The following is a 144,179-nucleotide window of genomic DNA, read 5'->3' as shown; positions in this document are numbered from 1 at the left end:
GGTTAAAGTGACACCACCAACATTCAAACTTGATCTGTATTTTGTAGTAATAAGCATTGTGTATAAGTTTCATAACATTTGGTTGAGGCAAACTAAAGTTAGAGAACGGAAACGAAAAATTCAGTAATTTTTGTTTATAAAGGGACATAACTCAAGAATGGTTTAATTTAGTCAAAATCGCGTACTAAATAAATGGGGAATGTGTTCATGGGACACAGATGATGCCCCCGCTTGCATGTCATATAAAAGTTATGAAGGGACATAACTCAAGAACGGTAAAAGTGACGCTACCCAAATCTGTACTTGATCCGAGTTTTGTGGTAATTAGTATTGTGTACAAGTCTCATAACATTTGGTTGAGGCTAACCTAAGTTGGAGAACCGAAACGAAAAATTCAGCAAGTTTTCCAATTGTAAGCAGGCATAAATCTAGAACGGTTAAAGTGACACCACCAACATTCAAACTTGATCTGTATTTTGTAGTAATAAGCATTGTGTATAAGTTTCATAACATTTGGTTGAGGCAAACTAAAGTTAGAGAACGGAAACGAAAAATTCAGTAATTTTTGTTTATAAAGGGACATAACTCAAGAATGGTTTAATTTAGTCAAAATCGCGTACTAAATAAATGGGGAATGTGTTCATGGGACACAGATGATGCCCCCGCTTGCATGTCATATAAAAGTTATGAAGGGACATAACTCAAGAACGGTAAAAGTGACGCTACCCAAATCTGTACTTGATCCGAGTTTTGTGGTAATTAGTATTGTGTATAAGTCTCATAACATTTGGTTGAGGCTAACCTAAGTTGGAGAACCGAAACGAAAAATTCAGCAAGTTTTCCAATTGTAAGCAGGCATAACTCTAGAACGGTTAAAGTGACACCACCAACATTCAAACTTGATCTGTATTTTGTAGTAATAAGCATTGTGTATAAGTTTCATAACATTTGGTTGAGGCAAACTGAAGTTGGAGAACGGAAACGAAAAATTCAGTAATTTTTGTTTATAAAGGGACATAACTCAAGAATGGTTTAATTTAGTCAAAATCGCGTACAAAATAAATGGGGAATGTGTCCATGGGACACATATGATGTCCCCGCTTGCATGTCATATAAAAGTTATAAAGGGACATAACTCAAGAACGGTAAAAGTGACGCTACCCAAATTTGTACTTGATCTGAGTTTTGTGGTAATTAGTATTGTGTATAAGTCTCATAACATTTGGTTGAGGCTAACCTAAGTTGGAGAACCGAAACGAAAAATTCAGCAAGTTTTCCAATTGTAAACAGGCATAACTCTAGAACGGTTAAAGTGACACCACCAAAATTCAAACTTGATCTGTATTTTGTAGTAATAAGCATTGTGTATAAGTTTCATAACATTTGGTTGAGGCAAACTAAAGTGAGAGAACGGAAACGAAAAATTCAGCAATTTTTATTTTTACAAAGGGGAATTACTCAAGAATGGTAAAAATGTTGCCACCCAATTTCGAACTTGATCTGTATTGTCTGGTAATCAGCTTTGTGTATAAGTTTCAAAACATTTGGTTGAGGCAAACTAAAGTTAGAGAACAGAAACGAAAAATTCAGCAATTTTTCCATTTGTAAAGGAGCATAACTCTAGAACGGTTATAGTGACGCCACTAAAATTCAAATTTAATCTGTGTTTTGTGGTAATAAGCATTGTGTATAAGTTTCATAACATTTGGTTGAGGCAAACTAAAGTTAGAGAACGGAAACTAACTTTGGGACGGACAGACGGACAAGGGTAAAACTTAATACCCCCTCCGCTACAGCAGGGGCATAAAAAAAAAACAAAAATAACACACAACATTCAAGTATATGGATGCCTCTATATAAAATTGTAGTATAAGTAGAAAATGCATTTTCATTATCTGTAGATTTGTTTTAACAAAATTTTAAGTCCCTTTGTTTCCTCTTTCAGATTTTGCAGACCTGTACTGTATTATTTGTTGTCTCTTGTTTGCCTATCACTATTTTGACCGAGTCTGCACCAAATGTAAGGCATAACATACATAGGCGTAACCCTGCCTTTGCCGCTGAACTTGTTGTTGAACAACTGGCAGTAACTACTTCAAATTTAAAATCAGCTTATGACAACAACGAACTTGAAAATGCTGGCGATGTTGCTCTCGTTCTAGTTGAAAGTATACCAATTTTAGGAGACATCATTCACCTCTTCTCTGGTAAGCATGATACCCCGTTTGATGTTGAGAGTGGACTTAAAACAATAAATAGCAACTTACGTACTTTGAATGAAAATATCAAAAACCTCGGAACAAGAGTAAACAAATTGTCCAAAGAGATAGATTTGTCGGTCATGAAGAATCAAGTTGCTGAAGATAAACGAGAAATATCGAATTGTTATGATGATTTTCTACTTTTTCTAGAACACCCAACAAATCATGCCGAACAAGACCGAGTGAAAAACTGTTATTCTAAATTTGGATACGTTAGACAAATTGGAAGCATTCTTAGCAATAATAAATTAACATTTATGCAAAAGCCTCTCTTTGATCAGATCATTGAAGTCACCGGCTATTGTGACGGGAAAAGAATCAAAGAAGTTTTCCTTTTTCTCATGGGCATATACGTCGAAGGATGTTCATCACTGATAACATCTGAAACCTTAACCTACGGGAACGATTCCACAACATACGAGGACGAATGCACATCTACATTACATACTGCACAAGAAGCTTTAACCAAACTTTTTGAAAAATGCAAACTAGAACCATGCGATCGTTATCTTGAAGTTATGACAAAAACTTTGGAATTGGAGAAGGCAGCAGACGTCCCATTCCAGTTAAAAGATTCGTTTCCATGGTTCTCATTTGAAATTGTTACGTTAAGAAGAGGTTTAAGCACAGGGTTGGCGCTTCACAACATTGACAATTTTGACTATTTAACATTAAGCAAAGGAGGGTTCGTGTACCGTTTGCTAATGTGGTCACAATATAACGAAACACTAAATTCTGGTCCTGGTCAGTTTGACATACAGTTCAATGCAGACGATCTAGAGAGTATTTATAACGGAATGGCGCTGCTAACCAACACCACAAATGGCCAAACGACAGTGAGTGGTCATCTAAATGCTTTAAACAAGTCAAAACCGGCATGTAAACATAATATTAACACTGATGTGAAGACTGACGGTGACTTAAAGGATAAAATCAAGAATTTCTTATCAAAAGACCAGAATGTAAACGTTTCCTTACCGGGATGGGCAATAGCTATTATAGCAATCGGTGTTGTCTTTGTTTTTGTTATGATCGGGGTTTGTTGTTTTAAGCTAAGGCGTGGGTAGATGTTTTAACCAATTTCTTTGATTACTTATAAAAGATATTGCCCTTAGGATAATATGGATGTAAAGACAGAAATAAAAGATTTCTTGTATACTTTGCTAAATATATGGTTTATATTCTTTGTCTAATTTCCTTGTGGTCTGGCACGATTGGGAAACACATATCATGGATCGTCATGAGTTGATGAATATATACTGGTGTGTTTTATTTTGGAATAAAATTATATCGAAAAAAAATATAACTAGAATGATTTCATAAAAAAAAGACGCTGTCAGAGTGACAGCAAACCGGATTTTCCTGCAGAGGTCGAACCCTGAACAGTTGAGCAAGTATAGATACTAGTACAACATTTAAGCTGAAAACAGCTCTGAATTTGGATTATGATTGAATATTTGACACAGCGTAGGTTTGTAACACAAAATGAATGTGGTCAAAGAACTGAAAAATTTGCAATCAGACATTTACCTTTTATGGTCCAATATCCAAAATCTAATAACATTGTTAGGATCAGCATATCAAAGAACCCAAAAAATACAATTTTTCATGAAATCAAACAAAAGTTTAAATAAGAACCCTTTGGACCTCAATGTGATATTATCTTAATAATGAAAATAAATACAGGTTCAGATTTAGCATTTTAAAGAACCCTATATATATTCAATTTATGTGGAAATCAAACACAGTATAATATTGGACCCCGATTTGGACCAACTTGAACAAGAGGCTGTCAGAGAGACAGCAAAGCGAATTTTCCTGCAGAGGTCTAACCCTGAACAGTTGAGCAAGTATGGACACAACATTTAAGCTTAAAACAGCTCTGAATCTATATTGTGATACCATGGATACAGCATAGGTTTGTGACACAAAATAAATGTGGTCAAAGAACTGAAAAATTTGAAATTGGACATTTACCTATTATGGTCCAATATCCAAAATCTAAGAACATTGCTAGAATCAGCATATCAAATAACCCCAAGAATTCAATTTTTTATGAAATACTTAATTAAACCATTTCTGTTCAAAGGGAAATAACTCAAACTTTATTTCTACGCACCAATAATGTAAATCCAAAAGTAGATATGATTTAACAACTAAAAATAGTTCTCTAAAATTATATATGATGTAATTAGTTTATGATGTTATATTTATTTTCAAATCATAATCAAATATAATTAATAGTTCCCAATATTTTTTTCTTTCATTTGTAACAAATTAATATAGATCTGCAACTTATCTATCAATGTCAACAACTTTATCTACACAATGTAATGCAATGAAATATATCCTTTAATAAAAATAGATTATTATCTAATGAAAATGATATTTGCAAATCTGGAACCCCAAACAGGATCAAGTAAAAATTTAACATTAACACACACAACAAAAATAAAATACCACATAACAACTGTGACATCTACCTTCAAAACACACATAATTTAAAAACAAGAGGCTGTCAGAGAGACAGCAAACCGGATTTTCCTGCAGAGGTCGAACCCTGAACAGTTGAGCAAGTATGGACACTACATTTAAACTTAAAACAGCTCTGAATTTGGATTGTGGTTGAATATTTGACAAATCATAGTTTTATGACCGAGATTGTAGCCAAAGAACTGATATATTTGAAATTGGACATTTAAATACCTATTATGGCCCAATATCCAAAATATAAGTACATATTAGAATCACCATATCAAAGAACCCCAAGAATTCAATTTTTGATGAAATCAGACAAAATTTTAATCTAGGACCCTTTGGACCTCAATGTGGACCAATTTGATAAAGGAGCCCACAATCCAAAATCTCTCAATACAAGGTTAGATTCAGCATTTCAAAGAACCCCATAAATTCAATTTTTGTTGAATCAAACAAAGTTTAATTTTGGACCCTGATTTGGACCAACTTGAAAACTGGGCCTAAAAATCTAATATTTAAATAGAGTTTAGCTCAGCATTTGAAAGAACCCTATATATATATTTAATTTATGTTGAAATGAAACACAGGTTTATTTTATCCATAATATTTTCTGTGCAAATGGAAATAACTCAAACTGGATAAATAGTTCTCTAAAATAAGATATGATGCAATTTTTCAAATAATAATCAATAATATAATAACAACAAATAGTGATGACTAAGTTCTCTAAAATTAGATATGATTTAACACTCAAACATTGTTAGAATCAGCATATCAAAGAACCAAAGAGTTCAATATTTGATGAAATTAAACAAAAGTTTAATCTAGGACCCTTTGGACCTCAATGTGGTATTATCTTAATAATAATGAAAAGCTCAACCGTTTACAAGTTCTTAAACAGGAGGGGGGTGGGGTGACCCAAGGGGACTCACCTTTTATTTCATTTGATTTGTTTTATTGTCCCATACAAGAATATATATAGTTTCGGGGTGGGGATCTTGACCATTTACAAGTTTTCAAAAAGAAAGGGGGTGGGGGTTACCCTAGGGGACTTTCCCTCAATTTCATTTGATTTGTTTTATTGTCCCATTCAAGAATATATATGGTTTAGGGGTGCAGATCTCGACCGTTTACAAGTTATCAAAAAGAAGGGGGATGGGGGTTACCCCCATGGACTTTCCCTATATTTCATTTGATTTGTTTTATTGTCCCATACAAGAATATATATGGATAAGGGGTGGGGATCTCGACCGTTTACAAGTTCTCAAAAAATATGGGGGTGGGGTGACCCCCCTGGACTTCCCCTATATTTCATTTGATTTGTTTTATTGTCCCATACAAGAATATATATGATTTAGGGTTAAGGATCTCGACCGTTTACAAGTTCTCAAACAGGAGGGGGGTGGGGGTGACCCAAGGGGACTCGCCTTATATTTCATTTGATTTGTTGTATTGTCCCATACAAGAAAATATATGTTTTCGAGGTGGGGATCTTGACCGTTAACAAGTTTTCAAAAAAAAGGGGGTGGGGGTTTCCCAAAGGGACTTCCCCTCAATTTCATTTGATTTATTTTATTGTCCCATTCAAGAATATATATGGTTTAGGGGTGGGGATCTCGACCGTTTACAAGTTATCAGAAAGAAGGGGGTAGGGGTAACTCCCATGGACTTCTTCTACATTTCATTTGATTTGATTTATTGTCCCATACAAGAATATATATGGTTTCAGGGTGGGGATCTTGACTGTTTACAAGTTCTCAAAAAGAAGGGGGTGGGGATGACCCCCATGGACTTACCCTATATTTTCATTTGATTTGTGTTATTGTCCCATACAAAAATATATATGGTTTATGGGTGGGGATCTCGACCGTTTACAAGTACTCAAACAGGAGGGGGTTGGGGTGACCCCAGGGAACTCGCTTTTTACTTCATTTGATTAGTTTTATTGTCCCATACAAGAATATATATGGTTTCAGGGTGGGGATCTTGACCATTTACAAGTTTTCAAAAAGAAGGGGGTGGGGGTTACCCCAGGGGACTTCCCCTCAATTTCATTTGATTTGTTTTAATGTCCCATTCAAGAATATAAATGGTTCAGGGGTGGGGATCTCGACCGTTTACAAGTTATCAAAAAGAAGGGGGTGGGGGTGACCCCCTGGACTTCCCCTATATTTCATTTGATTAGTGTTATTGTCCCATACAAGAGTATATATGGTTCAGGGATGGGGATCTCGACTGTTTACAAGTTATCAAAAATAAGGGGGTGGGGGTGACCCCCATGGACTTCTATATTTCATTTGATTTGATTTATTGGCCCATACAAGAATATATATGGTTCAGGGGTGGGGATCTCGACCGTTTACAAGTTATCAAAAAGAAGGGGGGTGGGGGTTACCCCAGGGGACTTTCCCTCAATTTCATTTGATTTGTTTTATTGTCCCATTCAAGAATATATATGGCTTAGGGATGCAGATCTCGACCGTTTACAAGTAATCAAAAAGAAGGGGATGGAGGTTACCCCCATGGACTTTCCCTATATTTCATTTTATTTGTTTTATTGTCCCATACAAGAATATATATGGATAAGAGGTGGGGATCTCGACCGTTTACAAGTTCTCAAACAGGAGGAGGTGGGGTGACCCCAGGGGACTCGCCTTTTATTTCATTTGATTTGTTTTATTGTCCCAAACAAGAATAGATATGGTTTCGGGGTGGGGATCTTGACCGTTTACAAGTTTTCAAAAAATATGGGGGTGGGGTGACCCCCCTGGACTTCCCCTATATTTCATTTGATTTGTTTTATTGTCCCATACAAGAATATATATGATTTAGGGTTAAGGATCTCGACCGTTTACAAGTTCTCAAACAGGAGGGGGGTGGGGGTGACCCAAGGGGACTCGCCTTATATTTCATTTGATTTGTTTTATTGTCCCATACAAGAAAATATATGGTTTCGGGGTTGGGATCTTGATCGTTAACAAGTTTTCAAAAAAAAAGGGGGTGGGGGTTTCCCAAAGGGACTTCCCCTCAATTTCATTTGATTTATTTTATTGTCCCATTCAAGAATATATATGGTTTAGGGGTGGGGATCTCGACCGTTTACAAGTTATCAGAAAGAAGGGGGTTGGGGGTTACTCCCATGGACTTCTTCTATATTTCATTTGATTTGATTTATTGTCCCATACAAGAATATATATGGTTTCAGGGTGGGGATATTGACTGTTTACAAGTTCTCAAAAAGAAGGGGGTGGGGATGACCCCCATGGACTTACCCTATATTTTCATTTGATTTGTGTTATTGTCCCATACAAAAATATATATGGTTTATGGGTGGGGATCTCGACCGTTTACAAGTACTCAAACAGGAGGGGGTTGGGGTGACCCCAGGGAACTCGCCTTTTACTTCATTTGATTAGTTGTATTGTCCCATACAAGAATATATATGGTTTCAGGGTGGGGATCTTGACCATTTACAAGTTTTCAAAAAGAAGGGGGTGGGGGTTACCCCAGGGAACTTCCCCTCAATTTCATTTGATTTGTTTTAATGTCCCATTCAAGAATATAAATGGTTCAGGGGTGGGGATCTCGACCGTTTACAAGTTATCAAAAAGAAGGGGGTGGGGGTGACCCCCCTGGACTTCCCCTATATTTCATTTGATTAGTGTTATTGTCCCATACAAGAGTATATATGGTTCAGGGGTGGGGATCTCGACTGTTTACAAGTTATCAAAAAGAAGGGGGTGGGCTGACCCCCATGGACTTCTATATTTCATTTGATTTGATTTATTGGCCCATACAAGAATATATATGGTTCAGGGGTGGGGATCTCGACCGTTTACAAGTTATCAAAAAGAAGGGGGGTGGGGGTTACCCCAGGGGACTTTCCCTCAATTTCATTTGATTTGTTTTATTGTCCCATTCAAGAATATATATGGTTTAGGGATGCAGATCTCGACCGTTTATAAGTTATCAAAAAGAAGGGGGATGGAGGTTACCCCCATGGACTTTCCCTATATTTCATTTTATTTGTTTTATTTGTTTTATCCATACAAGAATATATATGGATAAGAGGTGGGGATCTCGACCGTTTACAAGTTCTCAAACAGGAGGAGGTGGGGTGACCCCAGGGGACTCGCCTTTTATTTCATTTGATTTGTTTTATTGTCCCAAACAAGAATATATATGGATTCGGGGTGGGGATCTTGACCGTTTACAAGTTTTCAAAAAATATGGGGGTGGGGTGACCCCCCTGGACTTCCCCTATATTTCATTTGATTTGTTTTATTGTCCCATACAAGAATATATATGATTTAGGGTTAAGGATCTCGACGGTTTACAAGTTCTCAAACAGGAGGGGGGTGGGGGTGACCCAAGGGGACTCGCCTTATATTTCATTTGATTTGTTGTATTGTCCCATACAAGAAAATATATGGTTTCGGGGTGGGGATCTTGACCGTTAACAAGTTTTCAAAAAAAAGGGAGTGGGGGTTTCCCAAAGGGACTTCCCCTCAATTTCATTTGATTTATTTTATTGTCCCATTCAAGAATATATATGGTTTAGGGGTGGGGATCTCGACCGTTTACAAGTTATCGGAAAGAAGGGGGTGGGGGTTACTCCCATGGACTTCTTCTATATTTCATTTGATTTGATTTATTGTCCCATACAAGAATATATATGGTTTCAGGGTGGGGATCTTGACTGTTTACAAGTTCTCAAAAAGAAGGGGTGGGGATGACCCCCATGGACTTACCCTATATTTTCATTTGATTTGTGTTATTGTCCCATACAAAAAATATATATGGTTTATGGGTTGGGATCTCGACCGTTTACAAGTACTCAAACAGGAGGGGGTTGGGGTGACCCCAGGGAACTCGCCTTTTACTTCATTTGATTAGTTTTATTGTCCCATACAAGAATATATATGGTTTCAGGGTGGGGATCTTGACCATTTACAAGTTTTCAAAAAGAAGGGGGTGGGGGTTACCCCAGGGGACTTCCCCTCAATTTCATTTGATTTGTTTTAATGTCCCATTCAAGAATATATATGGTTCAGGGGTGGGGATCTCGACCGTTTACAAGTTATCAAAAAGAAGGGGGTGGGGGTGACCCCCTGGACTTCCCCTATATTTCATTTGATAAGTGTTATTTAATGAATGGCTATTATTTATTTTGAATTTATTGACCCATAAAATTAATTTTTGACTCTTCACATTGAATAATCCGCGAAGCGGATTATGTAAAATGTGAAGAGTCAAAAATTAATTTTATGGTTCAATAAATTCAAAATAAATTATTGTCATTCATTATAAATAAATTTCTATCAAAAATAAGGCTCAAAGAGCTTTTTATATTATTTATATTAACAATAACAACGTACTCACATGTTGGCGTATGAATACACAACGTCAGAGTTGGCGTGTCGCCATAAAAATTGACAACATTGAAAATAAAGGTAATACTTTTAACCAATCAGAAGACAGTAAATACACCAAATTTATTTATTTTCCCATACAAGAATATATATGGTTTAGGAGTGGGGATCTCGACCGTTTACAAGTTCTCAAACAGAAAGAAGGTGGAGATGACCCCAGGGGACTTGACTTTTATTTCATTTGATTTGTTTTATTGTAACATACAAGAATATATATGGTTTCAGGGTGGGGATCTTGACTGTTTACAAGTTTTCAAACAGAAGGGGGTGGGGGTTACCACAATGGACTTCCCCTATATTTCATTTGATTTGTTTTATTGTCCCATACAAGAATATATATGGATAAGGAGTGGGGATCTCGACCGTTTACAAGTACTCAAACAGGAGGGGGTTGGGGTTTACCACAATGGACTTCCCCTATATTTCATTTGATTTCTTTTATTGTCCCATACAAAAATATATATGACTTAGGGGTGGGGATCTCGACCGTTTACAAGTTCTCAAACAGACACGCTGGGGGTGACCCCAGGGGACTCACCTTTTATTTCATTTGATTTGTAACATACAAGAATACATATGGTTTCAGGGTGGGGAGCTTGCACATTTACAAGTTTTCAAAAAAAAGGAGGGTAGCTGTGAACCCGAGGACTATCCTAATATTTCATTTGATTTGTTTTATTGTCCCATACAAGAATATATATGGTTTAGGAGTAGGGATCTCAACCGTTTACAAGATAGAAGCAGATTATCAAATTGAAGGGGGGTAGGGGTAAGAATAGATATGATTAACGGACACTTAATTATCTACAAAATGTCTAATAATGAACAGTAAATTCCAAACTTCATTTATACAGTAATACTAGTAAGTTTCAAACTGTATATATACAGTCCTACAGATCTTATCAGAAAACAGAAAATTTTCAAATAAATCTGTCACTCCAATGATTATCATATGCTAAAATATTTCCAAGATCTAATTGATAATGAAAATAAATCATTATCATATGCTGAAATATTTATAATATCTAATTGAACAGAACTATGGTTGTTTAACATAGTACTCTAACATAATTAATAAATAAATGTAATAATCTTCAAAATGTCTAATGATATAGCTTATAATCATTACCACTTAGGAAATAGATAATTTTCAAATAAATCTGTCACTCCAATTTTTATTCTGAGATAAGACAAATCATAACATACTAACAACAGTAAAATATTTAAAAATTCTACTTTTGGATATTAAAAATGGCGATAACTCACAAAGGAGATATACTAAAATCTTGAAAATTAATAGAGACCTTCATTAAGTCCCAGGAAACAACATATTTAAATTTGAAAAAAAAATTATTAAAGCGTTTTCATGTTATTGTGCGGACACTGTTTGGCAGCCGCCAAACCGCCCAGCCGCCCGCCGTATATCACCATTTTAATAACCGATATTTCCTTCGAAAATCCGGTTAAAAACGAAAACGACGAACAAACACAAGAAAGAAAACTAATGACTGAGCAACCCGAACCCCACGATCGCCGGTGCTTCGGAAGTAGATCCTGCTCCACATGTGGCATCCGTCAGGTTGCTAAGATTAGACGATAAGTCACATACAGTGATGTCACAAATGAAAAAATGTTGGCACATGTTATATATATATATATATAGCACGTCTTTTACAGATTAACGTATTAAAAGCACGTATATGTGTAGCTTTAGCCAATTTAATCTTATTTATGTTTATGGGTAAGGTGTGGTTATACATGTATATGCTTGTTTAAAGAGGGGCTATATGAAAGGATGAAAAAATCTTTATTTAGATTCGGATATTTAAGACATCTGAAATAATTTGAGAAAGAATATCAATATTGCCGCTTCGTTTATAGACAAAGTTTTTTTTTTTGTAACTCCCCATAGACATTCCTTTCACGCATGTGCTTTAATTAAGAGAAGGTCTAAAAGTTTGAACTATGGTAGTTTAGGGTACATGGTTCCACATGAACTGCCTTTTCAAGAACTCATGATTCCATCCCTAGTTTTTAGTGGTGCTGGGGTTGTCCAGTCTTTAGGGCTGTTATTGTTGTTTGTCCTTCCGTTTTAGTTTGTTTTTTTTTAAATTTTTGGCCATGGTTTCATCTGTTTCTATTGGACTTCCGATTTTTTAATGCCCCTGTGGTATATTGTTCTATTTTTTCCGGACAGGAATTGTCTAATTTGGTCTATGGACGACATCTACGAGTTAACAGATCCTGTTTTATGAGTATCATTTACGTATCTGCTGAATCTGCTCTGAATATCCTGGGTGTCCCACTTTGCGAATTGACTTTTTGGATTTTTTTTTCTGATGTTGTGGTCGTCCTGATTATTCGCTATTAAGAAAGCATCAAGCAATCAAACAAACAAAAAACAAGGTATATGAGTTGCTTTATCAAACCTTGGTACGTAGTTGGTATGTAGTTATCGCCATATAGATTGTAATAAAATGCTTCGCTGAGCGCAGCCTGATACAACCGCAGAGGTTGAACCCTGAACAGTTGGGGCAATTATGGACACAATATTCAGGCATGATACTGTCTGAATTTGGATTGTGATCAAATTTTTCAAATAATATAGGTTTCTGACATTAAATAAATGTGGTCGAAGATCTTAATAAAATGCTCCGCAGGGCGCAGCTTGATACGACCGCAGAGGTCGAACCCTGAACAGTTGGGGCAAGTATGGACACAACATTCAAGCTTGATACAGCTCTGAATTTGGATTGTGATTAAATATTTGACACAGCATAGGTTTCTGACACAGAATGAATGTGGTCTAAGAACTTAAAAATTTTAAATTGGACATTCACCTATTATGGTCCAATATCCAAAATCTAAATACATGGTTAGATTCAGCATATCAAAGAACCCCAAGAATTCAATTTTTGATGAAATCAAACAAAGTTTTATTTTAGACCCTTTTGACCTCAATGTGGACAAAGTTGATAACGGGGCCCAAAAATCAAAAATCTAAATACATGGTTAGATTCAGCATATCAAAGAACCCCATATATTCAATTTTTGTTGAAATCAAACAAAGTTTAATTTTGGACCCCGATTTGGACCAACTTGAAAACTGGGCCCATAATCAAAAATTTAAATACATGTTTAGATTCAGCATATCAAAGAACCCTAAAAATTCAATTTTTGTTAAAATCAAACTAAGTTTAATTTTGGACCCTTTGGACCTTAATGTAGACCAATTTGAAAACGGAACCAAAAATTAAGAATCTAAATACACGATTAGATTCGGCATATCAAAGAACCCCAATAGTTCAATTTTTGATGAAATCAAACAAAGTTAAATTTTGGACCCTTTGGACCTCAATGTGGACCAATTTAAAAACGGGGCCCAAAATCCAAAAACTTAATACACGGTAAGATTCAGCATATTAAAGAACCCCAAGAATTCAAGAATAAAACCCCATTGAAATTGATCAAGAAATAAGCAATTTATACGAAGTATCTTCTTTTGCACAATACTGTGCAATTGAATATTTCTTGATATTGCGCAATACTGTACAATTGACAATTTCTTGCTATTGCGCAATATTGTGCTATTGGATATTTCTTGCTATTGGGCAATACTGTGCAATTGAAGATTTCTTGCTATTGCGCAATACTGTGCAATTGAAGATTTCTTGCTATTGTGCAATACTGTGGAATTGAAAATTTCTTGCTATTGCACAATACTTATTATATATAATAATTTACACATCCTGTTTGGTGTGTATCTCCTACCATATCATTATTATTTGCTTTTAAATATAAATCAGAAATAACCAACTTAAAATGGAAAATTTTAAAAGAAAAAAAAGAAAAAAACCCCCCCCCCCCCCCCCCCCCCCTCCAAATTTTTTGAACCCCCTGATGATTCATCACCCCCAAACTCAATCCCAGCCTTCCCTTTGTGGTATGGTACCTTGCAGTACAATTTCAGAGAGATCCATACACTTGAACACAAGTTATTGTCTGGAAACTAGAAAAATGCTTATTTTTGGCCCCTTTTTGGCCCCCAATTCCTAAACGTTTAGGGCAATTACCCCCAAACTCAATTCCAGCTTTCCCTTTGTGATATGGAACCTTGTAGTACAATTTCAGAAATATCCAAACACTTACACACAAGTTATTGTCATGAAACTAGAAAAATGCTTGTTTTTTGCCCCTTTTTTGGCCCCTAATTCCTAAAATTTTGAGGCAATTACCCCCATAATCAATTACAGCCTCCCCTTTGTGATATGGAACCTTGTGGTACAATGTCAGAGAGATCCATACACTTACACACAAGTTATTGTCTGGAAGTTACAAAAATGCTTATTTTTGGCCCCTTTTTGGCCCCTAATTCCTTAACTGTTGGTACCATAACCCCCAAAATCAATCCCAACCTTCCTTTCGTGGTATTGAACCTTATGGTAAAATTTCATGGAGATCCATTCACTTAAACTAAAGTTAGAGTGCGAAAACCAATGTGTCTTCGGACGACGCCAGACGACGCCGGACGACGACGACGACGACGACGACGACAACGACGACGACGACGACGACGACGACGACGACGACGCCAACGTCATACCAATATACGACCAAAAAATTTTCAATTTTTGCGGTCGTATAAAAATTTGAAATGGGACATTTAATTTACCTAGTATGGTCTGATATCCAAAATCTAACAACATGGTTGGATTCAGCAGATAAAAAACACCAAAAATTTAATTTTAGTGGAATTCAAGCAAAGTTTGATTTTGGACCCTTCAATCCTAAATATGGACAAATTTGAAAACAGGGCCTAAAATAAAAAATCATTTTCTGATTAAATCAAACAAAGTTTAATTTTGGACCCATTGGACCTCAATGTAGACCAATTTATGGGGCCCAATATCCAAAATAGTAATACAAGGTTAGAACCTCCAAAAATTAAAGACTTTAGATTAATCCCATTGAAATTGGTTAAAAGATTTGTATTTATTTTCAATTGAATATTTCTTGTTATTGTGCAATACTGTGATATTGCGCAATACTGTGATATTGCGCAATACTGTACTATTGCGCAATAATGTGCTATTGCGCAATACTGTGATGTTGCACAATACTTAACTAATCTGTTATATGTAATAATTTACACACCCTGTTTGATGTGTATCTACTGCCATATCAGTATGTGTTGCTTTTAGATATAAATCAGAAATAATCAACGGAAAAATGGAAAATTTTTGGGAATAAAAAAAAAAAATTATGAAGAAAAAAAAATCCTCCCAAAAAAAGTGTTCCTATCCAAATAAAAAGTGGCGTTAAATTTTGAAAAAAAATAAAAATTTTGAAAAATCTTGTTAGTTGTGGCAGATAAATTTTATCCATCTCCCATGTAAGTTTGTCTTAAAATCGTGAATTATAACTATTTTGATCTGAGCGTCACTGATGAGTCTTATGTAGACGAAACGCGCGTCTGGCGTACTAAATAATAATCCTGGTACCTTTGATAACTATACCATCGTATCTATCAAATGCATTGTACTTAAATAAAATAAATTAACAACTTGCTACTCAGAACTACATTTTTATATTTCTTGCGACATAATGAGTGAAAATTCTTCTTGTGACGTATAAACTGACGACAGAGTCATTGTAGAAACATCCGCGTCAAATATAGGTCTTTGGCAAACTGATGATTTGGCGAATCTCACATAAACGTGAGTACTATTAAGACAATCTGTCTGACACCATCGAAGAAGAAGCTTTGCAAGCTTTGAAGAATGAAAACTCATGATAAAATTCTCCAAATAAATTTTGACTCTTTTTTCTTCGATTTCAAGTTCTGGATCTTCGTCACAAGTTGAAAACAAGTAAACAATTTTGTCAAATAACGATAATGCAGATGGGGTCAATGCTGAATAAAACATGAACACATCTTTTTCTTCCACGTTCTGAAATAAATTACCATGAATTGTTTGTAAACCACATCTTATCTGGGATAAACACCAATATGGTCTTTGAATCAACGAAAACTTCGCTAATTTCATCAGACATTCGTTTAAGGTACTTGGGTCAGGTTTTGTTGTGTTTCCATAGGAACGCAGAGTCCGGCAAAGATTTACCTGTGTAGCTAGGTCGAATATTGCAACTCCAGATCGTATTTCTGCTTTCGCTGCTGCAACAACGTTTTTCTGGTCATCTGAAAGCACCTTTTGAAATGACTCTGCAAGCTGTTTATCTGAAACAGTGTCTGTTATAATGATAGAACAGCAAGCTTGCGAAAACCTGACAGGCCAATAATTTTGAAGAATTAACCCATGATACATCACGCGCCCGAGAATGAGAAAAATGTCCTCAGGCATATCAGAAGAACATATTGGAATCTTTTCCTTATCACCTTCGAAACATAAATCGAAGATTTCGTCCCAAAATCTAACTAAGTATGGCTGGATCGGATTTTGCTGATGTCTTTCGTTTTCGTTCACCTGGTGATTTATGCAACAGACGACAACTTTGTGTTCCAAGATATTCAAATACTGTCTGTACACTTGCAAAATACTATGCACCAAATCATTGTCGTCGATGTGTATATAGAATACATTGTCTTTTAACTGGTTCCTCAAATGTTCAGTTCTTTCAAAAATACCAAAAAGATCTGAAAAAGAAAAGAGGGTCTTGATGGGGGTCCTTCATTTTTGTATTCTTAAATATTTTAGGCCATTTTTCTCTATTCTTTATACTTTTTGCCCAATATTCTTTATTCTTTATTTTTTTGGTCCATTTTTCTCTATTCTCTATTCTGTAAACCCCAATCAACACCCTCAGAAAACGATAGACTGGACAAATGGCACACAATAAGGGGAGAAGTATTACAATTGTTTAATTTTATTTATTTCGCAATTACAATAAATTCCTTCATTCACGTAAAGAAGATCATGACAGAAGATCGATCAAAATAAAGGACAATAAAAATAGGAATATGAATCATCCATGAACAATTCAGGCCCTGATAATCGCGTTCTTAAAATAAAACACTTTAACAGAATTATATTTATACAAACATCAAAAAAATATATGTTTTTGTTAATTTACTATAGTAAATCGGAGCACCTGAGATCATCCCCAGTTTTTGGTGGGGTTCGTGTTGCTAATGCAGTCTTTAGTTTCTATGGTGTGTATTATGTATTGTTGTTTGTCTGTTTGTCTGTTGGTCTTTTTATTTTTTAGCCGAGGCGTTATCAGTTTATTTTCAACTTTGAGTTTGAATGTCCCTTTGGTTTCTTTCGCCTCTCTTTCTTAAACATGTGTATGTCCGACAATTTGTCGTCGAAGCATACAAGCAAAATAGGACACGTGATGTTTGTTTACTAATTTGTTAGAAGTTATAAGTTCTTGTCTATAATTGTAATGACATACTGTCATACTGTCGAAAATCAATAAAGCGCATTCATAAAGAAATAGCGTATAAAATAAAATGCTCCGCTGGGCGCAGCTTGATACGACCGCAGAGGTCGAACCCTGAACAGTTGGGGCAAGTATGGACACAACATTCAAGCTTGATACAGCTCTGAATTTGGATTGTGATTAAATATTTGACACAGCATAGGTTTCTGACACAGAATGAATGTGGTCTAAGAACTTAATTTTTTTTAATTTACTCATTATGGTCCAATATCCAAAATCTAAATACATACATGGTTAGATTCAGCATATCAAAGAACCCCAAGAATTCAATTTTTGTTAAAATCAAACTAAGTGTAATTTTGGACCCTTTTGACCTTAATGTAGACCAATTTGAAAACGGGACCAAAAATTAAGAATATAAATACACGGTTAGATTCAGCATATCAAAGAACCCCAATATTTCAATTTTTGATGAAATCAAACCATATCATTATTATTTGCTTTTATATATAAATCAAAAATAACAAACTTAAAATGGAAAATTTTAAAGAAAAAAAAAGGAAAAAAAGGAAAAAAAAAAAAAAAAAGGAAAAAAAAAATCCCCCCCCCCAATTTTTTGAACCCCCTTATGATTCATTACCTCCAAACTCAATCCCAGCCTTCCCTTTGTGGTATGGTACCTTACAGTACAATTTCAGAACACAAGTTATTGTCTGGAAACTGTAAAAATGCTTTTTTTTTTGCCCCTTTTTGGCCCCAAATTCCTTAACGTTTAGGGCAATTACCCCCAAGCTCAAACCCAGCTTTCCCTTTGTGATATGGAACCTTGTAGTACAATTTTATAAAGATCCATACACTTACACACAAGTTATTGTCCTGAAACTAGAAAAATGCTTGTTTTTTGCCCCTTTTTGGCCCCAAAATCCTAAAATTTTGAGGCAATTACCCCCAAACTCAATCCCAGCCTTCCCTTTGTGGTATGGTACCATGCAGTACAATTTCAGAGAGATCCATACACTTGAACACAAGTCATTGTCTGGAAACTAGAAAAATGCTTATTTTTGGTCCCTTTTTGGCCCCTTATTCCTAAACGTTTCGGACAATAACCCTCAAACTCAATTCCAGCTTTCCCTTTGTGATATGGAACCTTGTAGTACAATTTCAGAAAGATCAATACACTTACACACAAGTTATTGTCATGAAACTAGAAAAAATGCTTGTTTTTTGTCCCCTTTTTTTGGCCCCTAATTCCTAAAATTTTGAGGCAATTACCACCAAAATCAATCCCAGCATTCCCTTTGTGATATGGAGCCCTGTGGTACAATGTCAGAAAGATCCATACACTAACACACAAGTTATTGTCTGGAAGTTACAAAAATGCTTATTTTTGGCCCCTTTTTAGCCCCTAATTCCTTAACTGTTGGTGCCATAACCCCCAAAAATCAATCCCAACCTTCCTTTTGTGGTAATGAACCTTATGGTAAAATTTAATAGAGATCCATTCATTTAAACTAAAGTTATTGTCCGGAAACTAACTGCGTCTTCGGACGACGCAGACGACGACATGATAGCATTATACGATTTTGCGGTCGTATAATAAAACGAAGAGATTCCTCTAGGTTGTTATTTATGAGATTTCACAGAATTATTTTTTTCGCGCAGTGGTTAAATAAATTCTCACATCAAATGAAAGATGTACTCTTAAAATGAATAATTATTGATTTATACAATTTATTTGGAACATTTTATGTGTTAACGAAATATGCGGGAAAAACAGTCAACAAATGCCTACGTCTAATATGTTAGATTGTCTCCATTATCAACGAAATATTAGTTTGTACCTTTGAGACCTGCTGGCTGTGATGTATCAGCTTCTTTGTGAGTTGTGTCACGTGGTAATTCCTCTTGTATCACTTTACTAGAACTCACTGTTGTTTCCATTTCAGCATCACTACTATCCGTTTCTATCTTAATGACGAACTGTTCAGTTTCAGTGGCTTCGGGATTCTTTTGAAAAAATAAAACACATATATGAATAAGATATACGGGGTATATGTAAATAAGATAGCAACCCAAAAATTATTTATCATTATAAGTTCATGCACAGATCGATACTAAATGTTGATGAAAAAACAAGTTGAACTGTGAATTATTGCTCACAGTTAATACATCTGCTACAAGTAAATGTATTCAATAAACAGAAGTTGATGATCAATGAATGTAAAATGTATCACTCAGTATTGAATGCTCACATAAACCTTGCCACCAAGTTTCGGCAAGATTTGATTATTCATAGCCTATATGTATTCGTTATGCAGAAATTTGATAAGCGGTAGATGTCATAACACAACATACGGCATAGTATGCCTACAGGACGCTCTGGTTAGTAATTCCTGGGAAAAATACATTATCCTATAGTATAATGAGAACTCTCTAGTCGTCTGTTCTATAATTGTTGGTGTGTGTGCTCTTTGTTCCACTTCTTCTACTTCTTAAAGTGAAAGTCGTTTAATATGATGGTTTGTTCGATTTACTGCATGTGTAGGAACGAAGTATTCAATCTTTACACAAAAGCATAACCGTAGCGATAATTTATATACGAAATTTATAATTGCAGTACTATAATTACCATTTGAACTGTCATAATATGATAACAATATGAAGCATAATAACAATTAAATGATTATAAAAAAATCCATATGTTTCGATTAAGGTATGCTAACAGTACAAAATAGGTACCAGCGGCAGTAATTTTATAACTAATTATCCGATAAAAACACTCTCCCTATGGTCAATTACAGCGTATATATATATTAAAAGGGAGTATCTATCTGAAAACTTAGAGAAGAGAAAAATTCGCAAATTATCGTTGATCTAAAACAAAAAAATATTGTCCCAGCATCAACACAAAATAAACATATTATTCTATTCAGAAAAGATGTGTTGGTTTATTGTAAAAAAATCAACCCTTAGAAAATGTTGGCTTAATGTCGTATAAAATAAAGCTGAGTTTTATAAAATAAACATCAATGAAATTATTTCATGGGGATAAGTACCTTATTTTGAGATTCATGAGAGAGAATTGTATTTACGCTGGAAGTAATAGCATCTGTAAGTTGCTGCTGTTGATCAGAAAAGGTCAAAGAAGCCTCGTCTGATTGTTGTGTTTGGCTTGAATTAAGAGCATCGTCTTTGTTTCTTGGACTAACCATTACTGAATATTCAAACATGTACTCTTCTGGTCCACTAGCATATCTGTACAAGGTTCCTGGTGGTCTGTCGCTAGGATCATCCTGCAAAATATTTAACAAACTAAACAAATACAAATTGTATTTTGCAATTATCTCCTCTTTTCTTATATGTTGGGCCCATAATTATCTTTTCTTTATTTTTTTCAGCCTAATATTATCTATTCTTAATTTTTCGGTCCATTTTTGTTTGTTCTGTATTCACCCATTCAGACCATCTTGAACGTCTTGTCATCGATTCCGCTGCATACTTTGTTGGCTTTTTTCACAGCAATAACAAATAGACTTAAATATGGCGTGTACACAAACAGGAAGCAAACTTTTTAAAATAATGAGATTTTTTTTAAATGCAGAACTCATTTCAATGCTTTTTCTGTAAAATACATTTGGGAGTTTTTTCTCTTTAACAATCGAATGCCTAGTAAATCTGAATGTGTTATACAAATATGTAAGCAGTCTTCACAAGCCATACAACACGGGCCAGTAAAGTATTCTTAAAGAAAGCTTAACAGTCCTTATAAATTTAAAGATTTTTTATGAAACTGTTTTCGGGCTTGACAGTTAACAGGTTTTCGTGAATACTGTGTGCAACTTTTGTACCTTTGTTGTCCTTTTTTGAGCAATCATGTTGGTGAAAAAAAAATTCATAAGAGATCAAAATAATGTTAACTTACATAAGGAATTATAATCAAGCTGCCCTGGTATTTCGTGTCTTTGATAGCTCTTGGTGTATACGTGGCTATCCGTAACAAACGTCTTTGTTTATCTATCTTGTAAATGTCGTAGTTTTTCTTGGCAAGCTTAGGGTAGGTGTTCCTCAAAAAGGAGTCAAATCCTCTTTGTGTTAAATACAGATCTAATTTTGTCCTTGATGGCAAGCCTGAGTTGTAGTCGTTTTGGGGATATCCTTTTATAAAAGAACATAATATATCCATATAATCAATATTCAAGAAGGTTCTCTTATGTTTTCATATTTAATAGATGTTGACATAAATATGTTAGCTGATAAATGTTGTCATGTTTTCTCAACAAAAAAAAGAAGATTTATAAGTATATAGCACGTGCATGAGGAAATGGAAATAAAACAAACAAAAAAGCCGGAGGTGGAACAAAGTCCAATGAATTACTGAGAAGTAATCGGTTTAAATTATCGAATTTCGTCTTCTTGACATTTGCCATGTTTGCTGAAAGAGGTAAAAGCTCAAATCTTATACCAACAAGACATATCATTGGCTGAACAGGGAGCAACCATTTAACTTCAATGGGGTGTTATGGTTTTATGGTTTTTTGTCCGAGTCAGAACATTTTTTTTTAATTTTTCGACGCTATTAATCAAATTATATTTTTTTCAAAATTTAACACTATATATACACTGATTCTCAGCAAATCGGAACCATTTGTCAAAATTATACTTGGAAAAAAAATGTGTGTAAACCAACTTTTAAAATAATGTTCAAATGATTCGTATATGATGTGAAAGATTCCAAAGTGGATCTTAGCTCTTACTGTGAATATAATATCGTGGTCAAGACTATGGGTCACTGTTTTCCACATAACAGATACGTTACCGTCATGTTTTATTTCTTTAGCAAACGAATTTTCATACAAAGTGTCATTGCTTTAATATTTTCCTCCAAAACTATTTTAGAGGTACCTAAGATGCTATTATTAATCATAAATCTTGGTGATGATTAAATGTAACTGTGAAGACAAAAAACATAACAATTAGTTGTTCTTAACTAAATATGTATCAAGATATTAATCAAATAAATGGGGAATGTGTCCATGGGACACAGATGATGCCCCGCTTGCATATAACGTTATAAAGGGACAAAACTCAAGAACTGTAAAGTGACGCAACCCAAAGTTGTACTTGATCTGAGTTTTGTGGTAATTAAGCATTGTGTATACGTTTCATAACATTTATTTGAGGCAAACTTAAGTTAGAGAACGGAAACGAAAAAATCAGCATTTTTTCCATTTTTTTAAAGGGGCATAACTCTAGAACGGCAAAAGTGACGACACCAAAATTCGTACTTGATTTGTGTTTTGTGGTAATTAGCATTGTGCAAAAGTTTCATAACATTTAGCTGAGTCAAACTAAAGTTAGAGAACAGAAACAAATATTTCAGCAATTTTTCCCCTTGTAAAGGGGCATAACTCTGGAAAAGTAAAAGTGACACCACCAAAATTCAATCTTGATCTGTGTTTTGTGGTATTAAGCATTGTGTATAAGTTTCATAACATTTGGTTAAGGCAAACTAAAGTTAGAGAACGGAAACGAAAAATTCAGCATTTTTTCCATTTGCAAAGGGGCATAACTCTGGAAAAGTAAAAGTGACACCACCAAAATTCAATCTTGATCTGTGTTTTGTGGTAATAAGCATAGTGTATAAGTTTCATAACATTTGGTCGAGGCAAACTAAAGTTAGAGAACGGAAACCAATTTTGGGACGAACGGACGGATGTACAGACGGACAAGGGTAAAACTTAATGCCCCATGCATCCGCTACGGCGGGGGCATACATATGTTTACATATCAATTAACAAGAATTGCTCTTGTTAATTTCATATATTTTTTCAAATGTTTATATATCTTATCTTTTTTTTCACCTTGGAAATGAACAGATAACGTATCTGTTGAGAAGACGATATTGAAAACTCTGTTATATCGGTCCTGGAACTATTAATTATAAATAAACTTTAAATATATAATATTTGAAATCAAAGAAGTGAGCGTAACGCTTAAAATTTGAATGAAAAAATAGAGTATAAGATGTAACGTATCTGTTCAAGGCATGCAACAAATACGTTACCATAGGAAACAAATACGTTACTTAATGTTTGCACCCTGAATTACAATACTTTTACGCTATTTTTATCCTGTAGGTACACAATTCAAATGTCTAATTCTTATCTATGTGTTAAAATATCTAAATTAATATATTACATGTATTAGCGAAAAATATATTAAAATATCCAGCTAAAATCAGTACAATTACCAAATTTGACGTTGTCCTTCATATGACTTCGCAAATTGCAGCTCATAACTTGTTGTACTGATGATATTATTCATTGATCATTAAAAAAAAAAAAAAAAAATGTATTAAGGCAGATAGCTCATATGTCTGAATTCCGAAATGATATCGATATTTCATCGTTGATCGAAACATAGTAACGTATCTGTTGGTACAGTATCTGTTTAACAAATTATTCTTGGTCCGTTATTTCAAAAATGTTTCTAATAACAGGACATTTTCACTGTTGAAAAGGAAGATCAAATATGTAAAAACATATTTATGCAGTTAAATAGATCCCGTTGAAGTGGTTAATTTTTATGCAAGTGGTTAATTTTTATGCAAGTGGTTAATTTTTATGCAAATGATTCCACAGTAACGTATCTGTTCAAAATTAACGTACAAAAGCCATTTCCCAGTTTAGTAGCTTATCAATTTTCTAAATTTTATAAATACACATCAAATAATTTTGTTTTGGTTACATCTATGGACTAACACTTCAAAAGCAACATAGTTATTCTTTCAATTCAATTGACCTTTAGATAAATGAAGAGTCTAATTGAAGGTATGGGGAAAATCAGAATATTTTTTTTGTCATCTGCTTGACCACAATATTTGTTTTTCATCAAATTGGGGATCAGAATATTTCAAACCATACAATCCCATCCCCCTTTTTTGAAGATAAATGGTCGTTCCCTAACAAGAAGCTTAAGTTATACTTAATCTATCCGAGTAGGTGAATGATTGGTCGATTGCCTAATGGCTACTTTACAACAAGCAGAAAGTATTGCATATTCAAGACAATAACATGTCCTGAATAAACTTGCACCATGCTTTGCACTTCACCGCTACACTGCGTGGCTTTTGACCCTTTATCTAATCTAAATATCGCTTGCATGCCTCAGAAGCAATTAATACCATTTTAAGAAGCCTTTCGACCCAACCGGCCATCAAACAGAATGCCTTTCTCGTGGCAGTCAAATATATTACCAAGAAATGTCGATCCGGGCGGTAATTTTTGCCATTTAAATGAGGTTATCTTCATCCCGCGATAGATTGAACATTTAAAAAAAATGAAATGTTGTCAATTGTTTGAAAATAAACGATGCTTTTAACAGACCAATGTGCGATTTCCAGCCTTAAAAACGGTCCACGTGATGGTTATTCCTCACATCCTATCACAGCTGTCATACAACGAGCTTGCCAGCATCAAATAACAATACACTATTATATTACCAAAGCCTTGGTCTTGATGCTGCTTCACAATAGCTCTCTCCGTTTCGTCTGAAGATGAAAATCTTGGTAACTTAGAAGATTTATCTGGTAGACAGTATATATATCTCTGGAAAGTAGCCTTTTCCTTTGGTCCCCTCTTGGATTTGGTCCCTTGCATAACCTTCAATGCTTGTAAAATTTTAGGATTTGTGGTATTTAGTCCCATTTTCGTCATAACATTCAGTGCATTTGTAGGAGGCATATGTTTCCTGTTGGTTGTGGTTGATTGTCTGGGGATTGGTTTAGTAGGAAAGCTAGGTGCTGATGTTACTTCAGTGATCATGACGTCATTGTCGTCTTCGTCGACAGGTGTCGCTTCTTGTGATTGGTTTCTTTTATCTGACATAGCTGGAGGTATGTGGTACCATTAAATTCTGTTTGAAAATAATAAAATTAATTATTAATTGTGATTCTTACACTCAGGGCATTAATGCTAGCATAAAAGTAACAAACGTGTAAATATCAACAGAGAAGCCCTTAGAAATATCATTGAAAATTGATTGTTTAATTTCTTATCACGGCAGATGATTGTACTTTTTAAAACTGCTGTCAGCGGTATTGTCCATCTTTAACCACGGATGCTGCTAATGTAGCAGGATCTGCTTTCCCTTCCGGAGCGCCTGAGATCATCCCCAGATCTTGACGTGGCTCGTGTTGCTCAGTCTTTAGTTTTCTATAGCTGTGAAGTGTTTTGTGAACTTTTCGTCGTCTTTCTGGGTTTTGTTTGCCATGGCGTTGTCAGTTTATCTCGACTTATGAATTTTGAATGTCCCCATGGTATCTTCTTGTTTTTTTTCCCCATCGTGTTAATAAAGCCTTGTGTACGCTCGCTTTCTGGTAGGGTTTCTGGTGGTCAGAGAAATAAGTTTTTATGTGGCACGTTTAAACTTAACAATGTTTAGTCGTAAACAAGTTTTGCTTTTAAATCCTTTTTGGTTAAAAATAAAATTCTAATGTAGAAAAAAAAGTCTCCATCATGTTCGTATCCACCGGCAATTGTCTCTGAAATAATAAATCCTATTTACCTTAATTTAACACAGGTATATAGGATTTTTTTTTTCAGAGACAAGTGCCCGTGTTCGTATCTGTTTCTGGTGATACTCTACACAGTACTATATGTGCACTTAATAATCGATACTGCTCTTTCAATATACTCCGCCTTTAGCATTATTAGTGGAAGGCCATTTGATCTTTCTTTGGAGATGGAGGTGGGGGGTCAGGAGAATTTTTTTGTGGATGGAATATGACTGTTTTTAGTACGGCTTATTTGTTTTGTGCAAACATTTGTGTACACAACTATTTCCTTAAATGTCCTGCATGTTGTAGCACAGAATATTGATTTTCAATCTGTCTTAGACAAAGTTATTTTTTCAGTTTTATGAAGGCCTGAATATTCCAGGCGGTCTAATCATTCCATGAATCAAATATAGTTGACCTATTGCATATAGTATCTAAGAAACAAACTTAACTAGGAAAACTTAACTTTGAACAATGAACCATGAAAATGAGGTTAAGGTCAGATGATACCTGCCAGACAGACATATACACCTTACAATCATTACATACACCAAATATAGTTAACCTATTGAGTATAGTTTAAGAAAAAAAGACCAAAACACAAAAACTTAACATTGAGTTATGAACACTGAACATGAGGTCAAGGTCAAACTTTAGTAAAACCTGCCAGGATGACATGTACATCGTAAAATATTTCTATACACCAAATATAGTTGACCTAATGCATACAGTATTAGAAAAACAGACCAAAACACAAAAACTTTAACCACTGAACCATGAATATGAGTTCAAGGTCAGATGACACCTGCCAACTGGACATGTAAACCTTAAAATCATTCCATACACCAAATATAGTGGACTTATTGCAAATAATATTCGAGATATGGACTTGACCACGAAACCTAACCTTGTTCACTGATCCATGAAATGAGGTTGAGGTCAAGTGAAAACTGTCTGAAAGACACGAGGACCTTGAAAGGTACGCACATACCAGATATAGTTATCATATTACTCATAATAAGAGAGAAATTAACATTACCAAAAATCTTAACTGTTTTTCAAGTAGTCACTGAACCATTAAAATGAGGTCAAAGACAATGGACATTTATGTATTTATTTTTATAGATCAAGTAGTTGATCCACAAAACCTCTTATCCTCTGATAACTTGCCCGACTTTGGCTATACTTTTTTGTCCTTTTTGGATTATAGCTCTTCATCCTTTTAATAAGCTTTAGATTTTCAAATTTTTAGACATCGAGCATCACTGAAGAGACATTTATTGTCGAAATGTGCATCTGGTGCAGAAAAATTGTTACCGTTAATGTTATTACTACCACAGGGTCGATGCCTCTGCTGGTGGACTGTTAGTCCCCGAGGGTATCACCAGTCCAGTAGCCAGTATTTCGGTACTTGCATGAAAATCCGGATTTTTTTGTTATTTGAATTTGCTGTTACGAAATTTACGAAATTATCTTAAATTAAGGAATATATCTCCCTCATGCAAAGCTCTGATCCCTTGTCCGAATTTGGCTATACTTTTTGTCCTTTTTGGATTATAGCTCTTCATCCTTTAAATAAGCTTTGGATTTTCAAATATTTAGACGTCGAGCATCACTGAAGAGACATTTATTGTCGAAATGCGCATCTGGTGCAGAAAAATTGGTACCGTTAATGTTATTACATGTATCATGAAAACATCAAGGAATGACTGAGATATATAGAAATATTGTCATCCTTGGACCTTCTTTACATGCAAGAAAACTTGCGCAACAGAGGGGCGTCAATTTGGTTGTTTGGATTGCATAAATATGCAGTCAAGTCTGGCTGAAATAAGGACTTTCTATTCTATTCTTCATGCAGAGAAACACTTTCAGGAGTCCGTAGGTGGACTGTTGCAAGGCAAAATTTCTACGTTGGCAACATATCCTCATTTCCCGCGGTAGTCAAACTCCCGCACTTTATTCCAGTATACACAATTTGTAGGAAACTATCATTTGGATAGATTGTTACTTTTTTCTCGCACCCCCCCCCCCCCCCCCCCCCCAGTATCTGCATGATCCTAACAACAATTATTCTCACGGCATGTACAGTTAAAATTGTGAGAGATTTACTTTTCCGATAGACGTAATCTTCCTACACTTTTTTTTTTTGGCATAATATGACACTCGTTTTTTACTGTTTCTTATAATTTCAAATAAACAAAAAATTAAAAATTAAAAATAAATCTTCTCTTTGAAATCTCATATATTATATCATGTATGTGCATGATGAATAACACCATGAGTCAAACTCAAAAATCAATAATATTACGAAAGTATGCATACAAAATTTAACATTTATCTTTAATGTTATATTCATATTGTACTGTGTTTCTTCCACACGAATAAAAAATGATATTTTCCATATCAAACACACTTATTGTAAATTCTAATATTTACGTAAATAAAATCTGGTCCCGATGTTTACTTTTACTTTAAACAAATATCAGAAACGATAAATTAAAAAACAGAGAAACGTGTTTTACATATCCAGACGGTTATAATATTATAAGACAACATTTAGCGCTTTTGATGTTTTGTAAGCTTATAAGACAACATTTGGATTGTTACGAATCTTTTGATGTTTTATTAGCAAATAAATCTTAAATATAAAATGATGAACGCTTAATACAATACAACGTTGTAGTTAATACCTTAATTATGATTAAAAATAAGGTTGATTGAAATTAATTATAATAATCTAGATATAATTAGCAATCATTCAACAATCTATCAACATAATCAATTTACATGTAAATATTATAGTGTCTAATAAACACCATAAAGGAAAGAGATATGCATAAACTAGGACACGTCACATGTACATAAAATCATTATTCACGAGTATTTAGAATTTACAGTTATTTTTAGAAAATTATATGTTAACTGAACAATACTGAAACTAGAAATTTGTATAGTACATGCAGATATTCTTTTCGTAAAAAGTCTGGACAAACCACTGACATTGTTACCTCAGTATTGATTCTCCTTGATAGCACGCGGCTTTTACGAGGAAATACAGGAACTCAGTTACCAAAAATATTGGACAGTAAAACAGACCACACCAACCCCTGACAACCGGCCGACTCATCAGATCAAATAGCCGTACAAAGAAAGACAAACATGTGGTTTAGTTAGCTTGACTTGGTATATAGCAAAAAAAGCTGACGCGAAATTAAAACAAATTTAACGTGCGCACATACCACCTATATTTGAACAGTAACATTGTGAACTAGAATAGTAAAAACCCAGCTCAATTGAGAAAAATGATTATTTCATACGTATATCACATTATTACTTCGTATTCTTTTTTCGATTTTAAAAGTTATCCTGATGATATTTTCAGTCTCATTTTTTTTTTCAATCAGTCGACACGAACTGTATTTCAGCTGAAGAACGGCAAATAAACGCTCTCCCATGTACTTTCGTGTTTTTTCAAGTACTATAGAGTGTGTAGGAGTTTGGTGGTAGGAGTTAATAATACTATCTTCTTCTTTTTAACCTTTTTGTGATAGTATATTTTATGCGCCATATTTTTTTTTCATGACCCGTGCTCGTTGACGTATTACTGTCTTGTGTGCATCGTGCATACTCCCACATGTCCTACCCTGTATTTGTTTCCGACAGTCATTTGAGAGGGGCGTGAAGGGGGGGGGGGGGTATCTGCACGGAAGAACGCGAAATAAAATTGCCATTTCACGATGAACGAACAATTAAAAATTTCTTGCACGTTGATCTTTTTACCGATTTCACGAAACACGGTGAATAACGAACCTTTTTCACGGCTGCACGTGAAATAAAAATGGCAAAACACGTTGCACGAAAATAACCCTTTACCACCCTCATTTGACAGAGCAGAATATCTGTGTCAAAGATGACCAGGGATGTGTTCCACAGTCTTGTCCACTTTCCCTCGAATGTGCAATCAACGAAGGATACCTATAATCACCGGGTTTTTACTTGTATGAAAACCCCAGGTGTTGGGTGGGGTCCGTGTTGCTCAATCGTTAAGTTTTCTATGTAGTACGGATTTGTTCGTCATGTTCGTCAGTCTTTTCGTTATTTACGTTTTTTTTTGCTAAGGCGTCATCAGTTTTTCTCCGACTTGTGAGTTTTGAATATCCCATTGCAACCTTCTGCTTCTTTTTTTATGCACTATGATGCAATAAAGAATGCAATAAAATTAATCTCGTCTTATCTAATAAAAACATGATACAGAGTATCAAACATAAAACACTTAGTAGAATCTCAGAGTAGAATAAACATGACAAAGCCCTACACAAAAATGGGTATCTTGTCAAGTAATTACTGGGTTTGAATTATTTATAAATCAAACACGAACATTAATTATGATAAAAAATGAAAACCGGAACACACATGCATAATCTTAACATGAACTAGTTGGTCAGTATTATTTATATAAAACAATCTTTAAAAACAGCCAAGTGGGGTAAATATAGTAACAACCAGACAACATACAATGTCGCAAATCGTTATGTTATGACTGTTATGTTTATTGCATTTATCAACCTGTAATCGATGAACACGCCTGGTTAAACTTTTAATATTTTCCCGCGTTTCGATCAGTATAGCGGGAAAATGTTGTATTCTCGGTATGGAATCGTTAATTTTCGGTAGGCCGATGTACATCTATCCAATCAGGGGGCTGAGTTGTGGTCATATATAAGGTGTTTTTTGTGTGGTAACTTCACTTCTAGCCGTCGTATTGACCGAGTAAACTTATGGACGCCAATTTACAGCAAGTTATTCAGACAGAGGTACAAAATGCCGTTCAAACTACGCAGGACCAGTTGTTGAACAACATGACGAAGTTACTGGATTCACGTCTGGAGGGTTTCCAAAAGAGGATACAAGACAATCAGAAAGTGCTGTCAGATACTCAAATAGCAAGAATGGACGAATCACTAACCGACAATTACAAATTTCGAAAGAGGGGGAATGAGGAGCAACACAAGCACAACCAGAAAGTGTTCGTTAAAATTAGAGAAGCACACGCCGAATTCGAGACCGACAACTTGACGCAGTCAAACATTAACAGTGCCAAGAGAAAAATTTCTGAAGGTATGGACTTGATTAAAAATCGACAAAAGCTGATAAAACTTGCCGATTCATCAGACGCGGGATGGCGCGTGGTAGATGAATACGTAACTAACCCACTGGCAGAAGATTCAGAGGACGAAAAGAAGATGTATAAAGCGCAAAATAGAGCAGAAAGCAAGCTGAAGAAGGAAAAGTTAAAAAGACGCCCAGACCGCAAGAGCGTGCCATACACACAACAGGCCCCAGCAAAAGCAGCAAATTCGATCCCGGTGAACGTTAGTGGTGGATCCAGGTCTGATGTACGACCCGGTAGATGCTTTCATTGTAATGAGTACGGGCACTGGATTAGGAATTGTCCAAAGTCTGCTGCAGAGCAAAAACACAAGATAAGTATTGATACTACTATATGTAAAATCGATAACGTAAAACTGAATACACACCCAGAGACCGATCTAGCATCGGGTGAACTCTATTCAATGAGTAATGTAAATTCAATAACACAGACATCACGTGATGTCCAGTCAATGAGCAATACACATACTACTACTATAGTAAAAAATAACGGTACAGGTGTAGGTCATTTAAAAGAGAGCTTGAGCGAATGGAAGAAAATAGGTGCCACGGATTTTGTAATAGACATTATAGCAAACGGGTATAAAATTCCTTTCAGTACCATTCCATGCACGGTTGAATTACAAAATAACAAATCGGCACGAGACAATCCCGATTTTGTAAAGAGCGAGATTTAAAAAACTGCTGGAAAAAGGATGTATTACTCGAGTGTCTCGTAGGCCATATGTAGTTAATCCTCTAACTGTAGCTCATAATAGAGGTTCAAAACTCAGATTAGTATTAGATGCAAGACATATCAATCCACATGTCGTTAAATTTAAACACAAATACGAAGATGCAAAAACTGCTAGACAACTATACGATAAAGGAGATTTTGTATTCTCTTACGATTTAAAAAGCGCATACCATCACATTAGTATTTTTGAAGCAGACACTACATATTTAGGTTTCAAATGGGAGCATGAATATTATGTGTATAATGTTTTGCCTTTTGGGTTGTCAACTAGCGGATATATTTTTACAAAGGTAGTCAGGGAGGTTATCAAATATTGGAGAAGTACAGGTTTAAAAATCGTCATGTATCTAGACGATGGCCTCGGCGGGGGCAAAAACATGAAAGAGGCTATGTTAGCGAGCGAAAAAATTCACTCTGATTTGGAGAAATTTGGTTTTGTTCTTGCAGCAGAGAAGTGCAATTGGGCCCCTATTCAAAGTTTAGAATGGTTGGGTTTTCATTGGGATATGACAGAAGGGGTTATAAGAATTACCGAAAAAAGAATAGAAAAGCTTTTAAAAATTTTAGAAGTTTTCAGGACACAATTTCACTACGGGATTAGGCTTTTCCGGGTGAAATTCATTGCAAGTATTGTAGGACAGATCATATCAATGCAGCCTGTATTAGGAGATCAGGCACGTTTAAGAACAAGGTATTTGTATCAATGTATATTGCAAAGGGCAAGTTGGAACGCCCAAGTACTAGTTAGTACGGACGCATTCAAGGAATGCACTTTTTGGGAACATAAAGCTAAAAGCTTTAACGAGATAGGATCTCGGTTAAGTCAGTTGACTTATAATGAAACACAAGATTATTATGTGTTCAGCGATGCATCTGGTACAGGTTTCGGTGGTTTTGTTACCACTGGTTCAGAGGACGAACCTTTGGAAATGTTTGGTAGTTGGTCGTTGACGGAACAGTCCGAAAGTTCGACCTGGAGAGAGCTCGAGGCTGTAAAAAGAATATTGATAAATTTTGTCAATATTCTCACTGGCAAGATTATCAGAGTGTTCACAGATAACCTGAATATCACACATATACTTAATGTTGGTAGCAGGAAGATAGTTTTGCACAAAATCGCTTTGTTCGTTGATGAATTCTGCAGAGAGAATGCAATTAAGTTGAGCTTGGTTTGGATACCACGAGAAACAAACCAGTATGCAGATACTTTAAGTAGGGTAACAGATTGTGATGACTGGGAAATACAAGATGAGGTTTTTCTGTACCTTAATCATGTTTGGGGTCCACATGATATAGATAGGTTTGCGCATGATTACAATGCCAAGTGCAAGCAATTTAATTCAAAGTTTTGGTGCCCCGGGACTGCTGGGATAGACTCGTTTACAGTAGAATGGGGTGGACATAATAATTGGGTAGTTCCACCACCAAGTTTGATTCCAAAGGTAATAAATAAGATTAGTATAGAAAAATGTAATGGCACTTTAGTCATCCCGGAATGGACATCGGCACCATTTTGGCCCATGTTGGTGGATCGACTTGGAAATTTTAAGGATTTCATAGTTGATAGCAAGTTTTTTCAAGGGGAAAATCTGACTAAAAGAGGCAGAGGTCAGTGCGGAGTATTTGGACAACAGCGCTTAAAATTTAGATTAATTGCTATAAGAATAGAATTTTAGTTTGCAATATACTTATGACGTTATTTATTTTGACAGGGGTTAAATTAGACCGTACAGTGGAGGAGACCGTCCAGGACAGTGGGATAGAAGTTGGCAGTTATATGTACGAGCTTTATCCGAAAATGTGTGAACTGTTGATTAACTCTAAAAGTGACAATACCGTTAAATCATATTTTAATTCATATAAACGGTGGGAACGTTTCATTACTTTGCAAGGTCACAAATCTTTGCCAGCTCAGCCAGTTCATGTTGCACTGTATTTAACACATTTATTGAACAATAATTCAACTTGTCACCCTGTTTCTAACGCAGTTTATGGTATTAAATGGGCACATGAGATAAATGATCTAAACGATCCTACAACAAACACTTTCGTAACATCGATTCTTGAAGCTTCTAAAAGAGTAGCATCAAAAAAGACAGAAAAGAAAGATCCAATTACTCCTGAAACTTTAATTGAACTTTGTGACATGTTTAAAGATTCTTCAGATTTACTTGTTATAAGGGATTTGGCAATGATGATTTTGAGTTTTTCAGGATTTCTCAGATATGATGAGGTCAGTTCCTTACGTTTTTGTGATGTTAAAGTACACGAGTCTCATTTAATTTTGTGTATTCAAAAAAGTAAAACCGACCAATATAGACAAAGTTCTGAAGTCTTGATTTCTAGGGGTGTTTCATCTGCTTGTCCTTACACAATGTTTATAAGATACACTAGGTTAGCAGGTTTTGGTGATTCTGGTCAGCAAAACTTTTATTTGTTTCGGCCTATTTATAGATCTCGTAATACATGCAAGCTCATTACAAAAGATAAAAAACTAAGTTACACGGCGGCTAGAGAGTCAATTCTTAAGAGAATCCGGACAATTTGTCCAGAGGGAAACATAGGTCTTCATTCATTCAGATCCGGTGGGGCCACGATGGCGGCTAACGCTGATGTTAGTGACAGATGCTTAAAGAAGCACGGCAGATGGAGGTCTGACTCCAGTAAAGACGGTTACATAGTAGATTCCACTGAGAAACGTTTGAAGATATCTAAGGTATTAGGCCTATAGATTACCCCTTTCTTTGATTTTCTATCACGTACGACGGGCTGTCGGCAAATTTGAATTTGCGTTTGAGTTTTATTTTTCTGCCATGCGTACAAAAAGGTGTTGTTGGTGTGCTGTCAGTGGCAGAAAAGGGTGTCATTTGTGTGTCTGTCGTCTGTAGTATAGAGAATACTAATATTTTCCCGCGTTTCGATCAGTATAGCGGGAAAATGTTGTATTCTCGGTATGGAATCGTTAATTTTCGGTAGGCCGATGTACATCTATCCAATCAGGGGGCTGAGTTGTGGTCATATATAAGGTGTTTTTTTGTGTGGTAACTTCACTTCTAGCCGTCGTATTGACCGAGTAAACTCCATTATTTTAAATGATGTTTATATATCTATTGTTAGACAAATATTTTTGCTTTTCGTTAACTGTTTGAACCGACGAGGTCCGACGTCATTATCCTGAGATAGGCTCGAGCATTGATTCGGATACAGGTTTCCGTAATACGGTTTTTCCTGGTCGGCCTTGGCTATCAATGAGGGGTAATTTATTAAACGTACAGCTGCCAATATTTTGATATTTTGCTGTGTTTTGTACATAATGATATGATTGGTGAATGAAAATGCCAATTGATTACTGATTTATATGCTTTATTTGATGATATGTCACGATTATATATTATATACAATTATATCTGGCGTCCATCACGTACGACGGGCTGTCGGCAAATTTGAATTTGCGTTTGAGTTTTATTTTTCTGCCATGCGTACAAAAAGGTGTTGTTGGTGTGCTGTCAGTGGCAGAAAAGGGTGTCATTTGTGTGTCTGTCGTCTGTAGTATAGAGAATACATGTTAAATCCTATCAGACATGATTTCTAAATAAATATTATTATTCAAATACAACTCACACTGAAATGCACTTCTAGTATGCATTATACACGTAGTTTAACGTGACTGTGTCCATTTAAATAATGCGGTTTTAAATAAATGTAATTTAGCAATAAACTTATAAGCTTACCTTTTACTGCACACAACATATATCATGTATATACACTTTAAACAGAAAATGGCGTCGTGTGTGTACCTCTTAAAATAGAATTTATATATACCGAACTACAAGTGTAATTCTATTTATTCGAAATTTACACGATTGATATTATTCGTTAGATAATTACATTTTGACTGGTCGCCATAGCGACACGATATAACCCAGATTTATCATTTCGCTTGCAGACGATTTTTATTGAACGCATAAAAGTCGATATCAAAATACTATGATTGATAAACTTAAATGTCTTATTGATATATTCTTGACGCAGCATATTATACCTTTTTATTAATATATTTATCGAAATGACAAATATTTTTATTTGTACAATTTTTTTTTCAACATCATAAGCTATTTTACCATCTTTTCCGACATCAAAGCTGCAAACAAGAACTAATTATTTCATAATATTCTCGGTAAAAATAAACATATTTCTTTGAAGTTAACACTCAACAAAGTTAGAAATTGTATATTTCGCCAGGATAATGTTCTTTTTTGAAGCTTGATAAGTTTGTATCCATAATTTATCTATTTCCGTTTTCAAAATGAGTTAAAAGTGTTTGATGTGCGTAACAACCAGATAACAAAAGGAAGACTAATTAAAGCTTTAAGATATGTACATGTATGTAAATAGGAATCGTCCCAAACAATATCATTTGATGAACAAATTAGTTTTACTGAACTGAATAATGATATCTATAAATACATAAAGAAAATCAATAATTCAACAAGAATTTGAAATTTGTCTATTAAATGAATCAGGGAAAACCATTTAAAATACTATTTATTTTTACATTAGCATTTATATTTGAAAGATTTATGGACATAATTGATTTTTTTATGTATATCCCAGAGACTATTCAATTATCCTCAAATGATTTAATGATATATAATAATCATAAAAGGATAATTATCGCTAGGTCATTTAAGAATCTCCAAATAATCCAAGGATATCTTAAAAACAGTAAGGGATATCATTTAATCTCTTCAGGATAACCATCAATTGAATGAAGATATCCTAAATGCAACTAATTATGAATGTCTTTAAATAAATAAACGACATCCTTCAGTCATCTAAGGATACCCAGTAATTGTTTTGGGATATCACAAATTAGTTAATGCAGGGATTTGTATAGTAAGATGTTTAGGCGATGGAATATCCGCCATTAATCAAGGCTCGCTGAGCATCATCGAAATGAACGATGGGTACATTTGTAATCACACAAAATCACGCCGCATACATGCAAAAGTCCACGAGGATCCAATCCTTCTTACTATACAAATCCTTGGTTAATGGTACTTTTAATTCATTTAGGGATATCAGAAGTCCATTACTCTACTAAAATGGACTTCTGAGGACATGCATAAATCGTTTAGGGATATAATTAATTCTTGGTCAGTTATTGATATTTCATTTATAAATATCCTTCATTCATTACAAAATGTTTTATACAATTCCATTCTTGATATCCTTAGATATTTTGCGATATTCCTAGGAATAAATTTGTGGAAATCAATTAATCAAAGAGGAATATTCTGCAATCAATGTAGGGTATCTAAAATTTTATTAAGGATTCTGTAGAAATATCATTTATGGATATCCATAAACAGTTAAAGAATATCATTCAATTAATAAAGGATAAACCTTATTTAATTGTATCAAGTGTGTTCTTAAATCATAAAGGATATCTTTTGATATGTTAATGAAATAAATTAATCATTCAATGATGTGCATTATTTTACAGATATGATTGAATAATAATTGGTTACAGTACCCTTATGAAATAATTATGAATATTCTTACATGAATTCATAAAATCCTTTATGTATTAAAGGATATCCCTTATTAATTAATGGATATTCTTATTTTATTTAAGGTTGCCCTTAATTCATTCATGGTTAACCTTTAATCTATTCAGGATATCCCAAATTCCCAATCATTTATATTCTTTATCTATTTATGGATATCCTTATAAATACCGTGGCGGATCCAGAGGGAGGGTTTCGGGGTTGGAACACCCCCTTTTTTTTTACGATCAATGCATTTGAATGAGGACAATGTAGTTGGAACCCCCTTTATAAATGGCTGGATCCGCCCCGGCTGAAATATAAGGCTTTATATAATCATAAAATGACTTTTAGATACCATTTGATCTGTTAAGGGTACTAATAAATCATTTACGGATAAAAAAAATACTAATATATTGAATGAGATCCCTAAGTGAGCTAGTTATGAATATTAATTTATTTCGGAATACAATTATCATTTAAGGGTGGCTGTAAACTATTCAGTGTTATATCTACCGACGAAACGCGCGTCTGGTGTACAAAATAATAAGTCTGCTATATCCTTGATAATTTTTTTCAATAAGGTATTCATTGATCTCTCATAATGCCAATTATTATTCAGTGATATCCATAAATTAATTCGTGATACCCTTAATTTGTTTGGGGATATCCTTGATTCATTTTGGGATATCCTTAATTCATTAAAAAATCTTTAAATCATTTAGGGGAAACCCAATCTCTTATTGAATCATTTATAATTATTCTTTATTTGTGAATATCCTTAATTCATATCAATAAGAAATAGCAACAAGCGACTATATAATGTGTTGTGACTCCTAATTGATTCCTCATTATCAAGTGTGTTGTTATGGTAAAACGCAAATGTGCGGATCCAGGATTTTGAAAAGGGGAGGGGGCCCAAGCAAGCCAATATTTGGACTGATATGTGTATAAAGTCTTAGAGTCTATGCATTTATCATATGAAGCTCCATAAAGGGGCCCGGCCATCCTAAGGTAAAATCGCCTCTGATACGTGTTCTTATAGCACATGTCGATGATGACGTTTGAGAATCTTTTAAGTATTTCGATAATCGACTCTCAAAAACTGACAAAATTTATCTTACATGTCCATTAGAAGAATGTGAATTCCTCAGCAGCACAAATTCCCTGTGCCTGTTGAATAATACAACATTTTAGTCCTAGATATTCCAAATATTTGCCACTGGATGTTAAGCAACCAACAATCAATCTATCCTAAATATTCCCATGGGTTCGTTATGACTATGTTGGTTATTTTACTCGATCCTCATGACGCAGATATGATAATTTTGGACAATGTGTTGAGCGGAAGCCATCTTGATTTCACAAAGTTATATATGTTTGTGTGCTTTTTACCAACTAATAACAAAACAGAAAGTCTATCTTCGGGCTATATTTTATAAATTTATGTTAGTTGTCCTAATACCCATACTAATTGAACAAGAACACAATTAACATTAATGTTATATTCAAACCATGAAAACTATGTCAAGATTGGGGAACCCCTGTCATACTTTTTTTATTGTACAAGAATTCTTTGTACAAAACAATAACTTAATTTTAACAACTTTGGTCACTGACTTGAGCACTAAAAAAATATTGATCACTGATCCATGAAAATTAGATCAAGACTATTTACAGGCTAAAATCCTTATACAAAATCAAATATATTTAATCTTGTACTCAAAGTAACTGGAAATTCGTCAAATAAATAACATTGAGCATTTATCTTTGGACCATGATTTGTGGTCAAGGTCTGCTACCCTTTTCAGTCGAGAATGTATACTTGTATGAACTTATTATGATTGTGAACAAAAGGAGACGTGGGAAGTTGAGGAGAGGTGAGGTCAATGTTAATTCCTGTCAAACGATGGGAGAGGACAGGTTGGTGTTTACTCCTGCCAAAATGAAATATACTATAGGGGAGGGTTTGGCGCCATCAAACTACTTTAACCAAGCCACATTCTGTATGTGCCTGTCCCAAGTCAGGAGCCTGCAATTCAGTGGTAGTCGTTTGTTGCTGTGTTACATATTTGTTTTTCGTTCATTATTTTTGTACATAAATTAGGCTGTTAGTTTTCTCGTTTGAATTGTTTTATATTTGTCATTTTGGGGCCTTTTATAGCTGACTATGTGGAATGGGCTTTGCTCATTGTTGAAGGCCGTACAGTGACCTATATTTGTTAATTTCTATGTCATTTGGTCTTTTGTGGAGAGATGTCTCATTGGCAATCATACCTTATCTTCTTTTTATATACACCTTACAGTGCATTTCCAGGGTTTGCGGTAATGTATAGCCGAATCGTTCAAAATGGTAAAAATAAGGAGTCGACTGAAAATTTCAGCTACTGTGACCTACTTGTAAATCTTGCCTTGCAGATAAATTTTGCTGCTTACTGTTTTTCTTTATCCATCAAAGTTTTCCCCAAAAATAGAAAAATAGTTAAAATCATCATTGACGGCCAATAACATCTATGAGGATTTGACTGAGAATTTCAGTCATATTTGACATATTTGTAGATGTTGTCCTGTTGATAATTTTTGCCTTTTAAAGTTTCGTTCTGTTTATTATAGTTTTCAGGATAATAGGCAAACATGCAAAAATATGTTAAACAATCACCTAAAGGACAATAACTCCTATCAGGAGTTGACTGACAATTCGATTGATGTTGACTTATTTGTAGATCTTGTCTTACTGATCATTTTTTGCTATTCAAATTTTCCGTGTATCGATCATAGCTTACCAGATTATAGGTAAAAACACAAAAATTTGGTAAATTGTCATTAAAGGGCAATAACTCCAAAACTAATTGACTGACCTTTTGACTTTTTTGTTGTTGTTGTCTTGCTGATCATTTTTGCTTTTCAAATTTTCCGTCCATCTATCATAGTTTACCAGATAATAGGTAAAAACACAAAAATTTGGTAAATTGTCATTAAAGGGCAATAACTTCAAAACTAATCGACTGACCTTTTGACTTTTTTGCTGATCTTGTCTTGCTGATCATTTTTGCTATTCAAATTTTCTGTCTATCTATCATAGTTTACCAGATATAGGTAAAAACACAAAAATTTGGTAAATTGTCATTAAAGGGCAATAACTCCAAAAATAGTCGACTGGTCATTTGACTTTTTAGTTGATCTTATCTTGCTGATCATTTTTGCTCTTTAAATTATCTCTCCATCTTTTACAGTTTTCAAGAAAATAGGCTAACATGTAAAAAAGGTAAAATTTATCATTCAAGAGCAATAACTCCTGTAAGAAATTGTTCCAGTTTTGATTTAACAGACAGTAGTAGGTGGATCTCATCCTTCTTAACAAATCTACCTATATCAGATTTCCACTATCCACAGCTGTTGTCAAGATACCGTAGAAAGGCTTGTATAGTTCGCACCGGTACATAGTCCGCACCCCCTTCTCCCCATGAAATTTTAGGTAAAAAAACTTTTTGTAACTGTTAGAAAAGGTCTAATGAAACTCCGGTAATTTCAAATCCTGTGCGGTCGTTTGCGGTATTTTCTTGGAAAAACCTGTTTTCCATCATCAAACAGAAGCTCAAACTGCTTGTAAATGATTCTAGAACGCTTCATGATTGTTAAAATAAGTTTAATTCACTTAAAAAACAATTTAGAAACTTGTGAATGTTTAAACAGGAAGTTTAAAAAGCACGTGTAAAAGAAGAAATTAACCGGTGAGAGTCGAAATCCGTACATAACAGATATCACTATAATACGAATTTGAAAGTAAAACAGTTCCATCCTTTTGTAAAACAGTCTTTAATATATCTATCACATTAATGTTTGAAGGGTCTTAAGCTAATACAAATCATATTAGTCAGTACGAAACACTAAAACGGAACGAACAATAACCGATTACATTTTGAAGTTTACAAATTCTAAGTTGGTTTACGGTTGTCTTTTTCCCTATGTTTGTATCGTTTCAATCAAGCAGATACCAGTTTATTTCAACCAATGCATTGAAAAGAAACGAGAAATTTGTAATGAAAGGTTTAGTTTTTATATTTATCAGTATTAATTTGATATTGAATAGAAATAACTTATTAATATGGATGAGTTAAAATTATTAGTTTGAAAAATGATAAGAGCGCCCTCTACAATATAAATAACAAAGATGGCGGAACGTAAACAAACCACCTCGCCCACGAAATTGAAATTTTTCTCTTATTTCTTGCTTATTGTACTCTATAGTCCGCACCCCGTCTGGAAGGTCCAATTTTGGAGAATAAAACCGCGGACTATACAAGCCTTTCTACGGTAAGAAACAAAACTTTCATTTTACCCCTATATTCCATTTTTTAACCATGTTAGTTAGTATTTGGGATCAACCACATCATTTCAAAACTATAAACCACAATAATGAGTGTGGCCAAGTTTGGTTCCAATTGGCCCTGTGGTTTCAGTTGTGAAGAGTTTTGTAAAATTTGACAAATGACGGAAGATGGACGCCTGGTGATGAGAATAACTCACTTGACCATTCAGAAAAAAACAATGAACAATCCAAAAATCTGATTGGATAATTTATTAAAAGTTCATATTGGTGACAATCCAATATAATTACGTCTCTTACTGAATTTAAATACACAAAAAAAGAGTACTACCAGATTCAAAATTGCAGAGTATGAAATACACTATACTTTTCCCTCGTTTTGCTTATGCTTTATTGGGTCAACTTTGATTCTGAACTTTGGCGGCTATAATAGGTACAATATTTGTCCATCATATATTTGACAGCAAATGCCTTACATATTTTATTTTACTTATTATATAAATGTTTCATATATCCAACAAATCCAATAACAACAAGTTATAAACAAAATTTACACATAGGAACAAACCATTTAAAATCGAAATGACTGAAAATTTAGGTAGTGATACAATTAAAACATGCATTTTATTGCCTTGAATATCAAGATAATGTCACATTCTTTTAAGCCTATGCACAACATTTTTTGTTAGACCAAAAACTTAAAAATAGCTTTTCCAAATTTCATGTAACAAATGAAAGTTCTAGAATTGCTCCTTTTTACAGAGGCAAATGAAACCTACATCTTATAATTTTACAGAGATTTCTAAATATGAATTAAATTCTTTAAATTATGAAATCAATTTATTAATATATTGACATGTGATAAATGACTAAAATTTATGAAGAATGTATTAATACTACTCAGATAATTCTTTTTTAAATTTTTGTTGTTAAAATTTAATAATCATGATAATCAGATCAGAACTCTTGTGTTCGTCTATTTATTTATTTACCTATTCAATTTTATAATTTACTGAATACTGAAATTTTTGTTCTCTGAAGTTCTTCTTCCATTTTTTTTCAGACAGATATTTAAATTTCATATCATACTTAATTTGATACTAAATGCATATGCACATATACATATGAAGGTAAAATAAATAATGCCACGACCAGCTAGCTCTCATACAGTTAATTAACATACAAAATATCACAGTATATCAAACTGTATACAGTTCAGGATTCATTCAGAGCTTCACTCACACAACCACACACATCCACAAATACATGATCTACTATAAATCTTTCAGTGCTGCTAATTGTTTCTCTATATCATCGTCTGTGACTCTTGATTTGGAAGATTCTCCTAATTTTCCTCTGTGTGCAGAAGGTGCATCTACCATCTAAACAAGAATAAAATGAAAAATTTCAATGAGAGACAAATTCTGCATAATATTTATTGAGGAAGAGAGTCAAAAGATACCAAATGGAGATTCAAACTTCGAAAATGAACTGACAATGCCATGGCAAAAAAGACCAAAAAAAGATCAAAAGACTAACAATAGTATGTACAGAACACAAAATAGAAAACTAAAGATCGAGTAAAATTAGGTTATTTCAACTTGAAATCTGAGCATATTAAATTATGCTCTGAAAATTTGAATGATATATCATTAATTAAAATGTTAGGAATTTGAGGTATTTTGACTCCCTGCTATCATTAAGTGCTTTCACTCTCAATTCAATCTCAAGTTTATAATGAGAGTATCATGCATCATACATCATTATTTCAGTAGATGTTCCATTTAAATTGGTTTCAGAAACTAATCAATATAAAAAATAAAAGAACAGAATTCCAATGTCCCCCTGCGTTGCACATATCTTATCTGTCCAAGGTGAATAACTTAAAAAAAAATTTGTTGTTTGTTTTTTTAAAACTTTTTAACATTATCTTAAGAGAGTTGAAGACTTGAGAGCAATTTCTGATATATTTAATATTTTCAAGGGGCATAACTAATTAAAAATATTTGATCAGCAATTATTTTCGAAATTGTCAATGACATTGCTGATATTAACCTTTGATATGAATTTGATAAAAATCTGGCAAAAATTGTACATGTGAGAGCGCATACAATGCAAATTTCCATATCCTTAATATTTCAAAGGGCATAACTATTTTAATAAAAGAACAGAGTTCCAATGTCCCCCCTGTTGCACATATTTTATCTATTTAATGATTAAGGGCAATAAGTAATAAATACACTTTTTTTTGTTCTTTAAAACTGTTGATAAATATCTTAGAGAAATGAATATGAACTAGTTGCGCAGGGGACAATAAGTTGCCCACACCATCTTTTGAGTCGAAGAAGCATTTAGTGCAAACATATTTATGCCCATTTTTCTAGTGAAGTAAAAGAAAACAGGCAATGTAGGTTTCTTCTAGAGATGAACAAATAATATCTTTTTTGTAACACACATAATTTTCAATAAAGGAATTAACCTGCTGATTTAAGAGACAGTTGATTCAATTTCACATACCATCAAAATAGAGGCACATATTTCATTTTTATGCCCCAACCTCGGTGGAGGGGGCATTAAGTTTTACCCTTGTCTGTCTGTATGTCCATTCGTATGTCCAAAATTAATTTCTGTTCCATAACTTTTGTTTGCCTCAACCAAATGTTATAAAACTTAATACTTATTACCAACAAACACAGATCAAGTTTGAATTTGGATGGTGTTGTTTTCAACGTTTTTGAGTAATGTCCCTTTATAATTTAATAAATATTTCATTTCATACCTTTCCTGAGATTTCAATACCAATTTCATCCAGAACCTGTGATACAACTGCATCTTCTTCCTCTTCATCTCCTGATTCTGTTAGAATATCATCTAAGGTGTCATTTACTGCAAAACAAAAAGAAGAAATTACATTCTATCAAATACTAAATAATAAATTTAAAAGTCAGTCAGGATATTCATCTTATGTGTCAAATACTGAAAAAAATCATAAAGGGTTCTGCAGAATCCTGAGTATAGCCTGCTATTCAGAGTAATAGTGTAATGTTGAATGCCAAAAACTAAGTCCTTTTATTGGTAAAATACAGAAAAAATATTTAAAGAATCTAATATATCATGTTCCTTGACAAAATAATATTTATGTATACAAAATTTAATACCAAACTATATGTAAATGTAAACTGCAAACAAGTTTATTTAGTTTCAGTAAATAACTAATAAATGAAAAAAATGTATTTTCAAAATTTTGCTTTCTCATAAAAAATAAAACTTTTACCAAAGTTTCATATAATCTAAGAAAGTATGAAAAAGTTATTGATGTCTACAAAACTTTAACCCTGACTGTATCAATTTTAACTGCAAAACAGTCCATTGATAAGAATTTTTAGATCTTTTGTTCATAAACAAGCTTCTGTCCAAAATTCTTAAAATTCCATAAAGATTTAATAAAGTTATAGGTGTCTGAAAACTTTAACCCTTGAATCTCTCATGGTGTTAACTGCAAATAAAAATTAGGTCCATTCATCAGTAAAATATGGAAAAATAAAAAAAATAAATATTGTCAAACTTTTGCTCTCTGTCTTTTGATCTTAAAAAGCTTCTATCCAAGTTTCGTAAATACCATTAAGAAATTACAACTTACACAGTTATTCAAGTTTAAAAAAACTTTTTTTTTTAAATCTTTCAGAAGAATGTGTGATTAACTTGAAAATATCAAATCGATAATCAACCTTCTCTTACTGTTGTTAAACATTTATATTGCTGTAAATCATAAAGTAACTCACCCATTTCTTCTGTCATTCCCATTTTAGCGTTCTCTCTTTCAAAGTCTTGCATTGTCTTTGCCATCTTCACTGGATCCATAACTTTGTTCATTTGTTGCATTGTCTGTAAAATATAATTTTATGCATTATGAAATTAAAATTTTTCTATTAATTTGATTAAACAATTACTAAATGATCAACAAGCAGACAGAAAAACAAATATGTGATCTTGGGTTCACAGAAAAACCAAAAACAACAAAAAGACAACAATAATAATATAGCAAAAAAGATAGGTTTTTACCAGAAATCTGCAATTTTCATGCATTAAAGATCAAATTGGCAATGATCAATATGATTCAAATGAATTCTATCCTGATTTTCAATAACTCAATATATTTATGAATAATACCTAAAAAGATTAGCTAGAATAAAATACTGGACAGAAAAACAGACCACATTATCCAACAACAACATTATGACTCCCTTTAAATTCATGAGATCCTACATGTATGAAACTTACAACAAAATATCAGAATAAATCTGGAGTTATTTCCCTTAATATAATTTATTTTGTTGCATGTTGGTTAAAGATGAATTTTCAATATAGCAAATGGTTCAATAATGCAGTTGGATACATAAACAAAAAATATGTACCAAGATCAGACAATTTAACATTTAAAATAAACTGTTGACACAGAGATATGTGTCGCCTGTTGCAGAAAATTAAAGAAAAAGAAAATCTGATGGACAGCAACATTGCTAATAAGCTAATAAGTTGATAGTCCATGACCTAGGTGACAGGGCCTTGAAATAGTTATTAAACTGTTTATAGAAAATATCATTGATCTATCACAAGTAGTTCCCATCAAAGTGACTTGAGCAGAAAACTTAACAATTGTTAATTCCTCCGCCACTGAAAAAGTAACACCTGTCTCGCTTTCCACAATTTTCGTCACACATTTATGTCACAGGTGAGACAAAAATGTTGGGATTGCAATGAGTGAACCTTGTGTTGCAGACAATGAAGCAGAACTGTTTATAATTGAAGCCATTCTGGTCAAGGGTCAATTGAAATAAAAAAATTTATATTTCTGCTTTCAAAACCTTAATGGCCTTAATTATTTTTATATTTGTACTATGCCTATGTGTTATGCCTAATTGTGCATTCATATGTCACAGAAACAGTGAATCAAATGAAGCACTTCTGCCATTTGTATCTATCTTACCTTTGTTGTAGTTCCCATGGCACCAGCCATCTTCATATTCGAATGCATTAACTGAAATAAAACATTTAAATGATGTATAGTGCTTCAGATACATATATCATTGTTAGTCTAGCAATGAAAGGTCTAATACATTTTTTTTATCAATCTAATTTTGTTTTAACTACGTAAATTGGAAAACAAACTCAGGTGTCATTAACTATGACTACTCTCAGATCTGTACTTTGTGTCTTTTTTGTTGTGAGGGATATATAAATACCCTGCCACGTCAGGTCTGTGTTTATCGCTTTGTATTGATCTGATGAGTTAAGCCCTATTCAACATGTTCAACTGATTTTTTTAGTTTGTTCTCATGTTGTACTGTTACACTATTGTCCAATGTTAGGAGGAGGGTTAGCGCCTTCAAAACATGTTTAACCCCGCCATTCTATATGGCCCTGTCCGAAGTCAGGAGCCTGTAGTCCAGTGGATGTCGTTGGTTCATGTCCATCATATTTGTTTTTTGTAAATTGTTTTGTTATAAATTAGGCCGTTTGTTTCATATTTTTCATGTAGGGGCCTTTTATAGCCAACAATATGGTATGGGTTTTTCTCATTGTTGAAGGTGGTACAGTTACTTTCATCCACTTCATCTGAACTTTGCTGGATAGTTGTTTCATTAGCAATCATACCACATCTCCTTATTTTTATATCATATTCTTTGAATGTACATTGGATTTTTAACGTAAATCAAATTGTCATTCAGGGCCTTTTATAGCTGACTGTGGGGTATGGGCTTTGCTCATTGTTGAAGGCCGTACAGTGACCTATAGTTAATTTCTGTGTCATTTGGTCTCTTGTGGAGAGTTGTCTCATTGGCAATCATATCACATCTTCTTTTTTATATATGATTAAATAGAAAGTCTCTAAATGAATAAAAGTTTGTTTCTTCACTCACCTAACCATAAATTCAAGTTTTATACCCATTTAAAGAGTAACAATAGTTATAACTAGCCAAACAAATGACTGACCATGTGACAAAAAGATTGACCAATGTGTTTCTAAATTTAAAGATGTATTTATGGTTCACCTGGCAAATAAAATACTGACTTAAGAGCATACTCAAAGAGTTAAGCTGTAAGCACAGTGCTTACTTATGCTTTATCATAATTATTACCTTCTGTTGGTTGCCTATAGCTCCTACTTTGCTGCCCATTGAAAAACTTTTTGTCTTCTGTTTCCTCAAATTTACCAATTGTTTTGCTAGAACTACACATGCCTAAAATAAAATAGAGAATTCAGTTAGACACCTGTGTTTACTGTCATATAATCTTTCCTGCCAGACGAATATCTTGTGCAGACAACAAAATTTGTGTTGGTTATTTTTAACATTCTATAATATATAATGTGAGCAATGTCAATTTCATTCTATGATTACTCAAGCTTCAAGTACAATATTGTTGATCACTGAGATATAAATTACTTACGTTATTTCACCATTAAAATGTCCTTTTAAAAACCAAATAACCTTTTGTTTCATTAAATTTTTTTATAATAAGGAATTTACCTAAATCATAAGTCCCTATGAAAGTCAAGAGAATAAGGAAATGCCTGTACCAAGTCAGGAATATGACAGTAGTTTTCCAATCGTTTGAAGTGTTTGAGCTTTTGATTTTACCATTGATAAGGGATTCCTGTTTAGAATTTTCATTGGAGTTCGGTATTTTAATTATTTTATTTTTTTCCAATTAATTTTCAAATTAAAATCGTCTCTATCAATTTAGAAAGGAAAATCTTTAGTTTCCTTGTGTAACACTGTACAAGTTTTTGCCTCCCATATACTAGCAGCTACACTATAGATTTTGCCTTCCAAGTAATTTCAATAAAATCTGGGAATGGGAAATGTTCATGTGGGAAAGTGGTTTTTCTAACATCACTTTCCCTTGGAAAGTTGGAATAAGTGAAAAATCAAAGAGCATTACAAAAACATCACCATTTTGAAACAACATTGTAATATTATTGAAGAATATTGCATGCTGTTTTTCGTTTATTTTCTCAGGGAATATAAAGTTGACATATGTCTATATAATATTATAAGTAACCGGACCAAATTTTACCTGTTTATTATTCTGTTTAGCAGCTTTTTTAATTTCCATTTCCTGTGAAATATATGAGAAATATTTAGTCTACACTGTCATATCGGTATTAACATACACGAAGAAACATTAGCATTGTGTGGTATTGTTATTTTAAACTCATTAGACAAATATCAATAAATATGACGTAAAAATGTTGCCATTTTATTGGAAACGGACATTGGGGAACTGATATGATTGAGATTTTGTTCTTATGTTGTGCTGTTACATCACTGTCCTAGGTTATTAGAGGATTGGGTGTCAGCAAACATGCTTCACCCTGTCCCATGTCAGGAGCTAGTAATTCAGTGGTTGTGGTTTGTTGATGTATATATAATCATATATTTTTTTAAATAAATCAGGCTGTTGGTTTTCTCCTTTTAATTGTACTACATATGTGACCTTTAATAGCTTGCTCTGCACTATTGTTTTACTCATTGTTGAAGTTCGTACAATGACCTATAGTTGCTAACTTCTACACCATTTGATCTAGGGTGTAAACTCGTCTCATCATGCTCATTGGCAATCATACCACATCTTCTTATTTTATACAAGATATTATATTGAATAAGAAATTAAGTTGTAATAATGAACATAAATTGGATTTTTTTTTTACATTCACAAATTATCAAAGTAAGTGTAACAACATGAGCCCATTTTTTCTATGTAAAGTAAATAATAAACATGAGAAACAAAAAAAACTTATTTATATTATTCACATATTTCAAATATTAATTACAAACTTTTCAAATAGGAAGTTAGAAAAAAAAATCTTACTTATTCTTGTTTTCTAGTAGAAATATGATCATAATTAGATTATATTAATCTAAACTAGAGAATTGTAGTAAAGGGTTAATCATAAATTTATTTGTTTTTCAATTGGGTAATGAAAAGCAAATTAGTAGATTAAACATGTTAACATGGTTAAATACAAAAACAATTCATGGTTTCAAGGTAATTTTTCTTATTCAAATATAAGCAAATATTTGATAAACTAATTACAAGTTTCTTTTCTTCAAGTTCCAGCTTATGTCTGTCTCTTTCTAAATCTCTCTGAGTTTTTCTTAGAACTCTGTCATTCTGTTTTATTGATTCTAAAAGAATAAGATTTAAATATATATATGTCTTATGTATGTGCATAATTTATATAGGATAAATTCAAAAGCAACAAAGTGTTCACATCCAATCTTTTGTGGTAATATTCTTTACAAAGCACAAAAATGTCAGTATTCACCTCAAAAGCTAACAAAACCTTTAAACAGACTTATTAAGAAGGGATATAGTTACGATACTGTTGTCAGGTCATTTAAGATTGCATATTTTGGCTTTAATATTGATTCACTTATAGGTGTAACACCACTAATTCGGCCCGGCCAGAAAGCACATACCAGAAAGTAGTACATATTTAACACAAAATAGTTCCTACGCATGAGTGTAACTTTCAAAATATGTAGAATATTTAGGTATTGTTGGTATCAAATGAAAGCTGAATGACTGGTGGTCATTGTAGAACACTTTTTGACTTATAATTTTGAATATTAAAAAAACTGCACCAAATTTTATAAAGAGGGTACTTTTTGCCTGTATGTCAGATCTGAAGTACCTGTTTTGGTACATCCAAAGTTTCGGGAACCAGTTCTTTCTTATATGCCATTAAAGGTATGTTGATTTTTCCAGTACAAGACACCATAAAGTGTTGCTTTGACATGCAATGATTGTCACTTTATTTGAACTTGAAACAAAAGAGCTGTGTCTGCTTGAAATTGAGGAATTTAACATAGAAAGCAATGGGGCCATGAATTAGTGGTGTACTTCCTATTACAGAGAATCATCAGAAATTCAATTTTTAGAAGTTGTACCTATTCCAATGAAAATAAGTCATATTTGATGTAAGTAAACATGTTTAATCATCTTTTTTGGACGAACAATTCTGTTTATGGGAAATTTCAGCTCTTAAATTGACATAATCAGGTATTTTAGCCTTTTATGGTCACACAACATGCATGCAGTTAAGACTTGACTCCAAATTCTTATTTTGGCATTATTTGGGATTGCAATCAATAAAACATGTATATAATGACTTCTTTATAGTAAAAAAATAGCTCTTGGTCAAATAATCCTATGATTTTTCAAGTTTTATTGGTTTTCTTATGATAGCCTTTTACAATCTAGCCAATTGGTATATACTCATATAAGAATTCCAAAATCTCACTGTACATGCAATTTTGAACCAGTTTAGTAAGTTAACCAGCTGATAAATATATAAATTGCTCTTTATAATCTATGTTGTACCACAGAAGTATGGTTTATACCAAAAATGTCCCTTTTCCAATTTGAAGAAAAAAGGGGGGACAATTTTCTCAATTATGTCTTAGGTTTGGTCTAAAATATTTTTATTAAATGAACAAACTCTGGTGAAATATGACTATTGGTAAGCACAATGTTTTCCTAACAGAAATTATTAAATACAACAATGATATTGAGAATAAAATAAGTATATTGGCCATTTATAATATCCATATGCAGTTTTCTTTGAATAACCTATATGTTCCTACCAGTCCAATTTGAGCTTAAAATTAGTAAAATAGTATTTTGACTTAAGCTTTATGTGTTTTTTATTGCTTGAAATAGATCATAGAATGAAATAAAGTGATGCTGAAGTCAGTATAGCAAGTTTGGTTCTGTTATAGGTGTAACACCACTAATTCGGCCCGGCCAGAAAGCACATACCAGAAAGTAGTACATATTTAACACAAAATAGTTCCTACGCATGAGTGTAACTTTCAAAATATGTAGAATATTTAGGTATTGTTGGTATCAAATGAAAGCTGAATGACTGGTGGTCATTGTAGAACACTTTTTGACTTATAATTTTGAATATTAAAAAAACTGCACCAAATTTTATAAAGAGGGTACTTTTTGCCTGTATGTCAGATCTGAAGTACCTGTTTTGGTACATCCAAAGTTTCGGGAACCAGTTCTTTCTTATATGCCATTAAAGGTATGTTGATTTTTCCAGTACAAGACACCATAAAGTGTTGCTTTGACATGCAATGATTGTCACTTTATTTGAACTTGAAACAAAAGAGCTGTGTCTGCTTGAAATTGAGGAATTTAACATAGAAAGCAATGGGGCCATGAATTAGTGGTGTACTTCCTTATAGGGTCTTTGCATCGGAATTAAACATATTTATTCTAAAACCAGTTGTTGGCATGACACGGGTTATGTTCTTCTCATATATTTTATGATGGTATAATACTAAACCCCTAACAGGAGGGATTGTGCCTGATATTCATATGATGAAGACTTAATCTTTCAATCAGTTTAATTGAGGTCTGGAGCTGGCATGTCAGTAACTGCTAGTAGTTTGTTGTTATTTATGTATTATTGTCATTTTGTTTATTTTCTTTTGTTTCCTATTCCGACATCGGAGTCGGACTTCTCTTAAACTGAGTTTTACTGTGCGAACTGTTGTACATTTGTTTTTTCTACATTGGCTAGAGGTATAGGGGGAGGGTTCAGATCTCAAAAAACATGTTTAACCCCGCCGCATTTTTGTGCCTGTCCCAAGTCAGGAGCCTCTGGCCTTTGTTAGTCTTATATCATTTTTAATTTTAGTTTCTTGTGTATAATTTGGAGTTTAGTATGACGTCCATTATCACTGAACTAGTATACATATTTGTTTAGGGGCCAGCTGAAGGACGCCTCCCGGTGCGGGAGTTTCTCGCTGCATTGAAGACCCGTTGGTGGCCTTCGGCTGTTGTCTGCTCTATGGTTGGGTTGTTGTCTCTTTGACACATTCCCCATTTCCATTCTCAATTTTATGTACTACATTACAGATGCATGTTTTCTTTTTCTACATGTATTCCTATTGAGTACATATATGCATTTGACATGTTTGACAGATCCATTGGTGGTCATGGGCTGTTTTTCTGCTCTCTAGTCGGGTTGTTGTCTCTTTGATATATTCCCTGTTTCCATTCTCTATTCTATAACCATGATAACATACATATGGTAGTCTGAGTACTCCAAATATAAATATTAAAAGGTGATAGTGAATTCCATTATCATGATTATCAAACTAACTTGGAATGCAAATTATTTTTAATGGAGGCCATTAATATTACTATTGTACATGTACTACATGTACTACATGTATCTTGTGTATGAAAAACTTCTATGTACAAATCAAGATAATAGAAATTTGTTAAAAAGCTGAATACAAACCTCTTTGTGATAAACTGTTGACACAGAGATATGTCTCACCGATAGAGAAATGTAAATGTTGAAATTAAAAAGCAATACTTTGAAATGTAAAATATGAAAAATATTCAAAGTCAATGATTGACAATGAGCCATAAGGTCTAGGACCAAATACTTTCCGTGGAAAGAAGATATGCCAATTCCGATACAAAAGCATACCAAAAATCATTCCCTTTTAACTGTCTTATTCACAAACACTAATACGAAGATGAGTCCTGACTCCTGAGTAACAGTAGAAAAATCAATATTCTAATATTAACATGAATAAACTCTAAATCGTTAACTGTTTTTTCAGCCTTTCTCATATACACTGATATATATATGTACAAAAAACCTTTCGGTATCATTTCCAAGGTTGGGCAGTAAACACCACCATCAATATTTACCAGTGGTATTTAACAAGCTGGTCAATTGTCATATTCATGGTTCTTTTGACAGCCTTTCAACATAACTCTATAGCTATATGTACATTGTAGTATAACATTGGTTGATGGGGGGAATTATTTTAACTTTAATTATGAATGATATTGGCATCTTTAAGCAACTATTAACATAAATAATGACCAATTTAGTTCTTAGCCAATAGGGATAATGATATTGCATACTTTAGGTATATACATGTACATGTATAAAATTGCTTAATCAATTATTTCAACATGTATAAAACAAGATATATTTTCTTAAAAGGTTGAATTTTTACAGGTACATTATATTAAAATAGAATTACAAGTGATGGGATTATCAGAGCATCACCTACATGTATTATATGGCTTACAGTTGTCAACAGTTTAATTACTATAACTGTCCCTTAACAAATGTTGACATGACAGGAAAAGAAGTTATCAAAGAAACATTATGTAAGACTGTTTAAAACAAAAAAATAATTCCTGACTATTCAACATGGCAAAAAATTTAAAAAAAGGAAATGGAAGTTTGAAGGCTCTAATACTCTAATAGCTGCTGTTTTTATCTTTTTCTTTAAAATTTTATTCTGATAATCACTGTTTCATGTTTTCTTCTTCTTCAGTTAAAGAAAACCATCAATATACAGTCAGGGATATAACTCTATAGGGTTATTACAGAAAACCATCAACATACTGATGTTTACTTTCTGGTGCATGCCTGGTAAATGTTTCAAATTTTATTAAATATTATCAGAATGTAGATTAGAAACTATGTTTTTCAAGTAGAATTTCAATTTATGCAAGAAAAGAGAACGTTAAGAAGAAGTCTAATTATATTGACTTGAAACCTTTCATATTTCCACATAGTCCGAGATTACTCTGACGTCCAACGGCTGTTTTGCCAGACAAGCTGGGGCCGTGGGACGTCAGAGCTTGTCCCATATCAAAAAGTGGATATTTGCCCGTCCAAAATAGATGTGCTGCTTCGTCGCTTCTTGTGCCAACGGACGGCCTTGGAATTATATAAATCGGGTATCAATTTGTTCATTTTTCATTTATCTCTTCATTTATGTAAGTTTCACCTACCTGCCACCCTTTATTTTCTAATATTTAAACAGTTTTCACAGTGACCCATCGATTCTGGCATTTTGACTTTCATTTTGAAAGATTGTCATGTGATCACGAGATAAAAGTACGGCACAATGGACTATGGGAAATGATGTATGCATATGACCCTAGGTCAATATGAATATGTATAATCTAACACCTTGCTCATTTACGATGCAAGCAATGTAAATATCCGAGAGCTTCCGAATGTTATCGTGGTTGGCACTAAATGCTTAATACCGATCTCCTGTAAAGGAGGTGAAAAATCGTGGTTGGCTACTAAATGTTAAATATATATCTCCTATAAAGGAGGTGAAAAAAGTATAAATATTTGCATATTTGAGTCTCGAGGTCGCAAAATCTCTCGTAACTTGACGTCCATTTGAAAATAAAAGTAAAAATGTCTGAATCGATGGGTCACTGTGAAAACTGTCTAGGTGAAACTTACATAAATGAAGAGATAAATGAAAAATGAACAAATTGATACCCGATTTATATAATTCCAAGGCCGTCCGTTGGCACCAGAAGCGACGAAGCAGCGCATCTATTTTGGACGGGCAAATATCCACTTTTTGATATTTTTGATATGGGACGAGCTCTGACGTCCCACGGCCCCAGCTTGTCTGGCAAAACAGCCGTTGGACGTCAGAGTAATCTCGGACTAATTTCCACACAGAACCTTTTCTTTGATTAAAATGAATTATTTTTTAAGATGGATAGCTTAACAGACTTTGTCCTCTCTCAAAAGTTACACCTGCCTCACATTACCTTTAGTCAATTCACCATGTTCAAGCCATATTATAAAAAGTTTTTCAGGGAATTATAAGACTAACATTTCCCAACAAGTTAAGGGGGCCAACCTGCCACAATATGAAAATTAAGATAAGCACAATGGGTAATTTCATAAAAGTTTTAGGGGCCCAACTCAAATTTCAGTAGCATTGGCTACTGGGCCCCTGCTTATCTTTTTCCCTGTTTTAAAATAATACAAACAAAAATAAATATGTACAGTTCTCCGTATCTCATCTTATTTTGACTTTCGAGTTTTAAATAAGCTTACGTTCAACAGTTGGTTTCTTTGAGAAGAACGACATTTTTTCAACTTCTTGTATGTTTACACCTTGATATGTATATTGTTTGGAAATGAGTCAACTTATTCTAATTTAAATAGCAAAATCAGTTTTCTTCACATGATTGTGACAAACCCGGAAGCAACAAACCAGAGCGACACCTAGAATGATTGGTTAAGATAAAAACCGATTGAATGACACTAACAATATGACAACCAAGGACGGACCTATATACAATGTAAATTGTACACGAGTGTTTGTCATATTTTTTAGCGTCAATTTGAACTATATATCTATTTCAGGTGAAATCGTATTTTTCTTAATTGAAGCTATTAATTTTCGCGTTTCACAAATCCCCTACAAGAAAAGATTAGCATATTTTTGCGACTGACACTTTTCGAATATTAAGGGTTGCACGGTATAAAGTACATAAAAAAAAGAACTTCAAGGACAATTCAAAACGGAAAGTCGTTTATCAAATGGCAATATCAAAAGCTCAAACACATTAAACGAATGGAAAACAACTGCCCGATGATTTTGCAGGCATTTCCTTATGTATAATGGTGGATTAAACCTGGTTTAAATAGCTAGCTAAACCTCTCACTTGTATGGCAGTCGCATAGCCATCCATTCTAATGACAACAATGTGTGAGCAAACCAAGCAGACATAACAGTTAAACTATCAAAAATTGGGGTACAGCAGTCCATTGTGTTATAATCTTAATCACTATAAAAACAAATAACTATTTCAACAAAGAAAAACAAAATAGGAAAATTAAGAAACCAGATGACACATGCATATAAATTACAGTCTAATTTGGAAGTGGCCGGCAGAATGGATCGGGACTGGCTCATGCATTTTCACCCTGATAAATGCAACATTCTCAGTGTAACACAAAAACGAAAACATTTAGACTTCACGTACAAATTGCACAATCACTCTCTCTCTCGAAAATTGACTTTACAAAATATTTAGGCCTAACTCTTCAATCAAACTTAAAATGGGATAAACATATTGATAACATGACATCAACAGCAAACCAGTCTCTTGGATTTATTCACAGAAACCTTAAAATAGTCCCACCTAAAGTTAAAGCTCATGCATTTAAAGCTCTTGTTCGACCAAAATTAGAGTACTGCTCAACTATTTGGGATCCACATCAAAAACAGCATATTTCACAAACTGAAAAAGTTCAGAGAAGAGAAGCCCGCTTCACATGCAACCGCTTCCATAACACCAGCTCAGTTACTGAAATGATGACAGACTTAAATTGGTACCCACTTGTAATTAGGCGTTTAAGATACAGACTTGTTTCTTCTACAAATTTATACACGAAATTGTTGGAGTCCCTACATTTAACCTTTTGATCCCACTATAGGCAATAGAACCATACATAGCAATCCGCACTCATTTAGGCAAATACAAACATATAAAGACAGTTATAAATATTCATTTTATCCACGTACAGTTATAGATTGGAATCATTTGCCACAACAAATAGTTTCATGCAATACAGTACAGGGGTTAAAGAGTATGATCTCAGAATCTGCTCTCATCCCTATTTTCTACCCTTAACTATTATTGTTATCAAATGTATATAGTTTTATCTATAAGTGCTATTTTCAAATGAACATATGTTATAATATTATGATTTTTTATTTTGTTTCTTTTTTCCTGGTTACCTTGTAAGTTATAAATCAGATTTTATAGTCGACGCCCGGCGAATAATCCTCAATAAATGAAGGATGGCTAGAAGCTTAATGAAGAAGAAAATGGCATATAGACAAAGTACATAAGCTAAAACGGAAGACAAGATTACAACAATAACCATAGCACAATAACACAATGGCGGGTATATTTCTCAAGAAAACTTTTTATATCTCTTGAAATAATCATAAACATGAACATTTGAAATTTGCTAATTTTTACCGTCTTCATTTTATTCAATGACATAAGTTCTACCTAAAAACCAATATCAAGACTTTATTTCATATTGGTCTCCTCTTTGAATCACTGTCTCTCGTTTTGTGAAGAACTTAATACTCTTTATAACAATAGGTTTCGTTAGTGGTGATAACATGAATGTTTGCCTGCTAAATCTTGGTACTGTTCAGTAAATATAAGGACATGTAGAAACCCAAATTTGCGAAATTTTGCACACATATTTCCATATAACATTCCCAAAATAGGCCACGAACGATAACTATGTCCAGCTTGCCAAAATGTGTTTATTTGACGTCAACGAACATTAAACATGGAAATGACAGTTTAGATATTTGATGTTTTCAACTAGACTGGAAACAATCTTTGATGATCGATAAAAAATAGAAAATAAAAATATCTTTGAATATTTTGAATATTTTGAATATTTTGAAAATTGTTTATATAAATTGTAAGTGAAATTATAGAGATCACCAAGTTTGTTAAACCTGAAAATTTTAGGACATTCAAAATATGAGAGAAAAAATAAAGTTAATTCCTTTTTTCATTTAATTTTGTTCTTCTCAACTTCCTATAGAACATTAACCGAATTGAATCAGCAAAATAATAATCATAGCCCAATCATTTTTAAGTGATAAATATTTATAATTAAAAAAAAAGACAGGATATATAAATTCAGGACAACAAAATCCCAACTAGAAATGTACCAACAAAAGCAAAGGAACATCGCTTATATTGCTGTTCTTCATTAATTCAAAGTCTAAGGAGGGCTTTTAGACGAACAAAAGCTGAACATATCAATACAAGTTCAAGGCATGCAATTTTTGGTTTCGTAGATTAAGTATACCGTTAAGGGATTGGTATTCCAGTGGGTACAAACTTCATGCTAATCGCAGGTGTGTTTATTTAATACAATGAATCACAGTTAATGTTTTAAATCCATAAATATTCAACGAAATACCCCTTGATACACATTTTCAATGATACCTGTATGCACGCAACATAATTCTGTTTAAACAGTCCATAATTTTTCTAATAATGAAAAATAAAATTTTTCTTTTTTAACTCACTCTTGTCATTTGCTTATGGAAATTCAACGTAATAATAATAACTTGCTTGTTCTTTCTTAGTCCCTGATGCTAAAGTAAAAGTAAACGAATTAAGGGGAGATAACAAATGACATGACTGTTCATTTATGGCGCGTATACTATTGTCGGGTATTGTATTATTGTTCAATTAATATCGCGGAATATTTAGCGTATGACTATGTTGTAAATATTGATTAGACTATGAACCAGAATAAAAATGTAGTAAGCAGACTGGATAGTCTTTTAAGGTTCCGTTGTCATGCCGAGTCAAAGCTAGATCCCAAATAATGTAACATCAATGTGAGCAGTTCCCCATAAAATATTAATAACAACATGAAAAAAAAAGACTACAACAAAGATTCATAAGACGGGACCAAGTTCCCGCATAATACAAACACCTAGCCTGATCTTAAATTTTGCAGGAATTTTTCATTTATTTTCTCAAGCAAACAGTCATTTAACATGTTTAATTAAGACTTCTTTTCTATTGATGATTTTTTTTTGTAATAGAGGACAGATTTTAGTATTTGTTTTAATCAGGAACTATATATTTGATGAACTATAATAGTAGGATACTGCAGTGTAGAAAACTCAACATTTTACACCGGTTCATTTCTAGATTTCATGTTTCTAAGAAGCGCATAATAGAATTTCCAGAATCCCCGTTTGCTTGATGCCACTTACATGACTAATGAAAGAAACATCTTCATGGTAATTTTGTGGACCTTCATTTATTGACTGCACATATCATAGTAGAACAATTAGATGAGCCTACAAAAGAGAGGCGAAAGATACCAAAGGTACATTCAAACTCATAAGTCGAAAAATAAACTGACAATATAACTTTTTTAATCAATGTGTTTTATGCAATTTAAGGGTCCACTATACGCACAGGTAAAGGGAATCGTGATGGTTCTTTGATGTTATACCGTATGTTTGAAGTGGACGCAAATACTTGCAACAATATATTTAACAGTAACTGTTATGAGTTCATGTGTTTGGTATAATGAAAATCTATGCTGAAAGGACCTTCAGATAAGCCAACCATTTAGAAAAAATCCGAAAGCGGTGGTCAAAATGCCCGTAACGATATCAGTGTCCTCATATTGTTCCGTTTAAAGAAAGGAATAAACATGTAAAGATATATCCAGACTTTTTAACTTTACAATGATTTTTCAAATATAGATGAATATACTATTCTTTATGAACTAATAAAGATGCTTATTTGCTTAAATTGTATACATATGTGTCTATATTATTAAAAGTAAATGCCTTCAAACTGGTATCCAACATAAAATATCTTTTTTCCTTGAATAAAATAAACTTGTGATAAGCTTTTAATCAATAGAAACTATTTACAGTGATTTAGTTGAATCATATGTTTTGGGAACACCTGTTGCATCTTACATTTATAAATCCTTGCAAAAATATATTAAATACTGTTAGTTGTCTTTTGGTGTTAGGTGGATGATTGTCACATTGGCAAATATACCACATATAATTATTATCAAATATCAGGATTTGTTATGATCACAGTGACTAATAGGTAAATACTATTGTTATTAATACTGTTTTAATGTTGTGCTTCCTAGCATGTTTACTTTTTGTTTCTTTATTTCATTATTGTGTCATTTCACATACAGGGTGTGGATGGGAATTAACAGAATAGAAAATGGTGGACATAAAATATGAAGAATAGAGAAAAATTGACCAAAAAAAGAAAAAAAAAGAATAGAGAATAATGAGGTGGTTAAATATAAAGAAAATATAATAATGGACAAAAAGTATAAAGAATAGAGAAAAAAAAAATGCATAAAAAATTAAAGAATACAGAAATGAAGGACCCCTCATCCATAACTTATCATTGTTAAGCCAATACTTTAGTTGTTCCTAACGTGTATTTATTTTGTTATGAATGACTACCATGCTATGAAATGGGCACTTTAATTGGCGCAATACCTGTGAGATCGGTTTCAGTGTCCTCGATATTAGTTATAGCTGAAAGATATTTTAGTTCGATGAAAAGTTTCAAACCGTTAGATCTACGCTCAACAATGGCTGATCACGTATTGGCTCAAATACAAGTTCGAAGAATTAATTAGAATTATCGACCCGACAACCATAGTTAGAATTAAACGCCTATGAGTCATAGTCACATTTCAGCTTTTCACCGACAAAATGTAGATATGCATCTGGCAACAGCTGTCACGTGACGTATCTTAAGCTTTTTTTTGTATATGATAGTCTTTGGATGGGTAAAAAGTACTTGCTGAAAACGTTTTTTAGTTGAAGTATATAAAAAAGATGTTAACTACATGTATAATGTTTTGACTATCCCTTTTGTTAAACCCAATGCACGAGATAAGGAGCCGCTTCTCCCCTAATCTCCATTAAGACACTGCCTTCACAGACCCTGTCGGAAGTTGTATGTGCAAATTTCTTGGTTATGCAACCTGTGTTAACAAAATGATGTAAAAGTAAGAATTGTTCTACATAACTTTTTTTTCTATTCAAACTCGACTTTAGCATCACTGGTTTAAATGATTTCCAGTAATGATCTTAGTTGAAAATTGCAAGAAATTTTAGTCGCTACAACAAAATGAGGTTTAAACGCTAAAAAAATGATCTATTTTTTAATCTAGGTTAATATTTTATTCTTTCGGAATAAATATAGACATATGTCTGGCAAAATTGTATATGTGTGCCTATAAAAGTAAATTATTTTGATATACTTCACTTAAACTATTTATTGCTTAAAACGACAATCTTTTCCATGTAAGAAATATTAACATATGCTAAGCTTTTTATCAATAGATTATATGCAGCTAAACATGTCTTGGGAACACCTGTGACATTTTCCATTCACAAACCGTTGCAAACATATATTTGATAATACATTGTATGTTTGTAGACAAAAGAGAACTATCTCACCCTGAAATCATTTCAAAGCAAGAGTCTGCCATAATATATATGAGGTAAAATTTATAAGATTACGTTTATTTTTATTTTAACATAAGTTTAAGTTTCTTTATTTTGAACCAAATATTGAAGTAGATGTTTATGTTTCTCTTAACATTATTCATTCTTTGTTGTCGAAAGATATTTCTAAAATAACTTGAGTTTTTGTTGTACATTATGGCAACAGAGATCGGTTAAAAAATGACAAACCAAGGTTACAAAGGGAGAAAAGGGAATTGCATGAACTCCAAAAGGAACGATCGAGACCACAAGCATCGACGGGAAAAGCGTCTTGTGTTATACATATATATTTCCAGACCTATCCTATATACTGTGCTATTGCAAATTTTCTCTTTTTTATTATTCTGCATGGCTTTCCCATTATTCTCTCTTTAGTAAACCCCATCCAGAACCTCATACAGAGTGGGTTAATATAATTATACTTATCTAAGACAAAAGGAGATGAGCTAGCACATGTTCATTGTCCTCTTATTAACCCAGACAAAGGAAAATGACATCGTAGCATTGTCTTAATGATTAAAATATAGGGGATACTATATCTTATCTTATACAACCATACAACAAAGGGTCATGACCTGAAGTCCATTCTCTATTAATTCCTGTACATGGAGGTGAGCTCTGCTAATAGTGTTCTACATTGGTATATACATGGGTAATATGAGGAGGAGGTTTAACATGTTCATCAATATCATATTAAGGGGACTGTTTTTTTTAAAACATATTTTCATATTCCAGTAAAAAGGATTTCCTACTACTTTCAGACTATTTATTGTCGCCTATTTAACCTTTTTACAAACCCGTTTCTTAAAGGATAGACCATGCTATGCTCCCATGTGACTACTTTTTCGATTCCTGATTATAGGGTAGTAGTTATGATAATCATATTTTCCAGACATCTCATACTATTCTCATACTATACATTCCGTATCAACTTCACAAATAATACATGACGGTCTTGAAGTATAGATTCTAGATACTGACGTTGTTCATTAACATAGTTGCGTGTTATAGTGTTCTTTTAATTGTCTTTGTTAATTATCAACCTTTACTGTTTAGTCCATTTTTTGTAATACCCTTTTGGCGTGGCTCGGTACTTATGCATCCCGTCATTGTGTTAGTGTGATGTGGTCATTTTTTGTATTCTTGTCTCTCATGTTTGCTTATATGCTTTGTCTTTATGCCATTTGTTTTTATTTGTTGACATATTTGTTTGTTTTTATAGTGATTAAGATTATTACACAATTATAATGACTGCTGTTCCCCTATTTTTGATATTTTTACCTATTATGTCTGTTTGTTTTGTGCACACATTGTTGTCAATATAATGAAATTTTATGTGTGTGAGCTTTACCTAGCGATAAAACCAGGTTTAATTAATCCACCGTTTTCTACATAAGAAAATGGTTTAACAAGTCAGGAATATGACAGTTGTTTTCCATTTGTTAAATGTGTTTGAGCTTTTGCTTTTTCCATTTGATAAGGGCCTTTCCGATTTGAATTTTCCCTGGAGGTATTTTTGTTATTTTATTTTTTTCTATTGATGACAATCTTTTGAATTTTTGGCGGTTTAATCACAAGTGTAAAATTGTCATGTACATGTATTGCCCATGTTGTACTGTACCACAACTGTCCCAGGTTAGGTGGAGGGTTAGGATCCCGCTAACATGTTTATCCCTGACACATTCTGTATTTTCCTGTCCCAAGTCAGGAGCCTGTTATTCAGTGGTTGTCGTTTGTTGCTGTGTAATATATTCGTTTTTCGTTCATTTACTAAATAGACCGTTACTTTTCTCATTTGAATTATTTTGAACATGTCATTTCGGGGCTTTTTATATCTGACTATGTGGTATGGGCTTTGCTCATTGTTGAAGGCTGTACGGTGACCTATAGTTGTTAATTTCTTTGTCATTTGGTCTCTTGTGGAGAGTTGTCTCCGTTGCAATCATTCCATATCGTTTTTTTTTTTATATAAATCTGAATAAATGATATGCAAATGATGTTTACGTTTTGCCTATTCACTGCTCATCTATTTTTTATCATCTGTAGCAAATAGTCCTGGTGTGAAATACATTCAGCACTGGTTGTAACTTTTGTTTACATGTGTAAGCGATGGAATATATAATATGCATATTACACTGTTTGATCAATAATCACTTTATAAGTCAAACTAATGCAGACAGCTGCACATACCTCATTCACTTCCTTTGCACATTACATTTTATTAATCAAAATCAACATGATCAAGCAAGTAACTGCGAGTACTCTCAAATAGTACTTTCGTGTTGATTTGACCTGTTGACACAATTTGTAATGCATTTTTGTTATTCAATTGTTGCTTGTTTTATGTTATATCTCTTTTCACTATTTTTTTTAGATGTACCACCTTTGACAAGTGTGTAGTATTACGATAAATTCACTTTGTTCTCGAACTATGAACAACAAATTTATTCTGTAAAAAAGTATTTCCGTACTCATAACAAAGAAATTATAATATCTAAAGTAACATGCAAAGCGATTTTGTCCTAGGTTATAGTTTTTTGACATATTGTATTTATATTGTGTCATAGATCAAATTTATTCTTTCAGTGTATGTTTACTTGTTTTCGTTAATATTTCTTTATGATCGAGTTAAGCCATTTCAATTGCTATTTTATAGTTTTTCATTCTATGTTGTAATATTATACTACTGTTTCGGGTTAGGGTGAAGGTTGGCATTTGTTTGCACATATCCTAAGTCAGGAACCTGTTGTTCAGTGGTTGTCGTTTATGGATGTGGTTCATAAGGGTTTTTTGTTTCTCGTTCTTTTTAAGATTATACCGTTGGTTTTCCTGTTTTAATTGCTTTACACTTAGTCTAGTCATTTTGGGTTCCATTACAGCTTGCTGTTCGGTGTGAACCAAGTCTCCGTGTTGAATGAAGATCGTACTTTGACCTATAATGGTTTACTTATTATAAATTGTGACTTGGATGGTGAGTTGTCTCATTAGAACTCATACCACATCTTCTTATATCAATGTACCCTAAGTCACTTACAAAATTTAAAATAATGGCTCAATTTTAAATTGCATGGCATTGGTAGTACCAAGGCTGGTACATTTTACAATCATTTATAAAACATATACAGTTTTAGCCTTATATCAGAAGAAAATAGAATAACTGATTACATATGCAAATCAATTTAGTATGTACATTTATTTTCCTTTTCACGTGTTTATAAAAACTTAGAACAATGTACTTCCCTAGATCATCTAAAATAAAGTCTTTTTCGAAAAGATTTTTCAGTTGACATAATTATGTTTTCCAATTTTTATTGTTTTTAGAATGAAGCTATATCCATATGCATATTCCACGGATCTGACCTTCAGAAGAAAAGCGTAGTGGCGATGGCAGCACTTTCAGATGGAGAAAAACACTACTTTATTATCGAGTGTCTGGTGAAAGGAATTTCACCATTAGTTGTGCGTGAAATATTTGACAGAGAATTTCACCCTGTATGTTTAAAAAATTCACTAAGTAAGGAAAGGAAAAAGATCCAACAGCTGAAAAATAAAAGAGTTTTGAACCGGACACAAATGGATCTGCTTTATCCAATAGGGTGTAGGTATTTGTTTTGTTAAACAATAAAGTAATAGAATCATCTAATATTATTATATGTTTAAAAGGACCGTTGTATTATGTCATCACTGTGTCAGAATTTGGATACGAATATCACAGAACTAAGGTAAAGTACATTTTGAAAAATGGAAAGACAAATTCTTAAAAATTAGAGTATTTTTTACAAAGAATTTCATCCTTCATGCTTTTGAGAGTCAATCAAAAAGAATTTCAAAGATCAACCAGCCAATAAAAAAGGGATGTTTGAACAAGACACAAATGAATCTTCTTTATCCAAGAGATTGTTATATTTTTTTTCTTTGAATACCAGTAACAAACAAAAATAAAAAGATGTGGTACATGTATGATTGAGACAACTCTACAATTTGTGCCACGAATCAAATCATAGTGACAATACCTGATAGAGCAGCACTCTTGGCAATATCATGGGGGCAAATTTTTATTGGCAGTGGAAATCAGAGTACCCGAAAGGAATCACTGACCTTTGATAATACAACTGGCAATCTAGGTTATTTAAAAGAGGAAATGAAATCACAATTGAATATTTCGGCACAATGAATGGCTTTGTTATTGTCAATTCTTTTTCAAAATATAATAGAATAAGATGAGTTTTGAATGTTAGAAGAGCTAACTCATACATGTAAGCCGATGTTTTCTTCTGTTACAAACACAAAATTCAATCTAATTAAGTAGATGTGAATGCCTTTTTTTGTCATCCAAAAAACATCCAAGAAGGAAGACCTGAATTTGTATTTTTAAATTACAATACTGGCCCTTAACCTTAATTACCACTCTTAGCTTTTCGTGTATAAATATAGTCTTTAGTGTGGACATTGTGTAAATTACACTATACTTGCAAATGTTTACCTCATTCACAATTTATTTTTTATTCCTTATGCATACAAGCAGTAAACAGATGTTTGACCTTGAAATGGTTTAGGGTCATGAATATATACAGGTAAATTTGTGATTTGGTCCAATATTTGTGTAAATATTTGCACATACATCTCATTGTTTGTTGTGCCCTGACCTTCCTAGAATCACTTTTACTCCACTCTGTTTAAAAAAAATGGAGTGACCTGATCTCAGATTTAAAGAAATGACGTGACCTGAACTCATACACTATTTGTAGGAATACACGTAGAAGCATATTGTTACAAAACATAGCAATCGTCTGTTTTCACTTAACTTTATCGCCCGATTTGCAATATCAGATATAATATTGCAATCAATAATATAACATAGTATAAGAAAGGGAATAAACTATGTAAGGATAAATCTGAAAGATTAAATGTGCCTCTTTCAAAAGGTTTTAATATGACATCAAGGTCTTTTGTATTTAGAATAGCCTATGCATATTGACTATCAGTCAAACAATTATAAAAACAAAAACAATCATATGTTCTTGGTAAAAAGGATACTACACTTTCATTTGTGAGTTATTTTGGAAGCACATCTTAATCTATGTTTTTTTCTCATTCTTGTTTAATGACACTTTATAATTTTTTTGCGCTTTTAATGATTAACCTTCATTAGGAACGCCCATACCCGAATATGACAAGCCAGGGATGTATAAATTAAACCTGCGTTTCATTACTTTGTAGGCATCCAGCCTTCGTCAACAACATTTGATATACCATTGATGCTTTGTTTGTTGAGGAACTTTACAGATATTGGTGTTTATGATCACACTCCACGTCCAGAAGATACGAGTGTTGCAGCTGATCTCAGCAGAATAGGGCATTATAGAAATAAATCTGCTCACCTGAATGATTGTTACTTATCTGTAGAATCTTTCAATTTAATTTGGACCGATTTGACTGAGGTAACCTTATGTCTTTACTAAGTTTTGTCGAAAATATATCACATTGTTTGATTTTTATTATACTTTTTGTCTCTCTTTATTTTAGAAAAAAAATGGTGGTAAGAACAAAAAAAAAATATGTTAAGTTGAACATCTTAAAGACCCAGCTATATATCGTTCCATATACGGATTTTTGTGAATTTTTGGTATCCAGTACAGAGATCGGATATTTTTAACATCCTTTTTAGGTAAATTAAAAAAAAAAATGGACGGATTTGAGATTTTCTAAAATCACTTTTCGTGAATGACAGTTTTTGGCGTTCCACACGATAGGACAAACCTTTCCCTTTAGTGACAAATATAGAAACACTAAAAACCCAACAAATCGACAAATATTTCCGACAGATTATTAGATATCATTTAATACAAACATAGTCATGGTAGGTTCGACTCTCATGTTTAGCGTTTCGTTAAAATGACACCGGATTTTAATATACTTCATATTTCATCAATAGATTAGGAAGAAACAAATCAAGGTAATGAAAAAAAAAATGATGGAATCGCATGAAATGCTAAAGGGGTAAGGCCGGACGCGTCGACAGAGTAAGCGCCTTCTGCTATGCATACATTGAATGCGAATTCATACTAGGTCAAATATCACAATCAGTAAAATTAAATACCATACGAATATACTAATATCAAAAACCAGCCTCGAAAGAGACCGTATAAAGTGATTTACACAATGATTCAAAACATAGTTTTTTCTTCGTATTACAGGCCATTAAACGTTTAGGGGGAACCAATTTGTTAAGAGAATGTCATGAAGTGAGACAAAAAATGGAGAATTTAGATGAAAGGAATTATATTTGTGAGATTTTCATGGAGATGCAGAGTAATAGGAAGGAGATATATAGATTAAAAGAAAAACACAAATTGGAAAAAGATTTATTAAGAGCAGAAGAAGAGGAAAGAGCTCAATTGCAGGAGTTATCCATGGATAAATATTACATCCGTAAGTGTTATTTTTTTTTATTCATTAACGATTTTATCATAACGAAGTTATCGAATGACGCTTGTAAAACGTCTTTCCGTTTGAAGTTATAAAGTGTCTTAAGAAATATCACTAAATATAATACACTGTTGCAGCTAGATAGACCTCTGAAATAACTGATTCACAACCCAATTCTATTTAAAATTGTAAATCTATTGAACATGTTGAAAATCTATCTTTAGTTTAAATTAAATTTGTGAATACATGTATATATTTCAATTCATAAGAACACATGATTTTGATGACTAAAATAGAACATAGGATATCAAAAAATAAAATGATTAGGATATATTCATCGAATGCGGTTGCTTTTTAAACTTAGATATGACTCTTGGTATTCCAGATGAGCAATTAGGACTCCTTTGGCCCTTTTGTTAAATTACACAGTACTCACATTAATGGACATAATAGCGGAAACTTATTTACTTATGACACAAAATTACAACGCAAAAATGAATAACCTAAAAGCAAAGAAACGATTCTCTTTTTGATGTCAATGTCAACTGTTTGCCTGCAACATGGACAAATAACTCTTATCTCACTGTAAATTCTTGGCAGTTTAAAACAACGGTTTAAGTAAATATTGACCAGTTTGGTCATTTTTACGGAAGCGTATTAGCGCCACACATTTTTTCCTATGTTTGCGATTTAACGCAAACCTTTGCGTTATAACGCAAACATTTGCGAAATAACGCAAAGGTTTGCGTTATATCGCAAACGTAAGAAGGAGGCTGCATATATTAAAATTTATCACCCTTTGTACTCAAAAATGCTTGCATGAATGTTTAGAACATATCATCAACTAATAATGAACAGGATAATACATTTATGTATATTACGAAAATTTAAGTTATACCGAAGAAAATAAAAAATCAACCCTGCTTATAAAGATAAAGCCGAATTTAAATATACTTCCAAAGTAAACTCTCGTTTGAGCATTGTGTAATGTTGGTTAGATCCAAAAAAGCTACGCTTTTGCAATACATGTATAAGATGAAGATGTTATTTTATCATAATTATGTTCTCTACATCCAAATTGCTACACAAGCTTCTTAAAATGCTACCTCACTAGATTTAATTTAAAGTCCATGACTCTTTTTCAAAGAATCTCTATCATATTCTGAGATTTCAACAAACGATTTCTTACATCAAAAATTTAAAAAAAAATGGTTTTTTTTCTGAATAATAAATTTTAAAGCAGAAAGATCAGTTTGTCTATTTGACTTATAGTTTCACAATTGTATGACATTATTTTTGCTCTTATATAGCTTACAACAAAATTTTTCATTTACCGTGTATATTATTCTATTTGGCGGCATTTTGTTCAATGTTATGGTTGTCTTTCTGAAATTGTTTTACACCTCACCCTTTATTTTATTGATTTTGTATTTACATTGTGTCATAGATCAAATTTATTCGTTCAGTGTATATTCACTTGTTTGTGTTAATATGTCTTTTGATTGAGTTAAGCCATTTCAATTGATATATTATAGTGTGTCTTTCTATGTTGTGATGTTACACTATTGTTTCAGGTAAGGGTGAAGGTTGGTACCTATTAAAACGTTTAAACCCGCTGCATTTGTTTGCACCTTCTCTAAGTCAGGAACCTGATGTTCGATGGTTGTCGTTTGTTGATGTGATTCATAAGTGTTTCTCGTTTCTCATTTTTCATATAGATTAGAACGTTGGTTTCCCCGTTTGAATGGTTTTACTCTAGTCATTTTTGGGGCCCTTTATAGCTTGCTGTTCGGTGTGAGCTAAGGCTCCGTGTTGAAGACCGTGCTTTGATCTATAATGGTTTACTTTTACAAATTGTGACTTGGATGGAGAGTTGTGTCATTGGCACTCATACCACATCTTCTTATATCTATATACCACTTTCCGTTGATCAAAAGTTTCAAAATCTTGACCTTTCCATTTAAATTTGCCTATACCATATCTATTTTCTTGTTAAATCTATATCATATACGGATACAAAAACCATTCTTATTTTGTGTATACTGCACTTCAGGTATTCCTTTATTTCTTTGCATATTTATCATAATACATTGTATGCATGGTCCTTTTCTTAGTTAAACCACAACCAAATTGTATCGGCAGTCAGACATGAAAATACCGATATTTACAAAACACTGCTTTCTACTCAAATTATATAATAAACATAACATGTAAATTTGATATAATAGTTTTTGAGTATTAGATATTAAAAACTAAATGAATAACTAAAATCAAGATGTTTGCGTTTACGTTATTTCGCAAAGGCTTGCGTTATAACGCAAACATGGGAAGAAATATAAAAAAAAAGGGTGGCGCTAATACGCGTCCGTACATTATATAATTATCACACTTTTATCTGGTAGTATATAAATTCTTATAATTAACAAATGGATGTATCAATTTACAAGAGCGTTCTTTTTATTTGTATAGTGTAACAATGTACATGTATTAAAATGAAAAGAGGTGTTTTCTTATTATCAAAACTTATTTTTGCAGAGAAAAATATTAAAATGAAAAGAAAATGGAGGGAACAACTTAACAGTGAAAGGTTTATTGTATCGACAGCAGCGCTTAATACCTTTGAAACGATGCTACATAATAGGTTTGTTGCAATTTCTGGAATGTCCGGATCTGGCAAATCAAGTGTGGCTCAATTCATAGGTCTGCGTATGTCAGAAAGTCATGGATATTTTGTCGTTTCCGAATGGCCATCTTCCTTGAGAAATTTTCCTCCAATGAACAATTATGGAACAACCAGCCCCAAAATTTTATATCTTTATGACGATTATTTTGGAAAATATTCGATCTCAGATCATGACCAATGCGGATTGAATTTGATGTTTGATGAAATGAAACATATAGCAGCAACTAACCTAAGTTGCAAGTTTTTAATTACGTGTAGACCAAACACAATCAATGTGAGCAAAATAAAGCACTTTCTTCCATCTATTGTAGAGTGTAATTTGCACTCACCAGAAATGTCATTATCAGGAGAAGAACGTCAGAAGATCTTCGACTTATATATTCCCGAGGAGGTCAATGTTTATCAGAATAATGATCTTTTACTAAGTACAAAACAGCTACCATTACTTTGTACATTATATAGAAAACATTTTTATAACAGTATACAAGATTTATTCTTAAATAAATAGTTTTAACCGATAAAATTAGTGAAATGAGAGAGTCAGAGAACCCATCATATATCTGCCTTGCTCTGTTATTAGTTGTGGAAGAACTCGATATAACAACATGGAAGAATGAATGCATTCAATTCGAGGGCTATACTATTTTACAGAGCGTCATAGTCGAGTCAACTTTTAAAACAGCACCGAAAAGTCGTAAGGTATTACAGGCGGGATGGGAATCAATAGAAGGAATATATGTTAAAAGGGAAGGCAATAAACTGTTGTTTATACATGACAAAATACATGACAATGTTGTATCGTGTATCGGGACGAACTTTATACGAAGTATATTAAAACACGCTAAATATTCATTTATTGAAGACCGAATAAGACTGGAATCCTATAAATGTGAGGACAGTAGCCCAAGTGCTGTTATTATTTTAAATCAGACTTATAATGAACAATTCTTCGAAAGACTTTTAAAAGAAATAACGCGTCGAAATGAAAAAGTGTTTGTACACATACAAAATAGACATCAAGGGTTTAGAAATGCCTTCATAGAATATCTCAGAAATCATTTGACTGAATTTGTTGTAGGATATTTCGAAATATCACTTATCTTATCGTCTAAATTGGGTTATGAAGACTTTGTGTCGTTCATAGTTGAAAAATGGAAAGAGCAATCTAGACCTTCATTATTCTTTCAAAGAGAATCACCATTTTATGTAGCATGTTCAAAGGGACATATTAATATTGTTAAAATATTGGTTGAATCATCTGTAGGAATAGAACATTTTAGTAGTCAGCCAATTGAAGTTGCTTGTATAAATGGATACAGTAACATTGTTGAGTTGCTACTCCGGCATGATATACATTCAGATCTTTCCATTGCCCTTGAAAATGCATGTAAAATTGGTCACAATGAAATAGCGATACTTCTTCTGAAAAAAGGAACATTTTATCATAACGAGCCTTTACGTTATGCTTGTGAAAATGGACATGACGAAATTGTCAGTATTTTACTGAGACACAAATTGCCTGTCAACTATAAGTATGGTGATATAAAAACATGTACACCGTTATACTTTGCTTCAATGAAAGGACATCTGAATATTGTAAAATTATTGATAAATTCTGAGGCAAAAGTAAATGAATGTCATATACGTGTTGCGGAGTGGAACGACCATGAAGATATTGCTGAATGTTTACGAGGACATTTGAGTTTACAGAAAGGCAAAAATTAGAGAGCTGCTCATTTAAACAGAACATATAAACACTGAACATACATAGCTCTGTTACTGTCATTCGCTTAGCTTCAGCTACATTTGAGGCATTCTTTGTGGACACTCAGTGTAATTTTGGACAGAGAGTGATAAATCTATAATAAAAACCATACACTTAATTCTGAATAATGTTTATCAAGTTAATCATAATATTTTATTTTCCCACGTTTCTCTCAAAATTAAAGAGTTCACCCCGAAATTCGAATTTCATGAAATACACGCTCTTGGTATGATAACTCATAATTTTCTTACAAATTTGAATGATAGCTTCTTACATCTGATTCCAGATAACTTAAATTCTCTGTAAATGACCTTATAAATCCCACTGTGAGTTCTAGCTCCGAGAGCTTTATGATATAAAAAAGAGGAGCCAAACACTATTGTGACATTTTAAAGTAAACGTATTGGCAAACAAAATTAAAGACGACGAAAAGACAAACAAGATCTTTCCATTGCTTTTGAAAATGCATGTAAAATGGTCACACTGAACATTTAATCTGTAAAGAACATGCATAGCTCTAATACTGCTCTTTGCTTAGCTTCAGCTACATTCGAGGCATTGCTTGACAACACTGATTGTCATTTGGAACAAAGTGTGGTTATTTGATGATAACAAACCAAGCATATCTCTAATGTCCCAAAGCATATGTTTATCAATTATGTGTTACATAAGAAAGAAAATGCACCGTAACAACAAAAACTAAATACTGTATAAACTTTATTAAGTTAATCACAACCGGTTTTTTACACGTTTCTCTCAAAAATTGATGAGTTAACCCCGAACCATATATTTCCTGAAATACATACTCATGATTTTCTTACAAATCTGAACGATAGCATTTTACATCGGAATTCCTAATATCTTAAATTTTCTATAAATGAGATTACAAATCGTTCAGTGAGTTCTTGCACGGAGAGCTCTATGATATAAAAAAGAGGCGTTAAACACCAATTGGACATTTTAAAGTCAAGAAAACAGCACTGAAAGAAAGACTGAGCAAATTAAAATCACACCAAAAATGGAGTGATCATAAATGCTACGGAAGGGTAAGCAGATCCTGCTACATTAGTGGCTCTCACCATGTTGATCATGGTAAGTCAAATTCGGTCATTAGTTTTATTCGGTGATATCAATGCAAATCTCACAAAATTGCAGGATAGGATAAGTAAATTAAGGCATTTTTTGTATCACTTAATTATTTCATATCACACTCCGGACTTCAGTGTGATACTAGAAATATATCTTCATGTGGGGAAAAAAAGATGGATGATACCAAGGGGGACAATTCAAAATATAACAGATCACAACAACAAACAAATGATTTCCTGACGTTCATTATATTCATACGTACTGACATATTCTCTAATCTCTTCAACAACACGAACGACTGTTCTTTTTGTAGCATTTTCATTTTTAAACTTCTTAATATCAATTAATTTAAAGGTTTTCATTCTCCGTATTCGGAGTGTCTATTTTTCATTCGTGTCAATATTTTTAACCCTATTTTATTTCTTCCCGGACCCCTATGCCTCGTCTGATTATTCTGAAATGTTTTGGTTGTTGTTTAATTTTGTTTAATTCAAGTTTCTGCAGTTTAAGATGTTCAAATATTTTGGGCTCACCTATTACTGAAGTGACGCTAATGACAAAATGCACATCCGGTGCAGTAAAGTTGGCATCGTAAATGTAACTGATGGACTGTTATATTAGTTCATTGGGGGTATATCATAAACAATAGCCCAGTACTTTGGTACTAGCTGTTGATTTTATTTGGAAAAAATACAGGGGGCGGGGGGGATCAAGAAATGAATCTCCTTCGTCGAAAGCTTTATATGATTTCCGTGTTCGAAGTTGCCTATACCTTTCGGTCTTTGTTGGTTTTATCATCTCCTCAGTGTATGATTTAGATTTTGGATCTAAAAAAAAATGAATCGATCATCAATATAATTATAATTCTTGTATAAATGTTTAACTATTGTTATTTAGAAGGATCAACTATAATGCCTGATTTGTGTTCAATGAGTTGTTTCTGAACAACAACACGAACAAAGAGTTGTTTCCTATGTCTTATGTTCATTTTCAAAATACAAACTATGTCTCAACTTTATCAGTTAAACTGATAAGTTGTTTATTTTTATCTAACCAAAACATCCTATCCAGAATGTTTATCTACAAAAATACTTAAACTTTTGTAAAAGACTTCTAGGTCAAGGTATTTTTACATTTCAATATGAATACCTTGTTTTTTCGTTAACAAATATTGAAATTAACGAAATCACAGTTCCTGTTTTTTAATGATTCGAAATTTGGTGATTATGTTGCCTGCATATATCCCAAATAATCTGAAATAAAGGATACCACAGATGTAATTAAGTCTGTCTTATATCTTGACATACATCTAGAAATTTACAATTAGCGTTGGTAGAGAAGTCAACTTTACGATAAAACAGATCATTTCTGTTTTATAATTATAAACTTTCAATTTTTGTGAAGCAACATTCGAGCAGCGCCTGCATACGGAGTATATATCTCCCAGGTGATCTGATATTTCAGGGTTTGGGTTTCCTATCAGAATTTCCTTGCTAGATGGTCACTGCTTATCAGAAAGCCATTGCTTCAAGGGCGTTAAGTTGTAAAGTTAAGCTTATCCCTCCGAAGGTTTTATGGACGCCGTCAAACCTGGTTGACCGTTGTTGAATTTCTGTGTCACACATGACTAAGGATATTTGCCACTGGTCGTAACCACAATCCCGCCCTCTTTTTCTCGATTGTAACATTACCGAATATGACTTATTACCGGTCTTGATCCCATTAGTTTACCCTTCAGTTGTTGGTAGGGCCCGTGTTGCTCAGATTAAGTTTCTTATGTGTTATTGTTTTGTGTCCTCTTATGATTTTTATTTTTGGTCATAGTATTACCTGTTCTTATTGGAATTATGATTTCCGAATGCCCCCTGGGTATCTACTGTCTGTTTTGTGTAAAAAGTAAACTCACAAAAATACTGAACTCCGAGGAAAATTTAAAACGGAAAGTCCCTAATCAAATGGCAAAATCAAAAGGTCAAACACATGAAACAAATGGACAACATCTTTCATATTCCTGACATGGTACAGGCATTTTTTTATGTAGAAAATGGTGGATTAAACCTGGTTTAATAGCTAGCTAAACCTCTTACTTGTATGACAGCCATGAAGGACTAATGATTCGCCAAAATCTCATCCTTATCAAATGATACGTTTTTGTATGTGGGATTACCTGAGTGCTCATTTTTAGAATAATAAATAGATGCATTGTGCCACATGTGGAGCAGGGTCTGCTTATCCTTCCGGAGCACTTGAAATCCTCCAATTTTTGGCGGGGTTCGTGTTACTCAGTGTTTGGTTGTTGTGTTTTGTGCTCTGATGTTTGTCTGTTTTCGTTTTTTTAGCTTTGGTGTTGTCATTATAAAAAAGAAGATGTGGTATGATTGGCAATGAGACAACTCTTTACAAGAGAACAAATGATACAGAAATTAACAACTATAGGTCACCGCACGGCCTTGGACAATGAGCAAAGCACATACCGCATAGTCAACCATAAAAGGTCCCGAATTGACAAATGTAAAACAATTCAAACGATAAAACTAACGGCCTAATGTATGTACCACAAAATAATGAACGAAAAACAAATATGTAACACAGCAACAAACGACAACCACTGAATCACAGGCTTATTTTCGACTTTTAATTTTAAATGTCCCTTTGGTATCTTTCGCCTCTTGTTTTCTGATTCTATCTGAATTCTATTATTTTATTTTGTAATGTTGTTTGATTACTAGTATATAAGCAATTGGTTTTCTCACCAAAAGTACTTTTCAAAGCTATATAAGAAACATACCTGTAACCCACCAACTTCGTCTTGTAAGTTAAGGGGCCGTCTTCCCTGTGTTGTCTACATCGTAGTCCTTCTTTTATCTTTGAATACAATTGACAAATATAACAAAATGAATAATTTAATTCCAGTTAAATTTTGGTTCATTTAATACAGAAAGGTTAAATATATTTAGATTCCAAATAAGCCTTTAAAAAATGGCGACAGCAGTATGCTCAATCAATTTATAACCTTTGTAAGTTATATGGAAAAAGTAAAATCACAAAAAATACTGAACTCCGAGGAAAATTAAATCGGAAAGTCCCTAATCACATGGCAAAATCAAATGACAAAACACATCAAACGAATGGACAACAACTGTCATATTCCTGACTTGGTACAGGCATTTTCAAATGTAGAAAATGGTGGATTGAACCTGGTTTTATAGTGCTAAACCTTTCACTTGTACGACAGTCTTATCAAATTCCGTTATATTTACAACGATGCGTGAACAAAACAGACATTATAAATAAAATAGTCAAAAAATGGGTACAGCAGTCATCACTGTGTTACAAACACAAAAAAAGCACAAAAGCATCTATCAAATAAAAACCACATTCATTGCTTCGCGTGTCTGACGTCAGAAAATGTAAACGTCACATAAGAAAAAAGTTTGTCATTCAATGTTTATTCAAAACAATTTTATAATTTCACATGGGGAATGTTGGTATACAGGGTTAAAAAATCAAAAGTTATGTTAGAATTAATTTCAGAAATAATGGAACTACTGTTATGTTTTGATGACAGTTTAAGACATGTAACAGTGGTATGTTATGTTTTGATGCTAGAAGCCTTCTTATCAAGATTTTTAACCAATGGTACTCTTACAATCACGTTGTAAAAACGTTTCTGACACTAGTCAGTCAAAAAGTCACGGGGTCTTCAAGTTTTCGCAAACGACAAGTACCATTTGCGTAGGACGACCAAATAGGACCTCCAACTTGATCACTTGATTACAGAAGATAGACGCTGGCGAAGATTGTGCACTTACTTTTAAGGACTTTTACTAAAACAAAAAAAATAGGGGATAGAGTAATCGCAAATAGCCCAGACTTTAGATGAGGATAACTACTGGAATAGGAGGTTGAAACTTATATGTACTGGTAACTTATGTTAAAAGACTGTTCGCATGTTATAGGGATTTTGTGCCGCCAACTTATACTCCATATCATTTTTGGTACAATGAACAGATGCCCAAAACATATATCTTCTACAGTGAGATGACCAAAATACACACTAAAAAAATAATAAACGACTAAACTGGTATCTAAGACCGCGACAACATGTCGCAAGTGAGTTGAGTAATGCACATCGTATCTGTCAATCAGTTTATGATGGTGACCGTTAAACTTATGTTGTATCGATTTCAGTCGTTCTTCCTAATAACTCTATTAAAGCAGGTTCTCTGTAAGTAGAATACCACTGTTAATGAAATCCGTAAAATGTGAACATGCATGAGATATGTAAACGCCATACGATAAAGTAGAGGGTATGCATCTGCTAAGAAATACAATGTTCACAACCAGAAAGTTGAAATTATCACGTTTGTCATAAAATGTAGTATGAAGTCGTCCATCTGTCTCAATATCAAAGGAAAGGTCTAGATATGAATTTATATTGTTTGGGTTTGAGCATTCCTGATGCAGGTAAATCAACAAAAAAAAACGCATCGAACGCACGAAATCTATTTGGTATTTTTTTTAATTTAATTCTTATCTTTATTTACTAGTATGATTCGTTTATGTATTTTTGTCTTTGAATTTCCAACTTATCAATCATAACCCATGTCTGTTGTGTTTTTAACCTTTTACCAATAGTTTATCGACAGGTAGGAAGCTATTCCATTTCTTTTTTTCTTTTTCAAAAAAATATGTTTATGTTTTATCTTTTGAAACAAACAAGTTAGGTTTGCGTTTTCCAAAGGATACACATGTGAAAAAACCCCGAAATTTTGAGTAAATGTCTAACAATTCGACCCCGTTAATCTCTAAAAGACGCAAATGAAGGTAATGTTTTTAATAATAAAAAATAGTCGATTTGCAAATGTTCGTAAAAAAAAACCCACTACAGGATCAAAGCAGTAGTGTTTGCTCTTAATACGACGTCTAGCGGATTGCGCAGTTGCTGTCAAATTTCACACAAATCTTTTGAATATAAAACTATCTGACAAACGTTAGACTTGCGTTTAGTGAATCTGAATTTAATAGGAGCAAGCAGACGGGTATTGTTGATTATCATATAACTGGTTGGATATCAGTTTTTGTTTGTTTCTGCTACAGTCAATTTTTTAAGATGTACAAAATTACTTCATTCTAAGCACCCTTTCTAGCCATACCTATAAAACATAAAAATCATCCTATGTACTTGAGTTTGCTGTACATCAAGTACCGTAGAAACAAGTTCATACGGAACTCTATATACATTGCTCAGTAGTTACAAAGACATTTGACAAAATATATGCATATTTTGTATTAATAGTAATCCACTATATTGTCAATATTTGTATGTCTTTTGTTATTCGAAGAACAATGGCACTATCATTGAGCATTCCTGATTTTCGAAGTTTGTCACATTGGACAATTTATTGGATACTAGTATAATAATAGTTTACCACCCCTACATGAATTGAAAGCATAAATGTGAGCTTATACATGTTATATCAACTTATCAAATTATTTCGAAAGTGACTGAATATATTTCTTTCTATGATAAAGCAAAATGTTTAATTAGGCATATTTTTTTTTATTCTAAAACGGATATTTTCGAACTGAAAACATTTACAGTAGGGATATTATTAGTTGCACAGTGTGCTAGTGACATAGTGATAAGTTCACCCCATGCAGATGCCAGACAAATGTCATGGCAACAAACGGGAAACCGGTAAGGACATACTTGGATTCCAAACCGATACCGCTAAAGCCCTGCTGTTTTCCTAGTACAAGATAGCCGAAAATCCTCCGATAAAGGATATCGGAAAGAATCTACCGATCCAATATAATAGATTGGTCTGATAGTTTAAAACATGGAAACTATCTATGGATCCCATGTGCGCACATGTCTCAATCAATCCGGAAAATATCTGCAGAAACCTTCCCCAACAAAAAAATATAAACCAAAACATAAAATATACGATGTAAGGATTAAAATTTATCCATGAAACCAATTTGACAAAGCAATTTCAATGATGTTGAAGGATTCTCTCTGGGAAGAAATTCACGTCCTTTCTCATCGGCATGCAAGGGTTGTAATAAAAAAACCCAGGACGGGTTCTAACAGAAATATTTTGAAAGCAGAGAAATCTGTGCAGAACCAGCATGACTTTATTAGATGACAATACGAATAGTACAAATACAGGCTAAAAAATTAAGGCGTATGTAATTCAATTCAGTCACGGAATCGTGGATGTCGCGGATGTGTTCTAGTACCTGTATAATCATAAATATAGGGTTTCCTTATTAACGAATGGCTCAATCTACATGAAGTTGATTACACTTGTATTTCACATGATGATGGTCATTCACTTTGTTTTACAGTTATTATATCAATAAAGCTATGTGACGTTCCTGTATGAAATTTAACTGATATAAAGTCACAGATTCTAATATATAGTGTAAATATATAGATATAGTATAGCATGATTTCATACAATTTTAATACGTTGATTTTGATTTCGGTAAATTCAAACATTGCTATAAACGGTGTTGATTTTTGTCGAACTTGCGACATTGATGTCGAAAAAGCGAGAAACAGCGTTCATAGATTTCGTCGTCGTCGGCGTCAACATTTCGGGTTCAGTCTGGGGTTAAAGTCTTATTTAGACATCAATAACTTTGTCGAACCTTCATGGAATTTTAAGAAATTTGGACAGAAGCTTGTTTATGACCAAAATACAGTATCAGAGCGAAATTTTTTTTAAATAACTATTTTCCTTTTCCGTATTTTACTGATAAATAAACTCATCATAGTTACCAGTATTGAAATTTTGTAAATTGAAATAAATGGACTTAGTTTTTTTATACATTCATATTCAGTCGGAGGTTAAAGTTTTTCTGTCATCAATAAATTTGTCAAACCTTCATGGAATGTAATGAAATGCGGACAGAAGCTTGTTTGTCACTAAAATACAGTATTCAGAGCAAAAATTTGAAAACATTTATTTTTATTTTTCCGTATTTTACTTATAAATGGACCTAGTTTTTTTTTTACAGTATTCATATTCAGTCTGAGGTTAAAGTTTTTCAGTCATCAATAACATTGTCAAACCTTCATGGAATTTAATGAAATTTGGACAGAAGCTTGTTTGTCACTAAAATACAGTATTCAGAGCAAAAAATTTGAAAACATTTATTTTCATTTTTCCGTATTTTACTGTTAAATGGACTTAGTTTTTTATAGTTAACATTCATATTCAGTCTGAGGTTAAAGTTTTTCAGTAAATAATAACTTTGTCAAACCTTCATGGAATTGAATGAAATTTGGACAGAAGCTTGTTTATGACTAAAATACAGTATCCAGAGCAACATTTTGAAAATATTTATTTTCATATTTACGTATTTCACTGTTGAATGGACTTAGTTTTCTTTTACATTTAGATACAGTCTGGAGTTAAAGTTTGTTAGACATCAAATACTTAGTCAAACCTTCACAGAATTTTATGAAACTTTTTTTTACGATTAAGAAATAATGTCTGAAGCAAACTTTTGAAAAGACCTTTTCATTTACAGTATTTTTCGTATAGACTGACTTTTACAGAGAGATGATTTACAGACAGTCTTGGATAAAAAATTTTTGACATGATAAGTTTGTTCACCTTGATGGATTCTTATGAAACTTAGACAGAAGCTTAATTTCAAGACCAAGAAATAGCATTTAAAGAGAAAGTTTGATTTTTTTTTTAAATTCTGTATTTTACTGATAAATGGACTCACTTTTAAGTCAACATTACACTTTTACACTGACAGCAGCAATTGTAGGCGAAACACAGGGTTCCGCGGAACCCCTTCCGAATCTTTATTATTGATTTTCGTGCTTAATCTGTGCTGAGATTGAATGATTTTTTTTTTATGTATCTTATGTAATTCAATTGATCGAAATAATGAAGGAGGGTTGAGATTTAGAAAAAAAAAACAGTTAAACCTCGCCACTTTTTATGCAATTGTCCCAGTCAGAACCTTTGTCAGTACTTGATTTTTTTGGGGTCTTATTTTAATGTTTTTGGTCATTTGGGAAATTTTGTTTTCCTTTCAGGTCTTTGTTTGTCTAAGTTGAATAAATCCAAACTTTGTTTTTAATTTGGACATTTAAGAATTTCCCAAATCATCTATTTTTGAATACCATTTGTTGATTTGCAGATGTATTGAGAAATTCTATTGTGTTGTCGGTTTGCTGTTTCAAAGATGTTTATCCCAGATATTCTTTAATTCATAGAATACATAATCCCAGTTTTGAACAAAAATTGTAGAAATGAAGACAGTTTTCCCTCTTTTCTTTGTTATTGAGTTATTATCATTGGTTTCGCTCATTGTTGAAGGCCGTACGGTTACCTACACGTATAATTGCTTACATCTAGGGCATGTAGTATCTGGTAGATTGTGGTCTAGTTTGCAATCATACCACATAATATAGAAATTAAAATTCAAAATTTATTTCAATAAGAAATAATCATGAACTTCGTTAAAGCAGATTGAGGCTTTTCAATTTATGTAGGAGAGGTAACTATTAAAAACAACACGACGGGTGCCACTGGTTAAACAGGAACTGCTTACGCATCCGGAGCACCTGATATAACCCCAGTTTTTAATGGGGTCCCTGTTTCTTTAGTTTTCTATGTAGTTTTTTGAAGTCTTGTTTGTCTTTTTGTCGTCTCTCGTTTTCTTCCTTTCGACTTGTAAGATTTGAACCTCATAAATCAAAATCATGAAAAAGTTGAGAAAACTTCCTGTAAAGAAGTGTGCAAGTTTAAACATAAATCTGGTATATATATGATAATCATTTTCGAAACCAATGCAACCGGAAAAACTATCAAATCCAAAACTATTAGAGTGACTTCATATGAATAAAGACTAAGAGGTTTATATTTGGTACTAAACTATAAAAAATCGACCATTAAAATGATCATTGGTTTTCTGTACTTATCTTTATATCGTAATGCTTTCGTCCTTATTGGAAAAAAGTGTTGATGCACAATTCTTGAATGTCACATCTTTCGTAGACTCGGAACGATTAAGAGCTTGACGTATTTCCTTATACAATCGTCTTATGTTCAAAACAGTATGTTGAATGAGCCACAGAGTAATATTAGCCTCAAAATGTTTCGTATCCTTTACTTAACCCTTGCACTTTCCATTTCTACGTAGTAAATAAAAATATGCCCCTACATATGAGGTATATATATCTCAGTTGATACGATATTCCAGAGCCTGCGTTTCCAATCATGATTTTATTTATAGAGGTTGCTGCTTAAAAGGAAGCTATTGAACTAATAAATTATAATGGTAAAGTTTCAGTCATCCCTATGGAAGTTTTACGGGCGCCATCATGAGTTTGTAGACCGTTATTGAATATCTGTGTCATAGATGACCACGGATATGATCCAATTGTCGTAGTCCATTTTTACGCGATTGTTACATGACCTAAAGAGATTTAACGCCGAATCTGTAATTACCATGAGCAACACGAAGAATTCCCAATGTGTGGCAGGGTATGCTTACCCTTCTGGAGCACCTAATATCATCCTTGATTTTTTGTGGGGTTCGTATTGCTCAGTCTTTAGTTTTTTATGTAGTGTTTTTTGTCATTTTGTAGTTTTGTGTTATTTTCATTCCAGACTCTAGTCATTATAGAGTTTAAAATATGGTATAAACACTGAACCAAGATGCATTCTTGTTAGTCTTTAAGGGAAATAGATGTATATTGTTGAATAAAGTAAAACTTCTTGTCTGATGACTTATTTTTTTAATTCAACTTTTAACACGAGGCAGTATCATTAAGGCTCATTGTTCTGAAAAAGAAAACAGTAAGATTACTTTTTGTTCTTGATATGTTTTCTACAAATTAAGTAGACAATCACTGTCTATAATATGCAGTACTCAACATTCATGTATTGGTATTTAGAATGAATTAGGAATACACAATGTCTCCATTTTATGTATATCATATTGTATCAAAACAGATTAATTGAGTTTTTGTTTGTTGTATGGTGTAAGTGGGAATGTGGGAAATGGGTGCAATGGAGAATGAGGAATGATGGAATGGTGTATGGTGAATATAGAATGATTTAAGGGGGCACAAGGAATGGCGTATGAAATAATCAGGAATGTAGTAAATGAGTAACAAGGCCCATTTAATTGATCACGTTATAATTCGGTTCTTTTCAATTTTTCCAATTGTACAGAAAAAAAACCCCACAAAAATAGATAAAACCATCTTTAGCGTGCAATAACTCCTCTAAGGGGCCAATTGACGATTTCAACCAAGCTGGCTTATTTGTCGATCTTATTTTGCTGAACATTTGTACAATTAATAGAATCACTCTACCTGCTAAAGTTTCCGCTAAAATGCAAAAAGGGTCAAAATCATTATTCAAAGGCAATTACTCCAGACCTATAAAGGGTCAATTGAGGCTTTCGGTCATGTAGAACTATTTGTATATCTTATTGTTCTAGTCAATTGTTACTGTTTACAATTTCCCTCTATGTGTTATTGTTTTCAAAAGACCAAAAGCTTCGAAATTTTAAGCAGAAAAAATACATTTCAGGGGCACAAATTCCAAATGGGCTGTCCAAAGTTTCTGAAAATTCAATAGGATGAGACATAACCTTGATCTGCTGATTTTTGTTCTACCCTGTATCAGTTTTGCTCTAATTGTTTTAGTTTTGGAGATTTAAGCCAAAACTATGAAATTTGCTAAAAATAGATACCAGGGGCAATAACACCAAAATCGGTTATCTGATTTTTCTAATAATTCAATAGGAAAAATGTTGACCTGTTGCTGTTTTTTATCGTTTGTCAGTTTTTCTCTAACTGCTCTAGGTTCCTATAAGCCACACACTGCATTTAAACCTATGTTCTATTTTAAACAACAGCGACCTTGTTTGTTGATTGATTAAATCCCCGAATACAATTTTTAAACTAGATTCCCGTAGAAATATTCAGGTAAAGTTTGTAACAATTGACACAGTTGTCCCAGAGAATCTTAAAAAAAATAATTTCAACGACAGAAAAACGGGCGACGACGACAAACGTGAAGTAAAAAAAAATGAAATGTTGGCTGTGTCACCTGAATATTGTACAATATATACAACTGGATTAGAATAAGTTCTAGCAGCAGACCCTTTCTGAGTACTAGGATTATCTATTTTCTATGCCAGTAAAAGAATCTAAATAAACTAATCAAATCCCAGGCCTTTCAATAGGTAGATAAATATTTCGTAGATACAAAAATCAATCATTTGCTTTGCCGAACCTCAAAGATTTTTTAAATACAACAGTTCAATTTTACTCATCGGCATGAGATGTGATGTAATCATTATTATCTATGCATAAAAAATTATTGCAAGATTATGGAAGATGAATGAAGACTATTATGTAGTACCAAGTTTAGATATTAATTTTTCCATTAAAGATTCTGATAATATGGAAAATGCTTTAAATAGTTTCCGGATGAGTTATTATATATACTATATACATTTTTATCAATATTTTATATGATTGTCTAAATGATAAATGTTTAATTGACTTCTTTTAAAAAAAAATTGTTGAAATTAGCAATCCCAGCACTCAGTTTGTAAACATGTTGCATTTCAATGTGGTATTATTGAAAGGAGCCAGTTCAGTTGTCGAAGGATTCCATAATAAAAAATCAAGTCTTAAATGCACTCAATTAAATGCAAATTACAAAAAATGTTTAATACACACTTCGTCAAGATACAATATAAAAAAGAAGGTGTGCTATGATTGCTAATGAGAAAACAACTATCCACCAGTGACTTAATGTAGTAGATGTAAGCAACTATAGGTAACCGTACGGTCATCAATAATGAGCAAAACCAATACCGTATAGTAAGCTATTAAAACTTCGTAATGATAAAAAAAGCAATAAACGAAACAGAAATATGATAGACAGCGACCAACGACAACCACTGAATTTGAGACCCCGAATTGAGACAGGCACAAACAGAATGTGCCGGAGTAACATGTTTGCGAGCGTTCAACCCTCCCCTTATGTGGGACGACTGTAGTGAAACGGCACAACATAAGAACAAATTCTAAATATCAGTTATAAAAGGCTTGACTCATTAGATCTACACAAAGCACATAAAACAACTAACAAATTGACGAAAGACACAAAGTACCGATCTAAGAATACTTACTGAAATCTGGTTCAAAGCTAATTAAGACCTATTTGAAATAAATTTTGTATTTTATAAGACAGGCTGTTATTAAGTTCAAATATATACATCTCACTTAATCTAAGGGGGAAATTGGACTAGTTATATATGGTTATTCTCATTTAAATTTAGTACACCCTTTCTGTTATGCATCATAAAATATTGTCATGTCATGACGATTATTAGTTATACTAACCTTAATGTTAAACCTTATGGCCAGTTCCAACACACACAAAAGACAGAAAAGCATCGTCCATGTTTCTTTCCATTCTTTTTACAACATTTTTTTCACTTGCTTTTCATAAATGGCAGTAGGCAGTGTTTAGAACACTTGAGAACCCGTACACTGTTTTTGGGTTCCGCCCCTTGCACTTCCATCACTGAAAATGTATGTATGTATGTATGAATGTGTGTACGTGTATATGTATGTATGTATGTGTGTGTGTTTTACACGTAAATTTTTTCGTAAAAATCCAAGATTGCAATAGGTTTCATGAAATTTTAGTGATTCAACATAAAATATTTTAACGAACAATTAAACCATTTTAATCCTCGTTCTCTCTTTTCTTTTAGATAGACTAACTCTTTTTTGATTTTAGCATACATATATGAAAATAATTCATAATTTGTAGACCAAAACGTAATTTCCTCGGCAACATAATATAAATAAACTGACTTAGAGATGGAAAAATATCAATAACAGCGATTCTCCTTTGCGTTTGTTATTTTAATTAAAAAAAAAAAAACAAGAATGTGTCCATAGTACACGGATGCCCCACTCGCACTATCATTTTCTATGTTCAGTGGACCGTGAAATTGGGGTCAAAACTCTAATTTGGCTTTAAAATTAAAAAGATCATATCATAGGGAACATGTGTACTTAGTTTCAAGTTGATTGGACTTCAACTTCATCAAAAACTACCTTGACTAAAAACTTTAACCTGAAACGGGACAGACGGACGAACGGACGGACGGACGAACGAACGAAAGAACGAACGAACAAACGGACGCACAGAACGAAAAACATAATGCCCCTCTACTTATTATGTTTCATGAAATGACTCATCATATCCTTTTTTCTTTCTATTATAGAAATAAAAAAAATTAGGAGTAAACGCCAATTAAACATGTACCTATCAATGAAAAAAACCAAATAAAACATTCAACCCAAAGAAATATTCAAATAAGGATTGCAATAGCTTTTTAGGATATTCATTCAATCGCACTGTTAAATTAAATCCATTTAATTTCCCGTATAACGTAAAAAACGATGTTTAACCGTGCGCTTAAAATGTTCAAATCTTATATATAAAACCTTGAAGGTTCACTCACGACAAAGTCTTTAAATACATTTCTTATAAGTGTATGTCATCTGGGTTACACTTAAGTTATTCTACGTAAACTATTTTTAAAATAGATGTTTCCTGTTGCAATTGAGTCGTAAACGTTATACATGTACTCAATCGATTAAAAGTTAATTATAATGTTTAGCCTCCAAATAAATACTACCTAAAATGATCATATAATTCACCATTCATCTCTCTCTTACTCTCCGTTGAATAATAAGCAAATATAATCATTTGTAACGTTGATTTATAAATTTTGGGCCTTTTTTAATATGCTTCTGCAATATGCCTTATGCCCGGTAAGGACTTGTCCGCGGGTTTGAACTTAAGTAATATCAAATCAGTCCAGCAGTTACTGCTGACTTTTCCGGAGCGCCTGATTCCCTCCCCTATTTACGATGAGGTTCTTGTTGCTCTAGTTCTAGAACTATGTTGTACTTCTGTTTTGACTTTTGTTTCTTTTTCCTTTTGGTCATCGTGTTGTCTGTTCTTTAATTAAAATTTCGATTTTCCTTCCACCTTTTTTGTCGTTTTTTTTACTGTTCTTCATATACAAACACACTTTTGATTATGAAGGACAGTATTTAAAATTAGAAAAAAAACATACAAAAGCATGTTTTATGATCGATCCGAACTCATGATGAACTGAATATTAATGTGTGTAATACCATTAAATATTTTTTTTGTAAATTTTAAGTTACTTAATAATATTAACTATTAAGATAAGGAAATGTGTTTACTCACCACATGAAAAGATCAGAAGTAAAACAAAAATTGCTCCAACAATTGTTATTTTTTTCATATTGAAATGGTTTCCTAAAAAAATATTAAAAAGATCGTACATGCATTTTCTAATGTAGTGTTGTTACACAACTGTAAGAGGAGTCTTGAGCGCTAACAAACATGTTTAACCCTGCCACACTTTTTGTGTGTCTGTCCTCAGCGAGGGGTTCTGTTATCCAGTAGTTGTCGTTGGTTGCAGGATGCCATTATCATGATTATGTTTTTTTCGTTTATTGTTGTATAGTAAAAATTAGGCCGTTGGTTTTGTCCTGTGGTCTTCAATGGATAGTTGTCTCATTTACATTCTTACCATATATCATTACTTTTAACTTTAGCATCCAAGAATTTCTTTCCTTTTTGTTCCTGAGATATACATCTTAGGATGTATTAACTTATTGCCGTTGCCATTAAATGTATTTCCGTTAAACAGTAGTTAGATAATGTAATAAAAGCTAACTAGAATTTTAAATAGAATCCTTTACATAACAGATGATAAAACAAAAGTCATTTAAATATAAACAGTAAACAAATGAAAGACTACTTACCTTAATTTTGCTTTTTTACCTAACGTATACAGGTCAGATCTATTTGATGTACAACGTTTTGCGTCTGAATTTATAGTAGACTGACTGTGTGTTTAAACATCAGGATAAATAGTTATTGTTTCATTCATCATATGATCATATGACACAGAGAAAATAAAAATAACACATTATTAATTGTGTGCATGCTGTTTATTTTTTCAGTTTTTCCTTCTATAAACATTATTTTTTTTGGAAAACAAATTTATTACACAATTATATGACGCAACAATGTAATTACTTTACAAAATATTTAGTTTACTTTTTCACTTTTCAAGTGGAAAAACTCAACAACCTTTTGTTTCAGAGGGATACATATAATATGCCACATTACTTTGCAGTTAAAACAGATAAAATTTTGGAACAGCGTCATAAGGGGAATAATTATACTCGTCACACACACACACCGCTCCCCCCACACATATATACACATACACATATATATAAATATTTAAAAGTCGAAAGTCAATGGACGTTTTGAATTTACTTAGGGAGGAATAAAAACGCTAATAAAGGATATGTAAGCCTTCCGTTCCGTTTGTAAAAACATTTTAATGGTTTCTGTTTTCATTTTTTTCGGGTATTTTTGCCTTTTTTTTTTTTTTTTATTTTTGCTTTTTGTTTTGTTTTTTTAGATTTTTTTTAGGGGGAGGGGGTACCGCATTAATGTAATTTCTATTGATCCATGAATCTATAAAATTTTAAAAGTTCCAATTTTCCTTGTAATACTGATTTTTTGGTCATTTTACGTTACATAATACTTGACCGAGATATTTCTTATATAATTGTTTTGAGATTAATGGGATATAAGTTTCCTGGTTAGATTTTTTTTCTGGCATCATATCATACATAGTTAAATGTTTTAATTTTTTTCACAGTGTGTCCTTCTAAAAACATGCATTTTGTTTATTTTAATACTTTATAACAAAATACAAAAAATTCTTCACACATATCAATTTATCAACCAACTTTTGTTTAACCAGGTGAATATATCATGCTACGTCGGTTTGTATATGAAACATTTGAGAAAGTTAATAAAGTCCTATTTCGGGACAGTGTCATTAAGGGGTAATTACATTGAATAGTGTAGTTTATTCGTCCTGAAACAACTGGTAGAGGATATAAAACCTCCTTTGGTATTGGAGGACACAATATTGAAATTCAAAGGACTAATACACATTCGAATTATAGCAAAGCTAGTTAAGACACGTGTGTGTACAAAAACAGCGGTTTACGATCAGCGAACAGACACAAACACACAATCACATATACAAGGAGGAACAAATCTATTATAAATACCGACAGTCTATGGCCGTTTTGAATTAACCTAGGGAAGAATATAAAAGGTAAAAAAGGAAGATGTTATAGAAAGATATCATTTGAACCAATTATGCACCCTAAAAGAAAACTTTGAAGTAGACAAAACCACAACTTTGTATCTATAGTCTGGCTCAAGGGTTCCTGTCCGCCTAAAACACAGTACAACTTTTTTTACCGCTATGATTTATCAAATTTGACCTAGAAATTACATTCGAAAACTGTCACTCCATTCATTTTAACATTATTCATTTACTAACCGCTCCACTGCTCATCATTTACCGCCCACTTTCCGATCCTTACGGAGGTTTAATATTGTTATGTCGGCCATTTTCCGTCTCCTGGTAACAACAGGGAGTCGTTGTTTTTTTTTGTTTTTTTTTCATTTAGCCAGTTGTATTAATATACATCACACCGTCTGCATGCTCCAATAAAAGTACAATTGACTGTACAGATGGGTGCGGTCCTAACCTGTACACAAGTTAACTTAAAGCAGTCCTTACGACTGCTCTATAGGTTAACTTCGGAAAATTTTAGCAGACCTGTAAGTTAACTTTATCCCTAGCAGACCAGACCTCATGTCTGGCTTTTTATGACTGCTGCAGACCAGACCTAAGGACAAGTTTGCTAGAGCAGACCTGTTCCCAGGACAGGTCAGCTCGACCAGACCAGACCTGTGGACAGGTCTGCTTGACTAGACCAGACCAGACCTGTAGAAAGGTCTCCTTGACCAGACCAGACCTGTGGACAGGTCTGCTTGACCAGACCAGACCAGTGGACAGGTCTGCATGACCAGACCGACCTGTGGACAGGTTTGCTCGACCAAACCATACCTGTGAACAGGTCTGCCTGACCGGTCCAGACCAGACCAGACCTGTGGACAAGTTTGGACTTAAACAGAGCAGTCCTGTCGGTCATGGGGACAGGTCTGCTTTTTAATCGGTCCTATGGGTATTCTTTACCACGTTGATACAAACAATAAAAGCAGTCATGTTTAGAAGTTAACTTTGGATCATGTTAACTTTATCTTGAAAGCAGACCAGATCAAAGTTAACTTGGGACCAAGTTAACTTTATCTTGGAGGAACAGACCAGAACAAAGTTAACTTTGGATCATGTTAACTTTATCATGGACCAAACCAAAGTTAACTTTTATAAGAACAGGTCTGGTTCTACTGTTGATAGCAGACCTGGTCATAAGTTAACTTGCATGTAGGACTGCTTGTGGCAAAGTTAACTTCGTCCAAAGTTAACTTTAATTCTAGACACGGACCTGTCCTGAAGTTAACTTTTCGGGCAATCATTAAACAGTCCTAGGTCCAAGTCTGCTTTTTAAGTTAACACAAATTCTGTCCTAGGACCGGTCACAGCAGTCATAAAACCGGTCCTAAGTTAACTTTAACCAGTCATAATGTCTGTTTATAAAGTTAACTAGCTGTATAGGTTAGAACTGCACCCATCTGCATGTAAGCCTAACGTTTGCAGCTACGGACTCCTCGTTAGAGGTCGTATAAAGTAATTATTTTGTCAATGTTTACACTTACAATACTTTAGCGAATGAGTTTAAACGTGTGTGGCATCAATTCTGTTTAAAAAAATTTAAAGCTTTAGTTTTCATTTTTCTTTCTTTTTGTTTGGGGGTGGTTGGAGATGTGAGGGTGATGGATGATTACGGTCTTAATGTTATTCTATTATAGAATTTAAAATTTTCAATTTTCCTTGTAATACTGTTGATTTGGTCATTTTACAATAGATATTACAAAAACGGGATATTTCGAATTTTTACAACTTTCTTGGTAAAGTGTTTCCTGGTTATTTCTTTATTTTTTCTGGCATCATATGATACAGAGCAATATGTATGATTTTTATACAGTGTTTCTTTCTATAATAAAATTGAGAATGGAAACGGGGAATGTGTCAAAGAGACAACAGCCCGACCAAAGAGCAGAAAACAGCTCAAGGCCATCAATGGGTCTTCAACACAGTGAGAATATTTCGCACCCGGTGGCGGGCTTTAGCTGGCCCCTATTCTAAAATGTATACTAGTTCAAGGGAATGGACGTCTCACCAAACTCCATAACGGTGTTAAACATGTTTTGTGAGATTTCAACCCTCCCCCTATACCTCTAGCCAATATAGAATAAACAAACACACAGCAATACGAACAGTAAAACTCAGTTTAAAAGAAGTCCGAGTCCGATGTTAGAATAGGTTACAGAAGAAACTAAGCAAAATGGCAATGATCAACATAAATTAACAAAGGACTACTAGCAGTTACTAATATGCCAGCTCCAGACCTCAATTAAACTAATTGAAAGAGTGTGTCTTCATCATATGAAAATCAAGCACAATCCATCTCGTTAGGGGTTTAGTATCATACCATCATAAAATATACGAGAAGCACATAACTCGTATCATGCCAACAACTGGTTTTAGAATAAATGTGTTTATTTCCGATGCAAAGACCCTATGAGTGAATCAATATTAATTCTAAAAATGCCATCTTTAATGACCTGACAATAGTATCGTAACTATATCCCTTTTAAATAAGTCTGTTTAAAGGTTTGGTTAGCTTTTGAGGTGAATGAACATGCATTTTGTCTTTTTTAAGAATTTATAACAAAATACAAAAATTTCTTCACACATATCAATTTATCAACCAACTTTTGTTTAAGCCAGGTGAACATATCATGCTACGTCGGTTTGAAGATAAAACATTTAAAAAAGTTAATGCAGAGCGTCTTAAAGGTGTTTCACATTGAATAGTGTCACTAACTCGTCCTTACGCTACTTGTAAATGTTAACAAAGCAAACACACTTTGTTAATGATGGATTAACGTTTGAAATTCAAAAGAAACATATACACGAAGGAATCATAAAATAATAGTACACGAAAGTTTCGCTTAATGTCCTGTGACCGATGCTCTATTATGGATTTAGCTTTATCAGGAACGCTCATACCCAAACAATTTAGGACATATGTGCGCACAAGTAAAGGCATATGCGACCAGTGAAAACGTAAACAAACAAAGAAAAAACTCCCACCAAATCTCAAACAGTTTATTACATGTGTTTTGAGTCTTTTATAAAGCCGTTGTGTAGCTTTAGAACCAGACTCGGAAAGTGATTCGACTAGTTTTCCTCCATTCCTCCAATGAAGTTTCGTTGTACATATTAGATAAATTTAATATCAAAGCATCATGTCTTGTTTATCATTTGTATTGAAGAAATTTAAAATAGATGTCGGACTCTGAATTTGAAAAAAGACTAAATATCATAGGGGGGGGGGGGGGGGGGGAGGGTCTCAAAATAATGTGTACGGTGATCTATAATTGATTAGATCCACTTCATTTGGACTCTGTTAAATAGTTTGTCTCATTGGCAATCATTCCACATTTCCTTATTTTATATTGATACTAATTAATATAAACCATGATCAGTTTATATCTCAAAATAAAATAGTTGGCGTTATAAAGAATATAAAATTTTTAATAAACGGACCATTGGCGTTGACAACTAACAGTAACAATAAGAATTGTTATAGATTAAAAATAATTCAATAAACACAAATAATTATTTCTGTGTGGATATTGTTTTGGCAGTTCCAGAGAGAAAATGGATTAAAAATACCCTATGATAACACAAGTGTCAAAAATATACCTCCTATGTGTAAAATAGCACAAGACAGAAATCACCCCTCTGTACACGTAATCTCGGCAAAACAACAGTTCCTTCAATTTTATATTTGCAAGCAATCTGCAAACAGCGGAGATTACAAATTCACTTCGGTTGCAAGAAGTTGCGGGGACTCCTCTCGACATTATGTTATCCCCACCATACAACCGGCAGGGTAAATATATGTGCCCGAGGGAAAAAGTTCTTAGTCCGTTTATTGTCTCCCTAAACTACCAAATGAATAGGGTTCCATAGAGTCCCTTTCAACGCCAAACCTTTCCCGCTATCACTGTTATGGGAGGAAAAATTGACCAATATCTAGTATAAATGTATCAAGTGCATGTTGCCTGGATGTTATTTAGAAAGATACTAATTCAGACATATGACAGGCCGGGTTCGCCATATCTGAATAAATCTAACTCTTTGACTTTTATTAAGGGATATCTCAATATGCATTGAATTTCTAGTGCCATTAAAGACCTTGTAGTGCAAAGGATTCTTAGGTCTTTATGTACCACGCAGTACAGCCTTGGTAAAGTTTCTGACAAAATTTATTTCATGTGAACCTTGATTCTTATGACAGATTATTTAATGTTCTAGATTAATATTTTTGTTTTCAATATCATTACGTTATTTGCATTTAGCTGTTCAAATATAATATAAAAGGTGATTCCCATCAGGTGGACTAGCAGCGCTTAGTTGAAGATCTGCCAAGATCACATCCGATAATGGCGATGATACGGTACTAGAATCAGATTTATGTTTTGTTGTAAACTCGCCTACGCGTAGCATAGCGAATAATGCTAGAATAAATGGCGATTTTAATTAAAGACATTTAAGTAGAGAATCAAAATCTTGTGATGGCATGTTAATATGCCATAGAAATGATCGGGAACCTGTTGTCTTTCTGGGGGGGCCTTTTATGTAACCAATAAGGCATTTTAGATATATATCATCCTCTAAACTAAGTACATTGTGACAAAAGGATTTATCACTTATATAAGATCGAACCGTATCTGCAATTAAACATGTTAAACGCTCCAGAGAAAAAAAAACTAATCTATGAATTCTACTGACTGTTCATCAGTAACTGTTCATACTTTTTTTCAAAATAAATTAAAGTTGAAATGAGTCTAAACAGATCTAGCTCTTGAATAGCTAGAGACCGGAACCAGGAGCACTGGCCGAGAAGGTGCATCAGCTATAAGATTTTTACTCAGACCCCTAACTGGAAAAATTTCTTAAAACGTAATGTTAATGCTATTTGTCCCACGCTCCAGATCTCCTCTCATTAAATCAGACAAGTACTGAATGGTCTCTCTTCAAAATCTATACCTCTGCCTTAACTACTCATCAGTAAATTCCGTTTCAAGAGGGTTAAAACCTCTTCTTACCACAGGTGCTTGAAACAAAACATTGACTGCAATCTTAGATTAAGGTTAATCAACCGATTAAAATTTAATCAACCTCAATGAGGTCGATTAAATATAACGACACTTTGACAATTTTAAACGACTTAAATTTAACGACAAGTTGAACAACATGTTAAGGCACTGATTAACGCAGTGATTAGTAAAATTTAACGACTCTTTTAATTTAAAGACAAGTTGAACTATAGACCCCTGATCTAAAGCTAGTAAAATTTTCCTCTTTCTATAATGAAAGGTAAAATATTCAAAATTAATTTCATTTAAATCGTCCAATTTTGTTTCAGTAAGACAGAGTAAATCATTACATTTCAATAAATCCTTAAAACACCGTGTACAACGCCACATGCGGGGTGTTGGCTATATTTGACACGGGGTGGCTGTTTTGAAGCGGAGATACATTTATTGGTTTTAAAGTTAATTTTTCATCGAAATGTAATGTATCGCTCGGGATGTCACATTTTGCGTCTCAAGGGGGTGAGGCATTTATTAAAACAAGGTTATATTTGCCTATAATTCGGTCTTTATCTGATAGTTTGCAATTAAAACATACATACTCTCTTATGATGACTCATTACATACTTAAGATATTTCAGTTAGCTCATATTTAAGTTTCTGGAGTAATGAGCAATTTCAATGTTAGAAACAGAGAAAAAGCCTCAAAATTATTTTGTTTTGTACCTGAACATGATTTGTTTCCCTTTTCAGGTACTACATGTATCATGGTTAAGAAGAAGTCACAGCTATGGGTTATATTTAATGCACCAACCATTGAGCAACATCACAGAGCAGACCTCCGTACCAGATTTGCCCGAAGGCACTAAACTTCATCAAGTTTCTTCACCCGTTTCCTCTGCAAAGCACACGTGCACGCCTTAAAAAGGACTTACATTCGATTACTCACTCCAGCAATACTAACCGGCATCTTACAAATGACAATAAAGCTTCAAGAAAATGACATATCAATTCTAAACTATTTCAAAACAGCAATTAAAAATGTAAAGAACATAATCTGGCCACTGATTTTCTTTCATTCATCCAAATGGTAGAAGAAAACAAATTTCCATTAGACAATATTCTTTCTTTTCCTGGAGACAGTCAGAGTTATGTTTAAGAGGATAACATCTGAAATGTTGTATTGGAAAACTACAAGAGGTTTTGAAAAACTAGTTACAGACGTTTTCATACATGAAGCTTTATTGTACATGTCATTTGTAAATATAGATGCCGGTGAGTATTGCTGTGGAGTGAGTAAGCGAATTCGTGTCTGAGTTGTTCCATTTATGGAGTGCACGTGTGCTTTGCAGCGGAAACTGGTGAAGAAATTTGATGAAGTTTAGGTGTTCGTTGCTTCTAGCATATCTTGTACGGAAGTCTGCTCTGTGATTTTCCTCCATGTGTTGGTGCATAAACCCATAGTCGTGACTTCCTTCTTCCTAACCATGATAGTATCTGAAAAGGGAACTGAATCATGTTCAGATACAAAACAAAATAATTCTCTATTTCTAACATTAAAAATGCATATTACTTAAAAACATAAATATCGGTCAAATCAAATACCTTAAGTTTGTAATGAGTCATCATAACAGAGAAGTTGTGTTTTGATTAAAATCTATCAGATAAAGACCGAACTATAGGCAATCTATCCTTGTTTTCATAAATGCCCCACACCCTTGAGACACAAAATTTGATACCCCGAGTGACACATTACATTTCGATGTAAAATTAAATTCAAAAACCAATAAATATTGATAAATACGAATTAATTTCTATATAAATCATACGGGAAAAAGTCGCCAAAAGGAGTTTTTTATTCTGAAACTTGCATATGAAGTCTCAAAATCTCCAACACGGAAAACGGTGGAGAGGTTTTTAAAAAAACGGAGTACTGGAAAACTCTGCTTCTGCTTGCTGGAAATAGATTATGGTGGTCGGTTCCTACCGTGCAAAACATTATTTGGTGCTAACAATTCTCAAAAAAGACAGTTTGATATTTTTACTTATCTTTGATCGCTTTTTCTCCGCTTCAAAACCGCCACCCCCGTGTCAAACATAGCCAACACCCTGCATGTGGCGTTCTACACGGTGTAAAAGCTTGATACAGTAGTTTTAGTTTTAATCCACAAACTGATTCAATGACAATAAATGAAAAATGTCTTTATCTACATCATTAGAGTTAAAATACTATTGTTTGTGTGAAGATCAGTTCCATCTGAATGATTAAACAATCAGTTATATTGTCCGTTAAACCTTCACGGTTTACCTAATATGGTAATCTACATCTGGGAGGGGCTCGATAGGTGCGGTCGTTGTTCTGTTGGGGACGTCGGCGTGATGGTTCTTTCGGTCGTGCGCCTTCCGGTTCTTGTCGATGTTGATTTCCATGTGAACTTCAAGCAATCCAATTTCTTTACCGTTAATAAACAGCTTGTCTTGTTTAAAGTCTATTTTCTGTCCTTGCTATTTGGCTTCCTTGTAATACGGCCAGATAAGTTTGCGGCGGTCATTGACCTCTTTCGGGAACTGTTCATTTACATGAAATTTGGTACCTTTGAGCTTACGAGCAAAAGATCTGACCAATTTGCGATTTTGGAAATTTTGAAATCTACACACTATTGGCCTGGTTATATAAATGTCTCTGTCATCGATTTTAATTTGTGATTTTTTTTTCCAAATTTACTATTTAATCCATTTTCGTTTCTGTTTTCATAAAGTTCTTTATACGCCTATATGCCTATAGTTCGATCTTCTGTTTGTTCTGATGACTAATTTTCGAAAAGTTCTGGTATGCCTGAGAACACAAGGTTTTCCCTCATTGACCTTATTTGTAAATCTACATTGTCGCCCTTGTAATTCGTTTATATCTGCCCTCAGACAATCGAAACCGTTAATTATTTCACAGTGTGCACTTTTGATTATTTTGGTGATTGTTGTTTTCAGATATTGACTCTCAGATTACCAGTTTCAAAATTTTGGTTTATAAACTCCATACTTTTTTCAACTTCATCAATTCGTTTTGAAGCTTTCTCAACAGTCTGTGTCAAATTTTTTACACTAGTTTCAAAATTTCTGATCTTTTTGATTAATTCATCAATAAATATTTAGTCAACTTTCTGTACCAAAAGGTCAATTTTATCACCGGATTCGCTGCCTTGATTTAAAGTGGATTGCATAATTGGAGGAGGCATCAAGTGACTCGGGCTCTGGGAGGGTACGGCATAATATCCTGACATTGGAGACATCTGGTGAAAGACCGGAGATGAGAAAATTTGTTGAGGCTGAACAAAGTGCTGCATATTTTGTTTTCCCTTTATCATTTGCCCGAGGGCATCATCAGCCCAGTAGTCAGCACTTCTGTGTTGACATGAATTATTTTGATATGATAATAATTATAAATTAACTGTTTATAAAACTTTGAATTTTTCGAAAAACTAAGGATTTTCTACCCCAGAATATATTACCTAAGCTGTATTTGACAAAACGTTTCAGAATTGGTCCTCATTGCTCTTCAACTTCGTAATTTATTTGGCCTTTTTAACCTTTTTGATTCGAAGTCACTGATGAGTCTTTTGTAGACGATACGCGCGTCTGGTGTACAACATTTTAATCCTGGTATCTATGATGGGTTTATTGACAAGAATCATTAGAGGTCATATTAGAAGTTAATATAAGATCGGTTATGTTATGTATTGGTATTCAATGTTTATTTACATTTTGAACGTTGTGAGTACCACTCTTTTGCGTTTGTTTTTGTGGTTTCTCATCGCTAACATTTTGGTCTTTCGAATTCTTCCTTTTTCGAGTCTTTTTTCCACCCTTTTTTGAATTCATACAGCATCAGTCAGTATATTTGTACATTCACTTGAATTAATTCTCACGATGTAGTTTTAAAGACTAGTTCATTTTCATAATTTTTCGTTATTATCGAACAAAAAAGTTACGTCCATACTGTTCACACATGCGCAAGGATTTTTCATGTTCGGAGTTCCCCTTTTGATGACAAGCCCACAGAAGCAACATCATTTTTCTATACATTGTCAAAAAACTATTACTATGTCATTGATAGTGTTCAAGCATCATCGCACACATGTTTGTCGAATAGGACAGCTCATCGGATAAAAGTGACAGATATCCACGCCTACATTAAACCGATGTCCAATCAACTGCCTTCAGAAACATGAATTATATGATATCAAACATCTTCTTCTTCTTCTTCAGTTTCAGAAAACCATAACATACTGATGTTTACTTTCAGGCGCATGCCTGGTAAATGTTTCCAATTTATAATTTATTAAGAATTATTAAACGTAGATTTACAAAATTTTCAGTTTTTCCATAATAATATCTGTGTTATGTTATATATTTGTTATATTATCAATTTTTACAATTTTTCTTTGTTTTTAGATTTTTCGTTTTTATTTAATAAACATGGATAAAGTTAGAGAGATTTGGTTGCGTATTCAATATTTAAAAAAAAAATTATAACTTGATAATAAAATTTCCACCTAGCGCAGATTGGAACAAGATTTGGAATAGTTCTATATCCGTACTAAAAATAATTAGCAATTGTTTTCTTATTAAAAAATCAAATATTTCTTTAACCTGTTTGCAATCGCCCCAAAAAACCATTTACAGTGTTACATAGATGAAAACGAATGCTTGTCTCTGATCGTAGGCCGTTCAGCGAACAATATTACATGAAATGCAGGATGATATCAATCGTAAGCAAAATAGAAAGATTTAATTTGTAAATCAGAGCATTCCTTAAATTCAACATTCAAATCATTAGCAGCATACGTAATTTGATTTATGAATACGACTGATGTACTGATATTCTATCTAACAATTAGTATTGGTAGTTTCGGCAGCTTGCTCTCCCCGAGTGCGGGAGGAGTTTTGTTTAACAACCCAACATGCTCAATCTAGATTGGTATTTAATTTCTTTTCCACAAGCACGCAGTTATTGTGAGTACAGTTGGAACACAGGTTAATTTGGCTCAAATTTACAATAATGGCTACTGGTAGATATAACCTATTACCGATAAACGCTCACCGTTTCAGTCTAGAACAAAGCACTGCATATTCATGTCACTTTTGTGTTTTTCGACACAAAAGTTAAAAGATTTGGATAAAAGGTTATAATTATAGCATAATGAACTGCATTTTCACTGAATCCAGCTTTAACTTTCTGTTGAATCAGTTGAACATCTAAGTGGTCATCGATGCCACTGGACGTTAAATAGTAACCAATCCATCTACGACGATACAATACAATCAATGTATTTCTATCAATCTTATATGTACAGTAAAAGATTTTTGAATGTAAAAGTATGATACAAATACCTTTAATTTAGGGGACAACTATGTATTTATGGATTGGGGTGGGGGTGTAGGAGGAACATCTAATTTTCCCATGCGAATTCTTAAATTTCCCATGGGAAATATACTTTTAATCAGCTGCAGTGACAACAGTGACATGTTGGGACATGTGGGAAAATTTGCTTTTTTTTTCAATCATCCATCACTTGGTAAAAAAAAATGTTATCTTGTAAAACAAAAAGTCAGATTTGCCAATTCTTTAATGACAAATTTGTCCCGTACAGTGTTCTGCTACAAACCTAATAAAATATTACATTACTATACCATGCTTTCATGTCAGAGATTTCTCACTAAATTACGTTGACGACTCCGATGTGGGATACTGATAAAAAATATTGCAAGATTGTAGGTACCTATAATTGCTTATACCTACGTCATTTTAGTCTCTGGTGGATATTGGTCTCAATTATCTTAAATACCAAATCTCTTATTTTCATATCAATAAGATTGAGGTTCAGATACAGAATCAGCGGTATCAAAAATGTGCTTAGTTCCTAACCATGTAGCATCCCCAAAAATGTTCTTTTTCAAGTTGAATTTTATATAGCATTGCCAATCGCGAATCGTTTCTTCTGTCAGAGCGGCTTCGTCATTCAAGGTGATTTAACATGTTAGCAACGTTTTAGGGGTTTCTGTATTTGTTGGTTACAAAAAGGGCAGCCCTTCTTCGAAATTTGTCAATGCTGTCTACGTGTTGTTGTAAGGAAGGGTCCCAAACTGAGCAAGTATACTCTACTGATGGTCTTACTAAGGGCTTATACGCCTGCTTTTTTATTGATGTAGAACTGATGTGCAGGGTCCACCTTTATAGAAAGCCTAGAGTTATATTAGCTTTCTTGCATTTATTGTGTATGTATACATCCCATTCAAGGTTTGAGCTAATTGTTACCCACAGATATTTTTCTGTTCTAACGTGTTCTAAGAATGATTGTGCAATGTGTAGTAAAATGTCGTTTTTTTTCTGGTAACTGAAATAACATTACATGCATCAGAGTGGAATGCCATTTTCAACGTAGTTTCTCATGTTGCCTATTTGTCAAGATCGTTTTGTAATGTAGATGCATTAAAATTAAATTTAATTACCAAACGAACTATGGTATCAACTGCCAATAGACACACGTTAGATTGTAAAACCGTTTAGAATATTGTTTATGGAGTAGAGGAAAAATCTAAACTTGGTCCAAGAACAAACCTCTGTGGAAACCCTAACTCTACTGTTACATAATCAGATTTTATCCCTCCAAAACTACTGCTGGCTTGCAATTACTTAAAAAATTTCGTATCCAGAAAGTTGATTCCCCTGATTCCGTCTTGGTGAAGTTTATCAACAAGAAGAGTATGAGAAAATTTATCGAACGATTATGAATAATTCACGACCAAAATATCTGTGTGTTTACAATTTTCCTATTAAATGAATCATCATCTATAAGATGTAATAATTTTGTTTCATGTGATTGACCTCTGCGAGATCTAATGCTGTAGGAGATGTAAGATGTTATAAGTGTCTGCATGTTCCATGGTGTGCTTAAAAGGGAGGCGAAAGATACCGAAGGGACATTCAGACTCATAAGTCGAAAATAAACTGACAGCGCCATGGCTAAAAAAATAAAAGAGACCAACAAACAAACAACAATACACAAAACACATAGAAAACTGAAGACTGAGCAACACGAACCCCACCAAAAACTTGGGGTGATCTCAGGTGCTGCGGAAGGGTAAGCAGATCCTGCTCCACATGTGACATCCGTCGTGTTGCACTAACAAGTTTTCTAGTAGTTTGCAACATATAAATGTGAAGGATATAAGACGGTAGTTTTCAGGGTTATATTTTGACATTTTTTGTTTGCAGGTGAGACATGGGGGAGTTTTCCAGTCTTCTGGAACAATACCTGTTTTAACCGACTTCTCAGAAATGATGGTAAGTATTCCATATGCTATAGCTACTTCTTTTTAAAATCTTGCTTTAATATCATCTGGTCCTGCTACTTTGTTTGGATATAAGCTTTGTAATAGTTTTTGAACGCCATCTGTTTTTATGAATAATTTTGATAATTTGTAGAAAATGAGTATTCTTTGGCATGTTCCACTTTTTGACAAGTTCTGTATGAAAGATATTGGTTGACGGTGTGAATACTGACTGAAGATATTTGTTTACTGCATCAGCTTTTGTAGTGGATTAGTTAAAAGTTTGCCTTCTTGGTCAATTTCAGTATTTGCGGTACATTCACATTATCATCATTACCAATTTTTCCGTTATTATTGTTTCATCTTTTTTTTCAATAGCTAGACTTGTAAAGTATCGTATATTTTGAATATTGCATGCTCGTATTAATATTGTATTTTAATACATTGTAATTCGGAGCGGACTTCATAAGTATGGTTCACTTGTGTCCAATCCGTTTTACTTTGAGTAAATAAAATATGTTTAAACTAATTTCAGTTATACCATTGAAATCAGTTTTTTTTTATGTTTAATGTAAGTTCAAAAGATTTGCATAAAAATGTAAAATGTGTTTCATCTGGTTGTGGTAATAGGCTGCTCTCAATGTATTCACAGTATGTTTTTCGTATAAATTTTCTGTACTTGATGTTAACACCTTTGTATTTTTTATAGTAAGTGTTGGATTCCCTGATTTCTTTGATTTTTTTTTATTATAAATTCTATCTTTTTTTCTATAAGCCTTTTTTGTTTCTATACACCTTATCGCTATTTAGTCTAATCCGGAAAAAAAAACAGTCAGTTAAACAACTTCCTGTTTGGGTCAAGTCTTGCAAAAACAAAGGTCATCAGTAACAAGCTAAGAAAGGAAAAAGTTTAGAAAGCAAACATTTTGAAACTTTGATAGATTATGATCCAGTTTTTAAACACTCATTAAAGTAATGAAAATACTTTGTTTGGAGTGTTTACGATGGTTTAAACATTTCTCTTTGAAAATTTTAATGCATAATTCATTGTTTAAACAGATAGCTTCAACTGGATTAAAAATTTGTGTAATTTTAGAACTTATCCGGATTTGAATAAATAGCGAAAAGGTGTATTGTGATCCATGGGTGACCATCTTTCGATTTTGCTGTTTTATGTGGGATGTGATCTTTAACTAGTTTTAGTTTTGTTTTGAAGCTGTTCTACGTGTCATTTACACATAAATTCGGCTGCTTTAAAAAAAAAGATGCTTTATGAGGAGTTTAATTCTTGTTTTATCATGTTCCAGTTGGCTTTTTCGTAAAATGGAATAACTCTTGGTTTTTGTTTGAATTTTGATCACTGGTGTTAAACTGATCGTGGTAACTGCAGTTATCACGATCCCAACATAGCGGAGGTAGAAATCGGTAAAATCGTTTTCTGCTCATTTTTCCGTGTAAACGTGTTGTTTTCAAAAATTACTCGGACGCCAGTTGATCTGTACGGTGTTGTTGTGTGTGTGTGTGTGTTCTTAATATCATATATGGCCCCGTTACCAAAATATCTAAATATTGTTTAAAAGTTTGATGGTGTACCCATAATTAGTGAATAATTGCTTATTTTAAACTAATTTACTTTTTGCTTTGTAAATATAGTCTAAAATATTTAAACCGTTGAGGGACAAAAAATTTGTCAGCATAAAAGTCTTATTCTAACACTGTTGGGTGTAATTTTCAGACTTATATAAAAATTTGTATTAACCCTGTGTCTCAAACACACTGAGATCCAGTGGGCATATATATTGTATGGTTGTCACTTGCTTAGACTTGTTTGTATGATATACTTATTTCTAGTGACTGTATAATGAATTGAATCATTATCCCATACGGTATATAAAAATTGTTGAGTTAGATTGCTGACAAATAACAAATACATTGTGTATTAAATAATAATATAACATCTTCACACGCTTAAAACACATGTCTTATGTCTATCTCTAGATTCGCCTTACGTGACAAGGTAACACTACGACTATTGAAGTTATATTTTTATATAGCGGATGTGGTCGTGTGGTCTAGAGCGCTGGACATGAGGCTAAGCGATTGTTGCTGTAGTGTATCAAAGATGTGAGTTCGAATCCCGTTGAGGGACAAAAATTTGTCAGCATAAAAGTCTAATTCTAACACTGTTGGGTGTAATTTTCAGACTTATATAAATATTTGTATTAACCCTGTGTCTCAAACACACTGAGATCCAGTGGGCATATATATTGTATGGTTGTCACTTGCTTAGACTTGTTTGTATGATATACTTATTTCTAGTGACTGTATAATGAATTGAATCATTATCCCATACGGTATATAAAAATTGTTGAGTTAGATTGCTGACAAATAACAAATACATTGTGTATTAAATAATAATATAACATCTTCACACGCTTAAAACACATGTCTTATGTCTATCTCTAGATTCGCCTTACGTGACAAGGTAACACTACGACTATTGAAGTTATATTTTTATATAGCGGATGTGGTCGTGTGGTCTAGAGCGCTGGACATGAGGCTAAGCGATTGGTGCTGTAGTGTATCAAAGGTGTGAGTTCGAATCCCGTTGAGGGACAAAAATTTGTCAGCATAAAAGTCTAATTCTAACACTGTTGGGTGTAATTTTCAGACTTATATATATATATATATATATATATATACATATAATCTAAAAAAATAAATAAAAGTAAGTTACTAAGAGTGTTAAATTAAGATATAATTCATTGAAGCTATACTTTAGTATAGTTTTAACATAGGTAGGCATTATAGTCGTAAATATTGTGGCCCGAGTGGTGGCGGTAGCTGGCCAAAAAAGTAATAGCATTGTGACATCAGCCAAAAACATCTTAATCACCGCCAAAAACAATCTGCGCCCTAATTTGAATTCTTGTCTTTCATTTTTGCCTTTGTACTTTGTCTATATGCCATTTTGTGTTTCTTTGTTGAATCAATTGGTTTTTTTTGGTTTTTTTTTATAGTGATTAAGATTATATTACAATGTTGACTGCTGTACCCCGATTTTTGACGTTTAACCCTATTATGTCTGTTTGTTTTGCTCACACATTGTTGTCAATATACAGTAGAGTTTATATTATAGTGTTATTAACTGGCTGCTTCTGTATTAGACCGAGACTTGAAGAATCGAGTGCCAATATAGCTGATCTAGACTCTAAAACAGGACTAATACAGAAACAGCCAGCTTATAACCCTTTGTATTAAATGATTCTAATTCTTCGATTAATCAAAGAAACTTAACGTGAAGCAGGTACAGGAATTTTATATTTGAACTTTTCTTTTTGCAGTCACGATGTATTTTTGTCAATATTGATGAAATTTCTGATTTCTCGTCCAAAAACTTAATCTATGCTAATTCAATTCATTTTATCTAGCAAATATGAAATAGCTGGGAAGAATAAATCAGACATGTTAACCATTTTTACTATATAATTGTCTACATTCTGATGAAATTTAAACCGGAAGTGAATTTCCCGTATCAGCTCATGGACCATTACGGTCTTTTCTGTATTGGACCGGACAGAAAAGCAATATTAAATCATGATTTATATCAATAGGGCGACGTCATCAGTATTACAAATGCTGATTTATCCATAATCGGATTGATTTGCTCATATCATTTAATAAAAAGGATTAAAACAACTTTTCAGTTCGACGACAAATCCACTATGTGCTTCATTATCATAATATAATCTTACTCATCCCTTATTTTCAGGATACTGATAAAAACTGAAACTTTAATGAGTATTTGTTTTTAGGGGAGGTGGAAATGAGGAGACAAGAGAATTTTTCAGGTATCAATATATTTGCTAGCAATGATCACCAATTTTTTTTTTTCTAAAAGGCAATATCACATGAACAGCATTATTGTTTTGCAATCATTATCAGAAACTTTTTTTTTCACGGTCAGAACATATATATTTTAAATCTATTTTTGGAAAATGATTTATTGTTGCTACTTAATCATCGCCAATCTCAGTGACTGGCTTGGTTACATATATCTGTTTATTGGCTACAGATATCAGTTTGTTGTCAAGTAAGATAAAATATGAAGATCCTGGTGTGAAATCAATATAATAATCTTTATTGTCATATAAATAAATTAAACATGTTTGTGACAAAAACATGCATACATGTAAAATTTGTATATAATATATTTATCAATCAATATAGATATAGTATTTACATTTTTGTAACCTAAGACGTTTCCTACATTAGAAATACATAAGAATCTGTTTGAAAAGCCCGATAAGAATTTCAATAACATTGTCGAACAAAAGTATGCCATTGCCATACTTTATTGAAAACCTCGTCTAATTAAAGCGAAGACCAAATAACATTGTCTTACAAAAGTGTGACATTGTCATACTTTATTGAAAACCTCGTCTAATTATAGCGAAGAACTAAATCAGATTGTCTAACAAAACTATGACATTGTCATACTTTATTGAAAACGTCGTCTAATTATAGCGAAATAACATTGTTTAACAAAAGTGTGACATTGCCATACTTTATTGAAAACCTCGTCTAATTATAGCGAAGAACAAGATCTCATTTTCTAACAAAAGTGTGACATTGTCATACTTTATTGATAACCACGTCTAATTATTGCGAATAACACATAACATTGTCTAACAAAAGCATGACATTGCCGTACTTTATTGAAAACCTGTCTAATAATTGCGAACAAGATAACATTGTCTAATTATTTTCATAAACATTTGGTAACAGAATTGTGGCGTTGTTGTTATCTGTCTAAATAGCAAAGAAGTAGATAACATGTATGTCATTCACTTACATTTTCAAATACCTCCACCTAATATAGCAGACTAATACAGAAATGGACCCTTGACTTATATAGTTTGTAAACATAAGTATATCGAGGAACGTTACAACTGTAAAAATTTGTCTTGGGGACACCCTTCACAACTGCATCGTGTCAGTTGTGTGTGTGTGTGCTTCCAAAATGCCAAAGAGCATACTAGTATATATGTAATTGCTATTTCTTTATTTTTCATTTCGCACAATATGCTGACACCCATACACTTATATCTCTAGATTGCTTTTGAAGAAACGCTTAATGAGCTTTTTGTCAGCATGTGTGTTAACCCCCCCCCCTTACTATATTAATGTTTTTTTTTTCCTTTTAATAAAAATAACACCTTTTTTATGTGCTATGTCTTAAGCGCTTTTCTGGATTGACTTTCGTCAGTTATGCTGAGACAAAAACAAAATTTAAGGCAAGGATGCGTAAATACTTGAAAATATGAGGAGCTACACGATTTGAAGTGACCTGCAAAGAATAGCTAAAATTCAAAGGCGGATCCAGGAGGCCTTTAGGGCCGGCCCCCCCTTTTCATGGGAAACAATTGGGTTGATTATATAGGGAATCACTGAAGCATAATTGTAGCTGGCCCCCTCTTATGGCAGTCAGTGCCCCCCCCCCCCCCCCCCCCCTTATAAAAAGTTCTGGATCCACCACTGAACTTGTTTAAGGTCAATGTTGCATGAGGGAGCTTGAACCTTAGTTTCTTGATAATTCTTAAAAAGAAAATTTAAATATTGTAAGATGTAAGTATACAATTAGGTTTGCTCTAACAATAGTTTTCGATAAGTTTTAACTAACTATTTATTATGGTATTATCTGAAAAGCATGACTGTCTTGTATACTAAATAATTATAAGCCTGGTATCGTTGATGAGTTTTCACAGTGTTATACCTGTTGATATACAGGGAGGGGGAGGGGGTCTCTTCCTATTCAAAGGTAAACACAGAAGTGCCGCTGGTATGGTTTGCTTTTTCGGTGTGTCAATGGGTAAAAATTTATATGTCAATGGGTCATAAATGTTCATTTTCTGCTAAGATGTCTGTAAATACTGTGTACTGATCTTTTTATGTAATTGATATAAATGATCCCGTGTGGTTAACATGGATGGCATGTACAAATTGTATGCCTAGCTGGTAGCTAGGAAATATATGAATGGGTTATGATTTTCCTATGAAATATATGTATGGGTAGGGATTTTCGCAAGAATCAATATATGCATGGGCCGGGGTGGGGGTTAAACCATAGTCAGACGTCTGTACCCAAATTTGTATGGTTGAAGACCAACACAGACAAAACAATGCTTTAAAAAATTATTATACAAATTTTGAAATACTGCACATTGAGGCATCTTCAACTTGCATTCAGTTTATAAACAAATAAAACATGACATAATCGACGTAGGAATCTTACTTTTGAGAAAAGTCATGGACTTCAAGGAAGACCAAAGTTCAGACATGAATTCCAAGCTTCCAAATGATAAAAAGCATTAAACCAAACCCAGAAACAGTTGCAATGTCGCTTAGCTAAAATTACACATACCAACAGATTGGCCGTTACCACTGTTTCGGAGTTTGACATAAAACAGCAGCCACAATGAATGATATCCTTTGCGTACAAAATGTGTTTCTGCAAAAACCTTGATTGTGTACGCGCATTGCCAAAATTTAGAAAAAAACTAAAATCTAACATGTTTAAGAGCATTGAGATAAAATTGTCTAAATGGAACATGCAGAACTATCCGAGGTCAATTATGATTAAATCGAAATTTACAAACTAAATAAATTATTTAAATCATACAAATACCGAAACAGTAACTATCTAAAATCTCCTTTATTTATATAAAACGTAGAGTTTATACAGTCAAAAAACTAGAATAAATGAAATACATTCATTTTAAACTTTAACTCAAATTTAGAAATTCATTTAAGTTACACATGAAATCACCAGAATTACATGATATACTGTGGAGTTGTTGACATAAAAGACAGTGTGTTACTTATTTACATATATATAAAAATCAATTCGATATTAAGTTTTTACAATAAAGACAAAGGATTGTCATTTAGGTTAACTTATTTCTATTTTTAATTTTTATTTATAATCAAGTAAAGGTAACAGTTTGAAAAAAAAAGACGACTTTCCTCAGAGTATAAAACAATGGTTATTGTAACACCAAATTCAAACTCGTGACAACGTCTTGAAAAGTTCTTCAGTCAGAGATTAAGGTAAGTAAAATGTTCATTTTTTCCCCAAATATTTTAGGTTATTTATTATAAGTAAATGAGGAATAATAACGGACATCAAGTCAAGTTAAGGTAGATAGTTATATTGTGTTGTGTTCAAATCACGGTTTTACTATCTAATTCTTTACTTGAGTTTTATTGTCCGCTTTGGTTGAAAGTATCAAAACACTTTTAATTTTCATTTAAGGAGGTACAGAACACCTAAGGGAGTTAACTCTCCAAAAATCAGCTGAACGTATCAATCACATACTATTAGTATAGAGAAATCAAGCTTCTCAATGATCAAAGTTAGTGTTTGTCAAACTGCTATATATCCAAGGAAATTATTCCTGTAAATAGTGTGGATCAAATTTCTTGAAAGTTTTATATTTTTGTCAACAGGTCAAAGTAAATATTTTGTCAAAAAATTTTGAAAATTAAACGAGCCAAATCTATTTAAGTCTAAAGTGTTGGGTACCCCATTAATTTGTTATCATATATGAATATACATCACATATATATGCATATATGAATATATTTATTCCTTTATTTCTTAGGATGTGGATAAAACAGCAATTCGTGTTTTGCCTCTTAATGAGCTCGATCAATTTGATTTCTGGTGGAATTTTAAATTGTCCAGCGTACAGTAAACCAAACGTAAATGGCAATGGTATAGCCGAAACTTTTTTGGCTCTCAATGCCAAATTGGTACCTTCAGTTCCAAATCAAGACACCAGACTAGATAAACTTCCTGCAGCACTACTATCCGTAGACGCAGATGTTGTTTGTCTAAACCAGGTTTGTGTAAATAATTGACATAAGAGGATACATCATTCTGCGTATTTGTAATAGTCAGCAACATATTTTTTTTTCAAAGTTTTCGTGTTAAAAAAAATTTAATTACATGTGTTACTTAAAAAACTTTTTAGAAAATGACTAACACAAACATACCAATAACTGAGGTTCTGAATTTTCGGGGTCCTTCATTTCTGTAATATTTACGTCATTTTTCTCAATCTCTTTATATTTTTGCCCATTATTTTCTACTTTTTATATTTTTGTCTGTTCTTTATTTTTTTGCCCTATATTTATCTCTATTCTTTATTTTTTTTTTGCCATTTATTCTGCACATTTTGGCCATTATTCTCTATTTTGTAAACCTCATCCAGACCCTCATGACACGGAAGATTATGTTCCTGAACATTGGTCTACATCCCCAAAATATAATACTTACAACTGAGCAACTTTATGACCGAATTAGTAATGAAATTGGTCGGAAAGTTAAAACAAATTTCATTTCTTATTTTTTTGTACACTGGTTTGTGATCTAGTGTTTTTGTTGACACCTAGATATGCGTTTATGTTGATTTGTTTTAGTTTCTCCATTAAAATTGCATTTAAGATGTAAATAATTGTTTCATTACTCCTTTGTATTAGCAGTTCGTATGTTGGTAAGACTTTACCTTGAGAACCTTCCAAAGTACATTCAATTTTAAAAATCCGATTCCTTTCATATTTATTTTGTTTGTTCTACCTCATTTGATATGTTTTTTCAGATTTTCCACGAGGATGATATACAGAGTGTAACAAATGCTGTAGTTGCTAAATATTCAAATGTCTACAGCTCAATTCATGGATTAAACAACAACCTTTTACCCGCAGGGAAATCCCCTTGTTCTGGATTTAGGACATTCTGGAAACTATTATGCCTATCAAGAAGATGCAGTGACCAGACCGATATTGAATATATTTTAGATTGTGGTATCAAAAAATGTAGTGCTTGGTCAGCGTTGAGTCAAGAGTGTCTTACCTGTGTTGGTACTGCCGGACCTGCAAATGCGTTAGCAAAATGTGTATTTAGCGCTAAAAATATTAACGTTGCTGGAAACATGATACTTAGTAAAGCACCGATAGAAAACGCGGAATCATCTTTTTATGTTAATGAAAAACAGGCCAACAGAAAAGGCAAATTAATTGTTGAAGTATGTATACATGTAAAACATATATTTAACTTTTTCTCTTCAATTTATTTTTATTCATTTTTCTGACAATGATCATTCTGATAACACTCCGTCCTACTTTCTAGTTTGATAACTTTTATATCAACCAATGAAATGTCTGCCTGCAACTTTTGAAGATGTGTATCATTACGACAAAACTTGAGGATCCCGAAAGGTCGTTTAAACAGAAAGTAGAATGGGGGGGGGAGGGTCCTTGATTTCTGTATTCTTTAATTTTTTATGCCATTTTTCTCTATTCTTTATATTTAAGAACCTCATTATTCTCAATTTTGTTTTTTTTTTTTTTTTGGTCCTTTTTTTTCTTTTCTTTATATTTTTTGCCCATTATTCTCTATTCTGTTAATACCCATCCAGACCCCATACATGTGCATTTACTGTTCATTGTTCTGTTATTTTAGATTGCAGGTCGTACTATAGCTTGCACGAATATGCAACTAGCTTCAAATGATAAATATTACGAACGTAAGTATTTCCTTAATATGTTTAATTATTTCAAAGACCCATTGAATACAAATCTGCTAGGAGGTGGAAAATAAGATATTTGTTTAAACAACTTGGGTTGTTTTATGTCGGAAATAATTTATCACTGTTTTCTTAATGTAAGGGTGGAAAAATATCAGTCTTATATTGATTGATTGATTGGTGTATAACGCCACTTTCAGTACTCTTTGCTATTTCGTGGACGTCACCTTTTATTGGTGGAGGAAGCCTGTGCCCGAAGAGAACCTCCGACCTTTGGTACGAAAACTGACGACAATCTTAGTCAATTAAGATTGGAGTCGAATGCACCTGCAACGTTCTCAGTCTCAGACACATCGGCGTTACTTTCTTCATCTTTAATTTACTAAATGTCTATTTTGAGATTTGATGATATTTGAATTAAGCCGTAAACATTGCTAGGGAATTACAAGTTTTACAGATATCTTTAGCACAGGAACAACTTAAAACAAGTTGCAATGAAAGACGCTCAGTGAGTCCAAATATTGAAATGTAATTAACACATCCGATCAAGCTCTGCATTTACATACATGAATAATTCAACTGTAACACGTCTTTAAAATGAAAAAAAATATATACAAATCTTATTAACTGACATTAATTGCTTTAATTGTCTAATATTTATATTCGATCAGCTGATACGCAGTATTTCGGCTCTTTTGCAAATGAGAACCTAGAGCAAGCTGAATGTATAAATGATAAATTCCAACAACAAAGTCAAGTTATTCTGATGGGCGACCTTGAGTGTGGACCAGCAATTCCTTCAGCTGTGCCTACTATTCGAGGAGAGCATGAACGTAAGTTGACTGACAACAATGTTGCAAATAACTATTTTTTTCAGAGGGATAAAGGGACAGTTTTATTCTATCTTTTGTAAAAAAAAATCAATCCTAAAACCTTGTATGAATATTTGTGGTGTCAAAAGACATTCCAGAATGTTCTATAGTGGGGAGAATTTGATTATCAAAATAGCAAACAAAATGCATTTGTAAAAAAGAAACGCAAAATAGTTTATGATTGAAAGAGCTTGCATGGTAATGCTAGAAGAACCTGCACAATCTAAACTATAACTCTTTCAGCTTGAATAAGCCTTTTCAAGGAAATCCGCCAAATTCGCTCATTTAATATTATAGATATGGTGAACATACTTACTATTAATGTTTACTTCTATAAATTGATAAACGAATATTTTATATCTTTTTTCAGCTTCATACATTGAATTGACTACTCAGTTCAGTTCCCCATATGTAACTCTTGGTATTACAACAAGTACTCGTTCAAGTTTAATCTCAACACATGTGATGCAAAAGGGATACAACGGTCAAAATAGTTGCTCAGTATGTATCGATAAGGATAAAATAGTAAAATGATCAAATAATCAAAATTTAGGAAATTTAATACCAATAACACTTTACGCACTGTGATAATATATGTATAGTATATAGCTACCACTAAGTAGGTCCAGACACATAACACTTACCCAGCGCCAATTAATATAGTTCTGACATAATTGTATGATATAGTTTAAAAGAGGGACGACAGATACCAGAGGGACAGTCAAACTCATAGATTGAAAATAAACTGACAACGCCATGCTTAAAAAAGAAAAAGACAAACAGACAAATACTAGTACACAAGACACAACATACAAAACTAAAGACTAAGCAACACGAAGTGTTTAAGTATTAATCCTGCAATTTATGAATAATGTAATTTAACTAAAATTTATGTAATTTAACTAATAATGCAACGCTTTGAGGCAAAGTTGACTTAAGACGATATTTAGATTAGTTGTTCCGTTTATGCCTGGTTTTTTTTATTTTACTTTTCTAATTGTTATATTATTTCAGGTGGCACGGTAGTATTTCCTGGGCCATAGGGATAATGATAGCCTTTTTAGAATTTTCACTACTTTCTAACACTGACCCAGAACCTACATACAGTTTATTGAAATACTTCATTATAATGTTAAGAGATAAATGAGAATGATTTTATGTATGATGACCGTTTGCTTTTTCTGCTATCTTTATAACCTAAGGTCACTTGTGCTTTTAGGTCTTTTATCATGCAGTAAATATAAAAATTAAAAAACAATTCTCATCAAATCATTTTCAACTGTATGTAAAATTATTTCATATTTTTCTACACCTGATCCATCCCTCAGTTTTGGGAAAATACGTTCAGTAGATGCTGTATATTTGTCCAGTCACAGTGTTCAGATACATTGTACACAAAAGAGCAACCTCGTTTCCGGAAAGTAAATACTACCGTGCCACTTTAAGAATGGTGTTCAAAAACACGTGGCCGTGTGATCTGAAATTGATGGGTAAGGTGGAGGATAAGGTGTTGAACTTTCGGATCAAATAGAGTATATAACGAGTTTATAACAAATATATATCTTTAGTTGAAAATTATATTCTGACCACTTACGGTCATTTGAGGATGATGTGTGATGTTTTTTAAAGAATTAGATGCACTAAAATCTTCCCTTTGAATTGATTGAAAATTTGTCAACACTACGATCGATTGATTGATTGATTGGTGTTTAACGCCACTTTCAGAAAAACTGATAATCCTTGTCAATTAAGATTGAAATCGAGCGCACCTGCCACGTGCAGGGTTCAAACTCACAACCTCAGTGTTGACAGGCTAGTGATACAGTAGTTGAACTACTTAGATCACTCGTCAATCGAGGCCCCTCACTACGATCGATTCAGAACATAAGATTTCCATATATATATAATGGATGCTTGTCTACCAATGAAAACATAATTATGCTGACATTAAGATGTCTGTGTTTTGTTTGTTAGGTGGTTGCCTTAAAGACGTCATATTTCCTAAGATTCATATTGAGATTTTTTATATATTTCTTGTGATTGTTTGATGTTTGTGTATGTTAAAGTATTGGAACCTGTTTTTATTGTGATAATGTAAATGCATATATAACTCTTACATGTATTACATTATTTTTATTTTTTAGCAAGTTCTTGGCTATTACGACGGAGTAGAAATTTCGACTCAGTACGGCGTAAAATGTACCATTCCATCTTAATGCTGCAGATTGTTGAAGAATATGACGTATCTATCCTGCAAAATAAAATTTGACACCAGCAACAAGTTGTAGCTTTTTCAATGCCTTATTTGATATTAAAACATTGAAATTATAATCAAAACATGCAAAATTATGCCAAACATAATGAAATTTATTTCCATCATTTTTTAGGGTCTACATGGAGGGGAGGGGGCCCTCATTTCATTATTCTTTTTTGTAGACCATTTTCTGGAATTTTTATTTATTTTGCTCATTATTCTCTATTCTTTATAGTTCAACACTCCATTATTCTCTATTCTTTATTTCTTTTGCCTATTTTTCTCTATTCTTTATTTCTTTTGCTATTTTTCTCTATTCTTTATTTCTTTTGCCTATTTTTCTCTATTCTTTATTTCTTTTGCCTGTTTTTCTCTATTCTTTATTTCTTTTGCCTATTTTTCTCTATTCTTTATTTCTTTTGCCTATTTTTCTCTATTCTTTATTTCTTTTGCTATTTTTCTCTATTCTTTATTTCTTTTGCTATTATTCTCTTTTCTTTATTTCTTTTGTCTATTTTTGTCTATTTTTTTATTTCTTTTGCCTATTTTTCTCTATTCTTTATTTATTTTGCTATTTTTCTCTGTTCTTTATTTCTTTTGCCTATTTTAAAGTATTTATATTTTAAAGGAATATATCGACAATACAGAAAAATGAAAAAAATACGTATTTTACATTCTGTGGTTTGTTGTTCAAAGGACGAAAACAATCTACATAAGTATCTGGGACAAAGACTTACACACCATAATTAATAGCTCACTACCTACAGGTACTAATTAAGTAAAAAAAAAACAATAATCTAATCAATCTGATTTAATGAACAACTATTTAAAAATTATAACAAGGAAAAACCATATCAATCAATAGTATTTGGTAATCGGTAAGAACACACATTTAATGTTTACAAAGGCGTAAGGATTAGAAGTTTAACTATTCACTGAGGGTCACCATAGGATGCAACGAATATTTTTTATTTGGAAACATTTTCTTGTCAACTATTATTTTGTACAGTCGGTTTTGCAACTTGGTAAATTTCAGTCTTGCAGACGAAAATATTTGTTCTGACGGTACTGATTTGAGGGAATGGCTAAGGCATGTTTAGTTTAAAGTGTTAGCCTAGGTATAGCCCACGTATTTTCGGAGGCATTTTAAGTGACAATTTAACACAAGATTCGAAACAAAATGTATTTTATTTACTATTATGATTAATCAGTGGTGCCTATTTAATTTTCCGAAAGATGTTCTAACAGTATCTTTCTCTACTCTTTATTTTTGCGCCCTTTATTCTGCAAGTTTTGACCAATATTCTTCTGTTCTGTAAACCCCTCTCGGACCCTAATAAATGCCGTAAACGGAAATTCCACTTAAGGTCCATTATAAAACTATTCTTGTATTATCGTATCATCTGTGTTAATATAAAAATAAGGAGATGTGCTATGATTGCCAATTAGACAACTATCCAACTAAGTTCAAATGAAGTGGATGTAAGCAAGTATAGGCAACCGTGCGGCCTTCAACAATGAGAAAAACCCAAACGGTATAGACGGGTATTAAAGGCTAGACATGAAAAATATGAAAAGGACGAATCGAGAAAGGAAGGTCAACACATTTGTGAAAAATTGGTCTCTAGATATGTGTATGCACAACGTTTAAAATCGAAATGATTAAACATTTAATAGCATCTTTCGTCAAAAGGTCATTAACTAGAATGAAAACAAGCAATAACACTACCAGTTCCTTTTTGCTTCGCATCACGGTGCGAAGCTATTAGTTTTATATCTTAGAATTATTACGTAACAAATATCGGTTCTCTTTGTTTGTCTTATGATGTTGGAAAGATTCTATTGGCTAGTATAAGATATAGAATTGGGAACATGTAACGGACAGGAGAATATATTAACTACGAAAAAAGTAACTGTATGGGTATTCAAGACCCGACCCAATACCCCATCAATGAATAATTTTACCCTGCTATATAATGTCGCGTCAATTCATATTGATGAATAAGAGGAGGGGCAAGGATGAACAAGTTTTTGAGTGCTCATCTGACTATATGCATATACACCAACACTTAAAAAACATATTTATTACTGCCAAGCATCTTCAAGAGTTTTGTCAGAATACATAAAAAAGAGAATGTATAATGGGAATGTGTAAAAGAGACAACAACCTGACCAAAGAACAGAAAACAGCCCAAAAACACCAATGGGTCTTCAACGCAGCGAAAAAAAATCCCGCACCCAGAGGCGGGCTTCAGCTGGCCCTCAAATAATAACGACTACTAGTTCAGCAAAATGGACGCCACACTAAACTCCGAAACATACAAATGAACCAAAATTAAAAAAAAAAAAAACAAGACTAGCAAAGGGTAGAGGTTCCTGACGTGGGACAGGCTCAAAAATGCGGCGGGGTTAAACATGGTTTATGAGATCTGAACCCTTCCCCTATATCTCTAGAGAATGGTGAATAAATAAACACACAGCAATATGTATTCCATGTTTTAAAACCAATTGATATATATATATATATATATATATATGTATATAAAATAATAAATAAATAATAACAGTAAGCCAAGAGCACACGATACCCCCGAATTCTGCATTAAAGTTTTTTGTCAGAATGATCTTTAATATTGAAGAGGCATCTACATGATCTAATAACAAGTTAGTAAAATGGCTGTGTACGAAAAAATGCATGAGTGTATTCATATGCAAATAATTGTTGCATCAAAAATGATTGTTTTAAAATTATAGTCACATGACTCTGGATCGACAATCCATAAAATGTATAAAATCCAAAGCGAGTCTAGATTAACAAATACCAACAACAGTGTAAAGTTTGTAGTAAATTAATCCAAGTATACTAGATCTATTGCATGACAGGTAGAATATTACCTTTTATCAATCTGACCGTTAAATTCCTATATAACTGTGAACTTCCTTCAAAATCAAACATTATCTCTGGAATGACGTCACCAAAACAATATGAAATAAAAACTTAAGCTTTCTTCTATCTATCCTAATGTTCTATTAGAATTGTGTGTAAATTGGTTAAAGCAAATTTGAGTTTTTGTAGGAAGTTTTCACGGACAAACTACAGTATACGATAATACGTCCCATCTAATTAGACGTGCTTACAGTACCACAATTATGAGTATATGCACAAAGGAGATACATTACACTTTTCCCATAGTTAAACAACCACACAAACCACATCTTTCATAAAAGTATGAAACAGCGAAGCACTCCAATGCTTGTAAGAACTTAATGTTGTAATTTTCATTTTCAAAGGGTGTGTTGTTTCTCTCGATTACGGTACGGGGCCTCGGTGGCAGAGTAGTCTTAGTAGTTAAATCATCTACAGTACCACTAGCCTGTCAACACTGAAGTTGTGAGTTCGAATCCCACACGTGGCAGGTGCTTTAGACTCCAATCTTAATTGAAGAAGATTGTCAGGTTTCCAGCCAAAGGGTGGTGGTTCTCTTCGGGCACTCCAACCAATCATTGATTACGGTGTTGTTTACTCTTTGTCCTGAAAACCAACATTATCCTTTCGAAAATTTCAACTTTATATATAAGGGTTAGATCTATGCTTCATACATTTATGAATATTTTAGGGTGAGACTAAAATAATTTACCAATCTGCTTTTGGTTGATACTTACTCATCGGTTGTGACTTATTCAACATTTCAGAATCTGAAGGACAATTGATTATTTCCTTGTTCGTACCATAAAATGAAAGTAACGTCACCTCATTAGATAAATATCCATTGTTTGGGACGTTTTTAACCAATCACAACGTTTTGGCATACGCAGTTGAAAATATTAACCAGAATGCATTAGACTATAAAACGGTGAATAAAATAATAATGTAATCAACAACTAAAAACCAATTGTTCAGAGAACAATTGAAGGGTTTTACACCTCACATGTTGTTAAGAACTTACATATAGAAATGCAAAACTTTTTTAATTACAAAAATGTTACCTTTGTAAACAAAAACGGTGTCAGAAGATAATACATCTTACAGATTGTAAAACAAATATATAGTTTATAGTTTTTTCTTAGAAATAAAAAAGAAAGTTCAGCTACTTCCGGTTGAAAATAGTCACTTCCGGGGTTATCTGAAAACTTACTATTAATACACTTTTCAAAAATATATGGTTTCTACGTATTTCCTTTTTCAAAAAAGAAAGCTAATTGGCTTCCTTCGACGTACAAAATGTCGCATCCGGTTTCATATGATAGCTTTCATTGCACTGATTCGAACAATATATGGTTTCAATATACAAGTGCTTGCAATTAGGGAGATAATTTGCTACTTCCAGTTTAGGAAATGTCACTTTGAGCTTATATGAAAGTTGATTCATACTGATTCTGAAAATATATGGTTTCTAGGTTCTTTAACATGATATAAGTGCACAAAAATACTTCCGGTTTCGACAACGTCGCTTTCGATTGACTTTTCAAGTCAGATATCGTCAAGCTTAATACAAAATACCTAAAGGCTTTATCATCTACCATTATGTTTTTTTTTATTAGAATCATTTTGCGGTTTCCATCAGGAAATCATTTACACACTACATTACACATGTATATCCCTTCTACCTGTTAACCCTTAATCAACATTTGATGATTTTTTTTCAGAATCTACATCATATAATGCCATGGTGCACCTCCTATTTCGATTCTAATATCAATTACTTTTAGGGTTTCCCTTCGCAAATTATGGACTTTGGTAGGAAAGAGGTATCATTTTGCTCGAAGAATCTCTATTTTATTTTGTAACAAAGGAAGAGTCTGGATGGGAAAGGGGGGGGGGGGGGGTTGCGTTCTCCATTTCTATATTCCTAAATTATTAGGTCATTTTTCTCTATTCGTTATAATTTTTGCTCATCATTCTCTATTCTTTATATTTTAACACCTCATTATTCTCTATTCTTTACATTTTTTGCCCATTATTCTCTATTCTGTAAACCCCCATCCACACCCTCATAAAGCATATTGAAATAAGGATGTAATAAGGTTTTTGCATGCTTTTTGATAAATTATGTTCTTTTACTGCTCTTTGCAATTCAATTATGACTGTTTGACATCTGAGCAATATTTCAACACAATCTTATCAAACAAAAGTTTTCATATTTAATCAAATAAGCCTTCAAAAAATCTGAAAGCAAATTTTTTGTTACAACTCAAAACAACTTTCTTTTGTAATTATCTATTATTGGATGGTTAAAGCTGTGCATTTAGCCTTGGGAACATATATGTATGTTTCGGCAATAAAATTTATCGACAGGTTTTATATATTCTGATGAACACCAATAACACCTCTTTAATTGCAGCCTTCATTCTACAAGTATATTGTTATAAATCGCTGATTATGGCAAAATTTAGAAAACGTGTAATTTCTAATTTAAAGAAATTTATAACAATTATCGTTATCTTGATGATACTATTGATTTTTGTCCCCCGCGAAACGAATTCGAAAATCAGTGCCGATCAATTATTTTAAAAAAAAGTTATACCCCTTGGAAACATTAATAATATGGAAAATTGCATCGTTAGCGCTCTCATGTGTAGACTTGTTGCCAGATTTTTATGAAACTTTTATCATAGGTTTATATAAGAAATGCCTTGAACGAGTTCGAAAATCAGTGCCGATCAATTATTTTTAAAGAGTTGTGACCCTTGGTAATATTAATTATATGCATATCCAACTAAGTAAGATATCACGTGACTTTTATGACGTATAGCGAGCCGCCATTTTGAATTATTTTGTCCCATTTAAATTGCATAGGTGCTTCAATAAAGTTTAATTTTCTCATCAACTTGACCCGTTTTTTAACTTTTGCAAATCAATCCTTGATATTCACACATAATTATATCTAAAGATGTTGGTTCTGACAGTTTGATTTTTGATAAAATTACGTCATTGGAGATTCGTAAAAATCGTACTTTTTCTCGTTATTTCCCTGTTGACTCAATGTTAAAATCTAGCGACCCCATGTCTACTTGTGCTTCAAATTCACAAATTCCATAAATAAAAAAAGTTATACTTTGCAAATCGATTCAGAATATTCAAACATATATCTGGCGAAATATTCTACTTAAAACAGTCTAATTTTAGAGCAAATTCCGTCCCACATCGATTTGAAAAAAGTGATTTTTTGGGATTTTTCTAAATGGCGGGTGTATATGAAAATGTCGCATTAATTAAAATCATCGTGCATTTTTCATGCAGAATCTGTGCTGTCAATTTCTTTGATGATATTTCGATATGATTGATTTCAAAATTTCTTGATGAAAAATAAATTATTCCAAGTGTGAAGTGAAAAAAACAACACGGGAACAATTATTTTGACAGATATCCAGGATATACTGTTCCCAGAAAATAGTTAACACTGAAATTTATAATAAAATTATTTTTCGCTACTTTTTTTAAAGGTATTTTCCCTGTTTTCTGTATACTTTATCTTTCTTTAGAAATATATATTTATATTCCTTTTGGAAAAAAAAAATGTTTTCGTCCCAAGAGAAAGAAAAAATGCCCAACAATTATTATAGATAAATATTATGTACCTTTAAAATCCCTTTACGAACAGGTGAACTCTGACTTGGGTTATAATGTTACAATATATTGTCAGGTAGTGTAAAGGAATTGTGTCAAACCAAAAGCCACCAGGTGACATTAACATCCTGTGTATACATGTATTTCCAGAGTTTAGATTTTGTGATATACAAAAGTTTTCATAAACGTACAAATAAATATCTTCTCTTCCCCGTGTACACAACAGAAGAAATATATATTTCATAAAGAACTGTAAGAAAATATGAATATTAAGAAAAATTCTTTGAAAAGTTGATTTTTGCTTAAAAAAATAATCAAATATTTATGTTTTACGATAATTGTTTTGAAGAAATATTCTGATTCAAGTTTTATATTAAATAGATTTTTTTTTATTTTCATAGAAAATTAAACGAGATTTCATTGCATATGATGTTGTCATTTATTTTGATTAATTCAATATTTTAAGCAAAATCCAGGCACTAAATAAATCGATATTGAAAGTTTAACTTGTATTTGTATACAAAAAGATGTTATTGTATACATTTCAACAGAGACATATAATACAATTGCTCTGATTTCAACAACATTGTACACCCGCCAATATTTATCGACAGTGTTATCGGTCCTGAATAGGACTGATATAGTTGGGTATGGAAAATTGCCTTATGAGCGCGCTTGTGTATACAATTCTGGCCAGATGTTTATGATATTTATATTATAGGTTTATATCATCAATGTTTTTGATGAGTTCGAAAATCAGTGCCGATCGATTATTTTTAAAAAGATTTATGCCCCTTGGAAATATTGATTATACGGAAAATTGCATTGTAAGCACTCTCATGTGTACAATTCTTGCCAGATATTTATGAAATTTATATTATAGGTTAATATTATCAATGTCTCAGACAAATTTGAAAATTGGTGTCGATCAATTCTTTTTAAGAAAGTTATGTCCCTTGGAAATATTGATTATATGGAAAATTGTATTGCTATAGCGCTGTCATGTGAACAATTCTTGCTAGAATTTTATGAAAATTATATCATAGACTTATATCAGCAATGTCTTTGACACTTTTGAAAATAAGTGCTGATCAAATATTTTAAACGAGTTTTGCCACTTGGAAAAATCAAATATAACAGAAATTGTATTGCATTTTCTTGGAAGCCTTCATTTCTCTAAGATATTTATAAATTGTTTTAAATTTTTTTACTTATTGTCCTTAGATAGATAAAATATGTGCAACGCGGGGGACATTGGAACTCTGTTCTTTTTTACTTCGGAAATTTATCACTAGGATCGAACTTTACTTTAAAATTTTTTAATATGAACAGCAATAATTGTCATATTGGACATTATTTGGATATTTCAATTTTACACGAGAATTATGAAAAGCGCTTCGGACGCATGAAATTATTAAACGTGTTGTTTTCAATTTTTTACATCACTGGGTCGATACCTCTGCTGGTGGACTATCAGTCCCCGAGGGTATCATCAGCTCAGTAGTCAGTACTTCGGTACTGACATGATTTATAACAAACTTTTCTAAAATTGTCCGTTTATAAATTTTGAAATTATAAAGAAACTAAGGTTTCAACTCCCTCAGGCAAAGTTGACCTTAGATGAATTTGGCTATTTGTTTTAGGTATTTTTGTTATATAGCTCTTCAACTGTTTCGGTACTTATACATCACTCGGATTTCAAATGTTTGGCATTGAGCGTTCCTGATGAAGGTAAATCCAGAAAAGCGCTTCGGACGCATGAAATTATTAAACGTGTTGTTTTCAATTTTTTACGACAAATGAGACAATTGTTCATTCCCTATTGTTCAACTTTTCTTTGTAAAGAACGATTTATTTTGTAGTCTTTTTTAACAGTGTCTGTATTTCCCAACTCGTTCGCTGTACCAGTGTCTGTAGTGACGTTTGAGTTTCCTAAGAATGTGTTCTATTTATAACTTATAGATTATCAAGTCAAGAATATTGTTACCTCAAATCTCAAATTACTTCAAATTTTCAGTAAAAATTAAAAAAAAAAAAAAATTTTGGTTTAACAATACCGGTAATTATCTGATAACGTATGGAATAAAAAATCCAGATTTGACCGGTGATGTTGTTCAAGGAGCTAAATTGTAAAGGATGGTACGATCAAAATATATTACTGTTATCTTGAATAAACTTATTCTAAAGATTATCAATTTGACATCACTACGTAAGCATGCAGTATGGGTGTTGACAATTCGGAATTTTTTTTTCGCCAGCTGCAATGCTTGATTGTGAGAAGTGAATTTTCAAATGTCATCGTTAAGCACAGCCATGAGCGATACCACTGGTTGGGTTGCCATAACGTCCACACCAAACATCTAAAATTAATGATTGGGCAAAAAGCTCGCAATAGCTAGTTGTGCTACGCTTTGTTTATTATTGGAATTATGCTGATTATGCTTTTTGTCCGTTTCTATTTGGAATAGTCCGTATCAAGATTCATATTGAGCTGTTTTAAAAAGGCGATTGGACGTTTGTCAAGTACAGCTGCCTTCTACAAAAATGAGAAACATAGACATACATATATTGTTTAAGGTCATGAAGTGAAGGACCACAATGATTCGAACAACAATTACAAAGAAGAGGATAACATCAAAAGTCTGAACTTTTTTTTATTGACAACAAATTTGCTGACATAGGTGGATTGATATTTAAACAAACAGTCGGTATTCCAATGGCTACCTTTTGTTCACCGTTACTAGCCGACTTATTTTTATGTTTGTACTCATATGAAGCAGAATCCATACAGAACCGTCTTTGAGACACAAAGAAAAACACTCTTGCTATGTTTTAATATGTGACTTTCAGATTTGTTAAAGATGTCCAGTCACCCAAAAGTGTCCACAAGGTTTGCATCTAATTATTCTAAGTGAACCTGTGATTGAGGATACCAGAAAACTTAGAAGGTCTGCTTCTTATCTTAATCTTTTCCTCGATATTGACACAGTTGGATGATTTTCAACTAGGATATATCGCAGACATGATAATTTTAATTTTTAATTTGTCAATTTTCCATTTCTCAGCAGTAATATACCCTTTGAAAACTCCTCTGGTGTTAACAATTTGCTCCAACAGAGTAATGAGGAAGAACGACTGAAATGACACCACACAAGTTTTATGGTCACCAACATGAGTTAAGAGAACCATACGATGTATCTGCCTCTCAACTCACAAGTGAAAAGTTTTCATGGTCTTATATCTCTAGATACCAAGACAGCCGTCTGAACTGTTAATTTACCGATTGCAAATTTTTTTACTGAGTGTTGATTCGCATGGCGGCTGTTGTATGCATAGCAGGAGACGTTTACCCTGTCGACTTACCCATTCTCTTATGGGATTTTGATTGATTTGTGAGATTTGAATATTGGTACAGTTCATTATTGTTGCCTCTAATTTGATAACGCAATGCTTATCATTGTTTATAAATTGATTTGTGCTAGTTCATTTCTAGATGAATAGAAAATTTCTTTTCATATTCTGTAGTTTTAAATTTTAATTTCAGGTGTCAGAGGAGATGGTTTGATTTGTGTTATGAATTTACTGATTATGGTCAATGTTATTGTGGTCTTCTAACCATCACAAAGAAATTAGTTAAAATTGAACATTCAATGCATAAACACAACCTTCAAAACCTATTTATACAAATATTGTAAAAACTCATTTAAGATACCAGAGGCCTGGTTTTCGAAAGTATCAAAAGACATTTTTTAAGACATATCTTATGACCGATTTTACGACCATCGTAGGACCATTTTAAGGTTCATCTTAGACTGTAAACAAAAGCTGTCTTAATATAATCCTGATCAGGATGGTCTTTGGACAATTCTAAGCTATATGTACCTGCATTGTTTCGTTGTCATAGTAAGAATAATAATGATAACTGACAGAAAAGTATTTGAATTTACCATGGAGTTCGATATTTTTGTAAACATTTATTTGCAAGCAGTTGACTGTTTACTGTTGTTAAAATAACATTCACTTTTCTTAATATGAATTTGATATTCTGGATTTTTCAATTCCAATCATGTACATAATGTAAGTATCATCCAATCAGAAGCCGCACAGTACTCCTTTCGGATTATGAAATCATTCAAATGTAAAAACCTGACGGTAAAATGTAAATAAATAACAGCGCTCTTTTTACCTAGAATTGGTTCTAAAATGTTATTTCAATACACCTTCTTTTTGTGAGATTTTAACTGGATAGTCGTATGTACATGTACAGGCCCATGTGATCATATTGCTCTACGTGTGTATATAAATATATCAAAAGTGTATTTACAACTAAAAAGATATCAATACACCATCGTTCTTGTTTTGTTATCTTTTATACACAATAATGTGTTAAACTTGTTCATTTGCACATTATGCACTTTATCTATTTTCCATTTATTGAACATTTTTCTCTAATTTTAACCCTTAAGTAAATCCGTTTTTTTATTTCAAATATGCGTTTATCAGTCTCAAATAAATCTTAATAAATGAAATTTAACTGTATTTGCAAGAAACATGAGAAAGTAATATCGGTTTCTCATGTTGATTTTATCCCTCATTCAACGGGAATAAGATATGTTCGCAAATTCCAGAATCAGGTTATTCATATATCCCACCCCTAATATACATAATAGTTCCCCGTACCATGTGTACTGAGATTGCACTTGTATGTAGGAAAATATAAACCGAAGATTAATGTTTCCATTAAACTAATCAATATTAAAGAGCTGATCGATCTTGGATGAAAAAGTTACCGATACACACCATGAAAACAATCCGCCATTTTTATAATTTCTTAAATGGTAAGTTCAATATTCATTTTACATGAAATTACAAATTAGGTATAAAGCAGTCAATATGTCAAATAAACGTCTAATCATAAATATGGTTAGTGAAAAACAGGCGCTTATTCGAAATTAAATTTAAATAAATAATCAGGTGTGGAATAAACAGATTAATACTTCACAGTAGAGAAGATCAATTCACAACAAAACTTCAAATTTTATGAGTGAATAAACAGACCGGAACATAAACAAAGCTGATAAACGGTAAAAGTAGTTTAACATTTTTCAACTGCATACATGTCAATTGATTTGAAATAAGGTGTTGAATATTTTATTTAGTATTGCTAAACCACGATATCGATTTGTAAAATGTACTGTATTTTCCAATAAAATCAGACTTTTATAATGTGTAAACAATGATACGGACTTGTGCAATTTTGTTGTTTGCATTGCAAAAAGGAAGAAATCAAGCTAGTATTAAGATTTCACTATGGTGGCTGTCATGCTTATCTTTACATTACATAAGGTAATGGTAAAAATCTCATTTATTTTATCATAAAAAAAATTGCAATTGGATATTTGGTAAACATTTTCTGAAGAAATTTTTTTAAAAGAGTCTAGTAAATGATTAACTTAAAACATTAAAATATTACAGGCATTTAATTTTAAATTTTATTTTGTATGCTGTCACAAAAGATTATACGTTATGTAACAGTGGTACCACCGTCTTGATCAGATAGAAAAGAATTGGAGTATCGACTTGTTTTCATAGTTTGCTGAATATTTTTGTTCATATTTTGTCTGGCCTTGATACAGTTCTTTGATGGTGTAAACTTTCCATTAACACCATAAACCATTACACCATACACCATACACCATACACCATACACCATTACACCATGCACCTTGTTCCATAACACCATACACGTTACACCATACACGTTACAGCTTTGCACCATACACCTTACACATTCTATCTACACCATCCAAAATTACCCATAATTTAATTACAAAGAAGGCGTGCACCATACACGTTTTTGTGGGAAGTTTACATCATCCAAGGGCTGTAGAAACAAAAAAACGAGACGAGGGTATGCTGTTTCCAGGGTCGTCGGCGTCGTAAAAAATTTGTAAGTAAGTGATAAAGTCAGTTTATGGGTAGCCACTAGCTTTATATATATATATAGTGGTAGGTCAATGATATTTGATATGCAGCTGTATGATAATCATCGACAATCTCATTTCCTTTGAGATTATTGACCCCGCCCACTCAGTCACGGTCTATTGACTTTAAAACTGTTGCATAACTTACATATTAAAGTATTTCTATTTTGGTTTCAACATTTGTATTTAATTATGAAAATAACAAAAAAGCGAGACATGTCTCTGTGTCAACAGTTTATTATTTTTATCATTTTACAGGAAAATTGATAGATTGAATATAGTTCACTTCCCATTACAACGTTTACGATATCCATTTAGATGCTAAAAGTATGAAGCAGGTCTGACAGTCAGCAGCAATAAACTAATAATTCGCTATGGAGTCAATATCAGACAACGAAAAAAACTTCATGATTGTCCAGTTTATGTTGACAGGAATTTCGCCATTAGCTGTGCGTAAAATATTTGACAACGAATTTCACCCTGTATGTTTAAAAAGTTCACTTAGTAAGGAATACAAAAAGATCCAACAGCTGAAAAATAAAAGAGTTTTGAACCAGACACAAATGGATCTACTTTATCCAAAAGGAGGTGAGTTGTCCATTATATTAAAACATAAGGCATTTGAACTTTATATTTAACGCTTCATTCTACTTGATACAGATCAGATGAAATAAAAGAGAGGCAAAAGATACCAAAGGGACATTCAAACTCACAACTCAAAAATATACTGACAACGTTACGCCATGGCAAAAAAAAAAGAAAGAAAAAGACAAAAAGACAAACAACGGAACACAAAACACAACATAGAAAACTAAAGACAGAGCAACACGAACCCCTCCAAAAAATCGGAGGTGATCTGAGGTGCTCCGAAACGGTAAGCAGATCCTGTCCCACATGTGACACCCGTCGTGTTGCTCATGTAAGTACAATCCCGTTGATAAGTCTAATATGACAATGGATGCAAATGTTATTAGAAATAATGTTGAAATGGTCCCTATTTATCTAGGTTTCGTTCCATATTTGTTTAGCATAAAGATGTGCTATTCCAAACTTTAAACTTTAGAATATTGATTTTCAGTCAAACAAGATATATATGTTACAGTGAATTTGTATAATCAGGGATTATGTAGAATCCCTGATTTTTCAGGGATTATATAGAATCACTGAAATCATTGGTGATTATATATAATCCCTGAAAGTGACCAGTGATTTTGTATAATCACTGAACATTTTACTAATTATTTTACAAATTCCCTAATATAATATCAGGGATTATAAATACTTAAAAAAAAAGATAGTCAAATAATCTTTTTTTTATTACTTTGCAAGTTGAAGTGAACAATTTTCATTCCTGATCCACTAGGTAATCTTAAGTGAACATTTTTTCCAGTGATATTTTATAACTGTTGAACCACATTATTTCACAAAACAAATAAGTATGGTATACACACAGGTGTTGCATGGGTTGGAGTAAACGTATGCTCAAAAGTTACTGCAAATTGTAGAGGGAAAAAATAGGACATGGACAAGGAACAAATACAATGACATTGTTACTTTTGATGACAAAAGAACCAAGTAAAGGAGACAAAACTGCTGCTTATAACTATCTGCTGACAAAGTCAGTATTTTATTTTTTCAAAGACAGCTACCATCCTTTATAATTTCATACGTATTACGCTCTTTAATGCTCTATTCATTAAAAAAGGAGGGAGATGAGGGAGAGAGGCTGGTGGGCATATCTATATATATATAAAAAAAATCTTAAAAATATGACACAAAAATAATTTTGTGAATAGGAAAAGTTGCAAAAACTAAATATACAGAAACAAAAGTACCATTTATGATATGCACATTTCTACGATTTGCTTCTCATAAGTATACTATTGTTTCATACCAAATCAGTGCTTGATTCTGGTTGGGGAGAGGATAACTTTTAAACACAGAGGGTGATCGTAAAGATATAACCAACACAGGGTTTCGATATAATGTAGAAGACATTTTAATTAATAATATCATCATTTCCATTGATAGCAATAACTTGACATGTATTGTTTGCAAAAAGCCAGCGTCAAATGCACATTTATGATCTAAATGTAAATGCACAATGCATGTTATGTATTAATATATTGTGCTTAAAATTTTAATATTTTGTGTAACATTTTAATATATTGTGCTTAACATTTTAACATTTTGTGTAGTATTTTTTTTTGTCTAACATCTTAATATATTGAGGTTATCATTTTGATATATGTTTTGGATTTTATTTTTTTACAATTCATCTTCATAATGATGCTTTAATATAATTTTACAGAATAAATTATTAAAATTTCATTCACTTTCATTATAAACAAAACTGTTTTTTTCATTTCAGTTATTATGTATAATCCCTGACGTTTTTTCTAGTGATTATACATAATCCCTGTAAATATTAGTGATTATATATAATCACTGAACTGACCAGTTATTCTACATAATCCCTGAAAATTTTAGGGGTTCTATATAATCCCTGATTATACAAATTCACTGTAACATATATACTATTTCTCTTTCTTGTTGTTCTTTTACACTTCTTTTATGTTTTTTTTTGGGGCCAAACATTTTGCATCTTTTAACACGCCATGTGATATTTGGATTGAAGCTGTATTGACATAAGACGAATATCATCATTACCTTAAGGTGATCTAGAAATTTGGTCAAAATTCGTGTCAAGAACATAATTCTTTTATCGTATGATATTTGACACAAGGCGGCAACACATCAGGACGATGTTCTGTCTTTTATTTCTAGACGAGTTTTATCTGTCCTACATTGTGTGTATCGATATTCCACTGGTGCCATGCCCCGTCCTTTATATAGTTAACTGTTGAATAAAGCAAAAACTATTCAGATTCCCATCCGGAATCGTATATAGTATCTAACTGCCGTGAAAAAAAAACATTCAAAAAGTACAATCACAAAAATACTGAACTCCGAGGAAAATTCAAAAAGGAAAGTCCCTAAACAAATGGCAAAATCAAAAGCTCAAACACATCAAACGAATGGATAACAACTGTCATATTCCTGACTTGGTACAGGCATTTTTTTTATGTAGAAAATGGTGGATTTAACCTGGTTTTATAGCTAGCTAAACCTCTCGCTTGTATGACAGTCGCATCAAATTCCATTATATTGACAACGATGCGTGAACAAAACAGACACAATAGGTAAAAATGTCAAAAATAGGGGTACAGCAGTCAACATTGCGTTATCATCTTAATCACTATAAAAACAATGCAACGAAGAAGCACAAAAAGGCATACATCAAATTTAACATCCTCATTTTGCTTTTTAATTATACGATTTTATTTATTTATGTTAAATCCACCCTTAAGGATGGAAAGTTTTAAGTACTAGCGTAAAATCGCGCGTTTGAAATTCACACAGGTAGACATAAAATAATTTTGTCGTTCAAAGTATGACGGGATACATAAGTACAGAGTCAGATCAAACGGATATCACAAAAAACAGACTTAACAGTAAAAGTATTATTAATAAATAAAATAATTATGTCGTTCAAAGTATGACGGATACATAAGTACAGAGTCACATCAAATGTAAATCACAAAAAACAGACTGAACAGTAAAAGTAATATTGATAAATAAAATAGTTTTGTCGTTCAAAGTATGACGAGATACATAAGTACAGAGTCACGTCAAATGGATATCAAGGGCACCATAACTCTTTTCCTCGTATATCATAAATTGTTATAAAAAATATATATAACAGTTAAGATTCCAACCCGTTTACCATATATTCTTATTAACCAGTATAAAAAGTTTTCAGTACTAGAACGTGTTTGACGAGAATTATCTTTCATGGAGGTTGTTAATAAGTTTTATGCCACCAACACACAGTTGCAATTATTTAAGAATTGAATATTTTCTAGGCGTAGAACCTTCATCATCCAAATTTGACATATCACTGATGCTTTGTTTGTTGAGAAACTTCACTAATATTGATGTTTATAATCAGACTCCTCAAGCACACGAAACAAGTTTAGCAGCTGATCTCGGCAGAATTCATTATTATAGAAACGAGTGTGCTCACCTGAATAAATGTGAATTATCGACAACATATTTCAATTTGATTTGGACCGATTTAACCGAGGTAAGTATATGTTTTAATTAAGACTTCTTTAAAATCCAAATACGTATGCTTAAAATTGACCAAAATTAACACGAACAGAGCGCAGACATCAAAAACCTCCCTGTGCAACTGGTTAGGAGACGATCATTCAATTTTCTTAACGAGGGGGAAGATGCAGGATTATTTTAAAAATTAGAATCCTTGCCTGGTAAGAGCGAAAAATAAGAAAAATAAAACCCTTGCATAAGACAGGATGAATGTTCTGCAACACAACATGTAGAAAACAATAGTGTACAAAAGTAAAAATAAGTACGCATGCGTAGCACAGATGAAAATGTGTAAAATGTAAATACGCAAAAAGCGTACTGTCCCAATCCCTTCGAATTTTAGATTGTCGTCTCCTTACACAATATACAGGTGTTTTAATGTCGACAATTGCATAGATACATAAACACAAAACGCTCATGCCTTCGCGTTGATCATCAATCAAAAAATATTCAAATAAGTTTCGTTAATAGATAAGTGCTTACTACTTGAATATGCAGTATTTACGAATATAAAATAACTTAATATAAAATACGAGTGAAAGCTGTTTTGGTGCAAATCTTGACGTCTGTTTCCTAATAAAAAAACAGTCCTATATTAACACAACCCTGGATTAACCTGAAAAATGAACAAGAGTACACAGTTCTACTGGTTAAGATAACGTGTTTACCAAAAGAACTTTGACGATTTCGGTCTTCGTGTAAAAGTTCTAGTGAGTTATGATTAGACCACGATAAAAATATCTATCCTATGCCCAATTAAAACTAAATAGAAATCCTTATTGATTACATATATACTTTTAAAAGTGAAACAATTCTTCAGAAAAAGAGAGCAATAGGAAAATGAAATAAATTCAATTCGAATGCTGAAGTGAAATCAACAATTGTTGTTACTTTTCGTATTTGTGAACACCTGCTTCAAGAAGGGATAGAACATAACTCGTGAGTGATGTGAGTCTACATTTTGGCATAATCAATGAGCACTGGTCTGACATGTGACTCCTAATTACAATCATTAGAGTCTTGAAAATGACACGAAGTATATTATTAATTGATTTCTATAAAGTTTATTCATTTTAACGGCGTTAAAAAAATGACAACAGATGTAGATACTGTCTCGTTAACTTTATTTTTCTTAAATCAGTCAAATAGTTTTCAATGTCCTTCAACTTTGTATTTGTGATTCGAACTCCTCTGACGAGTCTTATAAGGACAACAAAAGGGCGTCGGGCGTTATTAACTATAGTGTATATGTGATGAATCTTTTTAATTGCTTCCGTTTCAATACATGTATTCATGGAATTTTAAGGCTTACCGATTCCATATAATGTTTACTCTTTATTGAACTGTACTGCGATACTTAGTTTATGTATTCGATCTTTGATATATTCGGCGTGGCTATCTCTCAAAATCTTAAACCATTGTCGCGACGTCAGCCTTTTCATTTTTTTTAGAATCAACTCTTCCTAAATCTGTCGCTCACCAAACTATTTTGAATTGCTTCCTTTGTGTGCATAATTTCATTAAATTTGAATTGGCTAATTTACTGATTTCTGTTCACTAATGGACTTAATTTAAAAACGTACCTTCAATTTTTGTAATTTGTATATGCCTTCCCTGGGAATTGAACCCTTCCTTGAAATCTATAATGTGTGACTGACATCAACACATCGACGAAACCTCTCGGCTACCAATGGATTGCAATTCAAATGTCCATTTTATATATATAAATGAACATATAATACACATCGGAACAAAGGACACACAGCGCTTGTACCTTTATGTATACACAATAGACAATCGTATAGTATTAGTTGGTAGCCGCGAGGTTACCATGTTTAATATCAATGAGTTAAAGAGTCAAATGAAAAGTAGACTTGTCGGTTTAGGTTCGAATCTCTGTATTCTGTTTTTGTCCCTATTAGTTAGTTTTCCGTTTTTCTTATTTTGTATGTCAACATAGTTATTGTGGATATTTTTGTAATAATAGCGTTTATTTTAGGATTATTGTTGGCTATTTTACACATGTAAAAAGAAAAGGATTACATTCAACTTGTCCATTTTTGTTTTATAAATACAGTATGCTTTCATCTGTTTTACTATATATCTTAACAAATGTTTATTCGCAAATCCCTATGCGAGTAAGTCGTGATGTGACAAGATTTAGGCTTCTTGATAGAATTTTCGGTAGCATATTTATTTTATATACTTAGAAATAATTTCGAATATGTTTTATTTTGTAAATTACGGATGATATTTAGAAGCCTGATGATTTAAAGACAGACGTGTTATGTTATATGTGTATTTCTCTAACAAATTAATTGTGAACTTAGATTTATTAATGAATCGTTGAACATGAGAACATGGTCATTTGAGCTCACTTACAATACCAATTCCTTATTTAAGAAAAAGCTTTAATTTTGAAAAGACATCAACACAACAGTTTAAGTTAGAGATACAATGGATCAGCGTTCATTTAAGAATCAATGCTTATTTATTGTTTCTACATAATACTTCTCCTTTATTTTATACCAAACAACAAAATCAAAGAAAACTAGTTTAGGTTAATAACTTACAATTACATTGAATTTCATGATTACAATTTTGTGTTTGAAGTTAAATACCTGTGTTGCGTATTTTTCCGTATGAACGTAGATACAAGCTACTCGGACTTTCTAGTGACATAATGTGATATAAATATAATAACGCAAAAATTTTCACTACACTTTTTAAACAGACAAAATTTAAAAACATTCGTGTATTGGATTTTTAAAATCAAAAGTATACGATTTTATTAATCAAAAGTGTATTGGAAATCGTACTTTGACCTAAGGATGCCAATAAATCAATGTAATAAATTACTTACAAATGACTTGTAGTTTTAATACACCGTAACAGTTCAGTTGTTTCTTGCTTTATGCAATCTCAGATATATTTTGTATTGTATCTGGACAAAGATTTTAAAAGTGTATATCTAGAATAATAAATGTGGTTTTTTTTCCACATAATTAAGCCGTATGGCGTATTCAAACCTAAATTCATCAGAAAAAAAATATCCCACTTTAGTGTAATCAGTACAATATAAAACAAATCCTGCAAATCGTTGCAGAAATTAATATTGTTTACGGTATAAAAGTCTGATCATGCCTTTTTTAGGCTTTTCTTGTCGAAGAGCACACATTGGGTTGTAAGACCTAAATGAAAAACCTTCCTGTGGTCGGTCTTTCATTTGATCAATTCTGACACCCCTCGATACGCTATACGAGAAGAAAAAACTCAGAATATGCATTACCTATAAGATTTTTTTTTCTGTCAAAATTTTATGTTACTCGCCTTTTTTCAAACGTATATTTTTCATACTTTTTTAATATCTATTTATAAATATTATAGTTAAAACATAAAACGCCGTGAATCCTATCTATTAAAATGATGCTGAAGATACAAAGAAGATTCAAAACTCGTTAGTCAAAGAAAAATCAACCACGCCATGTAAAAAAAAAAGCCAAAAACGACGAAACAAGTCCACACATCACTACATAGAAAACTAGCTGATTTATACGAACCCAATTAAAAAACCGGGGTTAAATCTAGTACATATATGTAGCTCCGGAAGAGCTTGCAGTTCTTGATCCACATGTAGCAATTGTCGTGTTGCAGATCCAAGATCATACAAGTACACATCAACAGTAATTTAGCCGGTCCATATAGCATATTTATTAACCAGTGACATAGAAACAGTATACATTGGCCATTTTTTACAATCCATGTGCTTGAGAGAACTGGTAATTAATACAGATCTAATCCACAATTTTAACTGGTCTAATAAAGGTTAAAAAAAAACTGTTTGTGTAATTAAACTCATCAAAGACCCCAGGATTCAAATTTTGTACACCAGGCGCGTTTTTTCATGTACAAAGAGAATGATCAGTTATGCTCGAATCCAAAAAATTTAAAAGGTCAAATAAAGTAACAAGTTGAAGAGCATTGAAGTATAACGCAAACCATAGATGTTCAACAAGTTTGATGTTAGTTGTTACTTGTATCTATTTTTTAACATTGTGTTCTTTTATAAAAATTAAAAAATAAAAGCCCGAGAATTGGATGAATGTTTTTGAGAACAATTTTGGATATACCACATTATTGTTTATTATACAGAACTTAGAGTACAAGGGGATTTCGAACATTGCAAACCTTCTGATTTTTTTAAATGCGGAGTGGCAGCTGATAGTTAAGCACAAAATAGTTTACAAACATTTTTGACAGGTAGAGCAAATGATAAGAAAATACGATAAATAAAAGAAAATTAAAATATCGTAATCCACAAACTAACCTGTTAGCTGTCATTTTGTGTACATCCGCTAGTGACGTCAATGTGATGAGAGGCAAGTCCTGTATAAATCGTGATCCTCAAAGGGTTATGCAACGGTATATAAAAGGGTTATCTATCAAACTTAGTTAATTCTTAGTGTTATTCTCGCCATTCTCGTTCCCGTATGTGTCAGGTTTATTTGCTTTGGTTTGCTCTCTCATTGATGAAGAACCATGATATATACTTTCTTATACAATGTATTCATATGCCTTGCCTTGAACCATAAATGCCAGCCTATACTTGTTATGATATGATTCGATGTTAACTAAATATTGTCATTCATTTTCTTATAGGCCATAAAACGCTTGGGGGGATCACAACTGTATGAAAAATGCCAAACAGTGAAACAAAGTATGGAAAACTCGGATCAAAGGATCTTTTGTGAGATATTCAACGAGATGCACAGTTCAATGAAGGAAATGAAAAATTTGAAAGAGGAAATTGATAGATTGAAAGAAGAAAACAAATTAGAGATCGATTTGCTAAGAGTAGAACAACAAGAAGAGGCTGAATTGGAATTCCTCTACAGTTCTATAGAAGATCTCAGTCAGTATTATTTGTTATTAATTCATGTTCATATTTCAATACTTTGAAAAAGTTACCACGATTGAATTTTAACTCTATGTGAATTTAGCATATGAATTATAATTTATAATTAAACCGAAAGGTTCATTGGTTTAGTTTTATACCGATTTTGGCTTCATCTATACCAACATTAAAAAAAACAGTTTACTTTGCATTGTTGGACATGTTTCAAAACGTTTTCAAACAAGCCATTTACTGGTTAATTGTTCCTCTGATATTGATATTGATTTGAAAAACCAAGTACTATAACAAAGCAATATGCTTGCTTAGTTTTTCAATGATCGGAAAATACACGATATAAAGACACAAAACTCTTCATCTTTTGCACATACAAATAAAACGTTGCACATGACGTTTCTGTGTGAAAATGGGGTTATCAAAAGTTCCAACTTTCAAAGTAATATTTGATGAGTTTTTTTTAATTTTATTTTCAAGCCTATCATTATACTCAATACAACCAAAAATATCTATATTTGCATTTCATTTCATTAAATGATAATCTGTTGCAAAATGGATTTCATACCAACATCGTGCGCAACGTCTATTTGAGTAAATATGACGTTTCGGTAGCTTTCCCTACTCATATATGATTTCTTGCCAAATAATTATAATCTAATAAGTGATTCATGCCCATTCATTCTTACGAAAATGCCTAAACCTTTGCAATGTTTCTGCATTCTACATTGATATCATCGTCAGTGTTTCATAGATTTGTCCGTGATCTTTTGATTTTACCTTAGATGTATGTTCTTAATTTAGAGATGCACAGAATTCCTCTCAAACTGTTACTGGCTGTAGGCGTTAAAACCTTTTTGGGTCGAACATTCAAAAAAAACATGACTTAATAGTAACATCACAAACGACATTTCTGAACTCAAAAGTCCAGATTATACCACCGTTTTTATTTATAAACATACCTGAGCTGAGTCAAGACTTCTACTATTTTTAGAATATTGAGGGTCAAACAATTTCGCTTATCATAGTTACATCCTCCATTTGTTAATAGTTGAAAGACGTATTGTGAAAGTATGAATCTACCTCCTGGACGTTAATAGTAACTAAACTTCACGCCGAAATGTTTGTTATAATAAATTTTATAAATGCAAACCCATTAAAAAACTTTCATGTTAAACTTGATGGCTAAATAAAATGTTTGAATATGTTATCATTTGTTTTGTTCAGTCTTTATATCTTGTGGATGTTGAAAAAATACAGATTCTTTAAATGCATTTTCCGTTCCAAACTATACAGGACTAATAATTTCTAATTTTGTTTTTTTAATTCTTAGTGCAAAATATTCTGCCTTTTGGACGGTGCTGTATTTCTTTCAGGATTTCTGTCTTTCTTAGAAGTGAAAGAACATACGACTTTGCTTTGCCTGAACCTTGGTTTGGAACATTAATTTAATAGTATTTTTTTTATTTCTTCTGCTTGTGTCTATAAAAAAGAGTCTCTAATGCTTATTCAACGATTGTATTAATAGGAAAGAAAACGAGTTCACATGGAAAACTATAAGGAGATAGATAAAGGATTTTTTTACATGGGTGTTTGTTTGTCATTTTCAGTTATAAATGATTAAATTTTGAATGAAATAAAACTGTTTTACGGTAAAAACATTGACAAATTGAAGATATCATTCCTTTCTCATTGTTCCTTGTACGGGAAACGGTAGCAGTTTGCCTGCCTAAGCGACAATATTATTATTTTCATTTTTAGCTGCTTTTTGATAAATAAAAACAGGACAAAACGAGTCAAAGATCATTTTTTTCTGTTGTTAAATTTGAAGTCAAATGGTGTCATGGCTTTCTACAGAGGGTGGGTTATTTGTAGTATACTTAGCAACTGTCATTTTACATAAATTTTGTAAAATTCAGAAGCCATCTTGAATAATTCTCAAAAAATATTAGCATGTGTTTTAAAACTCATATAGTTAGTAAACATACTGTAGTTTTTCATTAATCAAAATATATATATATCATGCCTTTACATGACGTTCCTATATTGATAACAAGATTAAAAAAAATGCCCTATAGCATGACCAACGTCAGTGACGTTTCTGTATTTTAACTTACTTTTCCCCAAAAATATTCGAGAATTTCTTTACTTGTTTAAGTAAACAGCTTACATTGAATGTTCAGGCCTTCACAAGTAGGCAGTGATGTTAAGTATTCATACGTTAAGTTATCATATTGTTCAGGCTAAAGAATACTCACAATTACTGAACGCTAGTTAAAACCCCAATTTCAACTATTTTTTTCTATCTGATCAGACTAAAATTTAAATCATTTGTACAACGGAAGTCATGAGCAGTGACATAATGTTTAGCTTATGCAATACTAAAATATTAGTATCAACCATAAGTGCTGATACCTCGAGATAATTTTATTCAATTGTTTAAAACATATTTAGAGCTATGTTTCAGAGAAATGTTCCTTGTTTTATGTTGTTTTAGTTTTCTTATAAATTATAATGAGTCTGTTCTTTAATTTGTATATTATACTGTATGTAAATGAATAAGATATTTGTTTTTTTATTTTACATCATTAAATTTGTGTTTGCAGAACAAAACATTGAAATTAAGAGAAAATGGAGGGAACAACTAAACAGTGAAATGTTTATTTTATCAAAAGCGGCGATTTCTATATTCGAAACTATTCAACACAATCAGTTTGTTGCAGTTTCTGGAATATGTGGGTCTGGAAAATCGACGTTGGCTCAGTACACAGCTCTTCGTATGTCGGAAAGTCATGGATATTTTGTTATTTCCGTGTCTTCATCCATTTGGGACTTTCCATTACGATATGATAAAAGAAAACCCGACAAAAAAATTCTATACATTCTGGACGATAGTTTTGGAAAATTTTCAATTTCAGATTTCGATCACATGAGGTTGACTTCAATGTTGAATGACGCTAAATATTTTGCCGCCAGTCACAATAACTTTAAAATGTTAATCACATGTAGACCACAAGTGATTGCTACGAGCAAAATAAAAGACGTATTACCATCTATTGTAGAGTGTAACCTTCATTCACCAGAACTGTCATTATCCATTGATGAGCGTCAAAAGATGTTTGAATTGTATATTCATGATGAGGTCAGCGTTTACCAGAATAATGATTTCTTACTTTTGACAGAGCAGCTGCCGCTACTTTGTACGTTCTATAGAGAGCATTTTTGCAGCAAAATTCAAGATTTTATTTTAAATTCTGACGAGATAATAACCATTAAAATAGAGGAAATGAGAGAGTCGGAGAACCCATCGTATATTTGTCTTGCTCTGTTACTAGTTGCTGGGGAGTTTGATACACAATATTGTTTAATTGAATGTAAAAAACGTGAGCGTTATTACTCTATTCTACAAAGTGTTATATCTGAGTCAGGTTTTAAAAAAACACCGACGGCAAGCCGTAAGTTGTTACTGTCAGGATTTGATGCAATGGAAGGAATTTATGTTAAAAGAGAAGGATATCTTATCTCGTTTATAAACGACAAAGTATATGACATTGTTATATCATGTATTGGGAGTATGTCTATAAACAGTATAGTAAAATCTGCGGAATATTCTTTTATTGAAAACCGAGTTAGATTGGAATTTTTTTCAATTGAGGAAACAGCCACAAGTGCTAGTATAATTTTGAATCAGTCATATAACGAAATATTCTTTGCTAGACTTTTACAGGAAATAAGAAATAGAAACGAAAGAGTTTTCGCAAACATTCAAAATAGAAATCAAGGTTATAGAAAAGCCTTCATAGAATATCTTCAAGCACATTTGACTGACTCAGATATAAATTATTTAAAATCACCCCTTTACCTATTGTGTAAATTGGGATATGCTGACTTTGTAATGTATCTTGTTGGAAAGTGGAACAGACTGTTAGAATATTCAATATATGAAAACAAAACACCGCTATCTGAAGCATGTTCAATGGGATATTTTGATATTGTCAAGTTTTTAGTAAACTCACAAAAGAACATAGATGAACATAAGATTCTTCCGATTGCGCTTGCTTGCGAAAAAGGTCACACGAATATTGTTGAGTTTTTGTTAACACATGGTGTCTATGAAGATCTTACCAACAGTTTTATTGATTCTTGTGAAAAAGGCCATGCAAAGATAGTTTTACTAATTTTACAGAAGGAACCGACGCTTTTGGAGCGGATCTTGCTTAGTGACTTTAACGTTTTGATAAAGGTATGTGAAAATGGACATGAGGAAGTTGTCAGGATTTTACTGAGTCACAATATGTCTGTCAACAATACTGATTACGCTGAACGTACACCATTATACTTTGCTTCAATGAGAGGGCATTTGAATATTGTCAAATTGTTAATTAATGCTGAGGCACAAGTGCATGAGTGTGATATACGTGTTGCGGAATGGAACGACCATGAAGATATTGTTAAATGTTTACGCAATCATTTGAGTTTATACAATGTAATTGATTTCAGAACTCCACAACAAATGATATGAAAGCGATATTTAAAACTTTTGAATTTATTTTGAAATAACGAAGTTAGTACAATATATAATAGGACAGAGGTTTTGCCTTATATTTATGTTACAAACAAAATTGCAAAATATCGCCAAAAACGACCATTTTTTGTTTTACATTTACACTTTATCTTATTAAGTTTTCACGTCCTGCGTAGTGTAAACATAAGTTTGATTTTATGAAAAGGTTTCGATACGATACGATACCTGCCCCAGAACAATTTTCAAACGTCTTACGTGAATCTTTAATAGTCAAAAATTAAACAATGTCAAGTAAGAATAGCTCCAAATTGACCCAATGATATGCTTATTATGACCTACATTATAACATTTAATTAAATAAGACAAACAAACACAATTACTTTTCATCATGTGAAGTATTATTCTGTTTAAAAGTGTGTTAAATGAGCGATCAACATTTTAATACATCATAGAAGCTACTACAGTAACTATTAAATAAATGCTCACACGATAATGAATGAAAGCTAATTATGGGTTAAATTAATAAATGTGACAAGCCATGATATTTCTAGGGTTATGGAGGTTTCTTAAATTTTTATTAAAATCATGACCGAATCATTTTCATGAATGTATCATTGGTCCCTTTTTTATTTTGATATATAACATATTGTGTGGCGACGTTTTGATTTACAAACCAATTAGTTTATAAAGCACACAACATGAAAACAACACATACAAATGATACGCTCTAATCTAAACATTAAAAGCGTAGGATGTTAATTACTTAGTAATACTTAACTACTGACTGCATTTGATATCGGTACGCTCAAATCTAAACATTAAAAGCGTAGGATGTTAATTACTTACTTAACTACTGACTGCATTGGATAGCTGAGACCTTCAGCTATCTAAATATGTCGTGGGAATTTGCATTAATCAACTCCGTCCTGTGACATCTGTAATGATGGGTTACAGTTAAAACCTTTTGAAGTACAGTAACATGAACATACCCAAGGATGAACCTTTATTTTCAAAATAATATCATCGATTTCTTTTTATACGTAATAAAAGAATAAACTATTGTATCTATATAATGTTTAAAGATTTATATAACGATTCTGATGAAACAAAAACGACGAACAGTTCGAAATTAAATCGGATTGAGAAATATTTCGGCACAACAAATTGTCTTCATTAGTGTCATTTCTTTTTCAAAATTGGATGGTAAAAAATTATCACTTCATTCAGGTAAACGTGTATTTCATTCCATAATTTTTCACCTTATCAATGAAACAGTCGCGTATAGGTGGGTTCACACGCCATACTTAAGCAGACATAAAAGGGCACCTTTGACATCCCAGTACTAACCCACAAATCTGCATTTTAAATTTTCGATGCTACAAATACATTTTCGAAGTGAGTGTTGGTAACTTAGTATTGGTAAATTTTGCGAAAAACGCCTTCCCAATCCATTTGTTCATGCTCCATATAATACACAGCAAGTGAAAGGGGGAAAGGAGAGATCTCACTAAAGCGTATTGTAAAGTTTTTTGACACTGACGAAGGCTATTTGTTAAGCCGAAATATTTGTCAACACAATTTTATAACATCATCTTCGTATATTACCATCTTATATAAGTACCGTTATATATATCATGGATAATCGTACTTTCTTCGAAGCATGATTGAAGGATGTTCGCTTCTCTAGTTTTTGAATTTTTGTCAGATATTTGAAATCCTCTGGTTTTATCCATCTATTGCCCATTAAAAATTTTGCCCACAAAGCCCTACTTTTCTTTTCATAATTTTTTAACGACATATTTGAAAATCTTATAAAATTCTTGTTATTTTTTCCTAGTTTATGAAAGAAAATTGCTGCCAATATTAATCATTGGAAAAATCTAGAGAGAATCATTTCCCGCCAAATTTTCAATGACTTATACCTCAAAAACAAGCACACGGACCCATCATTTTTTTTTAAGTTCCGTTATTTATACACCATCAATTTATAACAGATTACAAAAAGATTGTTATTTTGAAAAAGAGTAGTAAGAATCCTTAAAGTAGAACACATGTAATTTCATTTATAATCATGCGCAACAATACAAAGAGCCTTACACCTGCACAGTAAAGCGCGCATATATAAAGCAGGCATATATAATTAATTACCAGTAGAAACTTAACATGTTTTGAAAACATTTTTCAATTTCACAAAGCTATAATTAATTTGAAATATATAGATATATGTGCCCATATATAGTCTAGCGGATAAGCATAAAAAAGCAACTACCGATAGATCAAAGATCATAGGTTTTGTGTTGTTGTTGTTTTTTTTTTTTATTTCAAAGTAAAAACTAAAAGATTTATCAGAATGTATATATATATTGGTGGCACATTCCATTCTGACATTATTATGGATTTTCAATTCATGATGAAAAATATCTCTTCTTAAAAGACAGTTAAACAAAAAATCATCATCAAGTTGCCTTAATTTCCCTTCACAAGGTTTCATAGTACACATTTGTTTGTGTACAAAGTAATGGCATGAATGATAAGTTACCACAAGTATAAGATAGCGTTGTATTCTAATCAATGTATTAAAGACCATATATGATATATTTATTTAAACGAAAGAAACTTGTATTTGTCAAAAATATTTGTTAAATCCTGTTAATAACAGTATATCCAGAAACCAATGAGAAAACTAATTAAAATCTTTGTTTTTAATTTGGAACACAGCATTTTATTTCATAATAGGCAGAGGCAATTTTTATATTGCTATCTTGATTACGATACAATGAAATCTTACCCTTGTTGTCATTCATGCATAGTTACTTAGTACACGGGAAAAAGTATGCACTATGAAAATTAG

The 144,179-nt window shown here is 32.8% G+C and overlaps 4 protein-coding genes and 2 long non-coding RNA genes across 8 annotated transcripts; 3 read left to right on the top strand and 3 right to left on the bottom strand.

Moving 5' to 3' along the window:
- Window positions 1-15,747: 15,747 nt before the first annotated feature.
- LOC127724348 (uncharacterized) lies at window positions 15,748-35,906 on the bottom strand. Of its 2 annotated transcripts, none has more exons than XM_052231288.1 (6): window positions 35,772-35,906; window positions 25,077-25,489; window positions 21,498-21,730; window positions 20,668-20,868; window positions 19,417-19,582; window positions 15,748-16,826 (listed from the first exon to the last, which is right to left on the bottom strand). In XM_052231288.1, the coding sequence occupies exons 2-6, from the start codon at window positions 25,459-25,461 to the stop codon at window positions 15,757-15,759; spliced, it is 2,055 nt and encodes a 684-aa protein (XP_052087248.1). In that variant the 5' UTR covers window positions 25,462-25,489; window positions 35,772-35,906; the 3' UTR covers window positions 15,748-15,756. The 2 variants fall into 2 exon arrangements, with proteins under 2 accessions (XP_052087248.1, XP_052087247.1); XM_052231287.1 differs by having other exon boundaries at window positions 20,632-20,868; window positions 35,772-35,905.
- Window positions 35,907-42,153: 6,247 nt separating this feature from the next.
- Window positions 42,154-56,014, bottom strand: LOC127724353 (charged multivesicular body protein 2b-like). Its single transcript, XM_052231295.1, has 8 exons — window positions 55,850-56,014; window positions 50,017-50,108; window positions 48,997-49,038; window positions 48,057-48,158; window positions 46,904-46,954; window positions 45,699-45,801; window positions 44,696-44,802; window positions 42,154-43,298 (listed from the first exon to the last, which is right to left on the bottom strand). Exons 1-8 carry the CDS (start codon window positions 55,881-55,883, stop codon window positions 43,191-43,193), a joined length of 639 nt encoding a protein of 212 aa, XP_052087255.1. The 5' UTR covers window positions 55,884-56,014; the 3' UTR covers window positions 42,154-43,190.
- A 4,329-nt stretch (window positions 56,015-60,343) lies between these two features.
- Window positions 60,344-72,831, top strand: LOC127724350 (uncharacterized). Of its 2 annotated transcripts, none has more exons than XM_052231291.1 (5): window positions 60,344-60,435; window positions 65,190-65,466; window positions 67,089-67,309; window positions 68,066-68,300; window positions 70,833-72,831. In XM_052231291.1, exons 2-5 carry the CDS (start codon window positions 65,253-65,255, stop codon window positions 71,486-71,488), a joined length of 1,326 nt encoding a protein of 441 aa, XP_052087251.1. In that variant the 5' UTR covers window positions 60,344-60,435; window positions 65,190-65,252; the 3' UTR covers window positions 71,489-72,831. The 2 variants fall into 2 exon arrangements, with proteins under 2 accessions (XP_052087251.1, XP_052087252.1); XM_052231292.1 differs by lacking the exon at window positions 60,344-60,435 and adding an exon at window positions 61,798-61,864.
- A 2,899-nt stretch (window positions 72,832-75,730) lies between these two features.
- LOC127724362 (uncharacterized) lies at window positions 75,731-131,056 on the top strand. Its single transcript, XR_007992461.1, has 2 exons — window positions 75,731-75,805; window positions 130,745-131,056. It is a non-coding gene; the product is annotated as an uncharacterized LOC127724362 (long non-coding RNA).
- On the bottom strand, window positions 83,587-88,841 carry LOC127724358 (uncharacterized). Its single transcript, XR_007992457.1, has 4 exons — window positions 88,719-88,841; window positions 88,135-88,206; window positions 86,241-86,424; window positions 83,587-83,655 (listed from the first exon to the last, which is right to left on the bottom strand). It is a non-coding gene; the product is annotated as an uncharacterized LOC127724358 (long non-coding RNA).
- Window positions 111,880-115,161, top strand: LOC127724356 (uncharacterized). Its single transcript, XM_052231297.1, has 4 exons — window positions 111,880-112,046; window positions 112,718-112,879; window positions 113,289-113,419; window positions 115,063-115,161. The coding sequence occupies exons 1-4, from the start codon at window positions 112,013-112,015 to the stop codon at window positions 115,132-115,134; spliced, it is 399 nt and encodes a 132-aa protein (XP_052087257.1). The 5' UTR covers window positions 111,880-112,012; the 3' UTR covers window positions 115,135-115,161.
- Window positions 131,057-144,179: the final 13,123 nt, after the last annotated feature.

This window comes from Mytilus californianus, unplaced genomic scaffold, assembly GCF_021869535.1.
Source record: "Mytilus californianus isolate M0D057914Y unplaced genomic scaffold, xbMytCali1.0.p SCAF_14, whole genome shotgun sequence".
In the NCBI taxonomy this organism is placed as follows: Eukaryota; Metazoa; Mollusca; class Bivalvia; order Mytilida; family Mytilidae; genus Mytilus; species Mytilus californianus.
Note: the sequence above shows the minus strand (reverse complement) of the source record. Positions and strands in the feature narration are given on the sequence as shown.

Coding starts and splice junctions, on each gene's coding strand:
- LOC127724356 (XM_052231297.1), top strand. CDS start 112,013: ATGCAACTAGCTTCAAATGATAAATATTACGAAC. Junction 112,047..112,717: donor AAATGATAAATATTACGAAC/GTAAGTATTTCC, acceptor ATATTCGATCAG/CTGATACGCAGTATTTCGGC. Junction 113,420..115,062: donor ACGGTCAAAATAGTTGCTCA/GTATGTATCGAT, acceptor TTTATTTTTTAG/CAAGTTCTTGGCTATTACGA.
- LOC127724348 (XM_052231287.1), bottom strand. CDS start 25,461: ATGTCAGATAAAAGAAACCAATCACAAGAAGCGACACCTGTCGACGAA. Junction 20,869..21,497: donor GCTTGATTATAATTCCTTAT/GTAAGTTAACAT, acceptor AATATTTTGCAG/GATGATCCTAGCGACAGACC. Junction 16,827..19,416: donor ACAGCCAGCAGGTCTCAAAG/GTACAAACTAAT, acceptor TTTCTTTTTCAG/ATCTTTTTGGTATTTTTGAA.
- LOC127724350 (XM_052231291.1), top strand. CDS start 65,253: ATGGCAGCACTTTCAGATGGAGAAAAACACTACTTTATTATCGAGTGT. Junction 65,467..67,088: donor TCTGCTTTATCCAATAGGGT/GTAGGTATTTGT, acceptor ATTACTTTGTAG/GCATCCAGCCTTCGTCAACA. Junction 68,301..70,832: donor CATGGATAAATATTACATCC/GTAAGTGTTATT, acceptor TTATTTTTGCAG/AGAAAAATATTAAAATGAAA.
- LOC127724353 (XM_052231295.1), bottom strand. CDS start 55,883: ATGTCGTTCTTCTCAAAGAAACCAACTGTTGAAC. Junction 48,159..48,996: donor CTAAACAGAATAATAAACAG/GTAAAATTTGGT, acceptor ATTTTATTTTAG/GCATGTGTAGTTCTAGCAAA. Junction 45,802..46,903: donor CCATGGGAACTACAACAAAG/GTAAGATAGATA, acceptor TATATTTTACAG/ACAATGCAACAAATGAACAA.